Genomic DNA, 121,476 nt, shown 5'->3' with positions numbered 1-121,476 from the left:
GTTAGACTGCCATTAAGGGAGTCTCAGGTCCAAAGGCAATCATCCACCTCATTAAAGCCAATGGGTCTGTCCAGCATTCTTTCACACTCTACAGAAGGAGCAATTAAGCCCCTTTATGTATTGAAAATAGCTGGGGACTGTGGGGCTACTGCTCAAAGCACACCAGCACATGGCAGGTCAGAACTAAGCCATGTGGACTGAGGCGGGTTCCCTGGTTGCAATCAGAGGGACTAGGATATCAATTGTAGGTTGTATGTGTGTTGGAGGCAGAAAGCCCAGAGGAGGAATTGTGAGTTGACTCTGAGAGGAAGCAGAGGGAAAGGGCTTATTGGGCACAGAACTCACTGTACAGGCAGACTGGGGATCTCTGAGCCAGGAAGCTGCCTGCTATTGTTTGTTTGTGCTCTGTTCAGGGAAAGAGGACTTTGTGTACATTTTCTGTAGATAAATAAGATTACCTCAAGAATATACTTGACTCATATTACTGATTTCTCATCCTAATGGCAACAACTCAGCAAGGCCATAGAGCTTTGGCTAATCACTCAGGCTAAAGGGACAACAACATTGAAGTAAGAATCCAGTCAGGACACAGGTAAATATCTCTACCCTGATGAATAATGCTATGGGTCTTTAATAAAAACAGTTAGTTGTTACTGGGATATCTACCAAAATCCATCAGCCAATCTCACCTTTTAATTTGATGAGAGAGTTTCAGGCTTGACAAAAAAATGAAATAACACTAAAATGAATGAATTTGCACCATGAAAGAGTCCTTGTTTAAAAGTTACATCTAGCTGCCTTTCATTCTTAGGTTCATTCTGCATAAAGTTAGCTGCAACAGCTTGCAAATAGCAAGTCTCATTTAACTCTGCATCGAGGATGTTCTGGGTCTTAAAGGCACAATAATTGCTCAAAGTCACCTCAGTTGTTAGATCTCCATACACCACATTGAGGCCCTTTGTTTCACTTCCCTCTTGAAAGGTGATACATTTACCATCTGGAGCAACTGCCATATCAATGACTTAACAAGAAATAAACAGGAAATAATAGGTTAGCTAGCTGTGTCTGACACTCAGGGTTTCTGAGCCAGTTTTTGACCCGTACTGTTTGTGTATTTCTTGATATAAGAGCTTTTGTTTACATCATCTTGTGTGGAGAGATAAGCTTCACAGCATCCACAGACGATGAGGCAAAATTCATGAGGAATAGCAACATTTTTTTCAGACATGTACTGGGAAAAGATCTGCAGGATATAAGGAAAGAGGGGCCCACCATTAAGAGGCAAGAAACAGTCCCCTGGAGGACATGGCCTTATCCACCCCTACCCCCCAGAACACTAGTTGGGGGAAGGGGTAGGGTGGATAATGATTAATGGTTTTGCCTTTTATTACTTTCCAGTTGTTAATGGATTTTCCAATTTGTCCATCAACTTCTTTTTTTCAAGGGTCATCATTGTATCTGACCTTGGTGTGGGAAGAGGAGGGGCCTTGAGGCTGTTTTTCTGCACACCACGAGGTTGTATAAGTAGAGCCGAATTAGAGCCAGAGCAGTTTTAATGAAATTGAAATGTTTATTTAGTGTGAAATCATGTGTTGTTAAGGTTTTGTTAGGTATGAGTGCCGAATAGTGTAGTGGATGAATAGATATTGTGTTCTGTCAGTGCAGGTGGTATTGAAGTGTATGAACGTTCATTTAAGTGTTGTGTTGTATAAGGGGCAGATCCAAAGCTTATTGAAGTCATTAGACTCTCTAAATATGCTCTCCCACTGATGTCAATGGAAGGTGTGATTGTCCTGCACAATGACTAAGCTGGCATTTCTGAAAGGTAAAAACTACTGAGACATAATGAGACAGTCTTTGTCTCCTCTTTTTAGATGTCACTACTGATGAGAATCATCCACAACAACTCCCCCTTCTATTCTCCTTCAACCTCCCACCATTCTTCCACCCCTTCATACAGACTACAACAGTGATGGAGAAGATGCAGGAAACTATTTTGTATGTGGTATCTGCCACTGTGATATCTGAATGCTTCTGACTCTACTAGAGTCTTGCATCTGAAGAAGTGAGGTTCTTACCCATGAAAGCTTATGCTCCCAATACTTCTGTTAGTCTTAAAGGTGCCACAGGACCCTCTGTGACTCTACTAGAGTGTGCCTGACTACTCCAACTCCCCTTTAGTTAAAAGATATTGAAAAAGCTATTTCAAATAGGTAAGGGGGCAACCTGAAGAAGAAAAATCCTGTTATTTATAAGAGCTTTCTGAAAAAGCTAAACTCACACAGACAACTTACCAAATTTTATTTTACAGCACACACTAGGAAATGAGATTAGATTTTTGTGCTATAATTATTTAAACATTATTGGCTGAATTGAGGCGTGACGCTACATATGGTAGAAAAGATTTGAAGGGACACCACCCTAGCAGAGACTGTGGAAGCATGCATCTGACTCCTTGCTAGGCTATGACCCCTTTACTCTGACAAAAGGGGCCATAAAATTGATGGAGCCAGGCCTGGTGAATTCACTTGCCCTAAGGGAAGATCCATGCCTGGAACAGAGGTGTGGTAGAGGCTATATGCCACCCTCTTCATTGCCCTAGAGTAGGGCATTTTTCCTGGGGAAAGGGCATATGGCCAGAGCACTACTGTGTTTTTGCTATTTTGGGTGTCAGAATGGCCTTTGGTGTGATACACATTAGGGCAGCTCTGCGGGTGCTAATGTATGCTTGGATAAAACTAGGAAGTCTCACAGATTGCAGCATAAAGGTACCTTTACACCTTCACCTTTTGGGTCCTGTGTCTGACATCTAAGAATCAGAGCAGTTACTTTCAAACAGAGACCAAGCATGGAAAGTTTTGGACCAACAGGAGAACCATTCAGAAAGCTATGAGTGACTGATAACAAGAATCAAAGGGGTAGCCGTGTTAGTCGGGATCTGTAAAAGCAGCAAAGAGTCCTGTGGCACCTTATAGACTAACAGAAGAGGTTAGAGGTTGATAACAAGAAGAGGGCTTATAAGGAAAACTCTTTTGCATCCTTAACTATATTGGTTGCTAGCAGCCTCAAAAATAGTTTGTGAAGCATCCTGGGATCCTGTGGGATGAAAAGTACTATATAAATGTAAATACTATTAATTCTAAAAGTCTTAGTGGCTTCTTTTAAGTGGCAAGTTTAGAGAGATAATGTCTTTTATTGGACCAACTTCTGTTGGTGGAAGAGACAAGCTTTCCAGCTACACCGAACTCTTTTTCAGGTCTTTTGTGTCAGGGTCGAGCTCTGTGTAGCTGGAAAACTTATCACTTTCACCAGCAGAAGTTGGTCTAATAAAGATATTACCTCACCCACCTTGTCTCTCTAATGTCTTGCGACCAACGCAGCTACAACAACACTGCAAACAACTTTAGGGGAAGTCAGTTAAATCCAAACACTTCAGGGTTTCATCTAAAAGTGGACCTTTTGGTTTATTTGTTGGGAATATATTTTAATTTGCTCTTTCTGCAATTAAACTGCTTCTCAATCTGAATTAACAGAGGCCAGTTAGCAAAACTACAGCTTCTGGCAGGTTCTTAGTCATGCAGGTTTGGATAGCCAAATGTTTGTTCCAGCATTTCATCTGCATATATCCTCTTCCTTTTTAAGTATTCCTTATGAATACTCTTTTGTTGTGTTTTATAAAGACTAATGTTTGGCCGCACAGGAAGAGCGTTTCACCATTAATCTGCATGCAAAATAAGATGCAGTCCCCAGTTTCACAAATAGCTATGAACATGACCTGGGAAATTCACCTCCTATAGAAGAAAGATGTGATTTGGTCCCAGTCATAGTTCCATCCATGGTCTGTCTTTTAAAAAGAGAAGCTGGAATTATGTGATGGATTTATTATATGTTTCACCGTCTGGGAACGTTTTTTTTCAAACGAATGACTGGTTTATTTAATGGCACATAAGCACCACCTTCAGGTAAGAACTAGTACTCCTCTAATAACGTAAAAATATTGGTGATGCTATTAGTTTGTTGCTTACAGGTATCTAATTGGTATATAATTAACTATCTCTATTGCTCTAATTTGCAGTGGGTCTTTTAGCCCTGTCCCCTTTAAATTTTTCCTTTGATTCAAGAGGGCAACATCTTTGTTTATGGAAACTTGGTATTAATAGGATTATAAGAATTTTGTATTTGAAAACTGAAGCTATGCGCAAAGCTCTCCTGGGTAAAACAACATTTATTTTTCACATAATTCCTCTTTATGTAAAATTCATTTAATATGTCAGTGAATTTAATTGTGGTTAATTAAAGGAAAATACTGACATGAAATGTTTACTTTGTTACCTGTGCCATACTTGGATCTTTGTTCTATCGAAGGGTTCTTCTGGAGTAGATATATATATTTGGAGGTCACATGGTGTTAGGGTATTAGAGAAGAATGTTAGAAGAAGGTGCCCCTTGCTGACTTTTTCCATATTAGGAAGGCAGAGCTCAGAAAATCATGATTCATCTGCTCTTCTAATATGGAAAATTCCAGCCAGGGGCTGGGAAGAGTAGGACAGTCCCTTTATAAAAAAGTGTTCGCGCTAACCAATCTAAAATGGCATCCAAGTTTGAAAAAAGGGATAGGTTGTTCAGATAAGATTAGAGCTGCTATGTCCACAACTTTGTATTAGTCCAGGCCAATCATATAAAGTTTCATTTGGGGGAATATTTTTGGAGATTTGAATGTTGACTAAACAGGTAAGTCCTCTGTGGGGACCATCACCTTGTTGTAGTGAAGGGGCTTGCATGTTCCAATGATCCTCGGAGCTAAGTTATCAGGAGCTTCATGTTCCTGGTAGGATCTCCCAAGGTGAACAGGTCTGAAGGGAGGTCCCAGACAAAGCTCGGTCCAATCCCCCAAGTCCTCAACGGTGGATCAGGTGGAAGAAGGTTCTCGGATCTCAGTGGCTGTGAAAGTGGATGAAGGCTGCAGCAAGTGGAGATCTCCAGTCATCTTGAACTTTCCTTGCCACTGGGCCTCAGACCTCCAACTTTTCATGACTGTGTGGTCACCGTAGGCGCACCAGCTTCCCCACGTTAAAAGAAATCACGTGCAGGCATCTACCACCAGAAATAACATCTTTCCAACCTTCTAAGCCCTGTGGCGATGGACTAGTGGTGATGGGGACAGGATTAGTGAATCTGGCAGTCCCTAGCCATGAATCTGCATGTAGGCGGCAGTAGTTAGATGGTTGTCTGGCACCTGGACTGAGACAGAGGTGCAATTTGGCAGCTACTATTGCAACTGAGCAGTCCTCTTTAGGGTACCCTCTGCTCACCCCGCATGGGGAGAGGTGCCTGAAACCCAGGCTGTCTCATAAACATTCCCAAGGAGGACAAGATCATTCTCCTCAGAGATTTTAACGCTAGAGTTGGGCAGGAGTCAGATCTCTGGAATGGCACTATTGGAAAAGGAGTAGGAAAGGCTAACTCCAGTGGCATCCTCCTCCTGAGCAAATGCATAGAACATGGCCTGGTCATCGCAAACACCCTCTTTAGACAAAGTGAGAAGTAAAAGACCACCTGAAGACACCCTCACTCCAGGCATTGACTTCTTGACTGTTATTGTTAGAGCTTGAGCTCGGAAGGATGCCCACATCACAAGGGCTATGCATGGAACCGCTGACTGTTGGCCGGACCATCGCCTTGTTAGATCAATCATGAATTTCCAGATCACCTCAAGGCATTGTGAGCAGGCAAAATCAGTACAAAAGAAATTCAATGTCAAGTCCCTTGAAGATATAGTGACTTGGGAGAAACTTCAGCGTGTCTCCAAGAAAAGTTTGCCTCTATGCCTACAGCTGATGATGCTGATAATTTCTGAAAGAGATTAAAAAGTGCCATTCTCTCAGCATGTGCTGAGTCCATTGTCTGTCACCCGCCATCACCAAGATTGGTTTGATGAGAACGATGCTGAGATTCAGGGCCTGCTTGACCAGAAAAGATAAGCTCATCGCATGTGGCAAAATGACATATCACACCAGCAGAAGAAAGAATCATACAAACAACTCAAGGCTGAAGCCCAAAGGAAAATCCGTGACATCAAAAATAAGTGGTGGCAAGAAAAGGCCAAGGAGATTGAGCTTTATGCTGATAAACATGACATGAGGAGTTTCTTTCAGGCAATAAGGGCCATTTACGGTCCGTGCTCCCATGGACACACACCACTCTGAGCCCAAGACAGGTCAACGTATTTTAAGGACAGCAAAGCCATCAAAGCCAGATGGAAGGCGCATTTGGAGTTACTCCTGAGCCATGAATCAACTTACTCTGATGCCACTATCGAGTCTATACCTCAACGACATTGAAAAGAATCTCTTGCTGACTCCACGCCACCCTCAAAGAAGTAACACGAGCCATTATGCAAACTAAGAACAATAAGGCAGCAGGGCCAGATGGAATACCAGCTGAAGTCTACAAGTTTGGAGGTGAAGAACTGGTAGGGAAGCTCCACAAACTTTTTCTTCATATCTGGTTATAATGAGAAGATTCCAGAAGACTTGAGAAACGCTAACATTGTAACAATCTTTAAGGAAGGAGATAAGTGAGAGTGTGGAAACAGCAAGGCAATGCCTCAATCTACATCTGGGAAAATTCTTGCCCGTATCCTCTTAAACCGATTACTTCCCCTTGCTGAGGAAATATTGCCACTTTTTCCCACTGAGAGTTGAAGGGAACATTTGACAAAATGGCAGCTCCTAAGAAAGCAAAGCTAGATGTCCGATCATTTCAGCCTGCTTGGACAGACGCATTTGGATTTATTGAAAAGAAGGACCATGCTATTTGTGCTTTCTGTTATGGAAGTGTTGTTTGTCGCACATCAAGTGTTCGACATTTTGAAACAAAGCACGAGAAAACCTTTCTTGATGAAGCAGACAAGACTGAATCAATCAAAAAGGCAGTAGCAGTCTATGAGAAACAAAGCAGTGTTTTTAAAAGCTTAAGTGTAAGTAAAAATCAAGCTACAGAAGGAAGTTACAAGATTGCACAGTGCATTGCAAAAAACGGAAAGCCGTTTACAGATGGAGAATATATAAAAAGTTTTTCTCAGCAGTTCGGAGATTTTGTTCAATGATTTGCCAAATAAAGATACAATCGTATCTAGAATAAAAGAACTGCCCATCTCTGCCAGAACAGTTGAGAGACACATAAGTGAAATGGCAGAAAACATTAAGGAAAAGCAGACAACTGCATTGAAAGACACAGCAGTGTTTAGTATTGCAGTTGATGAGAGCGTGGATATAAACGATGTTCCACGTTTGGCAGTTGTTGCAAGATATTGTGCTTCCGATGAAATCCAAGAGGAACTTTGTTGCCTAAAACCCCTGCATGGCACAACAAAGGGGGGAAGATATACTGGAAAGTTTTGTAAACCATTTTGAAGAACGAGGAGTTGACATCAGAAATATATTTTGTGTGACAACAGATGGTGCTCCTGCCATGATCGGAAAACAGAAGGGATTTGTAAAGTTACTTGAAGATCAAATTGGCCGTCCGACAGTCAAATTTCACTGTATCATCCATCAAGAAAACCTGTGTGCTAAAATTTCTAATTCAGAGCTGCTTAATGTGATGAATACAGTGGTGCGAATTGTGAATTTCCTTGTTGCTGATCTGCTTTGACTCACAGACAATTTCAAGCACTGCTAGAAGAGATGGACAGTGCGTATAACGACGTCCCACTTCACAGCAACATTCGGTGGCTAAGTTGTGGCAAGGTTTTGGTGCACTTTGTAAACTGTTTTGATGCAATCAAGGCCCCTTTTTGTCAGAAAAAGAACAAAACTACTCCAAACTGGATGATGACAAATGGCTGTGTAAGCTCATGTTTCTAACTGATATCACCGCTCACCTAAACTAACTCAACCTCTGTCTCCAGGGTGCAGGGCAAACAGTGCTGGATCTTTATGAAGCCTGGTAAGTATTTGTTGTGAAACTAGCAGTTTTTTCCAGGGATATTCAAACTTCTACTTTCCGCTACTTCCAACTCATAAAAGAGCTATTGACACGTTGCACTGTTAATGTCGATGAGATTGGGAAGTACATTCAAGAACTGGAATCAGAATTTTCTGACAGATTTCAAGATTTCCAGCGATTTGGCCCAATGCTTTCTTTTCTAAATAAACCTCAAAAGTTCAACAAAAGCGACTTGGATTTGTCTGTATTTCAGTGGATGGCATATGAATGTGAGCCACTTTTGAACTGAAATAACAGAAGAGGACAAATTCTGGAGAATCCCTTGACAATTCTTGCAGATGCAGACAGATTTCATATTTGAACATATCTGACCTAACATCCAGTGACGACCCACTGAAACATTTTAAAAGGAGCTAAAATTCCAAACTGAAGACCTCTGCATGCAATTCAAAATATTTTTACAAAGTTAGATCTGAATCTATAAATTTGGTGATAATTAATTGTTGAATATAGTTTTCTAAGAATGTTAAAGAAACATAAATATGAAAAAATAGTGCTAGATCAATGTAGCATTTATTTAAGGAAAATCTGTAGATCAAAGTGAATGCTACAGATTGGCTGGGTCCATTCTGATCCCTCCAATGAGAGCAAGATTGAGTCTTACATGGAAATACCTAGTTCATATGCAGAAAGTGTACAGTTTAATGCATTGCTGTTAATCTTTTAAATTGGGCCCTGTTTAAAAACTGCAATTTGTTTAATAATTACTGAACTTTTCATTTCTTAAAGTTTGATTTCTTTACTGTGGTTCAAGGGAAATAATTCTTTACGCATTAACTGCACTGTAATAAAATAGTATTTATTAACTGTTGTAACTATTACTTAGGCATCTCTCCATCACATAGTCCATCCTTTTAGCTACATCAGGCCACTAGCCAATGATTTGAAGAAAATTAAAGCTCCCCAGAACTGTTAGCTACACAAGTATCTACATTCATGATCATGTGCAAAAGCTTACAGTCTCAGGGTTCAGGGACATTGCTGAGTGGGAAAGCTAGCTGATGTGCAAGGTGAGGGAATGGTTTTGTCTCCTGGATAGTCTTTGTACTTTGTTTGCTTTATTGCTGCTTCCCGTTCTTTTTGCCTTTAAGTAAACATCACCCCATAGTACTTTGCATACATGTTGTATATATTGTGACTGGTTCATATGACTCCTCTGATACATACTGAATGTATTCTCCTACGTTAGGTCATGTCCATGAGAGTGGGAAGGACTGTACTAAAAACACCACTAATTGATGATATCAGAACCTGTTACCACTGAACAAATGTTACCACTACGTCAATACCTTACCATCTAAAATACCCATGTTCCTCATACAAGCACCACTGAGTGGGATAAAGGTTACAGCTATGACAGAGGTCTCTTGGGTATGTAAGTAGTTGCACTCACTTTTGTAGCACCCTGTGGCATTAGAGGATGGCTTTGCAGGAGACCATCTCTAATGTCCCCTATTGATCACTTCTTTGGCCCTGTCATGGCCTATCTCCGTCTGGGTCTTTTGTGGCCCAGCCCTCTAGCCAGGTCCCCTAAATTCAGTCCCCTTCTGTGGTACCAAAAGTCCAAATGTAAATCCAAATAAATAGTCAAACCAATAATTCTTCTGGCCCTCTTGGGCTATGCTGAAGTTCTCTGTTCTTTCTCCTTACTTCTGGACCCTGCAGTTTTCCTATGCTGCTTATTCTCAGCAAGTTTCTCTTCTACCTCTCCTCTCCTCCCCTCCCCCAGACAAAAGCAGCTTCCCTTAGGGCCTGTGAGAAAGTAGGGAGATCCCAATCTCAGGGCCCCCCACAGGAGCCTGATCTGCGCCCTGTGGTTCTTTCCAGCCTGTCTTTATCAGGCCCCCTTGCCAGAGGGCAGGAAGTCCCTTTGCTTCTCTCTCCCAGGTCTCCTCCTGCTCCTGAGTGAGTTCTTGCTCCTCTCTATGTAGCTTATCCTGACCCCGCCACAGCTGGGATCACTAATTGTAATTGAGTCCATATCAGGATCTACTGGGTTATAACTGCTAGGTCACAGGCAAAGCTGAGTCTGACTCCCCTTAAAGGACCAGCCAGCCTGTGACAGGTACGAACATGTTTATAAATAATATGTCAGCACCCAAAAGACATTTTGTTTATTTTTATATCTACAAAATCAGAAGTAAACAAAGCAGTGCCAAAAACTGACTGAGGTGCTGCACAGTTCAGCTTGGGGCTGATAATTATTTGATGGCATAAAACAAGACTGATCTGAGGATTTTGGAAGAAAAAAGAAGTGATCCCACCAATATTCAGAGTCAGTAACCTTCACATTTCCTTGCAGTTAGATATATTCAGCCGGGGAAGTGATAGGCATGCCATGTTATTTACAAAGATTGTAAATTGGACAGAGCGAGAGCGTATATTTGTATACTATATATTCTGTGAAATGTCAAGCATCTTTAGGGGCACTACAAAATAAACTATAATTATTTTTATAATGAAAATGCTGTGCTCTGCATGGCACGGGCTTTGAAGTATGGACAAGTACAGTGCAGTTGGCAGGACAAAACAGACTTTAAAAATTACATCAAATAGCTACACAACAGGGAGTAGTTTTAAAAGGCATCAGCCATGGAAGAATTGGGCAGCTGAGCAGCCTGCTTCAAGATTACACTGCTAGAGAACATTGTTTTAGAAAGCTTTCGGTTTGTTTTTCAGATTTGCTTGCAAAGAGCAGATGTTTTAAATTACTGGATGCTGTTTATTCAGTTAATGTTTTGCAGGTGGTAGTAGTTCAGCAGATTTTGAAGGAAGTGGGTCTGCAAAGAGTAAAAGAACTTTCTTTTCTCTGGTATACTATTCTCTTCAGTATATATTGTCCTCTCAGAAATATTATTAAAAGACTCTAGATCAATGTAGAAATTAATTGTATCAGACACTTCTATATTATATAGGGCTTGTCTATACTTACGCGCTGGTTCGGCGGCAGGCAATCGAACTTCTGGGTTCGATTTATCGCGTCTTGTCTGGACGCGATAAATCGAACCCAGAAGTGCTCGCCGTCGACTCCGGTAATCCTGCTCGGCGCGAGGAGTATGCGGAGTCGACGGGGGAGCCTGCCTGCCGCGTCTGGACTGCGGTAAGTTCAAACTAAGGTATGTCGACTTCAGCTACGTTATTCACATAGCTGAAGTTGCGTGCCTTAGTTCGAATTGGGGGGTTAGTGTAGACCAGGCCATAGAGTTATATATTAATAAAGTGTCATGCAATGTAAGAAAGTAAGGTGACTTCCCAAAGGGACTTACACTCTAATTTAGACAGACAAATCAATGGCTAATAACAGATCAGGGTGGGAATTGAGTAATGATGTGGGAGAGGCTGCAATGACCGGGCTGTGGACAGTCAGGTCTACTGGTTAGATCCAAGGATCAAAACCAAAAATAGTGCAGTGCCAAGCCAGAGCCAGAGAGATGGGTAAGGCAGAGGAGCAGGAATCTGGAGCAGAGTAGGACAGCAGGAAGTAGGAGTAGATTGGAGTCTGGAATAGGAGGACAGGAACCAGGAGCAGGCAGGAATGCCAGGCTTAGGAGTCAGGTAAGCAGAGGGGGACCATAGTAGCAGCCAGCCAGGGATTCCTCTTGCTCAGGCAACTTCCTGTTTCTTCCTGGTTTATATAGAGTCCCTCAGCCGATTCGGGGGCTGGATGTTTCCCTCAATGTGGAGCTTTGGGGGCTGGGTCCTCTGCAAGCTAACCCTTCTCCAGATCCTTCCTTGATTACTCAGGTGAGCTGCTGGGTTGTTTAAGCACTGCCTTGGGTTCAAGGCCTGTGATCCTTCACATCAGTAAATCATGCCATACCACCTCTAGTCACAAAAAGGTGACACTAAACACCATCTGTAGGGTTTTTCATATACAGGGTTAATGGGAATCAGAAACAGGAATATGATGCAATTACTACCCATCCTCCCCATAAGACTTGGAGAATCATCTTAGTGGTATGTGAGAGCCAGATTTTTTTAAAGTATGTAGTCACTTAGCAGTATTGCCAACCCCAGATGTTCAAAATCATGAGTCAGGCCCCCCAGAAATCATGAGATTGGCTTTAAAATCATGAAATTATGTAAAATTAATAGATGTGGTGTTCTTTTTATTTGCCTTCTGCTTTTTGAGCCTTTAGGGTGCCCTGGGGTCACATTTTGAAGCTTTCTCCACAGCCACGAGGACTAGAAACTGACTTTTTCTTTAAGAATGAAGGCTGAAATCATCACATATCCACTTGACTGACCCCTGGGGCTTTAAGGAAAACTATAATTATCATGAGACGCATGACAAAATCGTAAGAGTTGGCAACACTGACTTAGAGATGCAGATAGGTGCCTATCTGGATTTACAAAAGTGCCAAAACAGCTTAGGTGCTAAGTCTCATTGGGCAGCACAATAGTCCACTGCAGATTTAACATGAGAGCTAAAATGTATGTTCAAAACAATGTATATAATGGTTTTAGATTCCAGGGGCTAGTGGAAAACTTAGAAAGCTGTTGTTCCTTTTCAGTCTCCAATAATAGTAACATAGATGTTTCAGCTGTCATGTGAATTGAAATGTATTATATCAACAATATTGCTTCTAATGATCAGTTCCAATCTTTTCCCACAGTATCAACAATGTGGTATGAAAACTTACGTTGCAGCGCCTCAGTAACCAGAAGGTGTCACACTTGCATTTCTTACTATCTAGAGCTAATGAAAACAGTAAAGTAAATTGCCCACTTAGTTAGAAATGATCAGCCTGCCTATTTTGTTTAGAAAAATAGGATTCAGGAAACCGTGAATCAGAAAATACTGTTCAGAAAGAGACCATGATATCTTAAAGGGAATAGCAAAAACATAACCTATGGGAATAGCATATTATTTATGGATGCTTCTACAATTTAAATGCCTAAGCTGTTCTCTGTTTTAAAGCTTCTTTTCATACTGAAGTCGATGCTGCTGCTGTTTTAAAATATCCAGGTCTTTCCATGGGAGACTGTTTGTGCTAAGGATATTTCACAGTTTAGATTACTGCAAAGGATGTTTCTATATCTTCATCAGTGTGTAGAAGTTCCTACTGTGATTTAGTAATAGCATACAAAATTAATACAGATGTGTTATCTCATGCAAAAATGTTACCTTATCTTTGGGGATTTATTCATATGCTTTTAATTATATTTAAAATGAAATCTAAGCAGTTTGAAGAATGCAGAACTACATGGGTTGGCATTTTGCCATAGTAAATTTCTATTAAAATCTTGTGAGTCAGGGCAATGTAACTTTTATTTAAAAGAAAATGGTGGTCTTATGCAGTTTTGTAGCTGTATTTGGTCCCAGGATATTAGAAAGACAAGGTGGGTGAGGTAATATGTTTTATTAAACCAGCTTCAATTGGTGACAGCTGTCAAGAAGTTGATCCAATAAAAGATATTACCTCACCCACCTTGTTTGTATAATTGTGGTCTTGTCACTTCTCAACACAATCCTTGAGCTAGATGGTGCGATTTGCTCCAAGTCCACCATGAAGGGCAGTATGAAGCAGCACTCCCCAGGGGGAGCATTAGAATGCCGCCTCTGCTGTTTATATCTGCTGCTACACCTCTTTATGGGTGCAACTTACTCCTTACCATGTGGCCTATCAATGTGTTGGGAGAAGGACGTGTAAAGGACGAGTCCCTGCCTCCTCCTCTACCCCACTTTTAGGCTGCCAGAGCAGCATGATGGAATGAGGACGAGGATCTAGCCTCTGGTTTTAGATCCGGTGTATGTTTGAGTCAATTAGTAATGTTTCTTATGCCATGCATTTAGAAGTCCTGATTTGTTCTGCAAGGTGTCCTTTATATTTCTTACTCCTTATTTACCCTGGGCTAAAACCCATCTTCAGTTGCAACTACACAATCCTATTAATGTCAGTAGAGCTATGAGGGTGTAACCAAGAACAGAACATGGCTCATAGCCCCCGTGAGTTGTTCCATTGCATCAATTCTGTCCTTGAAAGTAAGTGTCAAGAAAACATGTCCTTTCAGTTGGTTTCGAGGGAGATGTGTATTTTGTGGCTTTTCTGGGTAAAAACATTATTTCTCTTTTTAAATCTGTAATTTTGCTAATAAAGTTCTTGGGTTGAGATTTCCCTTTAGGCATTTTCAAAGGAGGTAGCAAAGAATCAGATAATCAAGAAAGTCTATGTGTAAATAAAAATGCTATCTTAAGGAGTTTTATCCAGGATAATAAGGTAGGCACTTCCCTGAGACCTACTCTCTCTTTTCCCCATGCTAGAAAGGCCTCTTTCCCATCTTCCTCCCCACAAGATCTATTTTTGAGCTCAAGAGATGCAAAGCAGCACCTTAAACACTAGTCCTCTCTTACCCATTACAAACAGCTAAACAGATGACTTTTGAGTTTTGAAAAAACACTTACTCTTGGGCTAAGACCATATATATTAACTGAAGTTGTCATGGCCTAAGAGAGTGCAAGTATAGTATAGTATTAACTTCACTTTTTAAGCATCCTACCTAGACTATATTGCTTTTTCATCAATATATGGCCAATAGGAGCAGATTTTTAATATTCATAAATAAGCAGTCAAAGATAATACCAACCTAAAAGCATGTTCTGAGACTGAGCTCCCAGGCATAGCTGTTCTAAAGACTTTAAACTATGGACTTGATTTTTGAGGGTGCTGTTCACTTGCAGCCTCAATTAATTTTAGTGGAAAGTTGTGGGTGCTCAGCACCTCTGTAAATCAGGATCAATACCATTTTGGATCCCCCCGTATTAAACAACTTAATCAGAAGTTGTATCAAGGGGTTTGAATGGCCTCAGGATAATCTGAGGCTGGAAAGCTCAAAAAAGCAGCAAAACAAATTAAAATGCCAAACAGACCTGGCTTCATTCAATGCCTGTTCTCCTAAAAAAATACCTGAGCCAGGCAGGCTACTAACCCACTCGACCAGCACATGGGGGGAAAGTCATTCAAATGCTGTTTACTGATGTCTGCAATAGTACCAGTAACTCTATATAGCAATTCTCTCAAGAGCTACAAAATTTAAATACATATTTCTGATCTCCCTGCATGAGTTTGAACACTGACAATTGAATTGATGCAATGGAGATTAATCACCACTCTTCTTTTCTGAACAAAATGCATGATGACACATTGACTTTTTGATGGAAAACAAGCTCAGAAAACTGAATATATAGATAATTTTGATCCCTGATCATTCTGAGGAAAAGTATGTGGTTCACTTAAACACCTCTTCAGCACAGAAGACCACAGCAGATTTATTAAAATAACACAGAATGCTAATAAGCCTATCTAGTAACAGGGCCTCTCTTCCACATTCCAAAGACTTCCTTAAGAAGACTTGAAATGTGGGAGAAATGGCATTTGATGATGATGATGGGATCCATTTGTTTCATAATTTCAATCCTGAACCAAGACCAGGCACTCATTCTGGAATATGAAGAAAGTATCTGAGTACCCACAGTGATTCCTGTGAAGCAATAATGCATCTTGCTAAGCTTTGTTTCACTAGGAAAAAAAAATACATTTTTCCCTGCAGCATGTATAATATTCCTGTTTATAAAGGATAATAAAATAATGGGTAACTCCTCTCAAAAAGATACTCAGCTCCATTCCCCACTGAAGCAAACCTACCCTTCCTCTCGTACTAAAAATCTGATTAGGATAATATTAAGTACTATGGTACAATTTAGTTAACGTTTTCTACTCTTTGGTATTATAAATTGTACTTCTTTATGCTATAACGCTTCAGTGACAATAGCACCATGCTGCCTGGATATCTCTCCAGGCAGCGATTGACATAGCTGAAATGACTTCATGTTCAGTGGTGACAGCCAGCTCGATGAGACATTCTTCAAGGATAGCCACTGGCATCCCAAGGGAACTACAGAATACAATGGAAGACTTGCCATTTGAGGGAGCTACGCTTATTTCAAGAAGATTGCTGATGCCATGCACACATTAAAAGATTCCCATGTAACACTTCGCTTGCTCTCCACCACAGTGACAGAGGAAACTGTTCTAACCACAGGTGCAATACAGGCCTTTCTAACACTTGAGATTTTAGCATGTCTCTAGAACAGTGGTTCTCAAACTTGTTCTGCTGCTTGTGCAGGCAAAGCCCCGGGCAGGCCGGGACGGTTTGTTTATTCGTGTCCGCAGCTTCGGCCGATCGCGGCTCCCAGTGGCCATGTTCGCTGCTCCAGGCCAATGGGAGCTGCTGGAAGCGGCGCGGGCTGAGGGACATACTGGCCACAGAAAGTAACTGTAATTCATGATAGGCAATGTGCATCACCAGTATGCTGTATTGCCTTTTGTCCTATCCTCTGCCCTCAGTGTGGTTACTAAATGTATGCCGGGAGTAGCTCACATATGCCATTCAGGGATTTAAATATTTCCTTACCTAGACAATTGGCTGGTTCGGGGAAGATCAAAGTCCCACATCCTAAACATCCCAATCATCAGATATCTTTTTCCTCATCTGTCTAAAATTAAATATAGACAGATTGATATTACAAACATGACAAAGAATAAATGTCATGCAGCGGATATAGACTCTACAACTGCCCTGGCTTATCTTCTGACAGACAGATTCCAGTCCATAGTCTCTCTGTCCAAAACCCACCAGTCTAATCCAAGGACAACTGTGCACTTGTGTCTGCAGCTGTTAAGGCACATGCCCTTGTGCACATATGTAACTCAGAATGCCAGATTTCACCTCAGGTGTCTTCAGGCCTGGTTCCACATGGTATATTGTCCAAACAGTCATCCTATGGACGTGCTCATTTGTGTGCCTGCCCCAGTGCTTCAGTCTCTGAACTGGTGGATGGCCCCTCAAAATATATGCAAGGAGGTTCCCTTCTTGCCACCACAATCAGTTATGACCCTGGTAACAGATGCCTCTACCACAGTTGGGGAACCCACCTGGGTCAACCTCAGGCACTTTGGAAGCCCCAGGAGGTTTCATTCCATCTAAACATACTGGAGTTTTGAGCCATTCAAAGAGCTTGTAAGACATTCATTTCAACCATCAGGAACCAGATGGTTCAAACACTCACCACCACCACCACCACCACTGTTTTATCTGAACAAGCAGGAAGGTGCGAGGTTGAATCAGTTTTGGCAAATCTGTGGAATTTCTGCATAAAAGACAATGGCTTTCTAAAGAGGTTTCACCTCCAGAGGTGAAGAATTCTACTGCAGATTCTCTCAGCAGGAACTTTGTAGACCATCATAAGTGGTGTACACACACACACACACACACACTCTGCACCAGATCTTTCATCAGTGGGATTACCCTGCAATAGACCTCTTTGCAACCACCCTGACCAACAAATGCAGGAAATGCAGAGCAGGTCACAGACTGGATTCTTTGACAGATGCTTTCCTCCTCTGTTGATCAGGTCTTCTGATGTATGCCTCTCTGCCTGTCCCTCTAATTTTGAGGTACTTAAGGAAGCTAAAAAGAGACAAAGCAACTTTAATTCTCAGATCCCCAGCCTGTCTGAGGCAGTACTGGTACCCTAACCTACATCAACTGTAAGGGTGCAGTCAGCCTAAATCTCTACCAAAACATCTGCCAGCAGATGGGTTTTCTATCTTTTTTGCATCCCTTGGCACTAATTTTTGAAGGGCCTCATTCATATGTACCCTCCTGCCTCCAATCCAGTACCCTCTTGGTACCTGAATATAGTTTTGTCCTGTTTAATAGGTTCCTCCTTCAAATCTTTAGCAGTAACTTCCTTATCACTGCTACCAATTAAAACAGCATTTCTGGTAGCAGTTAATTCTGTGTGAATGATGTCCACTCTCCAGGCACTCTTAGCTGACCCATATTCCATGACATTTCAGAAAGACAATTTTTTCCTGAGCCACACCCTAAGTTTATGCCTAAGATTGTGACTGCATTTCACCTCAATCAGACCATTCATTTTCTGGAGTTTTTTTCCAAAACCTCATTCTAAAAAAGCTGAAAAGAAGCTTCACATTTTAGCAGTGGTGGATTTAGAGTTAGTGGGGCCTTGTGCGCAGCTTCATTTTCAGCCCCCACTCCCTCGGGACCCAGCCAAGAAAAAGAACATTCTTTCTTATCCTCCCCCACTTGTTTTTCATTCTTTTTTTTTCTTCATCTGCCTCCTATATTATAAGTAATGGGAAGTAAATGAAAATAAAGTGAGGTACCTTGATTGGGGCAGGGGGTTGGGGTGCAGGAGGAGATGTAGGGGGCAGGCTCTGGGAGGAATTTTGGTGCTGGGTGTGGGCTGGGGAAGGGGGTTGGGGTGTGGGAGGAGGGGTGAGGAGTGTGGGCTCTGGGAGGAAGTTTTGGTGCAAGGTGCAGGCTCTGGGCTGGGGCAGGGGGTTGGGGTGTGGGAGGTGGGAAGTGGGCAGCGCTTACCTCAGGCGACACGGCTCCCAAAGCGACAGGCACACACACACACACCCCGGCAGCAGCTCCTACGTGGGGGACGGCAGGGGTCTCCGCATGCCGCTGCCCATAGGCACCGTCCCTGCAGCTTCTATTGGCCGCAGTTCCCAGCCAATGGAAGCTGTGGAGTCAGCGCTCGGGGCAGGGGCAGCACATGGAGACACACACCCCCACCCCAGGCCACTTCTGTGAATGAAGCGGCGCAGAGGGAGGGAGGCAGAGTGGGCAGGGAGCTGCCTTAGTCCTGCTGCTGGCACATCTCTGTGCGCCCCTTGCGGGGAGGGGAGCAGCAGGACTCTGTGCGCTGCCTGGGGCAGGGGCAGCACAGGGAGCCGCCTCCCCACCCAGCCAGGGGCATGCAGAGACATGTCACCAGCCAGCCACTTCCGGGAGCGGCATGGGGCCACCTGCCACGGCATGCAGGCAGCCTGCCTGCCTGAGCCCTGCTGCGCCACAGCCCAGGACTCGGGGGCAGGTTCTCCTGCATTTTGGAACCCCCCGTCATTGAGGGCCCCGTGCCAGTGCGTGATTTGTTTCATGGTAAATCCACTCCTGCATAGGTGCCGACTTCCCCTCTTTCCCCTGGGTGGTCGACACCCCCCTCTGCCCCCGGCCCTGCCCCCACTCCACCCCTTCTATGAGGCCCCACGCCTACCCTGCCTCTTCCCAACCCTTCTCTACCCCCCCCCCATTCCAACTCCTTCCCCAAATCCCCGCTCTGGCCCCACCTCTTCCCCGCCATCTCCCCTGATCATGCCACGTTCCTGCTCCTCCCCCGCACCCTGCCCTGGAGTGTGCTAACGCTGCCAAACAGCTGTCTGGCGGCAGCCAGGCAGGAAATGCTGGGAGGTAGGTGGAGGAGCAGAGATGCGGTGCGCTTGTGGGGAGGAAGGGAGGGAGATGCTTGGCTGCCGGTGGATGCAGAGCACCCACTAATTTTTCCCCATGGGTGCTCCAGCCCTGAAGCACCCACAGAGTCAGCGCCTATCCACTCTTGCACTTTAGATATGCGGAGAGCTCAGTTCTTTTACCAGGACTGCACAAAGTCTTTCAGGTCATCTCCTAGACTTTTTGTAGCCTTCTGTGAAAGGATTAAAGAGCAACTGGTTAAAGCCCAGTGTATATCATACTGGATTTCTGACTATATCAAGCTCTGCTATTCTCTAGCAAAGGTTTCTCCTCCTCTGGGAATAATAGCCCATTCCATTACAGCTCATTCCACTTCCTCAGCCTACTTGAGTAACATACCTGAAGCAAATACTCATCAGCAACCACACAACAAAAACACTAACCCAGGAACCTATCCTTTCAACAAAGCCCGATGCCAACTCCATCCACATATCTATTCAAGTGACACCATCATAGGACCTAATCACATCAGCCACGCCATGAGGGGCTCGTTCACCTGCACATCTACCAATGTGATATATGCCATCATGTGCCAGCAATGCCCCTCTGCCATGTACATTGGCCAAACCAGACAGTCTCTATGCAAAAGAATAAATGGACACAAATCTGACATCAGGAATCATAACATTCAAAAACCAATAGGAGGCCACTTCAGCCTCTCTGGTCACTCAGTAACAGACTTAAAGATGGCAATTTTGCAACAGAAAAGCTTCAGAAACAGACTCCAACGAGAAACCGCTGAACTAGAATTAATTTGCAAACTAGATACAATTAACTTGGGCTTGAATAGAGACTGGGAGTGGCTGGGTCATTACACAAATTGAATCTATTTCCCCATGTTAAGTATCCTCACACCTTCTTGTCAACTGTCTGAAATGGGCCATCTTGATTATTACTACAAAAGTTTTTTTTCCTCCTACTGATAATAGCTCATCTTAATTAATTAGCCTCTTAGAGTTGGTATGGCAACTTCCACCTTTTCATGTTCTCTGTATGTGTATACATATCTTCTTACTATATGTTCCATTCTATGCATCTGATGAAGTGGGCTGTAGTCCATGAAAGCTTATGCTCAAATAAATTTGTTAGTCTCTAAGGTGCCACAAGTACTCCTGTTCTTTTTGCGGATACAGACTAACACGGCTGCTACTCTGATACCAATAATAAACATTTGTAAAGCAGCAACGTGGTTGTCTGTATGTACTTTTTCCTGATGCAACACTGTCACTCAAGCCCCCGGGATGATGCCAACTTCAATGTGTCAGAGCTGCAGTCTGAAGTTCTACTATCTGTAAGAAAAATGCTGGTGAATCTCCTACAGTGGAATGTGTATGTACACAATCATTCAAAGGAGAAAAAACTGTACAGGAGAAACTTGTACTGTAACTATTGTTCTTTGACATGTTATGCAATATACATTCCATGACCCTCCCACCTTTCTCACTATTTCGGGCATTAATTAGTTAGCAGTCATGCCCCATTTATGCCCTGGAGTCAGTGCATGAGGATGGCAGGGGTGCATGCACCACCTAATGATACTCCTGGCAAAAAGTCTTCAACTCCAGTGTATTGAGTGCACACACACATACCCCTTCAATGGAATGTATATATGCACATCGTAAAGGACAACACTTATTGTACAGATAAGTAATCTTTTTTTTGCTGTCCTTTTTGTTTTTAAAATCCATGTACTCCTACCTCTGAATTCTTTGCTTCAGATGTAGCATATCCAGGTGAAAATCTCAAAGCAGCATTTTAGTATTATTGTGTATCAACAGGTGGCACAAAAGAAAAATACTATCCATAAAGCACAGGTCTTGTTTTAGGCCCTCTCACCTTTTGCTACCTAGACTCTCAAACTGTGCGGGTGCAGGAGTCCATTTGCACAGAGCTTTTTGAAAGATCAGCACCTAAGAAGGAATCTAAGACTAAACTGTCTTGTAATACAGTGGGAACAGCTTCCTAAAATCCCACTTTGCTTTAAACTATTTCTTCCATCGACTGGTTATAGTAAACCAAAGCCTATAGCTGTTATATAAAATTAAATCCTGACCAAACACAGATTAAACTCTTAAATACACACATTTTCTTTCCCCTTTGAATCATTGGTATCATTCCATTATTTCTCCTGAATGAAGATCATCGTCAATAGAGATATCAAAGTGAATAAGGGTTTGCCATTCAACCTTCTCCTGGACAAAAATGATGAATTTAAAACAGTACAAAAATAAGAAAAAGCAACACTCACCTAAATAGAAATGTATTATATTTAATTTGTGTTTAGTATGAGCCTCCACACTTTATATTACATTTATTTTATTTTTTATTCACATTTCTCTTAAAAATAAACAAAACCATTATTCCACCACTACACCGATGTAGACCTGGTTACACACACAAACCCAGAGAAGAATAACCATTAAAACTCTGACCTGGAGGGGATATGGGTAGTTAAATGGGATTTTCAAAAGCACCCAACATGGGCTTACCTGCACTCTCCATGAAGTCAATGGTAAAGCTCCCACTGACTTCAACAGGAGTACACTTAGCTCAAGACTCAGGACTTCTGAAAATCCCACCCTGCATATTTAACACCACTAACACCACTTTATAAACTCTAAACTGCCTCTGACAGATATGTCTTGGCTTTACATTTTTTGGCCTTATTTTTTGGGATGATTATTATAATATTTAGTGAAAATACTATACTTGGTGCTTATACAGACATAATACTTGCCCCAAAGTATTTACAATCTAACATCTATACTGTATGGAATTCGACATGTGCAAACTGTGACACTCGGTACAAAAACAAGAGCCCAAAAATAATCCATGAATGACTGAATGACAAAGAGCTGCAGGACAGTGGAACCAGAAGTATAAGAAAAAAATCAGAGCAGGCTGAAGTGTGAACCTGCAGCCCTCATTCAAACACAACTTCCACTGACTTCAGGGTGACTATGTACTCTGTGACCCCATAAAACTCTGGAAGATCGAAAACAAAAGCTGGTCAGAAAGCTGAAAGGAAAAATAATGTGACACAGCATTCCGATGTGTTTATGAAGAGACCACACACGTGCACACCTTCAGATGGGTCTGGCTCATTCCACTGCCAATAAAGCATGCAGTGGAAATTTCCACTGCAAGTTATAGCCCATTTCCAGCCTTTAACCCTACACATACTGAAGTTTCACAATTGTTTATGGTAGCTGAAATGTATAACCTTTACTTTAGTAAAGATAAGTATTGTAATCTGTTTTTTTTATCTAATCTAATCTTTCTAGTTTAATCTAAAAAAATTACAGTTCTAATGAGAAATCTTTAGCTTTAATAATGTGAGCTAAGTGGCTCCTTTTCACTGAAATTATAAATTTATATTTTACATTACAATTACTGTAAGCAGTGCAGATAAAATTGGCAATTCCATCTGTATCAAACATGAATATTTCTGAAAGAGTTTATTAATACATGTGATTATAGTATTTATTTATTTATAAAACCATCTACATGCCACAAGCCCTGTATGTTTACATGGCACTTTACAAACATAGGCCCAGTTCCACGGTTGGAAGTATGTGGGGATGCAGCTCTGCTTGGGCACAAGGATCTGCCCATGTGGATCAGATTACGGGATTGCAGCCATTGAGTAAAACACAGTCCCTGCCCCAAAGAGCTTATGATCTAAAATAGATAGGACTAGACAAGTCATGGGAAAATGGTTCAGGTAGGGGAAGGTAAAGAGACCAAGCAGGAAGGATTCCTGGGGAAAGTGCCTTTTAAGGAGAAATTTGGAGGAGGAACAGAATAAAAGCACTGTTCTAAAATATAATAGTCAAGCCATAAACCCCTCCTTCACCACCTTCATCCAAACTCCTTTCTGCAAAGGAGTGGATCTGGGTCCACTAGTGTGGCCCCCAAGCCTGCATAACTGGCACTGGGAGGATCATGTGGTTTTGGCTGAGACTGCATTGTGGCTTCCACACTACCTACCCTCTCACTGGTGCCAGTGCAGGGGCCACACAGCTATGGGACAAGGGGATTTGGCTAAGGTGGCATTCCTATGCCCTGCTGATCCTTGGCTAGTGTGTTGTCCCCTGGGAACTACTTGCACCAGGCATAATGAAGAACAGCATTCAGTTATGTCAGCACAGAGAGGGTTTAGGATCAGGAAAGTGAAAAGCCACCGTTACATCCCCCCTTCTAATCGGCTCTGCATACTCCACTGCCATAGTCAAGATGTCTGTTGTTTTAATTTGTTCATTCACTCATTAACATGAGTAGGGGCTGTGTTTGGAAATCCCTGTTAACTGAGATGAAACTATGAGTCCAATTCCGATCGTGCCTCCAAAATTTTCTCACTTCTCCCCTTTTCTATCACTGTGGACAACACTATCAGCCTCCCTGGCACTCAGGCCTGCAATCTGAAAGGTTGTACTCCTCCCTCTCTCTTGCCCAACACGTCCAGCCCATATCTGTTCTTCCTCCTCAGCATCTCCAAGATACATTATTTTCTTTCCATTCTTACATCCAAATCTCTTGTTTAGCACCCCTTTAGATCTTGCAATGACTGCTGCAACAGCTTCCACTTTGGATTCCGAATATCATTGCCTCCCACCATCCATGCAAAATATAGCTGCTAAAATCATCTTTCTTATCCATTGATTCGATCATGACGTTCCCCCTCTTGAATCCCTCCATTGGTTCCCCATCTGTTATTGCATTACATTCAAGCTTTTTGACACCACCTTCAAATTTTTATAACTCTGCCATTCCTTCCAAAAATATTTGGAGAAGCTGATCTGTGGCCTCAGGACAGGAGGGACATACTAAGGCCTGGCCAATATTCCAGCATGCCTGTGGCACTTTTGTGCCCCGTACCTTGCAATGGCAACCATACACATCCCTCCCCTCTAGGCAGATGATTCCTGCTTATAGCAGGAGTAATCTGAATAAAGAGATCATGCATGTAGCCATGCTATAGCCGGGTGGAATATGGGCACAAATCAATGCTACTGTTGTAGTGTTTGTTTGTGACAATTTTGATTAATGGCCAAATGGCAAAATACCAGCATTTGTCCCGTAGGTCTGCTGTAATCTAACTTTTTCTATGATTTGGCTTTGTATACTCAACACTCACAGGGATGGTTTGTACTGAATGGATAGCTGAGACGGAGTGTGAAGTGGAAAGTTACAGGTATGCTTAGGAGTAAACCTTCCCAATTACAGGCAGAGGTCAGGCAAACTATGAGCAGTATCCTAACAGTTCTTTCAAACAAGAGCAAACAAAGCTTCAGTCCTTGTAAAATATTTAGAGCTATGTGAAACTCAGCAGTTTTGGTTGGCAGGGGTTCCAGCTTTGTTCTGACTTCAGTTTGTGTGGGGTTTGCACCCCACTGAGTATTAAAACAAAACCTCAAAGGGAAACTCAGCCAAATTCCTACTGAAAATCATAACTTGGCCAAGGCTCACTCACACCTTGATCCAGGCATGTTAAAAGGTTTGAAAATCTGTGCGATCCCTCTCAGTGAAGAGTAGCCCCAAATTTGGGTTTGTAATGAAATACAAAACCAAGTATCAGAGGGGTAGCGGTGTTAGTCTGTATCCACAAAAACAACGAGGAGTCCGGTGGCACCTTAGAGACTAACAGATTTATTTGGGCATAAGCTTTCGTGGGTAAAAACCCACTTCTTCAGATGCATGGAGTGAAAATTACAGATCTGTAATTTTCATTCCATGCATCTGAAGAAGTGGAGGGGTTACCCATGTAAGCTTATGCCCAAATAAATCTGTTAGTCACAAAACCAAGTGAACATTGCCTGGTTCAGATTTAATCATGAATGTTTTGAAAAAACTCTCTAAAAATATTATTGTTCCCTCATTTGAAAATAGTGGACCAATATTTGTGGACAGAGCCAGCCCGAACTGCATGCTCAGCCTGATAGCACCACTAAGGAGCTGAGTCAAATCCCAGGGATAGTCTGTCACTAATTTTCTCCCCAACCTAGGGCGCAGAATTTGGCCCATTCATGGTCTCTGTGCTGAGGGTGTGTTCCTCTGGCCTTGCTAAAGAACAAAGCTCCAAAAGTGGTCAGAAGCTTTAACTAATCATAAAATTATTACATTTATAATTCATCCCAAGGAGATTCACTCATTAAGTACACACAATACCAGTGAATCACAGACACCTTTGGAAAGGGTGGAAGCAAGCATCCAGTGCAGAACGGAGGGAAGGGCAATGGATGAAATTTTACCCTGGCTGAAGAAGCACATCTGAGTGGACACTCTGAGCCCAAAGACAAATTCCAAACAAAACCTATTGAACTGTTTTGTTAGTTTTAGAAATGTAACAGATAGTTTGATGACAGTTTAATTTTTTTTGACGGCTCTAATTAAAAGCACTTCTTCAATTTTTTCAAATAGAATTTTGCAGACACTGAGGGACAAACACATTGGAAAGAATGGGACTCTCGTTTCACACTTGCTTCTTTCCTGCATGTCCTGTAAGACCTGTCTAAAACACATTGTTAGGAATGTCAGCTCACACTGACTCAAGCTTAAGACTCTCAGGATCTTTAAAAAAGCTGTATATTTCAAAATGTCATAGTCATCATCATCATCATCATGATACTCATATGGGGGCAATACACCAAATGGGCCCCAACCTGTTCCCTTTGACATTAGCAAAACTCACATTGGATTCAGTGGGAGCAAGATAAAGCCTTGAATCATAGAAACGTAGGGCTGGAAGGGATCTTGAGAGGTCACCTAGTCCAGCCTCCTGTGCTGTGAAAGTAGCATGTCAGGGATAGTGTAGGTTGCTTGTCTAACCTGTTCTTAAAAACTCCCAATGACAGGATTCCACATCCTCTGTTGGAAGTCTAGTCCAGAGTTTAACTACTCTTGTAGTTAGAAAGTTTTTCCTAATATCTAACCTACATCTGTGCTTCAGATTAAGCCCAGGACTTCTTGTCATACCTTCAGTGGACATGGAAAACAATTGATCGCAGTCCTTCACGTATTTGAAGACTGTTATCAGGTTCCCCCTCAGTTTTTTTTAAATCAAGACTAAACATGTCCAGTTTTTTTAACCTTTCCTCATAAATCAGGTTTATAAAACCTTTTCTCATTTTTGTTGCTCTCCTCTGAACTCTCTCTAATTTATCCATATTGCTCCTAAAGTGTGGGGCCCAGAATTGGCTCCAGCTGAGCCCTCACCAATGCCAAGTACAACATAACAATTACCTCCTGTGTCTTACATACGACACTCCTGCTAATATACCCCAAGTTGATATTTGCATTTTTTGCAGTGATCCACTATCATCCCTGATCCTTTTCAGCAGTACTACCACCTAGACTGTTATCCCCCATTTTGTGGTTGTGCATTTGATTTTTCCTTCCTAAGTGTAGAATTTTGCACTTGTCTTTGTTGAATTTTATCTTGTTGATTTCAGATCAATTCTCTAATTTGTCAGAATTGTTTTGAATTCTAATCCTGTCCTCCAAAGTGCTAAGCAACAAATCCAACCTCACACTAAATGTAAAATAAAATTATACAGTTAATATCTGTTTGTCTGCCTTCTTATCTGTCCAAGTTTTTACACCATGGCATCTGATCACTTTACAAACAGATATATTAAATTCTAACTTGAAGTCTGCCACTAGACTTGAGTTTTCTCTTCTTTCCCTCTTTCCAACAGAAGGACAATTTTTTCCGGAAGTTGTTCTATCAAATGTTCATAGTTTGGGGAAATTTGCTATGAAAGCTGAAGGAACTTCTACCACTGCTGTGTTACATTGCTAAACTATTATTGAGGTTGCTTAACAGAGCTGCCGTGCTGCATTTGCTAGAGTCCAGGGGACTAGAATCTACATTGCAATACAATGGAGAAATTGTTGAATATTAAGAAATCAATACAAATCTCCTAAATGAGACTTAATCAGACTAATGTTCAATTCATATGCTACTATATCCTCTATGTCTATGGGAAATTATAGCCCATTTTCCTATACTCCTTGAATAATAGCCTATATTGAATGTACAATAACCAGAATGCTCAAATCTCTCTTAGAGAGGATATGGGCAAATAGTAAACCAACTACACATCTTTTGGTTGCGTCTAGTGTTGGAGTTGTATTAAATCCTAAATCATAGCAAATACATTTCAAGTATTGTTTAATGCCATTAGAAAGAATGCATATGTAGCTGGTGGAAACTCTGGGCACTAGATGTTTTGTGGACCAAGGGTTTGGTGGGATTCAAGCAAGAATTAGGCATTGATATGTATAGTGCAACAGTGAGAATATCCACAGTTGCATTAGATAGGATTGAAATATATTAGAAGGCATACGAACCCTTGTTCTGCATGACAGAAGACATCCTCTAGCTCAAAGATCATTGTAAAGATATCATTCCATAACTGACCACCTTGTGTTTTCTTGTACTTTTCCTGAAACATCTGGTTCTTGGCACTGTGAGTCAAGATACTGGACTAGATGAATCTATGTCTGATCCAGTATGGCAATTTTAGTGTCCCTATGTTCTAATCAAAAGCCTTTTAATTACGTTTTAGGCGACATTCCAATAGAACTCACTCGTTCTAAAGAATGATATATATTCTGAATACTAACAATAGCAAATAAAATATATATCAATTGGAGTCAGAGACAATCTTTCTTTAATTGTCTCAGTTGAAATGGAATATATGATGAAATTGTTATTGTACTCTGATGTTTTGTCTCAAGCCTTCTTAGAAGTGGTCCAGCAGCTTGTTTGGCCCCATGAATTGCAGGATAATCCTTGCCTCTTGAGCGTGATCTAAATCTCAGTAAAGCTAATGGAAAGACACAGTCGGCTTTGAACTAGGCCCTGTGAAGAGAAATTGTACAAGAAGATATTTTCCATGCAATATATTATTAATAAACAAATAAAAACAATTAAGTGCGTTTCAGTGAAGTCCAGCAATATTATGCTCTTTACAAAAACTGCATGTTTTAAAAAGAATCCCCCAAATTAGACTGTCGTTGACCAGTTGCAGAATTCAGTCAGTTCCGCACCACTCATAAATCCTCCTTGCTCACTAGTTACATTGCCACCCAACCTTAACTTTGTCCTTAACATTTGAAAAAATCCATGCAGAAGGAGATTACTGGAAATTGATCTCTTGAATAGAAAATGGAATTTGATCATCTTCTAGCAATTTGTTATTTTGACTTTTGTGTGTACTTGCAAGATTAACACTGGGTGGGCAGTGTAAATCAGATAGGTGACACTGGACAGTGAAGCCTTACAGGAGGATCGTTAGCCATTCATTTCTAGACAGTCTAAGGTTTTTTGAAAGGTGTAGGATTTTTGTAAAGAAAGTTGAGTATAGCTGGACTCCACTGAAACACATTTTCATTCTTAATTCTTTTTTTAGCAAAATATGTGATGTAGGAATTTTCGTGCTTTTTAATGAGTGCCAAAAATTTAAAAATGGGCTGGCATATAAGGTTCATGGCAGTCCTGCTCTCACACATCTTATGTGTCCTAACAAAGCAAGACGTCTCTCCTGCAGCAGGACTAAAAGACACTTCTCCTCAGCAAGGCCATGAAAGCAAAACAAATGTGGTGTTTCTAGGCCAAGCCATTTTTTAGATATGATGAGCCAAAACAAGTTAAAAATATTTTTAAAAGGTCCATTTTCAAAACATTATAATTTAAAAGCTCTTTTTCTGATTTTTACCTTGCTTCCCAGAAAAGCTCTATTCTGGAACAAAATCAAGTGTGCAAAATTTCAGGAAGTTGAGGAGTTAGTGAATTGGGTCACCTGCTTCATTTTTAACTAGTGCCATTCCTTAGTAAATTCTAATTGTCATTCAGAATTGTTCTATACTTGTTATGGAAAATATTATTCATACAAATACCAAATGCTGATTGTTTTGCATGGATTGGAATTACATTATTGCACTTTTTCTTTCTAAAGAAAAATGTCAGTAAATAAGAAGCTTTATAAAAAGCCATTCTGTGTTTATAAATGTAAATATAGAACTACACCCCTTTCCTACCATCAGAAATCCTCAACTCATCTCCATCTTCTTTTTCTTGCCTCCGGCCATATCTCCCAATTTAGGCTCATCCTTTACATCCAACCTCTCCTCTTCTGTGCTCTCCCGGCCCACATATTCTTCCTTTCTCAGGGTTCCCCCATGCAGCTTCCCACTTCCAGCTGGTGAGATACTTTTCTATTCATTCTTCAAATCCTTGGTTGGAAAGGATGTGGTAGTAGAACTAAAGAATGATCTGAGTATTTGTGGGTATGTCTCTGCAGCAAAGAAAAATCTGCAACCAGCCCATGCCAGTCGACTCAGGCTCATGGGGTAGGAGGGTCCGACAGCTAGGGCTCCAGACTGAGCCTGGAAGTCTATACAGCAATTAAACAGCCTCACAGCCTGAGCCTTGCGGGCCCGAGTCAGTTGGCACAGGCCAATCACGGGTGTCTAGTTGCTGTGTACGCATACGGGGCCCTCCACTCTGTGGATCAGTACTTGAATATCACGCTGACATTGGAGTGACTGACCTGGAGAAGTACCCCACATGCTGTCTGTCAAGAACTACTTAATCTAGGGCTCCATTGTCTGCTATGTCCAGCTGCAGGCAGATGAGGTTGATACCCAGCTGCTCCAGGATGCTGCCCGCAAGGAGGCCATGAAGCAGAAGCAGTGATATTCTTATTTCAGGATTTACTCTTGCCAACCTTTTAGCTATCCCCCACCCTGTTTCATTTCATCTGCTCCCTCTGCTGCAGCTCCTAAAGACTCAACCCTGATCCACAACCTTTTAGCTCCCACTCCGTGATCTCCTTAGACGTGTTGAAGCCACGAGGCTTTGACTTTACATTTGTCATTGTCTTCTCCTTGTCTCATTTCCCACAATTTGATAGCTGCCTCAGTATTGTTGGGTTCCTCTTCATTCCTTGCCGCTATTTCCAGCCTCCTCCTCTTCCTGCTTTCCCCCGCCTCTGAAATCCACTGTATCTGGCTCTTCTCCCATCTGGCCCCCCCCCCCAGGTGGCTCTATCTACCATCCCTAAGTCTCTTTTCTCCTGTTTCCCTGACTTTGATCACTGCCTCATTTTCCATCTCATCTTGGGTGACTTTGGTTTGTTTTCAGGTGAGAGAGAGAAACCAACAGTTAAATCAGATTTTTTTTTTCAAATTTGGCTGGGAAAGACAGAGAAATTTACTCCCAGGCTAAACTCAAATGTGCTGTATTTCAGTTTGCATGGGACTTTTACCCTCATGTAAAAATAAACAATCAAAAGTAGCACTGTTGTTCTAAATGGCAGAGACAGAGGGGATAAAAGATGCACAACTACTATTGGATCTATTGGTGCATGGGTATTCTTGGATGTCAGAGCACAAAGGACAAATTGTACAGAATGAAAATTATGAACCAATCACTTACTGTTTGACAGCCATCCTGCAGTCTTATACAGTCATAAGGTGGAGACACTATGTCTGTGACATAAATGTACTGTTTCAGTTGTATTAGGGACATTCTTGCAATGGAAAAAACTATTTAATGAATGAAAGGTCAAAGTGCTTATCTTTGAAAGGTCAAAGAAATGCTTATCTAGATGTCTTTTATTAATTCTATAGAAAGGGACAATTCATCAGCAACATGGCCTAAACAGTTAACTTTAACACAATGAAAAAGGTTTTGTGACATATACCAGTGTCTTTGTTAATTGAGTTTCTTTTGGGGTTATGAATGACACCTTATGTCTAGAAAAATCCTTGAGCAATGTAGCATCTTAATAAAATGTACTTCAACTCCCAAAGTCAAAGCAAACCTCAGGGGATGAACCACAACAAAGAAAGAGTTGTACAAAATCCCCCTAAACTGAAAATGAAGAATTTTTCACAGCCCAAATATTCATTTTAATACAATGCTTGATGGGAATAGCACATTTGAAACTATACACATGCATGAATGCAGATTATATCTTCATTAGAGGTTGAAAGTGGGTGGAACTATGATTATAGGTGGGTGGGTTTATCACGATGGCTCTATGAACAATAACTTAATTGAAAAACTTGACTCTACGTTCATCCAATCAGGGAACAGAAATAATAGCATAAGATCTATGTGTCCAATCAGAATTCACAAACACAGCTTGAATTTTGGGTTTTGAATATCCAGTACAACAAACAGCTCAGGATCAAATGGAGCACCTTGGTCCATACTGTGCCATCAACTGTTAGGCAGAACTCACCATTGATTTCAAAGAGGAGTTTTAATCTAAAAATGTATGGCACAATATGGCTTAATGAGAACAAATTGACACAAAAGAGTACATGAGTAATTTATTTTGAACCTCTTAGAGAAACAAGGTGGAGGTAAAAATACAATGAACCCATTCTGAATCCCCTAGAAAACTTCAGAAGATGTGAAAGGTAAATACAGTATTACATCATCTATAATTTTTTTCTTTAGTAATAGGTATATTTTAAAAAGTAAGAAATAGTTTTCTAAGGTGAACTAGGCAGTATATTTGTTTTCTTTTAGTTTTGCAGCTGCAAGAGAAAGTTTTGTTCATTTTCTGTCAATTCTAGGAGACAGGGATGATGGCTTCACAGAAGGGCCTATAAAGGGAGGAAGTGTAGCCAAGTGTAGAGCACTAGATTGATAGTCATGAGATGGAAATTGTATTCTTGGCTCTGCTATTGACCTGTTCTGTGATACTGGGCAAGTCATTTAGTCCATTTTTAAAAACTTGGGATCCTACAATTAGAGTCTTAAATTTATATTAACTTCAATGGGAGGTGCAGATGCACAGCACCTCTTAAAATCAGACAACTAGATATAGGTTCTACCTTTAAGTTAAAGACTCTACCTTTAGACCAACATTTTCAAATGTATGTGCTTAAACTTCTGTGCTTCCATTTATTCATATGTAAATGGAGCATAATAACTCTTGCTTACCTGTGTAAGACCTACACGTTAAAAACACCGACTGAGTGCTAATTAAAAAAAATTATAATAAAAAATTAAAAACAGAAGACTGTCAGAAAATGAACAAATAAAAATGTGATCTTTAAAAATCTAAGTAGAAAATAAATGCACAATAGATCTATGTAAATAAAATGTGCAAAAACATATATAGATATTTATTACTACCTTTAAAATTCTTTCATAGTTATTACAAATTTTGGGTTCTATCTTGCTATCAGTTGTTATGCAGAAATCCCATTAGCTTTTGTGGGAGTTCCACATGTGACATGCTGGCAAGACATGGCCCTAAGAAAATTAAGCAAATTTTCCACACCTGCAAAGTTGCCTGTGTATTATACATCATGTGCAGATCATCAGCTAGTGTAAATTGACTCCAATGGAGCAACACTGAAGCTGAAGCTCCTGCAATGCCTTTGAGAAATGTTCTTTTGAAAACATAGACAGATAAATGAACACTGCATACCATTTCAGTCTTCCCTGCACCTTGCAGTAGAAAGTAAGTGGAACATATAGGAAAACTACTTGGTTTGAAAACTTATAACTGAAATATCATGGATTTAAAGAGATGCAGTCTGGTATATCCTTCAATGATTTAACACACATTTTCTCATGACAATGATTCTTCTTCATACACTGAAGTTTTCAGTTAATGAAAACTGTTAGGTTTCTTTACTTTCTCTTACTGTCACTAATGTTATCTTTCTGTAACAGTAAACAAAAAACAGAGGCACAAGTCTCTTTTGCAGTTTTATTTCAAGCTGTATGGAGATTACAAGGCCAAGTTTAGAAGTGAATCTAAGGAAGTTTAAATAGGTGTAATTTATGAACTGGTGAGGCAAGCAGTATGTGTAAGTTACATCAATTTAGCTTTTCATGAGAGCATCAGCTCCTGAGGCCAGTGACCGGTTGTGATGTTAATAGTTCATATATATTATATATTTGATGATAATTAGGTGCTGAACTCTGAAACCACTTACTCATGCCAGTAGCCCTTCCTACAATCCTAATGCTGGAACTATTCATGTAAGGGTTTGCTGGATCAGATCCCTATATCAGGATAAAATATTAATACAGTGTGAATGAAGAATCAAATACTTCCTTATTCTTAAATGAGATTATAGTTTTTATTAGTAGCATTAACACGGATAGTTATTTATAACATATCACACTAAGTTGTGGCATCACACTGTATATGTAAAATGTTCTCATCACATTCACATTTGGTCACATGACAGCTGTTCAGATTATTCTGCACACGTCTGGAAAAAACTTTAAAACATTGATATGGAGCCAAAATATGCAGGGAGACAAGCAAATTGCCAACTGTAGCTTTTTTTGCCAGCAGCTTCCTTAGTCAAGCAAATCAAGCACCACTATATCAGCACTAGAATCAGACAGTTTGAGATTCTGCTGCCATTTTAAAACTTTCCCTAAGCAATGACACTGTAGTGGAAAATCCCCAGCTCAGAGGTGGTGATAGAGGAAAAGTAATCATTTACCTGTCACCCTGTATACTTGTAACCAGAATAAGCTTTCCAAGTACACAAGGCTTCCATTAGAAAATTCACATGTGAAAAGGCTCAGAAAAGTACAAAGTCACACAAGAGGCTTAAAAATGAGACTGTATGTTTTTTTTTATCAAGCCCTGTAGCTCCAAATGACTGCCCTCACATCACTTTGCCACATCAACAGCCCTTGTTAGCACCAACACCCATTTCCCTATGTGGAGCAGCAGAAAGGAGGGCTCACCATATGATTCACCCTCTCTCTGCCCTCTGCATGAATGGTATCAGGCCCTCCATGGCAGTCTGGACACACAGGGAAAGGGCTTTGGCCAGGCAGCATGGGGTGAGGTCAGGGCATAGCTAGCTGCTCCATAGTCCTGTGGCTACGTGGCATAAACACCATGTTAAAAGAGTTGCATGCTGTATAGAACAGCATTAAGTTCCTTGCTGCACCCTGTGACCCTTCCCCCCACTGAGGGTCACAGAGCACAGCTGTGTCCTGGAAGCTAAGAGCAGCATGGCCCTGCCTCTAGCTATGTTACCAGTGCTTGGGTTGTTTTAGAGGAGTACAGTGGGAGAATCTCTGCATGCATCCAGCCAGATACCGCAGAGCATATGTGAAGGTTTCCAGTGGATCCCTTCTCAAAGCTTTTTTCAGGCTGCAGACTGCCCCTGCCCTACTGCTTCTGGTCCTGCTGTGAAAGTGGTAGTATGCCTTCCACACAATGACTGTTTTAGAGTTGCATAATTTATTGGTTAGTTTCCTCTCTTCCATACACGTTCACATGGGAGTGGGAGATAGAGCCCTTATATCCAGGAATGAAGCCACAGATTTCGTTCCTGGGTATACAGTTCCAAACGGTACATAACATAAAAGCTCATCTGCTTAACAACATAGATCATTGTGAACTCATCACTCTGGTGGTCTGCTCTTTACACTGGCTCCCCATTCAATACAGAGTTCAGTTCAGTGTTTCTGTCGTGATATTCAAAACCTTCCATAGGGTTGGCCCTAACTACCTGAGTGGTTGCTATTCCTGCCATTAGCATGACATCCCGCAACAGCTATGTTCCACTGGAACCATGAAACTGTCAACCAATAGGGGAAGGCTCATGAGTGGAGGAGAATTTTCAAAGGATCTGGATCTAGACTATGAAAGAAGAAATAGGAATGAACATAGGACTCTAAATGCAAAAGCACCTTTCTTTGACTTCAATTCTGTGAGGAAGAACTAGTTTCACTGCAAAATTAACTTGAGTTATAACTTGAGTCTTGTCCACACACAAAAACCATTGATGCTTTAACTAAAGTTGACTGGCCCATCCAGGGTGAATGGCTAAGCTCAAGTTAGCACAACTCATCAGCTGCTCACATGACTACTCTGTATGATACACACAAGTGAGTGATAGTGTGGACACAGCAGCTTGACTCTCACTCAAGCTAGGCTAACTGGAGAGAAGTAACTTGAGTGTAGATAATCTGAGTTAACTCTGCAGTAAACACATACCCATAAATTCTACAAATACTACACCTGCTTTTGCAAGTATCAACAAACAAATAAGCCTATATATTAATCAAATAATTTCTCCTCCAGGCTGGGAAGGAGAAAAGAGAGAGAGAAATTTCTGTTGTTTGGTGGATGCTCACGTGGGGGGACATATAAGACCTAGTTAGAGAGAGAGAGAGAGAACACAATTTTGTTCTTTTAGTCAATATTAATATGGTAGACACAGTGCAACACTTTTTCAAAACATGGTCCCTAATCACATCTGCACAAATATGCATGCACAGTTGCTATATTTGTGCTTGCAAATTCTGTTATTAGGCAAAGAAATACAGCAAATAAGCATGCAAGTATCTGCATTTGAAAAATTTGCATACACATAGTTACAGCTAGGTTAAGGCCAGCTGAAAATCTGGCCCAGTAAGCATGATATTGAGCAGCTGTTTTGCAGTTAAATGTTCTCCAGTATATATTATGCCATTGCCAGTGCACCATGGAAAAGAGGAACAGGTGATCCATGTCAGTAGGTCTGACTGGTTATTAAAGTGATGATTAGTAATTTGCAAGTGATTTATGACATGACAGTTCCTTCAAAGCTTCACATTTCAATCAGTTCAATCACATTAATGGGCATGACTGTTTAATTAACATGCTAAAGATAGGCGTGAATAGTTTAGCTCATCAAAGGCTTCACACCCTTTGCTTGTCACTGTGGTATGTGCCGTGCAGCTGTGTGCCAGAGTCTGTGAGAGGCCAATGTTCAGGTCTAGCTGTTGTCCAAAGCCACTACATTTCTCCATTCCAAGCAACAATTCCACCGTCTGTTTTGGCTTTGTCAAATGTAACCAATGCTTTATCCTCATCTGATGTAGTAACGTCAGCTCACAGGCTCATATCACTCTTTAGGGACTCACGTTCTACAATTAAAAGACCAGCTGTAATCATCAATCACAATTCAAACAGCATTAGCACAGGTGACTGAACTTCTCTCCCAACTTGACAGTAGGCTGTGGATGATTGGACCTTGGATACAGTTTACATGCTCCCAGGTATTTGTTCAGGAATCCCTTTCTTGAAACAACAGTCTTCAGAAGTGCCTTGCCAAATTAACAGGTGTAACAATAAGACCTATGTTTGTATTAGTCGTGTCATAATTAGAACCTTTAATATCTTGTATATTACTGACAAATAACCACTTTGCTTGCTTGGTGTGGTTAGGGGAAACATTTCTAGACAGGTTGAAGAGCATTAGAACCACTGTGCCAGAGAGGCTCAGGCAGAGAAAAAACAGAATTATTACAAAAACAATAGGCATTATGGGCTCCATCCTGCCACGCCCTGGGCACTCCTGTGGTGTGCTGAGTGCCCTTAACTCCCATTGACTTATGTGAGAATTGAGAGTCATCAGCATCTCAAAGAAGTGTTCAACACCTTACAGGATAGGCTCTAAATCAAGAGATCATAATCACAAGGAACTGCAGGTGCTCAGCATCTCAAGCACATGAGGCTTTAGGTGCATCAGATTGCATGCCCAAAACTGAGGTACCCAAACTCACTTTTGAAAATTTGGCCTTTGATGGCAATTCTTCCAAAGTTTGTCCATCAAGTGTGATAGCTCAGTTCTTATTGCAAATCCATCTTGAAAAAGAAAATGATACGGAGGGTGTGGGCTCTGGGGTGAGGGTGGGGATGAGGGGTTTGGGATGCAAGAGGGGGCTCCGGGCTGGGGCCGAGGGGTTTGGAGTGTGGGAGGGGGCCAAGGGCTGGGACAGGGAGTTGGGGTGCAGGAGCAGGGGTGGGTGCAGGGTCTGGGAGGGAGTTTGGGTGCGAGAGGGGTATCAGGATTGGGGTAGGGGCTTGGAGTGTGGGCTCAGGGCTGGGGCAGGGAGTTATGGTGGGGGTGTGGGGTCTGGGAGGAAGTCAGGGTGCGGGAGGGGGATCCGGCTGGGCGGCACTTACCTCAGGCAGCTCCCGCTTGGCAGCACAGCAGTGCCAAAGCAGGCTCCTTGCCTGCCATGGCTCCGTGCAGCTCCTGGAAGCAGCTGGCATGTCCCTGTCGCCCCTAGGCAGAGGCATACCCAGGCGGCTCTGCGCGGTGCCCGTACCTGCAGTCACTGCCCCGGCAGTTCCCATTGGCCACAGTTACCGGCCAATGGGAGTTGCGGAGCTGCTGCTCTAGGCGGGGGCAGCGTGCGGAGCTTCCTTGGCTGCCCCTGTGCTTGGGGGCTATAGGACATGCTGGCCACTTCCGGGAGCTGCACGGAGTCAGGGTAGGCAAGGAGCCTGCCTTAGCCCCACTGCGCTGCTGACTGGACTTTTAACGAGCCGGTCAACGGTGCTGACCGGAACCGCCAGGGTCCTTTTTTGACCGGGCATTCCAGTCAAAAAACAGACGCCTGGCAACCCTATCATAGCTATCCAGCAACTATGGGCTTGATGCAGAAATTACTGGGTAAGGTTCTATGGACTGTGTTATGCAGCAGGTCACATTAGATGATCATACTGATCCCATTTGTGAAGCTATGAAACACTTTCTTACCTTTCCCAAGATGGCTGCTGCAACACTATGCCCCTGAAACAAGTCTCAGAATTAAATGCTGTCTTTTAAATTATAACTTTCTACACAAAATGTGTATATGTTGAATTATGCTTGTGCCTGTGTCACAAATACCCTCTCTTCTTGATGTCAAGTATCAGGGGGTAGCCGTGTTAGTCTGTATCTACAAAAACAACAAGGAGTCTGGTGGCACCTTAAAGCCTAACAGATTTATTTGGGCATAAGCTTTCATGATAGTCACTATCATTGAACAAAATAGCTTCAGAGACAGATTTCAAAGAGAAACAGCAGAACTAAAATTCATTTGCAAATTTAACACCATTAATCTGGGCTTGAATAGGGACTGGGAGTGGCTGGCTCATTACAGAAGCAGCTTTTCCTCTCCTGGAATTGACACCTCCTCATCTATTATTGGGAGTGGACTACATCCACCCTGATTGAATTGGCCCTGTCAACACTGGTTCTCCACTTGCAAAGTAACTCCCTGCGCTCCATGTGTCAGTATATAATGCCAGCATCTGTAACTTTCACTCTATGCATCTGAAGAAGTGGGGTTTTTACCCACGAAAGCTTATGCCCAAATAAATCTGTTAGTCTTTAAGGTGCCACCAGACTCCTTGTTGTTTCTCTTCTTGATCTCTCCTTTGTACTCCACTACACTCATCTCTATTGTGCAGGAAACAAACACTATATGTACCTGCAAATACAATTATCAGCTGACCTCTCCACTTAAATTATGGCCTTGTCGGTTTGTGAAAACACTTACCGGTACTTTGTATTCTCAGGTTTTTTGGGAGACAATCACTGTAGACAGATGGAGACTTCAGTAGATAGAACAAAGTATCATGGCAGCCTAGGGAACAAATAAACAAGAAAGCCCCACTTAGTGCTTGATCCTAGCATTGAGCACCCTGAAAGGTACTGAGCATTCTGAACTCCTATTTAAATCATATGGGAGTTGAGGGTGCTGAGCACCACAAAGAAAGCATTCAGCATCTTGCAGCATCAGACCCTGAGCATAAAAGTCACTGGGGAACTGGAAACTAAGATCTTCTCAGATGACTCTTGTTTTTTAACCTGTGTGCAGGGCACCAAGATAGTACAGTGTCAGGCACTAAAAATGCATAAAATCATTAGGTGAGGTTAAATTACATACAGTTATCCCAGTTGCTCACATTTTAATAAAAATTGGATTTATTTACAAGATACAATGCAAATACAGGTTTAGACCACACAGGTTAAAAAAACCCAAGAAAACAGTTTACCCAGGTAAACATGGGAGCAGAGGTTTTCTGAAATGGGTTCCTAAAGGGGTGATCTGGATTTTCAAGTGTGTTGAGCATTCACAACTCTCATAGACTAACTTCAGGCATCCACATTTTGAAAGTCTTGGCCAGTATACTTAAGTCATCCCCCCTCTCTACAGTCAGACTCAGTCTTTCTCGAGCCTTTCTTAAAAGAGCCCATGTATCTCACCATACACAATTTCTGTTCACTGTCTGTTTCTCTCATTTTACAGTTTCACATAGAGATCAGCCCCTCAGCTTCAGCTTGCTTACTGACATCATAAACTCAGATTTTCCAGTAATAGCTAAATTCTCTTTTGATGTTTGAGATACCGAATTGACTTCAACAATAAGCTCCCAGAGGCTAATACCTCAGTCAGACATCCTGGCCTCTACACTCAGGAACACAAGCAATCAGGTAACCAGTTTTACTAGCATATTGCTCCTTTGATCAACTCTACTGTTTGCGTAGTCAGTTACAGGAGTTCCTGCAAACCTTTATATGGACCTACACTAGGACATCTGACACCATTACTCACAGCCTATCTGCCCTGGTAGATCAGGCTAGCAGCTTTCCCAAATATGATCAGCTTGTTACTCAATTGAATACCTGGCCTCACATAACAAAAAATCTATATGTACCATAGTTATTCTGCCTTTTACATGACTGCCTTTATAATAAAAAATACATTACAATAAAAAAAGAAAGAATGATTATTAATTGTGGTCTCCTGATTGCTGTGAAAAACTCTATCATCTTTCAAGCTGCACAGATTCATCTGAATCTGGCAGGTACAAATCTTATGCTTCTGAAACATTATGGATTGTCAGATTTTCCTCCACAGATAATATTCTTTTCAGTGTAATGTATGGATCTTTTTCCTTTATATGGGCTCATATCCCTTGAGAATTTTTAGGAGACCAATGTCATTTCAAGCTTTCTGTATTTTTTCCAGATTAGTATCTTCTTATCTCATGGAAATGAAACCTACTTCATGATCAACTTCTGGATAAAAATGCCTTATACCATTCCACTGTGACATGAATAAGGAGTAGCATGTGTCTACAGCAGAGGTCATCTCTGGGCAACCTAACAAGCGCAACTGGCTTCAGTAGGCTGCTTGATTGGTTATGCCATCTAATTGGTTAGAAGAGTCAGCAGACCAGCTCTTAAACCCAAAAGCAGGTCAGTGGCTGTCTAGATCATTTGTTCATGGTTGTGACAAGGGTTTTTTGTTCTCAGTTCTGCTCCTGACTTGTTTTGTGCCAGGTAACCAGGTCCTGACCCTTACCCTTGACTATGGCTTGGCATCTTATTCTAATCCAGTGCTCTGATTCCTGACTATTGATATTGCTGTAACCATGGTGCTGATTGCCCATGTCCAGGTTACAGACAGCATTGATGTGCTACAAAGGGATTCCTGTCTAGTCATCCTGATCTGGGAAGATAGATACTCAAGGCTGGGGCATCTCGGGTAGCTGGATGAAATGGGAGATCATTTAGAGACTATTCAGTGACTCATTACATAGCAGTTTTTGTTTGTAAACTCTTTGGGGTAGAGAGCAGGTATGGCTGGTTTGGGCTTTTTATAGCGTTTAGGATAGTGGGTCTCTGGTTTTGATTGAAACCTCTGGGTGTAAGTAAGTAAATCAATAATAATAATAGTCCCTGTCCATGATGAATACATAGTAATATTCTGCTGGGCCCTGATTTTTAGTCACAAAAGAAATGAACACCCAGATTATTTCAAAAAGAACAGGAGTACTTGTGGCACCTTAGAGACTAACAAATTTATTAGAGCATAAGCTTTCGTGGGCTACAACCCACTTCTTCGGATGCAGTGGGTTGTAGCCCACGAAAGCTTATGCTCTAATAAATTTGTTAGTCTCTAAGGTGCCACAAGTACTCCTGTTCTTTTTGAGGATACAGACTAACACGGCTGCTACCCTGAAACCAGATTATTTCAGTGTCTGAAGCAGCATAAATGATCTGTTGCTTCTAGTAAGTATGTGCCTCTAATGGTGTATAAGCAGATCAACAGTAATAATGTATTACTTTTCCCTTGAAGCTTTCATATGTGATCTCAAAGCACTTTGTAAGTGGGGCTGTTAGTATGGATGAGAAAAGTGAGACACTAGTTAGTTAGCTCCCAAGGTAAAGCATGGGGTCTGGGCAGAGTCAGAAGCAGAACTCAGGGTGCCAGTCCCCATTTCTCACCACTAGATAATAAAGTAGTACAGCCTCCATGTATAAAGATGACTTTTCAGTAACATGAGCATACAGATCAGGTACCCAAAATTATGCAACCTGCTGCTTATTGTGAAACAGTGAATCATCCTGAACAAAATAAGACTTACAAGAAACAGAAAAAAGTGAGTTTGGCAGCAATTTCCATGTTGCCATTTAGTCATCTACATTTGAAGAATGAGCAGTTAGCAGGAGAACATTTATGATATATGAAAAATGGAAGACTTCTGCTTGGCTCTTTCTGATTACTATGAAATTTGAACTGAAGTCAAAGGAACTACTATGGTAAGTGAGGATTACTATGTACATAACAGTTGCAAAATTGGGTTCTATTTCAGGAGAGCATTGTGGTATCCTAAATAAGTTTATAAATGAGAAAGACCAAGCAAGAGCGCATATTAGGACTTACACTTGTATAAGCTTTGTGCATAATATCCACTCCCTGCTGCGGGGAGTGGGAAAGAGAGAAGACTATAATCTTAAATACATGCTATAATTTGGGGAAATGCTCAGATACATGGGTGCTATATGAGAACCAGGAGCGGCACCAGGGTTTTTGGCGCCCTAGGCGGGGGTCCTTCCGCACTCCCGGTCGTCGTCGGCAATTCTGCGGCGGGGGGGTCCTTCCGCGCTCCTGGTCTTCGGGGCACTTTGGTGGCGGGTCCTGGAGCGAGTGAAGGACCCGCCGCAGAATTGCCGCCGAAGACCCGGAGCGCGGAAGGACCCCCCCACCGCAGAATTGCCGCCCCCCCAAATCTTGGCGCCCTAGGCAACCACCTAGGTCGCCTAAATGGAAGTGCCCGCCCTGATGAGAACTTAAATAGATTAGTTGATACATAAACTAGATTAGATAGTTGGATCAAACAAATAGATTAAATAGAGTGAAGTTAGTCACTCTAAGTTAAAACTGCGGTGAGAGAAGTAGGCCAACTGTGTACAAAACCTAATTTCTCAACTTTTGAATGTGATAAACAAAAGAATTGCCGCTAGATAAACAGATGCACTTCTGCAGTTTTTTATAGCTGAGTTTTTTAAATGGTTTCATAAAATAAGTACCTAAATATATACCTTTCCCCCCCATAACTGCTGAGCAACTGCTGTTGAAATCAATTAAAGTCTTTTTCCTGACTTCAGTGGGAACTGAATCAGGCCCTAAATGCTCACAAGTCCCCAAATTAAGCTGGGGGGAGACAATAGTATTGAGAAACAAAGGCAAGCTATATCCAGAAAAATGTTAATAAATGTATCTATGCAGTTAGATCAGCTTTCCTATAATAAATATTTTATAGATGTTTGCTACTTGGCACCTTCAAAGCGCTTTATAAATATTTAATTTAATTTAATTAATTCCTAAACACCTCTGTAGGCTAGATAACTAAACATTATTATCCCCATTTTATAGATGGGAAGACTGATGATTCATTCAAAGGTTTCTCATTCCTAGTTCTGTGCTTAGACATCTCTCTATAAAATAAGTATTCACTGAGGGCCAAATCTGTCAATGCTTACGCAGGCTATGCTCCTGTTGAATGAAATGAGAGATTTGCCTAAGGGAGGGCTCTGTAAGGATGGTGAGATTTGGTCATGAAGGAATTGCACATTGAGGGCTACTGAGCTGGAAGGGAGATATCCATTACATGACAAAGTTGGATAGTTTTTGTGTGAGTTCTTTCTCATGACCACAGTAACCTCTTTCAATATTCCTTAAAATGAGATACAGGCAGATACATCAATTCAACATTAAGGCCCTATCAGGAAGAATAAATCTCATGAACCTGTGCTCACAATACTGAATTACCAATAAATATATACGTCTATTGACCCCACAGTACATCAAATGACTGTGAAAGCACAATGACCTAACATTAGTAGATACAGTTAGTTAAGCAAACACCAGTTAATAAATACCTAATCTTAAAACATTCATGTGAAAAACTTTTCTTGTTCAGTCGCACCAGTAAAGGCTGGGGTTTTCCAAGGTGACTACTTGAGTTAAGTGCCCTCCTCTCAGTGAATTTCAATGGCTTTTAGTGGCTACTGAGATCCTTAGGCCCCTTTGAAATTCCCAGCCTTAAAGAAGTAGGGGTTTTGGGTGGCTCTCTAACAGCAGGAGAAGGCCCAATTGACTTAAAACTCTGTGTGAACTCTTCCAGCAGAGTAAATCAACAGGCAAAATCCACAATTCTCCATAAAACCAGAGAAATCTTCCCTGACCTAACAAGGCTAAATGAGATTACAAAATACATGAAGAGCCACACAAAGAGCTGTTGCTTTACTCATCAAAAGCTCTTTAACCTTGGGCTAAAATAAATAACTTCTATAGAACTAAAGCTAAAGAAAACATTTAACCCAAGATTTAGTACAGGCTTTATATAGAACCTCCACACAGACTGAGTTCTGCTCCATAATCTTGTCTCCTGTGAAAATCTGTCACTGCAGTGCTGCCTGTTGTCCTGCCTGGTCTCTCTGTTTTCTGGGACTTTGAGGGGCATTTCCATAATAGTCAAGAGCCTCTTCCCAGCCCCACCTCTGTCCCCCTCATGCCTACTCCTAACCTACAGAAACCAGTCCTATGGATTTGGGCTACAGGTGCCTCCATGGAATCAAGAAAGCACAACCAGTGGAGCTGCTATGTGCCCATTCTTTGCCCACAACATAACTTGATAGTGTTGCCAACTATTGTGATTTTATCACAAGTCTTATGATGTTTTATTTTTTTAAAGCACCAACTCCTGAAGTCAAGTGATTACATGAACAATTCAGATTTCATTTTTTTTTAAAGTAAGTTTCTAGCCCACATGATTGTAGGGAAAAGGTTGAAAACATGACTAGAATGTATCCTAAAGTCTCAAATGAGTCAGCAAAGTACCCCAAATCTATATATTTTTTAAAATCTTGTGATTTTAAGTGAATCTTTTGATCCTGGGGGGAAGGGTATTCATAGTTTTTTGATAGTTGGGGTTGGTGATACCGGATTGGCTTCCCTCTGCACAGACAAATGGAAAGGAATGTATAGACCATACAAGTTTACTGACATTCCATGGAATTCTCAACCTTTCCAGTATTTTCTCTCATTGCTTATTCTCAAGCTCTATGTGTACAGAGAAGAGATATCATTCAGGCCTCTTGCTTCCACGGGGATAAACGATGGTGTTCCAAACACTAGATTACAACATCACTGGATGAATCAGGCAAGATGATCTTGAAAGAAAGAGCTTTTCTTTCCACAGAAATACTAGAATCATTAGCACTGATGGGAAAGGAAATATAGAACAAGATTATGAGAGTAAAACAAATGAGTGAATATGATATTCTGCACTATTTGTTAGAGGGTAGCTGTAACTCTTTCAGCATTTTTCTTAAAACTTTAGAAATGTTTAACTTTTTCTTACCTAAGATTTCATAAAAGCAAAGCAATAAGAAAGGATGGACAGTGGCTGGACAAAATGAAGGTGACACTTCTCCCCCTGCTATGAAGACCATGCTCCCTCTTAAATGTCTGGTGTAACGAATATTTAATTGGAAGGAGGCTGTTATGATACCAGCTAAAGTAAAGTGGAATACAGTTGTGCTTTCTTAATATACTGAAGAAGCTGGTATTGGTTATACCATGTACACCTCTACCTCGATATAACGCTGTCCTCAGGAGCCAAAAAATCTTACCGCGTTATAGGTAAAACCGCGTTATATCGACCTTGCTTTGATCTACCGGAGTGTGTAGCCCTGCTCCCCGGAGCACTGCTTTACCACGTTATATCCGAATTTGTGTTATATCAGGCCACGTTACATTGCGGTAGAGGTGTATGTGATTAATAAAAGCTTAAATATCTTCCAACATATGTATTGGCTGCTGATTCTGTAAGTATTGTTGCTTAAAGCACAGGGTTGGCTTAGTCTCTGCTCATGTCAGCTTTGTGCTTAGTGTCTTTTCTTATCACCTCCAAAATGTTGCCACCTTTTGGTTATTACCATGAGAGTCTAATTCAGGTACAGTGGTCCTTGTTCTTGTAATTTCATTCATTACCATTACCGGAAAACTATCTTCATAGACTCTTCCTTGTGCAAAATAGTACTGGTTAGCATGCATGATGTTAACTCTGTATGTTACTTCCGTTAAGCTGCTCTGCTGACGATTCCATAATTTGGTCTACAGACATATGGCACACACTTCTAGCAGGTGCACATTCCAAACCCAAGTAGGTATAAGATCTGAATTTGTAATGTTGTTGTGTTCATATGTTAAGACTGATGTTAATTTTTATACTCGGGCTTATGTTCTTTGAGCATCTTTTGTCATTATATTTTTGTATTTATATTGTAAATTAATGTTTGATGCTTCTGCATGAGAGACACACGTAATGCTAACTTGGGGACAGATTCTACCTGGCACTTATGTGGGTCACAGTGGGTGTAATGACTCTTCCCCCTCCTTGTGTCATCTGTGCAAAGGCCAGGTAGAACTGTAGTCCTTGCATTCTAGGGAACACAGGGACTTCTTTGTCCGTACTCCTCTGAGGAAGCCAGGTGTCTCAAATGCAATAGAGAGACTAGACAAGCAAAGCTATGGCTCCAATCTCTATGCGCTAGACAGCTGACCTGGTCAGCCACAGTAGTGGGGAATAAGGTGTACACTGAAAGAGATGTAGTAACAGATGCACAGTCTTTGTGTACTGGGGAGACCCAGGAGGCATGGTACCTTTCTGTGGCAGGGCAGCTCTGCATAAACTCCTATGTAAATGGCACAATTAAAGCCTTGGAAATCAATCCTGAATTCCTTGGGAATCCAAAAGTCTCACTGACTTCAGTAAGAATTGTGCAGGCAGAAGAAACACAGAATCTCTTGTATTATACTAGCTTCCCAAAGGATGGGAGTGAAATGTCCACCAGAATCCTTGTCTGGCTGTCTTTTGGAGACACTGTTCCATTTTACTATTTCATTTCTCCTATCATAGGCTGTTTCAGCTATTTCCATTTTTCTTAACCTTCTGCCATCCTCTTGCTTTCTCCCCTTCTTCCAATTTATTGAAAATGGATCCTTTTGGAGATGGAATATGTTTTTGCTGCTCGCTGACTGTGCACTTGATTTGACTGCTTGCTTGTTTTCCTAGATTTTTAATCCTTTGTAGTTGATCTTTATCATGGGTGCTTAAATTCCTCAGAAAAAGCACCTAGTAAATGGATTAAACAAACAGAATATATTGCAATTAAATGTTTTGGTGGGAAGCAGAACTACCTTCTTTATGAGTAAAGAGACTGTAACTAATAAATTGCAACTGTTCACAGCCAAAAAGGAAATTACATAGCTCTCAAAATCAAATAAAGTCACATGTCTGAAAGCATGGCTTGCATAGTTCAAAATGTGATAGTTTAGAGAAAGCACACTACTATTCTGAAAGCCGAGACTTTTATGAACAATGGAATTGCTATACCTGATGAAATGAATAGTCTAGTATTCTGTCTCTGACTAGAGCCAGATTCTTCAGAGGAAAGTACCTTAATCCCATAATCCGCCCAAAGGAGAAATTTTTCCTAAGCCCTATCAGTTAGTGTTTGTCTTATGCCCTGAAGCATGAGGATTTAGATCCCTTATTCATTTATCATTCTCTAATATATTATCCATATAGTTGTCTGATATTTAAGCTCTTTCAATGATATCTTGTGGCAACGAGTGCCACATGTTAACTAATGCATTGTATAATAAAGTATTTCTTAATTAGTTTTCAGTTTGTTGCTTTACAGTTTCATGACAAGGGATCAGCTGGGAATTGTTGAAGTACAGAGGGCTCTGGTCATGCCCCGATATACCTAATGGATAGGGCACTGGACTGTGACTCAAGAGACCTAAGTTCTCTTCCCATCTCTGCCACTGGCCTGCTGGAAGACCTTAGGAAAGTCACTTCCCTCCCCATGGGAATTTCCACACCTGTAAAATGGGGAGAAAATTACTGACCTACTTTATAAAGTGCTGTAAGTTGTACTGGTGAAAAACACTATATAAGAAATAGGTATTATTAGATGGAAAAACTATTATATTAATGCCTTATTCTTAGGATCTTGCTTAGTCTGAAATGCTATTAACCTTAAAGCAAAGCAGAGGAAAATGAAAGCTAAGTGTGTAGTAACATATTGAAGTAGGTGCATGGATAGTACAAATAAAGCTGAGACAACTGAAAGCAGTTAACATTTCAAAAGAGAATTACTCACTAAAGGGCAGTGTAACAGGGTCAGCAATCTCCCACACGCCCCTTCATGGCCAGGAGTAGGCCTGCAGCATGATGCCTTAGTTTATCTCTATGGGCTCCTCAAATACTCACAAGAGACATTCATGAGTCCACTAACAGCCCTTCTAGGGGGTCTGGTTATTAGCAGGAAGTTCAAAGTGAACAGTCTTCCTCCCCAGCCTTAAATTGGGCACATTCCTTCCTCCCTGAGGTACCATCTCTTACAGCTCTGGGCCGTTGGAGAAGATGTAAGGCCTGACCTGCCTTCTTTACCTTCTTCTCCAAAGGAAAACAAAACTTCCAGCAAGGGCTTTGTTCTCAGCCCCAACTCCCTTCCTCGGGGACGGCTACAGGAGACGCTCTTCCCCCATCTATCTGGTAAGGTCCACCAGCCAGTGTGGAGGACAGGAGGGGGCTATCACAGTGCTTTCCTCATACCCCTTTGGGGTGGCTAGCATCCTGGGCTACTCCACTAGCAGGCAGGAATTCCTGGGCTCAGGAGGTTGAGTGGACTGCAAGTGTGATGTGCCCTTGTAAGGTAGGGTTGCCAGCTTTCTAATTTCAGAAAACCGAACATCCTTGCCCTGCCCCTTCCCCGAGGCCCCGCCTCCGCTCACTCCATCCCCCCCCCTCCATTGCTCGCTCTCCCGCACCCTCGCTCACTTTCATCAGGCTGGGGCAGGTGGGCAGGTGAGGGCTCTGGCTGGGAGTGCGGGCTCTGGGGTCGGGCCAGAGATGAGCAGTTTGGGGTTCAGGAGGGGACTCCAGGCTGGGGCCAAGAGGTTTGGAGTGTGGAAGGAGGCTCCGGGCTGGGTCAGGGGGTTGGGGTGTGGGAGGGGGTGAGGGCCCCGGTTGGGGATGTGGACTCTAGGGTGGAGCCAGGGCTTGGGGTGCATGAGGGGACTCTGGGCTGGGGCCAAGGGTTTCAGAGTGTGGGAGGGAGGTGCGGACTCTGGGAAGGAGTTCAGGTGCAGGAGGGGGTGTGGGGTGCAGGAGGGAGTTTGGGTGTGTGAAGTGGCTCTGAGCTGGGGCAGGGGGTTGGGGCACGGGAGAGGGTTCGGGGTGAGGGTTCTGCACGGCTCTGGCTGGTGCGGTTTGCGGGGGCTCCGGCAGGCGCTGATGTCAGACGGCCCCTTAAATAGCAGCCACACCAGCGCTGCCCTGGCATTTCTCGGGCCTCAGAGCCTGCTTTATCTGCCATGAATCCTGGACACATGGCTCGGCCAGCGCACTGAGGACAAAAGTTTTTCCTGTTCTCTGGAATGTGGGGGTGAGAGAATTCCCCGAAAGTGACATACACATCCCACTGCTGCCCCTGGCTCGCTGCTCTCCCAGCATAGCCCAAATCATAGCAGCTCTAGGGACAGCGCTGCTGCAGGCTCCCTCCTCCTCTCCTCACCGGCGGGTGCCAACTGGAACCGCCAGGGTCCCTTTTCGACCGGTCGAAAACTGAATGCCTGGCAACCCTATTGTGAGGTGAGCTCTAAGCAGGGAGGAAGGCCTCTTGAGCCCTCATAACCCCAGAGCAGAGCATGGGCTCATGGAACAATTTAGCCACATACGTTGTTACTGCAGTGGCTAAAACTTTGATTTCCCATCTGTTGGCTGTTATAGTGTGCAGACAGCCAGTGTACAGCACCCAATCTAAATCAGTTCTGAAGCTTTTAAGCAGGAAAGTGAATTGAGGGTTTCAATATTGTCAAGACCTGTGTGAAATGTATCACTTTCACTTCACAGGAGTTTGAACAAACACTTTCTATGCCTTTGATCAGTGTGGGCTTGCACGCTGGGAGTTCTGCTTTAGGTTTCGGTGAAAAACCTGAAAATCAAAGGAGTCGAATATTAAAGGACAATGAGATTTAGACTCCATATGAGGAAATATAGTACATAGTATAAACCTGTGGAATTTACCACAGGAGGTCATCAAAAGAAATATGATGTCTGGATTTTTAAGAGGCCTGGATAATTACACTGCTTTTAACATGTGTAGTTAGGCAAGGTAAAAAAATATGGGTAACAAAAGCTCCTATTTCAGAGCATAACTAGTTGCCTGCAGCATGCACCTTCCCGTGCACAGCATTCCATAGCTGATTAGGGACCTGATCCAGCTCCTTTTAAGTCAGTGGGAGTCTCTCCATTGACGTTGATGGAAACTGGACCATCCTCCAAATGGCTCCCTGTGGAAGGGTAAGACTGATTTCATCTTCTTCAGAAGCATCAAGTTATTCAAAAGCCTTTAGTAAGTCTTTTGATACTGTCTCGCATGACCTTCTCATAAACAAACTAGGGAAATACAGCCTAGATGGAGCTACTATAAGGTGGGTGCATAACTGGTTGGAAAATCATTCCAAGAGAGTGGTTCACAGTCATGCTGGAAGGGCATAATGAGTGGGGTCCCACAGGGATCGGTTCTGGGTCTGGTTCTGTTCAATATCTTCATCGATGATTTAGATAATGGCGTAGAGAGTACACTTATAAAGTTCACGTACGATACCAAGCTGGGAGGGGTTGCTAGTGCTTTGGAGGATCAGATTAAAATTCAAAATGATCTGGATAAACTGGAGAAATGGTCTGAAGTAAATAAGATGAAATTCAATAAGGACAAATGCAAAATACTCCACTTAGGAAGGAACAATCAATTGCACACATACAAAATGGGAAATGACTGCCTAGGAAGGAGTACTGCAGAAAGGGATCTGGAGGGTCATAGTGGATCACAAGCTAAATATGGGTCAACAGTGTAACGCTGTTGCAAAAAAAGCAAACATCATTCTGAGATGTATTAGCAGGAGCACTGTAAGCAAGACATGAGAAGTAATTCTTCTGCTCTACTCCACGCTGATTAGGCCTCAACTGGACTATTGTGTCCAGTTCTGAGCGCCACATTTCAGGAAATATGTGGACAAATTGGAGAAAGTTCAGAGAAGAGCAACAAAACTGATTAAAGGTCTAGAAAACATGAGCTATGAGGGAAGATTGAAAAAATTGGGTTAGTTTAGTCTGGAGAAAAGAAGACTGAGAGGGGACATGATAACAGTTTTCAAGTATATAAAAGGTTGTTACAAGAAGGAGGGAGAAAAATTGTTGTTCTTAACCTCTGAGGATAGGACAAGAAGCAACTGGCTTAAATTGCAGCAAGGGAGGTTTAGGTTGGACATTAGGAAAAACTTCCTAACTGTCAGAATGGTTAAGCACTGGAATAAATTGCTTACAGAGGTTGTGGAATCCCCATCATTGGGGATTTTTAAGAGCAGGTTGGACAAACACCTGTCAGGGATGGTCTAGATAATACTTACTCCTGCCTTGAGTGCAGGGAACTGGACTAGATGATCTCTCAATATCCCTTCCAGTTCTATGATTCTGTGATTCACCACAGCCAGTTAGTAGATTTGATGGACTAATGGTCTGATATTAATTACGTGCATGTTCCTTTAAAATACCAATGACCATATGAGAAATCATCTCTGAAATATTTGTGCAATAGGCAAGTGCTATGCAAACATCCCTGGAAAAACATAATTAAACGTCTTCACATTTGGATACCTGCTTTATAACCTTATAATTTTAAGGTGTGGTCTACACAGTTGTTGTATCAAGATAACTATGTCAGCAAGGGGGGTTATTTTTTGTTTGGTTGGGTTTTTACTGATAAAGTAATACTAGTACAACCCTTAATGTGGATGCAGATATACCAGTACAAAGGGGCCTTAGATTGAAATAGCTTATTCCCCCTTCCTGTACACTTGTACAGAAACAAGCAAGACTAGTATGAGCACTTTTATCCTAGTATAACTGTGTAACACTGCTGCAGCTTTTATACTGGTTTAGTTAAAGCACTACTATGTTTGTTCATAGGCAAGCCTAAAGAATTTTCCCTAGGATAACTAGAGCTGGGAGAAAGAAATAGAAAGTAACATTCTTAGCATTCAGACCAAGAACTAAAGAATCCTTTTAACAGGATGATCATTCATGTGACTGGAGAATTGCTAATATAGTATTTATTTTTAAGAAAGGGTGGAAAAAGTGATCTGGGAAACTACAGACCTGTTAGTTTGACCTCAGTTGTATGCAAGGTCTTAGACAAATCTTGAAAGAGAAAGTAGTTAAGGACATAGAGGTGAATGAAAATTAGGATAAAATATAACATGGTTTTACAAAAGGTAGCTAGTGCTAGGATAACCTGATCTCCTTCTTTGAGAAGATAACTGATTTTTTTAGACAAAAGAAATGCAGAAGATCTAATCTACCTGGATTTTAGTAACGTGTTTGATACAGTTTCATATGGGAAATTATTAGTCAAATTGGAGACGATGGAGATTAATATGAAAATTGAAAGATGGATGAGGAACTGGTTAAAGGGTAGGCTACCTTGGGTCATACTGAAAGGTGAACTGTCAGGCTGGAAGGAAGTTACCAGTGGAGTTCCTCAGGGATCGGTCTTGGGACCAATCTTATTCATTATTTTTATTAATGACCTTGGCACAAAAAGCGGGAGTGTGCTAATAAAATCTGCGGATGACACAAATTTGGGCGGTATTGCTAATATGAACGGAATATCATACAAGAAGATCTGGATGAACATGAAAACTGGAATAATAGAAATGGGATGAAATTGAATAGTGCAAAGTGCAAGGTCAGGCACTTAAGAACTAAGAACAAGAATTTTTGCTATAAGCTGGAGATGTATCATTTGGAAGTGACAGGAGGAGAAGGACCTTGCTGTGTTGGTTGATCGCAGGATGACTATGAGCTGCTAATACGATGCGGCCGCGAAAAAGACTAATGCAGTCCTAGGCTGTATCAGGCTAGTTATTTCCAGTAGAGACAGAGAAGTGTTAATACCATTATATAAGGCACTGGTGAGACCTCATCCAGAATACAGTGTGCAATTCTGGTCTCCTATGTTTAAGAAAGATGAACTCAAACTGGAACAGGTGCAGAGAAGGGTTACTAGGATGATCCAAGGAATGGAAAACCTACCTTATGAGAGGAGATTCAAAGAGCTTGGCTTGTTTAGCCTAACAAAACAAAGGCTGTGAGGAAATATGATTGCTCTCTATAAATACATCAGAGGGATAAATACCAGGGAGGGAGAGGAGTTTTTAAGTGCCAAAGTGGACACAAGAACAAATGTATATAAACTGGCCATTAACAAGTTTAGGCTTGAAATTACATGATGGTTTCTAACCATCCAAAGATTGAAGTTCTGGAACAGCCTTCCAAGGAGAGCAGTAGAGGCAAAAAACCTAACTGGCTTCTAGGCTGAACTTGTTACATTTATTGAGGGGATGGTATGATGATAATGCTTACAATGGCATGTAGCCAATCTGCAACTGCTAGTAGCAAATGTCCACAACAGCCAGTGATGGGACACTAGATGGGCAGGACTCTGAGTTACTACAGAGAATTATTTCCCAGGGATCTGGCTGGTGGGTCTTGCCCACATGCTCAGGGTCCAACTGATCACCATATTTGGGGTTGGGAAGAGATTTTCCCTGGGTCAGATTGGCAGAGACCTTGGGTTTTTTTCACCTTCCTCTGCAGCATGGTCACTTGCAGCTTTAAACTACTATAAACTTCTATAACTTGAAGTCTTTAAATCATGATTTGAAGACATCAGTAACTCAGCCAAAGGTTATGGGTCCATTACAGGAGTGGGTGGGTGAGGTTCTGTGGCCTGCAATGTGCAGGAAGTCAGACTAGATGATCATGATGGTCCCTTCTGGCCTTAGTCTATGAGTCTATATTCATAGATTACAAGGCTAGAAGAGACTATTATGATCCTCTTATCTGACCTCCTGCATAACAGAGGTCATAGTTTATTCTTATACTGATCTCAATGAGTAGTCAATGAGTTTTGCAAGGAAACAAAACCCACAACAGGACCGATTCATATAATTGCTTTATTTTAGAACTTCAGCAAAAAAGGAAGGGAAAGAAATTGTTATTAAAATCAAATTTTGGTTCAAAGTCTTAAGCAAACATCAGGATGTCCCTCTTGTACTGGACAATACTCTATCAAAGGCAGTCTGTAGCAGCTTTGTGGTTAGGAAATGTTTTGAGGATCACAAGACCTCAACTCTTTCCTCTTCCAGAAGAAACTAGGGGCCTAATCATCCCTGGAAATGCAGGTGTATTTCTCCCTGTGAGTTACTTTGCTATAATGATGAATGGTGGTAAAATAGAAAAGAATATTTTTCTTATCTGTTAATTTATTTTCTCTGAAATAATTTATTCACCAATCCCCACCCACTCTGGTAGGCAACTCATATGATAGGGCATTTCTTCTGTGTATAGGTGTTTTAAAAAACCCTTAACTTTCAAGTGATAAAAACACATTGGGTCGGTTCCTTGCTGGTGAAAATCAGCAGAACTCCAGTTGATGTCAATGGATGACACCAGTTTACACCACTCAGGATCTGGAACATTATCTTTAAAGCTCAAGGGGGCATATTTTCAAAGGCACAGATAGAAGTTAGGCACCTAAGTGCCCTTCATGAGATTTTTTTTTCCAGGGCATGAATATTTTTATTCATCTTCTGTCAGATGTATTCATTTTGGAACTAGGTCATCTGAACAGCTCTGACTGCTTCCCAGAGCTCTCTAGGGAAGGACACTACCCAGTTGAGATGGATTAGTGGGCATCCTACTTCCAAAAAAGAATGAGCAGTTTAGAAAAATAACCTTTTGGTGAGCTACACGTACAGCACTCCTCCTAGGGTTTCTGGAGGCACACAGCTGGCCTAGTCTGAGACTGCTGTAATGTTGCTACTCAGCCACCTGCTAGGAAGCACACAGGAATAGAGGCTTTGCAGTACTCTGAGCCGCATCTTGCTCAAAGTAGGCATCACAGTGCATCCAGAAAGTGGGAGAGATCATTTCCAATTAGTTTTCAAATGAAGTAATTATAGGGTATGGATTAACTGTGGAACTTTCCATTTGCAGAGAAAGATGTGACTCAATACTTCTCTGCAAATGGAAAGTTCCACAGTTAAACAAACTCCTAGGCTCTTTGGCTGAGTCTTTGATTTTTGGCTTATAGGGATTCTACGGAAGGTTAATAAACTGAAGTTTAAATCCTTTGCATTGGAACTCAGTTTTATTTTGGTGTTTTCAGCTTTGAAAAGGTAGGTGTAAGGAAGGGGTGTGTTTGTGTATGTGACAGAAATATCTGAATATAGATAAAGCTGTGAAAGAAAGAAAGAAAGAAAGAAAGAAAGAAAGAAAGAAAGAAAGAAAGAAAGAAAGAAAGAAAGAAAGAAAGAAAGAAAGATGTGCTTTGTTTTGCCTTTCCATTCAAAGCCTCAATATTTTTTATATATTTATCTCATTTATCATCCGAAGAAGTGGGCTGTAGCCCATGAAAGCTTATGCTCTAATAAATTTGTTAGTCTCTAAGGTGCCACAAGTACTCCTGTTCTTTTTGCGGATACAGACTAACACGGCTGCTACTCTGAAACCTGTCATTTATCATTGTCATTCATCAGCTAGTATAACTGCCTTTATGTTCAAGTCTCTTGGCTTTTTAAGTGTCTCCTCGAATCTTAATAAGGTCTGGGAACTGAGAAGCAATGCTGAATAGTTTAGGGGTGCTCCAGGGACATGCTTGGATATGCTAAGTAGTGGAGAAACATGGAGACACTTCTGTTTTTCAGTTGTTAAATGCAAAATTTACATGGGCTCAATATTAAGGTTGCAGAGTTAAAATCACGAAGTCAGGAAATGAAAAAATGTGTCAAACAGCAGCATTCATTCAGATGCATTGTACTTTATATTCCTGTTTTCTTTTTGTTAAATGTGTATCTTAATATTACAGTATAATTCTTTGTCCAACATACACCATAAAACATGAATACGGTTGAGTTCCAATTGCTGTTGGAAACTAGCTTTTCCATTTCCTAACTTTTGTGACTCTAATTGTATGACAGATGTTAATGGAACATTAATTTTTTTGCATTTAATTTCCATGTCCTCTTTAAAATTAAATGGGGGTTGGGGAGAAATGACCTATGGCTAATGATGTTAGCATTTCAATTGTCCAAATTAGGATTTGAAGTTCACAATTTGTTAAGGTGAGTGAGTTTACAGGGCACTGGCATTTCTGTTTACATGGTGGTAGCTGTATTTTCACAACAACAACAACAAAAGATAAAAATGGGGAGTTTTGCCATTTGTCAGGATCTCACCCCTGGCCCTTACAATTTCCCACATGGGAAATCATTCTAGCAGCAACGGAAGCCTCTTGGCCTATCATGCTGGGCAAAGAGACTGGCATAATGGATATGTCACAGAGAGTGCAGGTTTTCATTTGTGGAGCTGGATGAAATATTCATAGTGAACATTTTTTGTCAAAATTGCCTGTTCTTAGGTTTGTGAAATTCACGTGAAACAAAAGCAATTTTACTCAAAATTTTTCAAAGATTTCAAATATTGGATAAACTGGAACTTGGAATTAACTGCATGAGGCTCTTCTTGCTCATTGTACAATTGTGTTGGATTAGAAGTCAGATGGTAATGAGAATGCTTACCATCTCTGTTTCTATTATGTTTTTAAATGGAGATATGCCTATCTCATAGAGCTGGAGGGGACCCTGAAAGGTCATTGAGTCCAGCCCCCTGCCTTCACTAGCAGGACCAAGTACTGATTTTGCCCCAGATCCCTAAGTGGTCCCCTCAAGGATTGAATTCACAACCCTGGGTTTAGTAGGTCAATGCTCAAACCACTGAGCGCTCTCTCTCTCTCTCTCTCTTTTCATTCCTGAAAAGGGAGGAGAAATTGACTGACTGAAAAAGATGAATTATGCAGACCCTGAAATGCAAACTCCGAGCATGGAACCTGTCAGCAACAGGGCAGGGACCAACATGCATGATCCCTAGGATGTAAACGTGTTCTTGTTTGTATAGTTAATAACTGGGAAATGAGACTCAGCCAAGTTTATCAGTTCAACTTTTGTTTTCATTTATTTCCTCTTGATTTTTTTCAGTAAACATTGCTTTCCCCTTCATCTATTCCCTTAGTTCTGCCTTGGATTCCTTGTCACTGCAACAAACCTTCTGGAGCCTGCTAGCACTGCTGAGAGAGCCAGCTAGAAGAGCTCACTCGAGCAGTGCAAGGCTCTCCTGTCCTGTAGGCCTGACGAACGAGTGACCCAAACTTTGACCCGGTCTCTAGAGTAGCAGTCTTGCCTCTTTTTTCATTCCTTTTCTCATAGTGTTTTTGTTGTGTGGTTTGTGGTTTCTGGTGAGTATTTGCTTCAGGTTGGGTAGTACCCAGAATCACCTACTACAGGACAGGCCCAACAAAGAAACTTTGAAAACCGGACAGTCTCTATGCAAAAGAATAAATGGACACAAATCTGACATCAGGAATCATAACATTCAAAAACCAGTAGGAGAACACTTCAACCCCTCTGGTCACTCAGCAATAGACTTAAAGGTGGCAATTTTGCAACAGAAAAGCTTCAGAAACAGCTGAGCTTGAATTAATATGCAAACTAGATACCATTAACTTGGCTTTGAATAGAGATTGGGAGTGGCTGGGTCATTACACATATTGAATCTATTTCCCCATGTTAAGAATCCTCACACCTTCTTGTCAACTGTCTAAAATGGGCCACCTTGATTACCACTACAAAAGTTTTTTTTTCTCCTGCCGATAATATCTCATCTTAATTAATTAGCCTCTTACAGTTGGTATGGCAACTTCCACGTTCTCTGTATGTATATATATCTTCTTACTATATGTTCCATTCTATGCATCTGATGAAGTGGGCTGTGGCCCACGAAAGCTTATGCTCAAATAAATTTGTTAGTCTCTAAGGTGCCACAAGTACTCCTGTTCTTTTTAATAATGGATTGTATTTCTATAGTATCTTTCATATGAAACCTCAGAGTGCTTAGCAGGTGATACCTTAACTGATATAAAATTCATCCTGAATTGGGCAGTGTCTCTCCATCTCAAATGTCAGTGCTGGAATAGAAAACAATTGTATACATCCTGCAGGAGCAAGATGCCTGGGAAGTGTAGTCAGTGACAGTCCTAAGGGATCAGTCAGTTCAGCTTCTAGATCTGTTTACCACTTGTATTGGCAAAATGCCAATAGGTCTCCAAATCTGTAGCAACCACTAGTTCTTGTTTTGCATAATGTGTATGTGTTTGTCCTGGAATCCCAGAGGGCAGATTAAAGCGGCAGCTCCTGTGACTCTCCAGTTGGTAGTGCCAAATACTGCCCTCTCTGCTTTCAACAGGCTTCCTTAAGCCTCTTGCCTCCCTACAGGCTCTGGCATGCTGCTGTGCTAAGTGACCCAGGGCCAGCAGGGCTCCGAGCCTATCTTTCTTCCTTCTACGTGACTTTGCCCATGTTCGGAGCTGTATCCTGTTTCAAGCCCTGGGGCTGCTGCCAGTATCCAGTAAATCAGCTTTCCTTGTATGCTCAGGCAGTAACTGGAGATGGCAGTAATGTGCATTCTCCTTCCACAAACTCCTCCTCCTCCCCTTTTCCCCCATTCAGTGCCTGACTGTGTTGTAATCCCTAGCTCTAGTCTTCTTGGCCCCTGGGGGCAGGTGGAATGAGAACATGTTGTAAGTGTTAGTGATTTATCAGGCACATATTGTTACCCATCTGAGCTTTCCCTCCATTCCAGCTGCCCTGCCACATAGTTAAACAGACAAGCATGTCACAGAGTGGGCACATGGACATAGCCTATACTCCTCCTCTTAAATCAAGGATTGGGATTGGAAAAAAGTGTAGAAGGAGGGGGGAGAACTGGTCAAATCCATCACTGTGCGGGGTCTGCAATGAGAGGAGAGTGCATAGAGGATTATAGGAAGTTATTGACAGTAGACAGTAACTGCAGGAGCAAACTACACTGCAACCAACCTGATATGAATGCCTGTGGGGATGGTTGGGACACATGTTCCTTAAAACCATGAGAGGGGTTTAAACCAAAACTCCAGATACAAACTTTGGTGGTTTGGATCTAGAAAGCTGAACAATTTTATCTTGGCTGTAGGGTGGCGTTATTGTTGATCTTATTTCATTATGTAGGAATGACAGAATATTATGTTGCTATATGATACGAAAATTTTGAGGACATAAAGTGTTGGTGTTATAAGAGCCCCCAGAGCATGGGAAGAATGCCTGTTGGCTGACTGATTAATGTCTCTGCAAATAACATTTTAAAAAGGGCTAGATTCACATTAAGTAGTAAATTACTCTGCACATAAGGATGGGAGAATGTGGCCCTGAATAATCAAATAAAAAGCGAGAGCATCATGCTGACATACACCAAATCTGCCCTGTTCCTTGAAACCCCTTTGTGTTGTCCTGCACCAATGAGGAAGAGGCCAACAGGGGTAGTGCTAATGACAACAAGCCTCACATTGCCATGTACATTGGCCAAACTGGACAGTCTCTACACAAATGAATAAATGGACACAAATCAGACATCAAGAATTGTAACATTCAAAAACCAGTAGGAGAGCATTTCAATCTCCCTGGATACTCGATAACAGACTTAAAAGTGGCCATTCTTCAACAAAAAACCTTCAAAAACAGACTCCAGCGAAAAACTGCAGAACTGAAATTAATTTGCAACTTAACACCATCAAATTAGGCCTGAATAAAGACTAGGAGTGGCTGGTCACTACAAAAAATAATTTTCCCTTTGTTGATACTCACACCTTCTTGTCAACTGTTGGAAATGGGCCACATCCACCCTAATTGAATTGGCCTCATTAGCACTGACCACCCACTTGGTAAAGCAACTCCCATCTTTTCATGTGCTGTGTATTTATACCTGCCTAGTATTTTCCACTCCATGCATCTCATGAAGTGGGTTATAGCTTATGAAAGCTTATGCCCAAATAAATTTGTTAGTCTCTAAGATGTCACAAGGACTCCTCGTTGTTATTGCCCCTTCTGCAATCCTTTGTTTGAACACTTTTATCATATGCTTAGTTTTGTTATAACTGAATGTTACTAAACTGTTATAGCTACACGTAAGTTATAAGCTCTTTGGGTCAAGAATCATGATTATTTTCTTTGGAAAGCACTTGGCATTATTTGGGTGCTGTAGAAATAATTAATTTGATTTGATATATAGTTAAAGGCTATAGTGCAATTAACTTCTTTGTTCCTCAGTTTTATTTTATATCTCTTCCATGTTGTTTTTTTACATTATTTGGTTCTGTTAAGTGGAGCAGTAAAGAGATTCCTTCTTTCTTTTTAAATTCAGGAAAAGTGCTGGCCCTCTGCCTTTGCAGAGGAAAAAAGTGTGAGGGCTCAGGGCCTGATCACTTTGGGTTAAAAATCCACCCCTGTGCAGAGGGCAAGCACAAAGCCCTCTTATGAGGATTTGTGTGGGCCTCTGATGCATAGTTTTTGTGCTGACCTTCTACACAGGGTGGATTTCCCCTTTGTCCTATGTTCATAGACTCCAAGGCCAGGAGGGACCATTGTGGTAATCTAATCTGACCTCTTCTATAACAGAGGCCTTAGAACGTCCCCAAAATCATTCCTTTTGAACTAGGGTAAAATAAATCCAATCTTGATTTTAAAAACTGCCAGGGACAGAGAATCCACCATGACCCTTGGGACATTGTTCCAATGGTTAATTGTTCTCACTGTTAAAGATTTACACCTTGTTTCCAGTCTGAATTTGTCTAGCTTCAGCTTCCAGCCATTGGGTTGTGTTATACCTTTGTCTGCTAGATTGAAGAGTCTGTTATCAAATGTGTTCTCCAAATAGGTACTTATAGACTGTGATCAAGTCACCCTTTAACTTTCTCTTTAAGGTAAATACTTTGAGTTTCTTGAGTCTATCAGTATACAGCATGTTTTCTACTCCTTTAATCATTTCCAGGCCTCTTTTCTGAATCCTCTCCAATTTATCAACATCCTTCTTGAATTGTGGGCATCAGAACTGGACATGGTATTCCAGGAGTGGTCACACCAGTGCCAAATACAGAGGTAAAATAACCTCTCTACTTCTTGAAAATCCCCATCCAAGGATTGCATTACACCTTTTTGGCCACAGCATTGCACTGGGAGCTCATGCTCGGCTGACTAGCCACCATGACACCCATCCCCAAAACTTTTTCAGAGATACAGCATTGGGGACTCTATTCAGGGAAGCAGCAAGTACGGCTATATTCTTTGTTCCTAAATGTGTACATTTATATTTAGCCATATTAAAATGCATGTTGTTTGCATGTGCCCAGTTTTCCAAATGATCCAGAGCGCTCTGTATCAGTGACCTGTAGTCTTCAGTAGTTACCACCCTTCCAATCTTTGTGTTGTCTGCAAACTCTATCAGTGATGATTTTATGTGGATACAAATGTTATACAGTGCAGGTCTGATCCACTGATACCTGTGGGCCCTAGTAGAAGCACACCCACTCAGTGATGATCCCCGTTCACATAACATTTTGAGACCCATGAGTTAACCAGTTTTTAATCAATGTAGTGTGTGCCATGTTAATTTTGTCATTCTAGCTTTATAATCAAAATGTGCTGTGTTACCAAGTCAAAAACCTTTCCAATATTTAAGTATATCAACACTAGTACCTTTATCAATCTTGTAATCTCATAAAAATCAAATTAGTTTGACAGGATCTATTTTCCATAAATCTAACTTGATTGGCATTTCTAATTCTTTATTAGTAAAGTCCTGTATCAGGTGCTCCATGCTATAGCCTGGAATCAATGTCCAAGTGACAAACCTGTCACTATCTGTTATAATGTGAACGCTATAATACTATTTTAAAACATCCTTCTCTGCTGAGTTATTTCTAACTGGTGTTGAATGTTTTAAAAATTAAACTGAAATTAAAGTGATCTGCACTTCTAAAAAATCCAAAATAAATATGAGCCTCCCCCAGCCAGAGCTCCCAAATGTACAGGATTTTGCATGATTGTCCATCTTTCAGGTGAATCAGGGAGGCTTTTCTGGCACACTGCCATAGCAGGCATCATTCTATGGACAAGAGAGCTCCTCTTCATCTACATACATTGTAGCCTAGTTAAAAGTGCACTGAGCTAGAGCCCATCAGTTCTAGTTTCATCTCTATTGACTCCTGTTTATATGTCTGTACCTTTAGAGTCATTATGATTAGGTGCCTAACTCCCATTGACTTCAGCACTTAAATACATTTGAGGATCTGGGCCCTACACCCTTTTGAAAATCCCACTAGGTGCTTATTTACATCTTTAGGTGCCTAAACACCTTTAAAAATGTGTCCCTCCATCTCTTGCAGGACTGGGCTGTAACTGAAGTAAGGAAGTGTTAATAAGTAAGAGAAGTAAAAATACTATAATAGGTGGATAGTGTGTATATTCAGAATAAATGCTAAAGTAAAAGAAAAATAGGTACTTTATTTGATAGGCTTATTAGCTAATACACATGGCAAAGAAAAGAAACATAAAGTGTGTACATTGATTGTGAAGAAAATAATCTGTATGGATAGTTAGGGCCAAATCCGGCCCTGCACAGTGCTGCCAAGGGGAGCAGGGATTCTAGCAGATGCATCCCCTGCCTGCCAGCTAGACCAGGCTCCCCAGGCTGGGCCTCCGCAGCTGCACCGTAGAGCATTCTTTGTGTGAAACATTGACTCTATCGGATGGGAGTCAGTGGGAGTTTTGTCACTGATTTAAATTATCCCAGTATTTCACTTTTTGTTTTTAATAAAGTGCAGCGTGTACCCTCAGCTAATGTAGGTTGATGACTGCAGCAGTATATGCACTAGGAAGGTGGAGAATGGAAACATTACCTAGATGGCAGATCACGCCATAGAGCCATGCTGCACAGGCTGTTGCTGTAGCCGGTCTCTCTCTTTACTGCTACTTGTTTGGTTACAGGGAGTTCCTGCTCTGTTTCTTACACTGTTTCCGGCCTGTAACCCTAGCACTCACTATACCAGAGGTCAGGATCTGGCCCTTAGGTTTTATTTTAATTAATACATGGTTTGGTTGATAAAAATTAGAACTATACACATACATAACATTCTCTTATTACAAAAGAACCTGATTGATATGCATTTCAGATACTGTAACACACACACATATATATAATTATTGCATTTTAAAATAAATATATAAAATGCATTTATGTAGTAATGTTAAGGAGTACAGATATCAAGGTCCAGATCCTCAAAGGTGTTTAAGCTCCTAACATTTATTGATTTCAGTGGGAGTTAGGTGCCTAAATACCTTTGAGGATCTGGGTCCAAGTGAAACTACCAACTGAGGAGAAATAAATTTACACTCAAAAGACTTGCAAAGCACAACTCCAGCTAAAAAACAAATGGAAAGCAGAAATATAAATAAAGTGGTACATGAGGCTGGTTTTCTTAGAGATGTTGGGCATTTTTCTTTGTATTTCCTTCAGGGCCGGCTCTGGCTTTTTTGCCGCCCCAGGCAAAAAAGCCGCCGGCCGCCCCACCCCCCACGGGGGGGGTGGAGGGGGAGGGCGGCCGGAGCTCCGGGGGGAGGGTGGCGAGCCCCGGCAGGGGCTCCGCTTTCCCCCCAGCGGCCGGGGGGAGGGCGGCCGGAGCCCTGGGAGGAGGGCGGCGAGCCCCGTCTGGGGCTCGGCTCTCCCCCCGGCAGCCAGAGCGCAGGGGGCAGGGCGGCGAGAGGGCGGCGAGCCCCAGCCAGGGCTCGCCGCTCTCCCCCGGCGGCCGGGGGGGAGGGCACCGGGGGGGGGAGGGTGGCCAGAGCGCCAGGGGGAGGGCGCGAGCCCGGCCGTGGCCCCGCTCTCCCCGGGGGCCGGAGCGCCGCGCCGCCCCCCTCCAGGTGCCACCCCAAGCACAAGCTTGGTGGGCTGGTGCCTGGAGCTGGCCCTGATTTCCTTGCCTGGTTGTTAATTTTGTGGCATATGTATGCATTATTTTGTGGAGCAAGAGTGGTAACTTTAATGCTAGGTTTTGTATTTTAATTATTGTATACGATGTGTGTATTTTACAGTTTGTAAATTCTTTAGCATTTCAGAGTAAGTGACTGGTGATAAATAAAAAAATACATTTGTAATGAAACATGATACTGTAGAGAATCCTGCCTGTGTTGGATTTTTATTACACTTGAAACTCAATACAGGTTCCTTGAAAGCTTTCCTAAATTTGTGATCCCTCTGAGCAAACTTGGGTCCAATTTTAAATGAATCTGGGACCATTTATAGTTTTACATCAAAATTAGGTGCAATTCTTGGCTTTCACCTGAGTTTGGCTTTGAAACATTTAGGGTTTTTTTTTTTTAACCCAAATCTCAATTATCAAAATGTAATTATGGACGAATGAATCATTGTCACCTCAGGACGGGAGCAGAGATAAAGTTTCTTGACCCCTTAAATGACTGCTTCTTGGAGGAGCTGGTCCTGGAACCCACCAGAGGAGAGGCAATTCTTGATTTAGTCCTAAGTGGAGCACAGGGTCTGGTCCAAGAGGTGAATATAGCTGAACCGCTTGGTAATAGTGACCAAAATATAATTACATTTAATATCCCTGTGGCAGGAAAAACACCACAGCAGCCCAACACCGTAGCATTTAATTTCAGAAAGGGGAACTACACAAAAATGAAGAAGTTAGTTAAACAGAAATTAAAGGTTACAATGCCAAAAGTGAAATCTCTGCAAGGTGCATGGAAACTTTTTAAAGACACCATAATAGAGGCTCAACTTAAATGTATATCCCAAATTAAAAAATATAGTAAGAGAACCAAAAAAGAGTCACTGTGGCTAAACAACAAAGTAAAAAAAGCAGTGAGAGGCAAAAAGGCATCCTTTAAAAAGTGGAAGTTAAATCCAAGTGAGGAAAATAGAAAGGAGCATAAACACTGGCAAATGAAGTGTAAAAATACAATTAGGATGGCCAAAAAAGAATTTGAAGAACAGTTAGCCAAAGACTCAAAAAGTCATAGCAAATTTGTTTTTAAGTACATCAGAAGCAGGAAGCCTGCTAACCAACCAGTGGGGCCAGTGGAGCTTTGAGATGCTCAAGGAACACTCAACAAAGATAAGGCCATTGAGGAGAAACCAAATGAATTCTTTGCATCAATCTTCACGGCTGAGGATATGAGGGAGATTCCCAAACCTGAGCCAGTCTTTTCTAGGTGACAGATCTGAGGAACTGTCCCATATTGAGGTATCATTAGAGGAGGTTTTGGAACAAATTGATAAATTTTACAGCAATAAGTCACCAGGACCAGATGGTATTCATCCAAGTGTTCTGAAGGAACTCAAAAGTGAAATTGTAGAACTACTAACAGTAGTCTGTAACCTATCATTTAAATCAGCTTCAGTACCAGATGACTGGAGGATAGCTAATGTTATGCCAATATTTAAAAAGGGCTCCAGAGGTGATCCCGGCAATTAGAGGCCTGTAAGCCTCACTTCAGTACCTGGCAAACTGGTTGAAACTATAATAAAGAACAATATTGTCAGACATATAGATGAATATAATTTGTAGAGGAAGACTCAACATGGTTTTAGTAAAGGGAAATCGTGCCTTACCAATCTACTAGAATTCTTTGAGGGGGTCAACAAGCGTGTGTACCAAGGGAAACCAGTGGATATAGTGTACTTAGATTTTCAGAAAGCTTTTGACAAGATCCCTCACCAAAGGCTCTTATGCAAAGTAAGCTGTCACAGGATAAGAGGGAAGGTGCTCTCATGGATTGGTAACTGGTTAAAAGATAGGAAACGAAGGGTAGGTATAAATGGTCAGTTTTCAGAATGGAGAGAAGTAAATAGTGGTGTTCCTCAAGGGTCTGTTCTGGGACCAGTCCTATTCAACATATTCATAAATGATCCGGAAAAAGGATTAAACAGTGAGGTGGCAAAATTTGCAGATGATACAAAATTACTAAAGATAGTTAAGACCCAGGCAGACTGTGAAGAGCTACAAAAGGATCTCTCAAAACTGGGTGACTGGGCAACAAAATAAATGCAAAGTAATGCACATTGGAAAGCATAATCCTAAGTATACATATAACATGATGGGATCTAAATTAGCTGTTACCACTCAAAAAGAGATCTTGGAGTCACTGTGGATAGTTTTTTGAAAACATTCACTCAATGTGCAGCAGCAGTCAAAAAAGCAAACAGAATGCTGGGAATAATTAAGAAAGGGATAGATAATAGGACAGAAAATATCATGTTGCGTCTATATAAATCCATGGTACGCCCACATCTTGAATACCGTATGCAATTCTGGTCGCCCCATCTCAAAAAAGATATATTAGAATTGGAAAAGGTTCAGAAAAGGGCAACAAAAATGATTAGGGGTATGGAAAGGCTTCCATATGAGGAGAGATTAATAAGACTGGGACTTTTCAGCTTGGAAAAGAGACAGCTAAGGGGAGAAATGATTGAGGTCTATAAAATCATGACTGGTGTAGAGAAAGTAGAGAAGGAAGTGTTGTTTACTACTTCTCATAACACGAAAGGGTCACCAAATGAAATTAATAGGAAGCAGGTTTAAAACAAATAAAAGGAAGTATTTCTTCACACAACGCACAGTCAACCTGTGGAACTCCTTGCCAGATAATGTTGTGAAGGTCAAGACCATAACAGGGTTAAAAAAAGAACTAGATAAATTCATGGAGGATAGGTCCGGCAATGGCTATTAGCCAGGATCGGCAGGAATGGTGTCCCTAGCCTCTGTTTGCCAGAAGCTGGGAATGAGCGACAGGGAATGGATCATTTGATGATTACCTTTTCTGTTCATTCCCATCTGGGGCACCTGGCACTGGCCACTGTCGGAAGACAGGATACTGTGCTAGATGGACCTTTCGTCTGACCCAGTAGGGCCATTTTTATGTTCTTATGTTCTTATGATGTGATTTGGAACTGAAGAAAGTGTTTTCCCAAACTAATAATGGGCCCAATCCACAAAGTTCATAGCTGGATTTGTATCTGGAGCCCCAAACTTTTCCGATGCTTTGGGATGCGTGGATTCAAGATTTCAGTTCAAGCCCATCTCTAGTACTAACACTTGTAAAGAAAATCCCTCACACTGCACCCAACCCTAAGAATGGACACTTTTATTTTACTTGGCCAAGCTTAGTATTTGTATATTAGTACATTATTTCTATAATGTTTTGAACTGGGGTTTACAATAATTGCATACATTGGGGAAGACTGTTTATACAGCAACTGAAATGTGCAGAGCAAGAGCTGAACTGACACTGATGGAGGAACAGAATGTTCAGAATCATAAGGGATGACCTCATAAAAGTTGAGAAGCTCTGCATGACCTCAGCTGCCCTGCACAACCTTAATTGATTTCAGAATCCAGAATGATATTAGCTTTTGCTCTTAGGGACTATAGTAGTTTTCTATGCCCATTGTTTTAAAAAGAAGATACTAATTTTGGGTGTCCAATTTGAAACACCATCTTTAGGCCTAATTTTCAGAAGTACTGAGCACTGACATCTCCATCTGAAGTCAGTAGGAGCTGCAGGTACTCAGCATCTCTGAAATCAGGGCCAGAATGTCTCATATTGAACACCCTGACAACTGAGGCACACACAACTAATTAGTTCAATCAATCTTATAATTTGAACTGCTAAAATTGAGCTAAAGGTAAATAATAATCCCTCATTCTCACATAGTGTTTTCCATCAGTAGATCTACAAGCATTTTACAAAGGTCAGTATCATTATTCTCATTTTACAGATGGGGAAAATGAGGCACAGAGAGGTGAAGTGACTTGTCCAAGGTCACACAGCAGACCAGTGGCAGAGCTAGGAATAGAATGCAAGTCCCATTCAGGGCTCTGTCCACTAGGCCACACTGCCTTCACTGTTGAACTATGACTGCATTGCTATTAAGTGAGGTTTTCAATTGAGCTAAATTAGAAAAACTCTCCTATGAAGAGAGATTGAAAAGATCGGAAATGTTTACAATAGAGAGGACATGGCAAAAGTATACAAAATAATGAATGGTATAATAGGTAAGGTAGATTAGGAGCTTCTGTTTTCCCCGTCTCATAACAGAAACAAGGGGACATTCGAGGAAACAGAGAAAAGGCAGATCCAAACTGCTAAAAAGGAACACTTTATTATATAACACATAATTAGATTGTGAACCTTGTTGCCACAGGATGTCAGTGAGGCCAAGAATTTAGCAAGGGTCAAAGAAGGATTGAACATTTACATGTATAACAAGAATATCCAGTAATAATGGTTAATGTTAACAAAAAAAGTACTGGAAATCTCATGTTTCAGATTTTAAACCAATCTCTAGCTATTAGGGATTTATATAAAACGTGTGTGTGTGTGTGTGTGTGTGTGTGTGTGATGGAGTGGGGGAGGGAGGAGCAGATTACCCCACATTTACCTGCTGTTGGTTTTCTTGCATCTTCCTTTGAAGCATCTGGTGCTGGCCACTGTCAGAGACAGACAGGACCGGCGCTTCCATTTAGGCGACCTAGGCAGTTGCCTAGGACACCAGGATTTGGGGGGGCGGCAATTCAGCGGCGGTGGGTCCTTCCGCACTCCTTCACTCGCTCCAGGACCCCGCCGCCGAAGTACCCCGAAGACCGGGAGCGCGGAAGGACATCCCCCCCCCCCCCCGCCGCAGAATAGCCGACGACGACCAGGAGCAAGGAAGGACCCCTGCCTAGGGCGCCAAAAACCCTGGCGCCACTCCTGGAGACAGGGCACTGGACTAACTGGACCATGGATCTGAGCCAGTCTGTCAATTTCCATGTTTCTGTGCTCTCTTACAAATGGGCAGGGTTAAAAAAAAGAAATGGGAAGTAAGTTAGTGTGCAGTGAGGTTACTCCATGCCACACGGGAAGTACACACATTGGGTAATGACCCAATACAAGTCATCAGCAGGACCTTCCATACTAAAGCACAGACCTCTACCACTAAAAGAGTAACTCTTTTAGTTAGCAGTTGTTATTCTTTATGTGATCTAGTCACTAGCTGGGGACACAACCCAGACTTTACAAACATGTTACATAGTGCATTTTGAAGGAGCAGGCCATTGGTGCATTCTTATGCTCAAATTGTAGTCATAGACTATCAGGGTTGGAAGGGACCTCAAGAGGTCATCTAGTCCAACCCCCTGCTCAAAGCAAGACCCAGACAGATTTTTGCCCCAGATTCCTAAATGGCCCCCTCAAGGATTGAATTCACAACCCCAGGTTTAGCAGGCCAATGCTCAAACCTCAAACCACTGAGCTATCCCTTCTGATTATTTGAATGCCCTGCACACATTATTCAAGCATGGGAATAATCACAACTCTTGGTTGTTTCATACATTTCCTTTACTTTCCCTTTATATGTATATATTGAAAAAACAAATAAGGAATTTGATGCCTAGAGCTATGTTGATCCAAAGAGATGGTTGCAAACCAAAATGCACAAGTTCTGCAGGCACATAAAAGGGAAAATATGGCCTCCTAGTGATTAAAATATCAGTTAAGAAGTGCATACGTATGGATTTAAAGGAGTTCAGCATTAAATCGTAAATACTATTTTTATGATTTATAATATTTTTCAGAGCCCATTACACATCAAATTCTGTTCTGCCTCAGGTCCCAGGTACCACAGTGACTTCTTGAGCTTGATTCCATGTGAGGCATAGAAGATTCCAAACTGATGCATATTCCAGGGAGGAAGAACTTTCCTAAACTAATTTCTTAGCCCTGGTCTACACTGGGGGGATCGATCTAAGTTACGCAACTTCAGCTACGTGAATAACATAGCTGAAGTCGACGTACTTAGATCGACTTACCATGGTGTCTTCACCTCATGAGTCGACTACTGCCGTTCCTCCGTCGACTCTGCGTGCGCCTCTCACAGCGTTGGAGTACAGGAGTCGATAGGAGAGCGCTCGGGAGTCGATTTATCGTGTCTAGACTAGACGCAATAAATCGATCCCTGCTGGATCGATTGCTGCCCACTGATCCTGCAGGTAGTGTAGACATACCATTAGACTGCTCTCTGCTTGACACTGCCCCTTTAAAATGTCCTCTTCTGCACTCCACATCAGTTGCAAGTGAGCTTACCACATATCCTGCTTGGTGGTGGTGCTTATTCTTCAGAGACAGATTGCTGAGACTATTCAGCTCTGTGCAGCAAGGGGGCGCCTATAAAATTAAAGGCTGTATAGGCAGTTGTGTTTTTTAATGTTTGCTACTTTTACTGTGCAGTTTTCACAGCTTGTTTACTGCGGTTTATTCCTGCTTCAGGAGTCCAATGTTAGTCTGCACTGTCCCTGCGGAACTCAAACTCAGTATTGTAGAAACACCTAATTGCTAAGACACTTCTACGTGTGCTTATACATAAGTGAGGGTTCCGAGATGACATCAGAAAGAATTAACTGAGATTCCATATTTATCCAAATGTTTAACTGTCTCTCTCTCTGATGACAGTGTAAATTGGTTCTTCTGACAGCCATAAATTCCTGCTTTGACCATAATATTATATACTATCACAGACCACTCAGATATATGCCATAAAAAGCAATTCTCTTTGTCTTTAGCTGCCAGTTCTTTGTTCTAGTGAATAGGATAGATAGCGCCTTTGTGCCATAAAAGCTAACCTTCTGTCTTACTTTAATCTTAGTGAGGAGGTGAAATACCTCTAGGATTCATTCTTTTATCATTATAAAATAGGTCATGATCCTCTCTAATGTGGCTGCACTATGAGGAAAGGGAATAATACACAACTTGTGTAAGAGCCACCCAGAAAAGCAGTCCCTGGGCTTGTGGGAGCACACAAGCAAATATTTTGTAAGCAATAGGGTCAAATCTTGCAGCCTTTGCTGACCACAGTAGTCATTAGTCACACAAGTAGTTTCTTTGGGGTATTCAGTGGTGATATGTAGCATGGTGCAAGTCAGACTCTCTTATACTTGGTTAGATTCCCTGAGACATACTTACAACCACTTATCAATATGTAAGGGAGTCCAAGTTAGTGTAACTTAACATCTTTTGCAGGCCGCTTGGAGTGTAGGTTCAAGCAGTATGTGGCTATTTTAACTTTCACATTCTTACACCCTCCTGTTAGTTACTTGCCTGCTGCATTCCTTTCTTCTGGCCCCTTAGCAGGCATATTACATCAGTTTAGATTCCCTTACATTCAGAGGATCAAAGTTAGACTCAGTGGGACAAGTTCTGAGGTGATGTGAGGGAGGTGTAAATTACACCTTTGTAAGTGGGTGTGAAACTAAATAAGTGTAAGCACGAGGCGGGCTTGGTGAAACATACATGTTGTAGGGGCTGGAAGGAGGTATGAATTACACAAGTGAGGCTCTTAATAGACTTCTTTAGACTCTCCTTTGTAACTGGCCATTGATTTTAATAGGACTACCTGCATGAGTAAAAATACTTGCATGAGTAAGTGTTGCAGGATTATGCCCATAGTGATTCTGAATATCTTCAAGTTTTTATAACATGCATGCTATTGGTTAAAATGTTCTAAAAATGACTGAAAAGAAAAAATATAATTGGAGATGTACTGTATTTCTGGTTTAGATTGGGACTATACACTTTTCTTACTCAGCTGAGCAAAGTTGAGAAGAATGTTGATATATTGCCCTAATCGAATGAAGAACACATTTTTTGTTTCCTTTTATTAAAGAACACCCACTAGAAAGCTTTGCAATCATACAACACCAAATCATGCAGTTTTCTCTATGTTCTGCTTGGAACTGCATTTCTTTTGATGAATGGCAGATATATAAACTTTCATCAAATCTTTCTCACACACACACACTTACCCTCATACACCTAGTGTTAATTGTTAATTTGCTCTACTGTGGTCAGTAAAATGAGGTAATTGGGGTTTATGTATGAAGCTGTTCTGCCTGTGAGGATCCAATGACTAGAAAAACACAGAATCTTCTGAAACCATTCCCTATCCCTTTTTTGGTAAGTGCTATGCAAAGTGACTCTGGCGTCATTCACTGCCCACCCCATTATGTTAATCTTTCTGGCTTTACATATCTCCTCCCAAAGACCAGCCTCTGCTAAGAACTCTACACTTAGCTGTCAGAGATACAAGAGCGTACTCAGTAAATGCTTGCTTTACTTCATCTACAACATTTTGTGCCATGGAGCAATGTTCTTTGAATCTAGTGTAACTGCTTTAACAAGGTGTTACTTTGAGTTTCTGCATTAGAAGCTCATCTCAACAGAAGAATGCAAAGCAGGAATTGTTAGCGTTTGGGCAGCTATTTGGAAAACATAGTTTCTATGCAGGATTTTAAACTACTGAAATTAGGCTTGGGTTTGGGGTTTTTTTATCTTCAAAAGAAGAGCTAGTAAGACTAAACCACAAGTCCTGGGCCAGATAAACTGAAGCTGAAACTGTATTTTTTTTAACTGTAAGAACCATAAGTATGAGACACCAAGAAGTTCCTGCTAGTGAAGCAAATGTATTATATACAAGGATAGGACCTTCATGTACAGGTAACAATATTACAGTCAGCTCTGTGCATCACATGAAGGACAAACCTTGCCTCACCAAAAGAAGAGGATGTCCCAGTGATACTTGGACCGAGAACCAAGCTACCAGTACTCATATGCAAAAACAAACCATCAGCAATCAGTTCCACAGCTTGGGTAACAGCGAATTAAACCGCAGCGATGAATGCTACACAGGTACGTTTTGTATGACCTAATGTTTTGTATACTTGTGCTCCCACAGTAAATATATTTTTGGTGAATGGGATAGTTGTAGGCATAAAGACCAAACGCTGTTCCCTGTTATACGCATGCTGTCCCAGTAATATTAATGGGGTTGCAAAGGTGTAAATGAAGACCAAATTTGGTCTGAAATGCTTTTCATCCTAAACTCTTAAAATTATGATTCTACCAATGTAACCCTGCAAGGATCTGTGGTTTGTGCTTCCCGCTGAGTTAAAAAAGACTGCATGTTCAAGTGTTGCATTTTGAAATCCCAGAGGGGTCCCAGGTCTAGATTTTGCTATAAATTTAAATTCCAGTCCCTCTTTGTTCCTAAGGATGTTGAGTTCTGTGTCATTGAAACCTTTGCAGCTTTCAGAAAGGCCTGGCCTAGCACAGCTCGTGGAAGTGGCACTCGCTGCCATGGCTGTACTAAATGCTATGTCCTATGCTGAGCACTTTGGCAACGAGAGCGGGGCTGACTCATTTAGGCTCACCAAAGAGCCCCATAATTACACACGTGGACCGAAAAGAAAAAAAAAATCACGGCTTTTTGGAGGAGCAGGAAGAGGAACTATTTGAATGTGATTTATCTGAAATTATTAACAGCAGCTCAAAAGGAGGAAGGACACTATCAAGAAAAAGTTTCTGAGTTATTGACCGATTTAAAAAAAAACGTGTGTGATAGTACAAACTATTGCTAAACCAAGAGCTGGTCTAGTGCACTGAGAACAGTGCTAGGAGTAAGGCACTTCTGAAGTCTAATCCTGGTTCTGCCACTGATTTAGTTTATAGTTCTGGGCAAATTACTTAGGCCCCAATCCAGCAAAACATTTAAGAAGATGCTTAATGTTAACTACAAGTAGTCCCATTTATTCACATGCTTAAAATTAAGTATGTACTTACTTGCTTTCCTGGATCAAAACATTAACTTCTCTATGTCTGTTTCTCCACAAGTAAAATGAGGAAACTAATACTTAACTAGGATGCTGTAATGTTGAATATTTGTATTAGGCTTTACGAATATTAAATGTATGCTAATTATTATGACCCTTCCTAAGATGACTACTGAATGGGCTGGAGTGTTAGGTTATATATAATAACAGTGAGCATGGAGATGTCAGAGAGTCTTGAGTGTTTATTAAGCAATTCTTTGTTCTTGGCACAGTCTCACTGGTTTAGTGGCACAGTTACTGCTGGCATAGCAGCTCTGCTTAAATTACATTATTGTGATGTGACTTCCAAAAATACTTACAACACGCACTTGTTTGAAAGGAGGCCTAACGTTTTTTCACAAACTGTAGTCTTTGAGGTTTTAAAAAGTCTTTGTTAAGCCCTATCCAATGCCCCCATTGTGCTTGGAACTGTACTGGCCACTGCTATGTACATAATGTATCTATATGCTGTGTTTGTAAACATCACAGGGAGCAGGCTTATAGCCAAGTTATTATGACCAGTGTGAACAAGGATATTTTTAGAAAAAATCCTTCATAGCTCCATGCTATAAAAGCACGCTATTGGCGTGGGATAATAAATAGCACCGTTTGGGTAACTCCCACTCCCCACAGAACAAACAGAGGGTGTTTGAGCCCTATAGCAACAGAAGTTGTGGCTAGTACAGTATTAATGCAAGGGGGTGAACATGACCTAATAAGTAATGGCCCAATCCTGCAAAGTCTTGGTCACATGATTGGCAGTAGTGGGATTATTCATGTGAATATGAGCTATTTGTGTGATGAAGGATTTGCAGGCTCGGGCCCTAAAAACATAGGAAAGATATTATAAAAGAGCGATTCTAAAAAGCATTATTTGGTCCTAGTTAGCTGGACGTGCTCTGTCCTTTTCTTTTTCCTAAATACAACAGAAATGGAATCTAAGTTTCCCGAGCAGGCTTGAATCATTGTTGATCTGAGTGGGGCTGTGTAACTCCCTATCTCATTCCCATCACAACTTTCCCCACAAGTTGTATCTATATCATGCTATTTGAAACGGAGGTTGACAATGTATATTTATTTGCCTTTTATATAGTGTCTTTCATCAGCACATTGTATGGTATACAGGAATCTCTTCCGTGAAATGTAGGGTACGTCTACACTGCAATAAAACACCCACGGTTGGCCTCTGTCCACTGATTCTGGCTTGTGGGCTTGGGCTGCGGAGCTATAAATTGCAGTATAGACGTTCAGGCTCAGACTGAAGCCTGGGCTCTGGGACTCTCCCCCCTCACAGAGTCCCAGAGGTCAGGCACCAGTCTGAGCCTGAACGTCTGCACCGGAATTTTACAGGAATTGTACAGCCCTGTAGCCCGAGCGAGCCTGAGTCAGCTGACACGGGCCAGCTGTGGGTGTTTAATTGCAGTGTGGACTAGTTTAGATTGGACTAGAGCTGGTTGAAGCCTGAAATTTGTGTTCTGCTGAAAATTCCAACACTTCAAAATTTTCTATCATCCCAGTCTGAAACAAAAAGACAAAATTTTTCACAAAACAGAAATTCTGAAAAAAAGTTTCAATAAGGTTGAAGTGCTTCGTTTTGACTATCATTTTTACTTAAAAGTCAAATGATACAATTGAAACAAAGCACTTTGACCTTATGAAAACAAAGTGCTTTGACTTTGTTGAAACAAAACGTTTGTTTGCACGGAAAATACATTCCTGCCAAATATTTAGATTTTGTCAAATCAGCATTTTTAATGGAAAACTGTTCTGTTGGAAAATTTTTGACCAGATCTACTGGACATCTCATTAAGACATCATTTGAAAATTGTGCACCACCAACAAAACTACCAAAAACACTTCCTGTTGCGCCTTTCAATGTCCTTGGATATCTGCTTTCCAAGCACTTGTCAGACCCACTTCTGCTTAGCTTGTGAAGTCTGACAGGACCACAGTTTGATGATGTGGTATGGATGGAAGATGGTCACTTCTAGGACTGCAGAGTCGAATTTACCTCCATGCTACTCCTCTAACCTGTTTTATATTTCAGGGTTTTGCTTTTTTGTGGCTGATAAAAGGAATACAGTAGATGTCGAGTATTTGAATTTTAATAAAGCATTTCTTTGTGTCACAAAATCTTAATAGAAAAATATATTTAAATTAGCTGGGAGAGAGCTGCTATCATATGGATTTAAATCTGGCTGTGTATAAAGTTGTAGGGGGACTATTTTAATTTTCCTGGGATGTGATCCTGTAGGGTTCACTTCTGAGGACTCTCAACTCCTTTTAAATTGAAGTCAATAGAGTCAAGGATATTAAGGCTAAGATTTTTAAACCTCGGAGTCTAAATTTAGGGTCCCAGGTCCATACTTAGGTCTCTAAATAACTGGTCTGATTTTCATAAGTTCTGAGCAACCAACAGTGACTTCATTGGGAGTTCCTGGATGCTCAGAACTTAAAAATTAGGCTTGTTATTCAGGAACATACATAGAAATTTAGGAGCCTAACTGTAGGCTACTATTTTTTGAAAGTCTTTGTCTAAAAGTCTTGCAGGAGGTTCTCTGCATTTTACAGATTTAAACTACTGTTTTTCCTGTATCTCTAATTTCGTCCAGTGTAATGTTCCTCACTTGAGTTTTGGCAATGAAAACTAGGATTATGCGCTTCAAAGAGATCAGGAAGGGACCTGAGAGCTTGGCTGAAATCCTTGCTGCACACCCACTTGCCTGAGAGCTAACTATGATTTTATATTGTGATGTTTAATCAGATCTATAAAATGTAAACCACACTTCACCGGCATGTTTTGGCAAGTCCTGTTTTTAGCCATAAGGCTTCACTGATTTTTGGCTGCCATCTATCTATAGGAATGTAGACAGTTGTTTCTTTGTATCCAAAAGTAATGTGCTAAGAAGCAGTTTTAGAAATGAAACAAAATAAATTTATATAGAAAAGCATCACATTGGTTTTGCACTAACGTGTGGTTTTTGGTCTGCTTCTGCAATTTATGCTTCTGAAGGGAGTTACGTTTTTTCTGATCATAGACAATAGTGAACTATGTTTTTATGTGGAATTTACAGAAGGATGGAAATATCAGTACACAACTTAACTCTGATGTGTGCTCTTCTGAGACAAATTTAGAGCCAAATCCTCAGCTAGTGTACAGTTAATGTAGTTCCTCTGACTTCACTGAAACTATTCTGATTTATAATAGATCAGAATCTGTCCTATATTTTAGACCATATTTGTTTTATTCTGTTCTCAGCGTTAATAGTTTTGAATATCCTGCATGACAATAATATTGTAATGCTTTTTAAATGTGATCAATTACTCTAAACCTTACAAATTTTAATGAATGGTAGAGCAAACCTATCTGTCTGTCTAGTTATGTCTCCTGTGAGTGTCCATCATTGTAATATCCAAGTACCCTTGAAGAGGTAATACCCAAAATCACAATAAGTGAGGAATCTAATTTTCCTCTCTACTTCTCCCAAGACATTCACAAGATAGCTAAATAGTATATCACTTGAAATAATATGTCTGCAGAATATTAGCATTAAAACTTTGCAAAACATGCCACATATACTCTAATTTTATTTCTTGAATGTTGTTTCCTAGGAGCTAGAAAACTTAAAATCCCAAAACTGATTTACAGTAGCTGTACTTTTCATTCCGGTTTACGGTATTTCATCTAAGTGTTTGTGTTTTGGCTGCTTGTTTATGAGAGTTAGCAATCAAATTATTATCAATAAGTTTTGAAGTTTAGTAATCCATTAAGGTGAATATAGTCACGTCTCCTGAATATTGACACTGTCTCTGTCTGCAAACTCAGCAAAACAGAAATATATTGACATCGAGAATAAAGTTATCTTCACAATCCTAAGGTAGAGCTGAATGGTGAGGGCAATTGTGGGGATTCTATTTATTTTTAGAAAAAAGTATGTGGACAAGGCCATATTATACTGTACGTAACAGTATACTATGCAGATTGTACTGCAGCGCTGATAGGCCTAACGTGGTTCAGACAATTTTCTGGTTATAGTGTCTGTGGTTTGATGCTAAAAGTGGCAAACAAAAATGTCCCACTGCTATTAGCTTTTTGCGCTAGAGAACATTTAAACTAGTTCTGATTTTTTCCTCTAAGGATCCATCATACAGTTAAATAGTTTTTACATTAGCTCATGTAAGTGTTGCTGTATTAATTTCTGCAAATAATAATCAAATGTTAGTGAAAACATGATACAATATAAGTGGAGTGCAGAAGCCTGCTAATACTATACAACACTGTACCAAGAAATATAAGGGTAGAAATTATATTCAAAGACATTGATCTTCTCATTTAATAGTTTTTGTGTTTTAAAAAATGGTGCTTTCTACATTTCACTGAGCTCTTATAAAGACCAAAATTCTGAATGAGAAAGAATAAAAAAATCCAAAGAAGATGTCAGGCAGCAGGATTCCACTTACTTGTAAAGAGCCACATCACAAAATAGATACAACATAGGGGAAAGACTTCTAACAGTAGCAAGAGCTGTGGCAAATCTTGATGGATCCTTTGGCCATTTTAAGACCTCTCGATTTGTGAACTGGATGAAAGACAGCAGTGAAAATTTGAGATACTTACCTTACAACAGGTCAGTATCACAACATCAGCAAAACAGCCTGAAAAAGACTGGCCAGCTGTGTGGGGAAACTTTTAAAATACAGCTTTTTCCAGTTTTAGCCTAATTTTGAATATTGAATTCACTCTGTAAGGTATAGCCACAATCTAGCATTAATATTTACTTTCCTGGAAGATTAATAATTACTACTAACATTTTACTTTCTTCAAATTTCATTGGCTGGCTCCTGAATAATATTTGTCATGCAAACTATATTACAAAAGCTAGGTGTTGGTACATCCCTAGTAAAGTAGAGAGAGCCTAATTATTCTAAGTAATTTTTCCACTCTACTCCGTGCTGATTAGGCCTCAACAGGAATATTGTGTCCAGTTCTGAAGCCATATTTCAGGAAAGATGTGGACAAATTGGAGAAAGTCCAGAGAAGAGCAACAAAGATTATTAAAGGTGTACAAAAATATGACCTATGAGGGAAGATTGAAGAAATTGGGTTTGTTTAGTCTGGAGAAGAGGGGACATGAAAACGTTCTCAATTACATAAAAGGTTGCTACAAGGAGGCGAAAGAAAAAATTTTCTTTTAACCTGTGAGGATAGGACAAGAAGCAATGTGTTTAAATTGCAGCAAGGGATGTTTAGGTTGGACATTAGGAAAAACTGCCTAACTGTCAGGGTAGTTAAGCACTGGAATAAATTGCCTAGTGAGTTGTGGGATCTCTGACATTGGATATTTTTAAGAGCAGGCTAGACAAACACTTATCAGGGCTGGTCTAGATAATACTTAGTCCTGCCTTGAGTGCAGGGGACTGGATTAGAAGACCTCTTGAGGACCTTTTCAATAGGGATGCCAATTTTGGTTGGATGTATTCCTGGAGGTTTCTTCACGTGACATAATCTTTAATTAAAGATTAATATTTAATTCCTGGAGTCTCCAGGCCAATCCTGGAGGGTTGCCATTGGCAACCCAATCTTCCAGACCTAAGATTCTATGTCAGAATTCACTGGTTTCTTGGTTTTCTAATTCACCCAGAATGGAACATTAGTAAGTGGGATGGACTGGAATGGAACGCAGAACTCTGTATGAGAAAATCAATTATTTATTTCCTTAATATAAGAGAAACAAGATAGGTGAGGTAATATCTTTTACTGGACCAACTTCTGTTGGTGAAAGAGACAAACTTTTAAGCTTCACAGAGTTCTTCTTCAGTTTGAAAGTTTTGTCTTTTTGACCAACAGAAGTCAGTCCAGTAAAAGATATTACCTCACTCACCTTGTCTGTCTAAAATCCTGGTTCCAACATGGCTATGACAGCACTCCTTAACATAAGGCAGCCAGCACTGATTTATAATTACAGTCAAAGTTGGCAAAGAAAATATAGATTTTGAACTACAAAAAACAGAGTTGACATTTTAAAATGCAGATGCCTACATTTAGGAATCTTAATTCATGTTAAAATTGGCCTCATTTTCAGAGTTGCTGTGCACTCACAGATGCTACTGAAGTCAGTGGAGGCTATTAGAGTACAACATGCAGGAGATACTGGCACTTCTGTTTAGGTGTATAAATATATATTTAGATACCTAACTTTAGACATCCACGTTTGAAACTGTTGTTTTAAAAAATGTTTTCAAACACCTGCAAAAATGTGAACCACAGAACACTGAAGGTAAAACATTTTTTTATATATTTTTAGATGCAAAAGAAAACGAATTAATTTTGCAGACTGCAAAGAGAAAACAATTTGTAACTGTTATCTTTTCTTCATGAACCCATCTCTCATCCTTTGTTTTTTAGGATTTTCTCATGCTTTGGGGTGTCTGAAGCCAGGGCACTGACAGCAACCTTGGTCTTTGCTTCTGACCAAGAACCTGAGCTGGACTTAAGTTCAGGGCTCCCTCCAATCTGTCCTCCAAGGCCACGGATCATTTACCTGTCCTCAGGATAACATGCAACAGTAATCCCAAACCAGCCAAAAACTTCCTTAAATTAAAAACAAGGCAAAAAAAAAAAGTCAACTTTGGGAACACAGAAAATCAATAAAAATAAAAGTAAACCTTACAGTTTTGCACTGCAGGCTGAAATTACCACACACCTAGCTGGGTAAACAGACTTTTTCACATTACAGGTAGACTTAATATAGGCAATTTTACATCCTGGATTCAGCTATATCCTTGCTTGTCTTTCTGCTTAATGCTTCCTGTGCTCACTCAGCATCCAGCAATCACGTTTTTCCAAGTTTGATCTCCTTTTCTCCCCCGAGACAAATTTTAAAAACATGATCTTCATTTGCGCAAGTGCAGTTGATAGAACCTATTACCTGCATGCAGAGGTGACAGTGCTTAAAAACACGTACAACAAGTGCAAGACCAGATTGAAGTCTGAAAATATAGTCTGTAATTAATTATAGTCTGTAATAGTCTGTATATACTGTAATTACAATATTATTATCCAACATTTCCCAGCATCTTCTTTTCATCATCCTATTTTGGATGTTTTGTTTAAGGAAGTAAAAGCCACGGAGATTTTTTTGTAATGTGTCCTACATTTCCTTTTTAACATTTCAGGGCTTTCTAGATGTGGTGAATTAAATGACTGATTTAAAAAAGAATCATGAATAAGAATTTATATTGCACAATCCTTCATCAAAAGTGAGATTCTTTAAAAACTGCCATAGGGAAAAATACTCCTTGGAGACCCACACAGCCAGTCTCAGCTCTAATATTCCACCCTCATGTATGTGCACGGAACTCCAAATGGCAGCTCAAATATTCTGCTTTCCCCTATATGTGCATAACTCAGAGCTCACATAGGGAAGAACAGAGGGATAGTGCTGGGAGCCATGATCTGAGCAGATGGAAGAGAACAGAATATTGTGGCTAGGATCCATGCTCCACAAACATAGGGAAGAGCAAGTTTTAGACCAGAAATCTGAATCCCTCACATGTAAGGGAGAGCAGAATATCAGATCCAGGTTTCAATTCCTCACATGTTAAGCAGGATATTGGAACCAAGATTGGTCATGCAGATGATTCACATGGGATCATTCTACAATTCTCAAGGCATGAGACATTAGGCCAGGTCCTTTCTAATTCAGCAGCTTCAAGGGATTTGTAGAAAGGGAAAAGGAGTCCAATCTGTGGGGATTATTTATGGGCAGGCACTCCTTCTCTTGGCTGAGAGTGGTGGATTATTCCTGTCCTTGCATTCAGAGGCAACTCCTTTGGCAAGCTTCTGCGGTCACTTTTTTCCAGCAGCTTCCTTCACCCAAAAGTAGTTGAACTGCTCAGGACTGGAGCAACCTGGTTTTATCCAGTCTCTCACCAGACTGTGTCTGTCTGTGTGTCCTCCTCCCTGTAATGAGGAGGCGGGGCTGCCCAATCCTACCCCTCCCCTTTCTTGGCCCTGACTCATTGTCTGTGTGTATGTCCGTGGCTGCTGCTCCTGCTAATGACAAAGGGCCACCTCACCTCTTCCTTGGGACACTGTGCCAGTCACTGTGCCTGTTTGTATGCCCCCTGCTGATGCTAAAGAAACAAAGAAGCTGTCCCTCTCCTCCCTCTCCCTTTCCCAGCATGCAGCAGCACTGACAGTGTCAACCCTCTTCAGCAATGCAAAAATCACAAATTAAGCCAAGACAGTTAGAATTAACATAGTCATTTTTGTGTGCAAATTCCCCAGTGTTACTGGCCTTACAGCACTGATTAGTTAGGTCTGCATCACTCATTCCTAGTAGACGTCTGTACAAGATTTTTATTTAAACATGCTAGACATTTAAAAAGTTTATTATAATTTGATACATAGGATTTTTTTTTTTACAAAGATTACTAATGGGTTCATTCCAGGAAAATGCTGAGTGGCCTGAACACCCACAATACCCACACTACTGGGGATACACAGGGTTTTCCCCTGATTTTGGTAGCAGCAGCATAGATCCCTGAAAATGACATGACTTGATCCAGGTGGTATCAGTAACCTCTGATTAAATGTTCTGAGAAGAGCTCTTTCCTCAGGCACAAGTGGAGTTAATGGTGATTCTAGTTTCTAAAACAGAATACACCTATGAATGTCTAACGAGCACCATTATATCCTAGCTCCACAATTTTCTGCCATAAACCAACCAATTGTAAATCTTTCCTCAGTAATTCCCAGTTTAGAACTGTATCAGAGGGGTAGCCGTGTTAGTCTGGGTCTGTAAAAAGCAACAGAGAGTCCTGTGGCACCTTTAAGACTAACAAATGTATTGGAGCATAAGCTTTCGTGAGTGAATGCCCACTTCATCGGATGCATGTACATGCTTATGCTCCAATACATTTGTTAGTCTTAAAGGTGCCACAAGACCAGGGCCGTCTCCAGCATTTCTGCCGCCCCAAGCAAAAAAAAAAAAAACGAAACCCGCAATCGCGATCGGCGGTGGCAATTGGCGGGAAAAAAACCCCCGCAATCAGCGGCAGCAGTTCAGCGGCAGGTCCTTCGCTCCTAGAGGGAGTGCAGGACCTGCCGCCCCAAATTGCCGCAGGTGCCACTCCTCTCCCTTGGCCGCCCCAAGCACCTGCTTGTTCAGCTGGTGCCTGGAGCCAGCCCTGCACAGGACTCTCTGTTGCTTTTTACAGTTTAGAACTGTTATTGAAAAAAAAAATTAATAGTGTTCTGGCAAAGGGTTTCCTAACTCCTGCAGTCTTCTAGCTCCAGCCAGGCTGACTCAGTGATAGCTGATGTGGAATCAACGGGTTCTTTTCTCACGCCAGTTCTTTCTTTGCTAATGCAATATGCTCCAGGCTTTAAAATGGTAAATGTATCTTAAAAATATTGTGCTGGATTTTACATTTTAAGGGGTAACTTGAAGGTGTCCTTTAGTATTTAAGTTTGACCCTTAATAAATGGGGGAGGGGAGAGAGAAAAATATTTGTATTTAATAAATGAGTATCGCAATGAACTGTTATTGTTTATATCAGTGGTTATCACTGTGACACTTTTGTATTTTTGTCTGATTTTGTAAGTAAGTGGTTTTTAAGTGAGGTGAAACTTGCAAAACAAATCAGATGCCTGAAAGGGATACAGTGGTCTGGAAAGGTTGAGAGCCACTGGTTTATATGTACTATTCCCCCCTCTGCTGGATAGAATTGGAATTGCTCATCTAAGTGCTGCAGCACATGTCCTTTGCTGCTATCAGCTAACAGAGATTTTCCTTTAGTTGAAGTTGTGGGGGATTGTGCTTGTGGAGCCAAAGTCCTGTGAAAGTCTGTGGTGGACAATATAGTGACAACCATGAAGTCCTTGGTGATCACAGATGTGTTACATTTCATTGCCAGAAATACTGATGTGGCTAAATTCAGCCCTTGTGTAAGCAGGAGTAAAAAGAGTAAGGACTGCAAGATGGACCACAATATTTGTAAATTACTTTGAAATTTTAAAAAATAACCATAGTAACACTCCATATTAATTATTATAATTATTACCTTGTTTCTAAACTACTACCAGTTCACTCCAGTGATAAATAATCAGTTTCATGTTTTTGCACCTGGTTTCTGTGAGCAATACTTATTTACATGGGTAATTTAACAGTTGTTCAGATATATTATTACTAAGTGTTAAGCTCTAATGCAGGGGTGGCCAAACTTACTGACCCTCCAGGCCACATAGGACAATCTTCAGAAGCTCAAGAGTCAGGGAGCGGCTGGCTGGGGCTCGGGGCTTCAGTCCCACAGGAGGCACCTGCCGGGACTCAAGGCTTTAGCCCTGCAGGGAGGGGGATTTCAGGTCTTTAGCCCTATGGGAGGTGCCTGCTTGGGGCATCAGCCCCACTCCTGCTGAAGTCCTGAGCCCCAGCAGGCATGCCCTGAGGGGCTGAAGCCCTGAGTCCCTTTTCCACTGGGCAGAAGTGATGCTTGCGGGGAGGCATGTGGGGTCACGTTCCCTCCTGATTTTTGCCAGGGTTTTCTAGCCTTGCTTGGTCACACAGTGCAGTTTGGTCCCCCACTGCACTGCAGCTGCTGGAGCCAGCATGCTGGGAGCTGCAGCTATGGGGAGAGGCAGCAGCTATCCCTGCAGCCTCTCCCCAAGAAGCTAAGGGGGGGGGGGCACAATTTAAAGGTTCAACTCCAACAGCTTAAGTCATGCCCTCCCAGGCACACACACCCTCTTACTCTCAGTAACCCCTCCCTGCAGCACCCAGGTGTTCGTTCTGCGTGGAGAGGCCGGGGCAAACAGATAGGAGCTGCAGGGAGGGGCCGCTGCTCTCAGCAGGCACCAGTTGTCTCTGGCAGAAGCCCACACTGTAGGGGGCAGAAGCCCTGAGCTTCCTGCCCCTCCAGTCTGGTAGGTAGAGAATGGGGTGGAGCGTGGGGAGCTTGAACTGTAAAAGAGCTGCATGCAGCTCACGAGCTGTGGTTTGGCCACCCCGCTCTAATGGAAGGCTTATTATACCATTAGCAACTGATTGTGCAATTAGAACAGTTTGACCACCAGTGGGTATGCAAACCAAGATAAAGATGTCACTCTTATGTTTGCAGACCTGGGGGGGGAGGGGGAAGAGGTAGATATTTTAATGTGTTGATCCTGTGAGAAATCCCTGTTATAAAAATCACATCTTTGTGAGGTATATTCAGCCATCTCAGTGTTTTTAAAATGGTGAGTGGCAAGTAGGGTGATCAGATGTCCCGATTTTATAGGGATAGTCCTGATATGCGGGCCTTTGTCTTATATAGGTGCCTATTACACCCACCACCACCACTCTTTGTCCCGATTTTCCACATTTGCTATCTGGTCACCCCTGTGGCAAGACACCAAATGACCAGAGTGGGCCAAATTTTGCTTCTTCCTTTGCAATTACATTGGTCCATTCATTACTGAAAGGGGTTTTTTTTCAGTCTGCTTGCTGCACAGGAGTTGTATAAAGGCCTGAGCCTTACTCGAGTAATTGATCCCAGGCAAGTCACGTGTGAAAGGGGTTGCAGAACTGGGGTCTTTAGTCCACTGGTTGAAATAGCTAGAAAATGGGGGGATGAAAATGGGCATCTATTAAGAGCAACTCAAATCAGCTTGTCCCCACTGCACATACCCTTCTTACTGGAAAGGGAAGAGGAAAGGTCCTGAACCAGGAAATGACCAGGTTCTATTTGAAAACAGTGGCTGCATGGCTAGCCTGGCGCTGCAGAGAAGCAGCCCCAGGAACTGTGTACAGAGCCACATGCAGAACAGACTGTGACTGCCAGATATCACACTGGATACAGCTGTGTGTGGGACTTATGGGGGGGAACAGCAGCAATTGGGCAGGGAGCCAGTGCAGAGGGGCCCCAATCAGAGACACACTGCTAACTGATCCTCGCCTGGAAACCTGTAAGACCCTATTTGCTTGAATAGAGACTGGACTGGAGAGGGCATCCCAGGCACTAGGCCTGAAGAGCCCCAACTCTCCATTGGGCTGCCCCACTTTGAACTGTAACTTTTTAAGCCTCTGTACCTAGGGTGTTTGCACCCTTTCCCTTTCCTGCCAGCCCTGGAACATTACCTTTCACTGGGGCTAATGCCTACGAAGACTAGCTGCTGAAGCACATACAGTATTTGCCTCCAAGTCACTGACATGTTACTGGCACCTTAGGGGCTTGATGTACTCCAGCACTGATCAGCCCCCATAATTACAGAATGCATAAGAATGTACAATAAAAATGTGGTAGTGATGCCACGTAGGGTTGCCAACTTTCTATTTCACAAAGCCAAACACCCTTGCCCTGCCCCTTCTCTGAGGCCCTCCCCCAACCTCACTCACTTTCGCCAGGCTGGGGCAGGGGTTTGGGTTTGGGGTGGGGGTGGGGGTGCGGGCTCCATCCGGGTGGTGCTTACCTCAGGCAGCTCCCGGTTGGTGGCGCAGCGAGGCTAATGCAGGCTCCCTGCCTGCCCTGGCTCCACGCTGCTCCCGGAATCGGCCACCATGTCCAGCCCCTAGGTGGAGGCTTGGCCAAGCGGCTTTGCATGGTGAGCGCAGCCCACCCTCACAGGTGCCACTCCCACTGGCCATGGTTCACGCCTCTGCGCCTAGGGGCTGGACATGCTGGCCGCTTCGGGGAGCTACACAGAGCCAGGGCAAGCAGGGCCTACCTTAGCCCTGCTTTGCCGCTGACCAGCGCCGCCAGGGTCCCTTTTCAACCGGGCATTCCTGTTGAAAACTGGATGCATGGCAACTCTAGTGCCATGTGTGACATGCCCCCACCTCCTCTGTGCCCTCTTGGGGATGATTTGCACGCTGAGGGGGGAAAAGAGGAAGCAGTGCCTGTGCACCCCTTAGTACAAGGACTGCAATTGTCCCAAACACTTGTGGGAAGTTTCAAGGGTGGAGTAAACCCTCCCCACTACAACTCCTAGGTTATAGCCAGGAACAGTTTGGCTCTAAACTAGACAAACACTGAACACGAAGATAACAAACAAAAGAAACGGTTAGGAAAAGGGGGGACAAAGGTTAAAGCAAATAAAAATAATGTGATTTATATTAGGTAGAGTGTCTCATTCAAATCATTCTTAAAAACTGACTTCTGAAGATAACAAAAATTGAGTATTTCCACTTAAAAACAAACAACAACCCCCCTGTGCTTTTGAACCATCAAGAATGATATATATCTTAACTCAGTGACTATGCATGCTCATTTCTGTAACTCATGTACTTTTTCCTCCTTCTCCTTCCTAGTGATTTTAAATCCTCATATGTCTGTCATGGTCATCATTTTAGTTCCAATAAGGCAAACACTTACACACATGCTTAACTTTACTCACATGAGTAGTCACATTGAAGTCAGGGCCTTCGATTGTAAGCTCTTCAGGGTAGCGATGTGTTTTCTGTGTATTTTCTATGAAGCACATAGCTGTCACTGCAAATACTAATCAATAATAATGTAGAAAATCTTATAAACTTGAATCTTTTAAATTAGAGACAGATAGCACAGGAAGTGGGGTTTATGGGGGGACTTGAATGAGAGCAGGGATGTTTGGCAGAGAGGAATAGAGATGACTTTCCAACTATACAGAAGAGTACCAAAAAAAGGTGAGAGTGGGAGGAAGGAAAGGATGGTGAGAGGAGTAGGCAGGATGAAAGGACAAAGGGCTAGATTCAAAGCCACCGAAGTCAGTGGAAGTATTTCATTGACTTCAGTGGGCTTTGGATCTGGTCCATAATGATGAATCATAGGAAATATGAGAGATGTTGTAGGCTGGGGCAAACCAGCACGTAGTCTTGAAAGTTATGACAAGGAGTTTGAATTTTATGTGGGACGAGATCCTGAGCCAGTGGAGAGACTCAAGGAGGGAGAGGTGTGACCTGGCCAAAGTGGTTGCAGGAGAGCATTTTTTAGCTACTGAATGCTGGATGAAATTAAGAGATGTTTTAAACGGGCTCAGCTACTACAGGGATGGCGCTAGTTGGTCTGATCCTGCACCCACTAAAGTCAAAGCAACACCCCCATTAACTTCAGTGGTGTAATATCAAGCCTTATATGAGAAGGTGGGGTGTAATGAGGTATTGTTTTCCAAGGACTAAGCAAAAACTGAGTAAGGACATTAGAATTTGGCCCAAAATAATATCTGTTTAATCTATCTAGCATTCTTATTGAAATTGAGGGAATTTTGGGTGTGCTTGGAAATAGACTCAAGCCCATAGTCTGTAAAGTATTTTGGGATCCTGCTGGATGAAAAGCATTATTTTTGGTCTAAAAGAAGTTTAAAAATATGGGCGAATCCTGCAGCCATAACTAGGCACAAGGGCTATGTAGGCTTAATGGGAGTTTTGTTTGAGTAAGGACTGCAGGACCAAGCCCTGTATTTTTAGAAGATGATAAATACTTTGATTTAAAATTTTCAGTGGATCCCAGTTTAATTTTAAATGCAGCATTACGATAAATAGTTTAATTCACATGTTCTAAAAGTGACCTCTTTCCTTTTCCAGAGACGTCAGTTATTGCTCAGCCCATATTTGTTTTTGAAAAGAAAGAACGACCTTTCAAGGTAACACTTAAGCTTCTTCCTTTTGCTTTGGTCATAAAGCAGCCAGAAAATCAGGAAATAAAGGGCCTGATCGTGGAGCCTGGACTTCACGAGGGGGAAGCGTTTCACAGCCCGGGTGCCAGCTTGAGCCCAAACATCTACACTGCAATTTTATAGCCCCGCAGCCTGAGTCCCACGAGCCTGGGTCGGGTGACACTGCAGTGTAGACATACCCATTGACACATTTTGTTTTGTTTTTCCCCAGAGGCCTGCAGAAGACCTGGTTTGCAAGGCTGAAAATGGTAATAATTGCATAATTAAAACCCTTTATAATAAACTTGCTATAAAGGGTGTATTACTAAATGGAGTATTTGTAAGTGCTGAGTCCATTGCATGCATTAGTAGTGATTCGAATTTCACTTTGTATGTAACAAGTCAATTTGTCGTGGGTGGATTAAGACTATATATAGGGTACAGAGTCACCACTTTTGTCCTCCTTTGTCACACACACACACACACACACACACACACACACACACACACACACACACACACACACACACACACACACACACACCGATCCAAATTTCAGCTCCCCTGCAGCACTCACACAAGTGTTAGATTTTGAATGATCTCTTCACTTCCTTCAGGTCTTGTTATAACGTGACCCCATACATGGAAGTGTACGGTGAATCCAGAGTCCTGTTACAGCCGTCTCTTTAAAATCAGCTGAGTGCCATACAGCCTGCTGCATAGTGAAAAAAGGCCTGATCCAAAGCCCAGTGAAGTCAGTGGGAGTGGAATTGATCTCAATGGGCTTTGGATCAGGCCTTTAATGAGGCATCAAGAGCCCGTTCCATGAGTAGATTCTGCTAGAGCCCTGCAACCTGACCCAAACCCAATGGGGTCCAACTACAAGTATCGGATTTGGGTCAAGTTGCATCTAAAAACAGCCCAAAACCTCTCAGGTCATGTTGGGTCTAGTCATCTCTGAGCACCTCCTCCTGTCCATGAGGTCAGCACAGTGGCTGCTGCCTCTCACTCTGCAGCACACACAGCACAGCAAGGCAGCAGTGGCCAGCAGGATGAGGCATGCAGCCCCCACTGCACTGACCCCATGGGCAGGCGGCAGCTGGAGACGATTTGCAGGCAAGGGATGTGGGGAGTGGGAAGCCCCCAGCAGGCCAAGCCCCAAGGACGAGGCAGTCACACTGACTCAGATTCGGGGGAAGTGTTGGGTTGAGTTGCATCTAAAAATGACTTAATACTCTTGGGTTAGTTTGGGTTGTCTGTACTCAGGTCAGGTCCAGGCCAGGCTTTAATTTTAGACCTTTAATATTAGAATTCTGTACTGCAATAATTTACTGAAATCTGTTGGAAAATTTGATTTTACAGTACATGATATGTTATGTGTCTCTTAGATTTCATTGGTTGTTCCAGGAAACGGGCAAGATCTTCATCTTTTACTTTCCAAACGTCCGACTCGCAGTTCTACATGGGTATGTCATTTAGCTCAATTTGGTTATAATTGTAATTATATTTTATAAATTGATAAGCTAGAAAAAATATTTTCCTCATTATTCAGATACACATTTTGGTTAGAATAATTCCAAGTCAGCAAAACTTTTAAACTTCAAAGTTAGTCTGCAAGTAATTCTCAGTGAGGAACTTGCTCCTTCCTAAGTCTGAAAAAATATTGGTTTTAAATTAACAGAGGGACCCCGATTCATACGTGAGTTATTTCCACATAAGGCAGTGGAAGGTCCATGTGTTTCAATTATGAGTTTCCCTGGAATCTTTTGACTAGGTCAAGGGAAGGCAGGATTTCCTACCCTGTGGAAGATGTTCACTGTTCAACCCCATAAGCCCAGGGGGACCCATGGAATTGAGAAGCCATGCTGACAAGGGCTTTCCCCTCCAACTAGTTATCATCTGACTTGGAAACCCCTTCAAGGCGGTGGGGTTATTTCCACAATATTGAGGGAACACACACACAAGTCACTGCAGACCACTATGTACTGAGCATGTGTAGTAGAAATTCTATTTTAAAGTGTGTCGTTATTGTAATGATGGGGCCATATGCTTTCCTCAAAATTTGGGCCTTAATGTAGGTAAATAATATTTTGTTTCACCCAGCCGTTGATAAACTTAACCCATTTAGTTAAAAGGGTAAAATTAACCTAACTTTATCTACCCTTAAAATCACACCTAGATCATTCCTACATCTACTTAGACCTGAACCGCACCATACAAAAAAAAAAAAAGACTGGTAGTCACAGACTTTTGCTATAATAACCCCCTTAGGCTGTACCTGTACTATATTTTCCTACCTTTGGGTTCAGTATCATTGGTGGTAGCAACAATAGGAGTACCAGTGTAGACTAACCTCTTGGCACTTGAACCACCATGACATCTAGCCCTAATCTGAGAATGTTTAGATCGGGGTCAGCAACCTTTCAGAAGTGGTGTGCCGAGTCTTCATTTATTCGCTCTAATTTAAGGTTTCGCGTGCCAGTAATACATTTTAACATTTTTAGAAGATCTCTTTCTATAAGACTATAATATATAACTAAACTATTGTTGTATGTAAAGTAAATAAGGTTTTTAAAAATGTTTAAGAAACTTCATTTAAAATTAAATTAAAGTGCAGAGCCCCTGGAGCGGTGGGCCAGGACCCAGGCAGTGTGAGTGCCACTGAAAATCAGCTTGCGTGCCGCCTTCGGCACGCGTGCCATAGGTTGCCTACCCCTGGGCTAGATGATGGCATGGTCAAAAATGCTGGCAGCTGGCAGCACTTTCTCTATGCTGAAACTGCACTAGTGCTAGCAAGGGTTGGAAATTCAAAGTCTACGCTACAAAGCCTTAATAGTTGCCCGATACAGGTAGATTCTGCTCATCCATGACAAATACATTTTGCTAACATGAAAAATCCATATTGAACATATTGTGCTTTGAACAAAGGATAATTTCAGTCTCTTATGTTTTCAGATACTGCACTCTCTCAGAAAAGAGTGAGATCATCTTCCTGTACCATCCTTCCGACCTTTCCTCCATCACAGCCGGGTAATTAAAAATATTATTCAGTAAATATTCACTTAAACCAAAAATCAGTAAAATAACAAAATAAAACTGCTATTTCTGTGGGACTGAGCTAACTGGGCTGGGCCAAGTCAGTATGTGAATGAGAGAAAGGAACTTCACGATGTTCAACAAGCCGTGTTGGTGATTCAGTAGATGGCACTAATGTCGCACTAATATCTCCTGGTGCTAGGGAATACTCTGCGCATGAGAGAGCTTGCTGGATGAGACGCAAGCAGCCTATGCCATATGCTGCACTGGGTTGTGCAGTCTATTCACTGTTGCAACTCAGATGTTTTTGAGATTTACAAAGGCTTGTAGCAAGTAGGTGGAAGGTTATATTAACCTATAAAATATTATGTCAAATATTATGGACAGTAAACACAGAATGGAGTTGAAGAAATGGTGTGAGCTAGATATGTTTGGACTAAAACAGTGATTCGCATATTCAGTGACACCATTTTCCATACTGGGAACACTCTCCGTGTTCTAGCCAAGATTTAGCAGGGATCACTCTCCCATTTATCCATAAGGGAAGTGCAGCGTGGTCACAAACCATGACACCTGTTTATGACTCCCACATTGAAAACCTTTGGATTAAAAAAATTGTTGATTAGGGGTTTCCAAATAATCTGGTAAGGGTACAAAATTGATATAGCAACAAACCAGAATCATCTTGGAATGGAATGGAGGAGTTCATATGTGGATTCTGAGACATGTAATTTTATAACACGTTATTGATGGGACAAGGCTGGCAGCCCTTCTGAACATCTCTGGGTAGCATTTGGAAACCATATAAAAGCAGCAGCAGCAGCAGCAGCAGTGCCACACACTGACCATCATTAGTTATCATGAGGGTCATCACTACCAGCACATGCTAGATCTCCAGAATTTCCATCGTACTCCTGGGTCTCTTTTGCTGATCTGAAAGGATATTCTGACTGGATGACATTATCATGCCCGTGAGCTGTAAAGCTAAAGAAGGACAGTTGTGTGGTTAAAGTAGTGGCTGACACCCAGGATATCTGGATTCAATTCCTGGCTCTGTCTTCGAGTTCCTGGGGAAGTCATTCTCACTGTGCCTAGGTTTCCCCTTCCATAAAATGGGGATAATATTTTCCTTCCTCAAAGAGGTGGTGTGAAATAAACGCATTAATGTTTGTGAGATGCTCAGATGCTGCAGTGATGGGGGCTACAGAAATGCAGATAAACAATTAAGCACTGTGGATAAACACTTCTTTTGCAGTAAAGAATAACATATTCATGACCTCAGCTCTTCTCCAAAGAAACCATGACATCACAAGAACAGAAAAAGGTAACTATTGTTAATATTGTAATATTTATTAGTCATTGATCCACAGTGTGCTCAACACTGTACAGAGCAGGTAAAACGTAGACAGTCGCTGGCCCAGCCAGCTTACTCTCTACAGCTGATATTCACCTCCTGTGCAGAAGGCCTGTATTATAAGCCTGTAAACCACTTAATTCCACTTAAAGCCCTATTTTGAAAACTTAAGTGGTTCATGGGCCATGTTCAGACCACTGCTCAGGAATGAATATCATCCCAAGCATACATTTCCGATACATAATGTTAACAAGGACTGAACTCTGCTCCCAGTGAAGTCAAGGCAAAACTCCTGTCGACTTCCATGGGTGCAGAATCAAGCTTCATATAATCAGAAGATGGATTTATCACAATCAGTGCAGATTTGTTTTATTAAATATTACATCACTCCTTTATTTGGCAGGGTTTTTAGAAGGGACTTCGAACAGGAAAGGGTGGCAGATATTAACAATAACACTTACATACAATTAATTTAAAATTCCACAGCATATCTACATTATGAGTCAGAAAAAGCAAGACACAAATGTGGTGTTTAAATGTGAAGGAAAGGTTGCATATATTAATCTTTTATTTTGTATTTTGTAAGGACCCTTGTCACAAATTCAGCAGTGGACTGTCATAAGACCTGCCATTTTACAGCCACCACAGTCTCAGATATGTGAGGAAAGAAGGCAGATGTGCACTGAAAATACACTGGCATCTTCCAAAACTAAAGAGAAAGCAAATATTCAGGTAAAAATGTAACTTCAATGTCAAATATACATGTCTGGGGGTTTTTCCATCGGCCTGAGCTCTAATAATATTTCACTGAAATTAAGTATTTTACAGAGAACTCTTCAATATTAGTTTAATTCTGTTCCCATTGAAGTCAACAGGAGTTTTGCTTTTGACTTCAGTGGAGCAATTGTACCAATACTGAGCGCTTTGGAAAATCCAGCCCTTGCTAAACTGCCCATATGGTTGCTTGATGAGTGTGCAGCTGCTGTAAACTTGTAAATCAATCTGAATTTGGGGTAGAGGGTTGGGAAAACATTACTTTCTAAGAATTTTTTTAAAAATCTGGTTAGGAATTGCACTGGCTTGCTTCACACAATAAACATGGGCCTGTCTCTGCAAACCACCACATGAATGATCTTAACTCATGAAAGTGGACCCATCATGCATAGGCTTACTCTTGTCAGAAATACTTTCTCAAGCGCATTTGGCTTTGCAGGGCCTAATTTCCGGTAAAACTATTTATAGTGCAAGATGAGCCAAAATTAATTTTTTCCAACATTTCCATTGATCATATTAATCGTTTCCAGTTATCTGAAGAGAGCTCTTATTGCCCAGCAGAAAACTCAGCAAGTTCCGAGACAACAGTGAGGCCATCTATCTCCATGCATCTTTCTAGCCCTAAAACAATAGGGTAAGTTAGTCAAAGCGTTGTGGGTTTTTTTCTGTGTGTCTAAAGAATAGCATGTGTTCGGTTTTGTCCTCTGGCTTGTTTCTCTACATGTGTCTGTGTAGCTGTTAGCTGAAAAAAATGCACACATCAGCCAAAAAAGGAAAAGAAGGCTTATAGGCAGATTATAACTTGAACTATATGCCTATGCAGGGGAGTAAGAACTTCCCCTTACACCTCTGCATGAGTTACCTGGACTTTAAGGGTATGTCTACCCTGTAGTGTAAGCCCAGGCTTAGTGGGATTCAAGTCAGCTGACCTGTGTTGGAGAACCCAGGGCTTGAGTGTCTACACTGATTTTTAACCCTACCTTAAGAATTTTCTAACCTGGGCTTGAACTTGGGGCTCTGGCATCCACAATGCATCATATAGACCCAACTCAAACCATCCATATCCCAGACTCCCTAGTGCCCTCCTGAAATGTGGCCACTCTAGCCCGTTGTCCATGGTGCACTGTGGGAAAACTTTACTGCCCACCCTGCATGTTATAGGAAGGTTGAACAGCCCACCGACACAGCCAGATGAACAACATGGAGGAGACCCGTTTTCAAGAAGTTGTCTGGCTTGCACTTTCACTCTTGAGACGGGAAACGGGCAGAGCTTCCATGAGGCACTGGTGGACATTTCGGCAATTTTTTCTGAGCCACCAAAAGCACGAGATGGACCAGGAGGAAGAGGTGACCCATTTCCCCCTGAATGGACCTATGACAGCAAGGGGTTGCTGAACACTCAGCCAGAAAGTGCACCTACCACAGCTGGAGCTAGATGCACACAGGCAACAGCAGTCAGGAATGCTCTGTGCTCCTATGTTATGGACTTCCATAGCCCCATGGAAGAGGGGGAATAGTACCTTTATGAATCTGCTTGTGGGAGTTAAGGGGCTAATTGATTTGGGGGTTCAGTGCTTGGGAAAGGGTGGGGACTTGATTGTCATGCAATGTACTTATGAATGACATGCTGAATTATGAATTGGGGATAGAGTGGGGGATGATTCACAGTATGGATTCACATCAGGAAGTTAGTGATGTGTGACTTGTTGTACCTAACTGTATAGAGGAATAGCCTGTGTGTAGTAATTCCTAGTTGTTCCTGATCATGTGTTTAGCTTTGTTATTTCAAATCATGATTGTATGATGAGATGCAGTATAGCAATAAACTTTCCTGATGACATAAAAGGCTTTATTTATAAATGTGTTAAAACACTGCAACGGTCACCCATTGCCATTAAAACACCGAAACAGTTACAAAAGAACATTTCCAAAACAAACAAACGAAGTGTATGAACCAGTGCAAACACAACAGAATCACTCTACCACTGCATGTCCCCTGGCCTCCATTCTCCTTTCTCTTCTTCCCTTGTTTTCTGTACACTTGGTGCTGAGGTGGAGATACCAAGAGGAGAGGGGGCAAGATGGAGAGCTGCCAGGTGTTTAGTTGCCCTGCCCAGCTCCACAGACTGTTGAGTGATTATAGAGCAGCAAACTTAAAGGCATGGCAATGTAATGTTATTTTTAAGAAACAGGAATGGCCCTAGCAAAAATCTGTGCCTTTCTGGTAAAAATACACTTTAAAGGTGTTCTTTACTATTTGTATTTCCCAGTCGCCATGTTGAATTCCACATGGTGGCGGGGAGTGGGGATGCCAAGGCACTGGGATACAATCCACCAATATTGGATACATGCTGCTAGCTGGGGAATCTCATAACTTTTGCATTAGTTCTTAGAGTGGAAATCCCTCTGATTCTGTAGCAATACATTTTAATTTGGAGGCAGAAACTTTCCAGGCTCAGGGGCGGCTTCTGTCCCTTCCATGTCTGCTGCAGGCTTGGCAGTGAGCTGTTCCATGGGGGGACATAAAACAGGTCCTCTGAGTATGGACCCAGAATTTGCTGCTGATCCTGTTCTAAAGCATGATCTGGGACTGGTTTCTGCAAGAGAATTACTTCATGGTCCTCACTTGATGCCTGCTGCTGGCTCCCATCAGTCCCCATGCTGGATTCTGAGGCCAGCAGGCACCATTCTGGCTGACCAGGTCATCATGCACAACGGTTGGTTCTGTATTGGGTGCAGTGCCCAGCACCCAGTCAAACTCCTCATAAAATGGGCACAATGTTGGCGAGTTGTCTGAGGTGCAGTTCTGGTCCCTGGTCCTCTGGTCCTCACTTTTGAGCAACCTAATCTGCTCCCCACATTGGTCAGTGATCCAGTAAATTTGCAAAGCTTCCAGCTTGTTCACTATCTTCTGGTATGCATGATCATTACTGGTATTTTTACTGAAGGTCACAGTTTTACTCGCCTCACAACAGATGTTCACCAAAGTCTGGCTTCACTCCCAGGACCATGAAGATGCCTGTTTTGCAAAAGGCTTGTTCTGTTCAGTCTCCATTGCAAACACAGAAGTCTCTCGAATGGTGTGTTTGCAGTTTAGAATCCTAGAACCATAGGGTTAGAAAGGACCAGAAGGGTCATCTAGTCTAACCCCCTACCAAGATGCAGGATTTGTTGTGCCTAAACCATCCAAGGCAGATGGCTATACAGCCTCCTTTTGAAAACCTCCAGGGAAGGCGCTTCCACAACCTCCCTAGGCAGTCTGGTCCATTGTCCAACTATTCTTACAGTTAGGAAGTTTTTCCTGAGATGTAATCTAAATCTGCTATGCTGTAGTTTGAACCCATTGCCTCTTGCCTGCCCTCTGTGGCAAAAGAGAACAACTTTTCTCCATCTTTTTTTATGGCAGCCTTTCAAGTATTTGAAGACTGCTATCATATCCCCCCTTAATATTCTCCTTTCCAAACTAAACATACCCAGTTCCTTCAGCCTTGTTCATATGGCTTGCATTCCATCCCTTTGATCATCTTTGTCACTCGCCTTTGGATTCTTTCCAGTTTCTCTACATCCTTTCTTGAAATTGGTGATCAAAATTGGACACAGTATGCCATCTGAGGCCTAACCAGTGCTGAGTAGAGTGATACTATCACCTCCCGTGACTCCTCTGTTAATGCAACTAAAAATTGCATTTGCTTTTTTGTAACAGCATCACATTGCTGACTCACGTTGAGGTTGTGATCCACCACAACTCCTAGATCCTTCTTAGCAGTGCTGCTGTCAAGCCAGTTATCGCCTATTCTGTATTTGTGCATTTGGTTTTCCTTCCCTCAGTGTAGCAAACTTACATTTGTCTTTGTTGAATTTCATTTTGTTGTCTACAGCCCAGTTCTCCAATTTATCAATATCCCTCTAAATTTTAGCTCTATCCTCAAAAGTGTTGGCAAATCCTCTTAGCTTTGTGTCATCTGCTAATTTGATCAGTATGCTCTCTACACCTACATCCAGGTCATTAATAAAGATGTTAAACAACACTCGACCCAGAACAGATCCCTGTGGAACCCCACTTGAGCCCTCCTTCCAATGTGACATCATTCCATTAATAGTTATTCTTTGTTTGTGGTTGTATAACCAATTATGTATCCACTTAATGGTAGTTCCGCCAAGCCCACATTTCTGCACCTTATTTATCAGAATGTCATGTAGGACTGCGTCAAAAGCCTTGCTGAAGTCCGGGTATATTATGTCCACCGCATTTTCCCTATCCACCAAACCAATTACCCTGTCAAAGAAGGCAATCAAACTAGTTTGACATGATTTGTTTCTTAGTAAATCCATGCTATCTGATAGTGATTAGCCCTTCAACCTGCAGATATTCACTAATTGAATGTTTTATACGTTGCTCTAGTAGCTTCCCGGGTACTGAAGTCAGCCTGACTGGTCTACAGTTCCCCGGCTCCTCCTTTCCCCCCCTTTTAAAGATGGGCACTACATTGGACCATCTCCAGTCTTCCGGGACCTCTCCTGTCATCCATGAGTTTGCAAATATTATTGCCAGTGGCTCCGAGATTTCTACAGCTAATTCGTTCAGTACCCTGGGGTGAACAGCATCAGGCCCACTGACTTGAATTCATTCAAATTGGTCAAAAGATCTCTGTCGTGTTCTTTACTTATCCTGATCTGCATCCCTTCCTTTTGGTGGTCAGAAGAAAATGGAAGGGTTAAAGCTGACTCACTGAACTGCTGCTGTTTGCCAAGTGGGGAGCTTCCATTTTCAACTCTTGGAGATTTTTGCAATAGAGAGGACAAAAGAAGGTGGCCTTTGGGATTATGGGATACTTTTGGCAGACTCCCAGGACCCAAGTCAAGCAGGGCTGCATCTATACTTCAAAGCAATAGGGCTTGAACCCTGGGTCATGGTTTGACACTGGCTTCGACTCTCAATCTCTGCAGGGTCCTAGGACCCTAGGTCTAAGCCTGAGTCTGAGAGATTTGTATGTAGACGGAAGGAGGATTTGGGCTCAACCCTGGTCTGAACCCATGCTTACATTGCAGCATTGACATAATCTATATGTAGGTACACTGAAGTAAGCTGTGCACCTGCCCCTCTATGTTCCCCAAACAGATGGACAAGGAGAAGATGAAGAAGATAGGGGAGTGGGTGGATCTGATGGCTGGCACAGCTAAGCTGACATAGGGACGGTAGCAGTTTGGTGGAATAAGAGGAAGTAGGGAGAGAAGTGTGCCTCTCTGATGCATGATTCTTTCCCTATACTGCTCCTGGGGTGCTGCAACAGTGGCTTGTGGCTTTGGCACTATCTAGTCTTTAAGGAACAGTCTCATTATTCTACATGAAATACAATGTATCTCCCTAAATTCCTTTAATGGAGTATTCTCTATGGTTCCCAGTAGGCCAATATTTTTGTTTTAATGTAAGGTTTGGAAAGGTAAATGTATGCAGTTATAGATGTTATATTTGCATCTTTTACAAAGTCTCATTGATATTTTTCACATATTTTGTTCCTCTAGAAATCAGCCAGTAGAAGATGTAACTTTTTTAAACAACAGAAATTCTACTTTTGTGTTTGGAGAAAACATGGTAGAGAGAGTTTTGGTAAGATTTGTAAATATTGAAATTTTTCTTCTTTCTTCTGTTTCTGAAAAAGTTGGCATTTGGATGCTGAGGGTCACATTTTCAAAGATGGTCACCTAAATTGTGACCACAACATTTGTCATATGTACATACAAAGCCCCCAGTCCTGTAAATGCATGAGTCATCACTTCGAAGTCAAGTCACGTGAGTAAAGTTAAACATGTATAGCTGTTCACAGGATTGGTCCAAAATGGGTAATTATATATGTCAGTGCTCATCTGCACAGGCAGTTACTTGTTGCGTATGCTCAGCTGGCTTGTGCGCACATTTCATGGGCACAACTTAGGTGGCCCAAATTTTAGACTTGGTCCTTCAGTAGGAAAATCAATTCTAGCAATTTTCTGTTATAGCTCAAACCACTTCAGACTTTTTAACATTCAGAGCTGTAGGCTTTCTCCCCTCTGACTCCCAAGAAAATATTTGATTAGCAGTATACAGATATACAGGAGATGTGAACAATGAGAAAACTGTCACTCTGCAGAATCAGCTAAATGTAATAGTTTAAAATATCTGAGAGTGATTATTTCTAAATTCTGCAATGCTTTTTTAAAATTTTGGGTATATATGGTGATCTGTAAAATGAGGAATTAATTTGGAAAGATACCTATTAAACTTCTCCACTTTTATTATCAGATCACCTTAAACTTAAATTGAAAGAAGCTTATTCTCCTAGCTCAGAGTCTCTCTTAAGAAGAGACTGCAGTTCCTGCTTAATGACCTTTTGGGGGCTTTTATAATAATGGACAAAGTTCCACTATTGACTGAAATACCAAACATTTGTTTACTTATATCCTATGTCAGTATTTGTATGTAGGAGTAAAGTTTGCATGTTAACCTATTATTTCAACTAATCTTCACCCCTGCTGTGTATTTTATGATTCAATACATTCCTGATCTTTCAGCTTGCTGCTAATGTCAAACATATAAATGTTACAATTTCTTAAACTGTTTTTCCTTGTTTCTTCAATTTTTTAGAGTCCTCAGAAATCTCCCAAGCTGAATAATGAAACTGATCTATGCAAGAAAGAAATAACATCCACAGACGCCAAAACTTTTCATATTAGTTATTCACATAGTAGTAAGTATTACTACTTAGCAAACAAACACAGTGAGGCTCTACCAATAGGTCAATTTCAGTGCACCATAGAGGACATCAAATTAGTGGTGTTCAGTAATGATCATGTATTTACTTTAAAGTTATCCAGTCATTAGTATACTATTGGGATGTGCATCATAAATGTAAGTGTCCAGAAAGCAATTGTCATTTGGTTTGTGACTCAAAACTAGAGCTAGATTATCATCATAGCGAATAATTTATTATTTGATTAATTTAGACTTTTTTATTTGTAAGTTTTCCTTGAATAGACTTTGAGTTTTACAAATTTATTTGTTATCCAAACTGTGTGATGAATACTTTGTGAACACATTTCAACCTATAGCTTGTTTATGAACAAGTCACTTCAACTACAATTTTAGCTAGTTGTTCATGTTCTTTCCTGATGAATATTCACACCCCTCTTATTACCATTATGATTTATGGGACTTATGTTTTTCATGATTATGACTTTGAGCAGCAATATCACAAAAGAATTTGATTTGGAAACACAACTATTAACTCGTTAGGGTTTGATCCTGCTAGTTGTTCCTTGTGGACAGACCAGTGTGCCTATACAGAAATCTTGGATCGTGGTCTTATTCTTTAAAAATATACTGGAATACCTGAAGTTTATTAAAACATTAACTGATATCTAGCACTAAGGGGAACGTACAAAGACCTAGACCATACAAATAGACATATTGTTGACATACTAAAACATTCCTGCTGTAGAAATTTTAGACTTTTCTATTGTTTTTATTTCTCCTTTAGAAACATTTTTTGTCAAGAAGTCAACACTAATTGAATCAGCTGCGGCTTACATTTCCAAACCAGCACAGACATATTTGTTAGAGAAAGTTGAAGTTATAACAGGGGAAGAAGCAGAACATAATGTGTTGCAGGTATATTTTCCTAAAGATTGCATGATGAGTCTTTCTACTTATGTTTAGAAAGCACATTATGGTCTACTGTATGGCCTACTGTAATACCATGAATATGTATGTACTACTTCTTTGTTGGACAACTGTATAAGTTTTTCTTTTTTTAAAAATATGCTTCTGTTAACTAATTTTTTTTCAAGCTGATATGTAGCTTTTCATCGTAAATTCTCTATACTGAATATAGAGAGCTCTTTCAACCTCCAAAATCATGCTTCAAAGCCTCATTCTGCTATTGTCTGTTATAACAGTCTTCACAATAAGCCAGTATTCCCTAACACCAATAAATAAACCCCCAAATTATAAGTACTCTTAAAGTTACTTTATAAACACAAAGGTTTGATTTTTTTTAAACTATTGAGTTATCAAAGTAAGTGGTTTTATAATAAAACTAAGGTACATCATTGTAATTTTAGGCCAGCAGGATAAATCTTGCTACTCGAGATTCTTAAAACTCTTTATTTTCTTGGCAAATTAACACTTGCATATATTACAAAAATCTAAAAATGGAAAGATATAAAATTGTAAGATTGTTTGAATCCATTCTCCCATCCATATGTGGGAAATGTGTATGTGGATGGGTCATTAGCTTCAATTTATGACAGTACTGGTACAGTGGGTTGCATGAAACTTCTGATATCAGTGATGCCATAAGATGATGCATTCTGGGACATCTTCAGGAAATATGGAGATGTCGGTGGATTTCACAGAGAAGGGTTAAAAATTGAAAAGATAAAAGTGAAATGTATTTCTATGCTAAATGTTCCCCATAGCCTGGTTAGTAGTGGTACTCAGCATAAATCTGGGGTTAGTGCAATTTTCATTTCATTTTTAAAATTTGTCTTAATTTTATGCAAACTGTAAAGTAAAAAGTTATAGCACAGAGACGTCAAACCTATAAACTGCATTCTCTGGCACAACAGATTTCAGATCAGTTGACACTTTCCATAACATTTTTCCCTTTAGATCAGTTGCAAGCTTTTTGTATTTAATAAACTCTCACTATCCTGGACTGAAAGAGGAAGAGGATCCCTGAGGCTTAATGACACTTCAAGCAATAAACATGGAACATTACAGTCAAGGCTTGGTAAAAATTGTTCCACTTCTTAATCATGCTCTCATCTGCCATAGTCAATTGGATATAACATCATTTGTAATCCTGCAGCCGGGTTTGTTTATATCCAGTTGCTCAAAGCCCTTTTCATTATTACTCTATAAAGTTAACTACCTACTAAACATCCCTTGCTACTGCAGTTTTTGTGAGCTGCAGGTATTCACAGATGTCACTAAGCACTATGTCTTTCTGCTTTCAGATTTTTTTAGCACTAGTTCTCTCTTTTCTGATTTGGCTTTTCCAGAGGTGCTGCTTCTTCCAAGCAGGGCTGGCTGTAGGCACCAGCACTCCAAGCATGTGCTTGGGGCGGCCCTTTCCAAGGGGCGGCACTCCGGCTCCTTTTTTTATTTTTTGTTGCTTGGGGCGCAAAAAGCCGGGGGCTGGCCCTGAGCGGAGGTGAGCTGTGGTGATGGGAGGTGGGGGGAGGACCGCAGGAAGTAACCCTGGAGGGGGGTCAGAGGAACCGCTCCCCCCCAGCTCACCTCCGCTCCACTGCCCTGCTTCTCCCCCCTCCCTCCCAGGCTTGCCACGCGAATCAGCTGTTTAGCAGCAAGCCTGGGAGGGAGGGAGCGAGGGGGGAGAAGCGGAGCGGTGGCGCGCTCGGGGGAGCAGGCGGAGCGGAGGTGAGCTGCGGCAGTGGGGGGCGCGGGGAGGGTCGAGGAAGTAACCCTGGAGGGGGGACAGAGGAACCGCTCCCCCCCCAGCTCACCTCCGCTCCACTGCCGCCTGCTCCCCCAAGCACGCCGCCACTCCGCTTCTCCCCGCTCCCTCCCAGGCAAGCTCCGGGCGCGCCGCATTTCCCCTCCTACCCCTCCTCGGAGGGAGGGGTAGGAGGGGAAATGCGGCATGCCCGGGGGAGTAGGCGGGGCCGAGGATTTGGGGAAGGGGTTGGAATGGGGCAGGGAAGGGGCGGAGCCGGGGGGGCGCAGGAAAAATTTTTTGCTTGGGGCGGCAAAAAACTTGGAGCCGGCCCTGCTTCCAAGTGACTTATGGGGTGTGCTGCTTATTGAGCAGTAGGTTCTTATACTTTATTGTGTAGTTTTGAAAGGTTGTTTCATTATATCATATGGCAAAAAGTATAAAATATCAAGAGAAACTTTAAAAATATCGAAGAATAGTAAAGAAATTTAACCCCCCACCTCTTTCAAAATGTTAGGTTATAATCCCCTGAAATGCAAAGTTAATGGAAATATGATTTTTATAGCAGTACTGAATAAATCTACTGAAACAACAGGGAGGTTTCAATTTCCATGTAATGTCTAATATATAAGCATTCCTGTTTTAGTTATGCGAAATCAAGGCAGTTTGAGACTGATTCTCAACACCAAACTCTGGACTCAGATGGTGATAGAAAGAGCAAATCGCAAGAGTCTGTGCATCACTGCGACAGACCTAGAAGACCATTCTGTTAAAGTATTTCTAATACAGGTAAGAAAAAATTGAAAAAGAACAAGTATCTAGAACTTGCAATTTAGCTCAGACTCCTTGTTCTGGCAAGCCTCCTTACGGTAAAAAGGGTAAGGCTATAACATGTACACAATTACCATTGAGGTCAATTGTGCAAAAAGTTGAAGGTCTGATATGGCCCAAGGAGATAACCAGATCACTGTATTAGACAGCCAGCAGGGGTCACTAAAGCAATGGTATACAAATTGTTCCCAAACTGTGGTCTGTGGACCATCAGTGATCTGTGGAACTGGCTACTCCATGATGTTAAATAACATTAAAAGATGCCTAAAATATATCAACACACTTTCCTGATTTTTCCTTCTGCATAGAAACAATTGCTATAGTTGCCACAGGTATATTATTCAAAGTGGTGGGTGTGGTTGATGGTGGGGGGAATAGTCCATGCAATCGTAACTAGAAGGGCAGGTAGTCCACAAAAGTCGCCAATAAGATATATAAGACCATAAGAATGTCCATACTGGGTCAGACCATTGGTCCATCTAGCCCAGTATCCTGTCTTCTGACAGTGGTCAATGCCAGAAGCTTTAGAGGGAATGTTCAGAACAGGGCAATTATCAAGTGATCCACCCTCAGTTGTTCAGTCCCAGCTTCTGTCAGTCAGAGGCTTAGTGACACCCAGAGCATGGGATTGCATCCCTCGCCAACTTGACTAAGAGCCATTGATGGACCTATCCTCCATGAACTTACCTCATTCTTTTTTGAACCCAGTTATTGTTTTGGCCTTCACAATATCCCCTGGCAATGGTTGACTATGCATTGTGTGAAGAAGTTCTTCCTTATGTTTGTTTAATAGGCAACAGGTTTAATTTCATTGGGTAACCCCGATCCTTGTCTTATGTGAATGGGTAAATAACACTTCCTTATTCACTTTCTCCACATCATTTGTGATTTTATAGGCCTCTATCATATCCCCCCTTTAGTCATCTCTTTTCTAAGATGAACAATCCCAGTTTTTTAATCTTCCATATACCAAAGCTTTTACATACCCCTAGTCATTTTTGTTGTCCTTTTCTAATACTAATATATCTTTTTTGAGATGTGGTGACCAGAACTGCATGCAGTATTCAAGGTGTGGGCATACAATAGATTTATATAGTGGTGCTATGATATTTTCTCTTACTATCTATCAGTTTCCTAATAGTTCCTAACATTCTGTTAGCTTTCTTGTCTGCCGCTGTACATTTAGCAGCTTTTTTCAGAGAACTATCCAAGATTTCTTTCTTCAGTGGTAACAGCTAATTTAGATCCCATCATTTTGTATGTATAGATATGATAATTTTTCCCAATGTGCATTACTTTTGCACTTATCAACATTGAATTTCATCTGCCATTTTGTTGCCCAGTCACCCAGTTTTGTGAGGTCTCTTTGTAACTCTTCAGTCATCTTTAGACTTAACTGTCTTCTTGAGTAATTTTGTATCTTCTCCAAACTTTGCCACATCACTGTTTACCTCCTTTTCCAGATCATTTATGAATATGTTGAACAGCGCAGGTCCCAGTACAGATCCTGCTATTTCTCTTTACATTGTGAAAACTGACCATTGTTTCCTAGATTTTAACCAGTTACTGATCCATGGGAGGACCTTCTCTGATCCCATGACTTCTTACTTTACTTAAGAGCCTTTGGTGTGGACCTTGTCAAAAGCTTTCTGAAAGTCCAAGTACACTATATCAACTGGATCATCCATGTCCACATGCTTGTTGACACCCTCAAAGAATTCTAATAGATTGACGAGGCACGACTTCCCTTTACAAAAGCCATGTTGACTCTTCTCCAACAAATCATGTTCATCTGTGTGTCTGATAATCCTGTTCTTTACTATAGTTTCAACCAATTGCCTGCTATTAAAGTTAGTCTGTAATTGCCAGGATCAGCTCTGGAACCTTTTTTAAAAATTGCCATTACATTAGCTATCCTCCAGTCATCTGGTATAGAGGCTGATTTAAGTGATAGGCTACGTATCCCAGTAAGTAGTTCTACACTTTCATATTTGAGTTCCTTCAGAACTCTTGGATGAATACCATCTGGTTCGTCCTGCTGACTTACCAATGTTTAATTTATCAATTTGTTCCCAAACCTCCTCTCTTGACACCTCAATCTAGGACAGTTCCTCAGATATGCCTAAAAAGAATGGCTCACCCATGGCTCAGGTTCAAAGATATATGAACAAGTTTGAGAACCAATGAAAAAGGCAGCTACTTGAGTCTAATCTATAACATTTGCAACCCTAGGCTGACTTTGTCCCTGAAAAGCTGCATATTCCTGTGATGACAAATTACTCAGTTGACAACTGAGCTAATTTCTGCTGAAACACCAACTCTGAATTGCTCTCAACTGCTTTCTTCTGTGCATGGCTATGGTGAAAGGAAAGTTTCTGTCTGCTGCAAATGTGAGCAGCATGGAAGAAGAGCTAGATACTCTACTGCTTTGCAACTCTTGCAGTCACTTACACCTGTGCAAAGTGAATATAAATTGGGTATAAAACTACCAGATCAGACTAGTATCTTTCTACTCTGAATTGGTACAGGTGTAAATGAATTCACATGGTGCAAAGCAGTGGAGTATCAGGCCCCAGAAGACCATGTGCTTTCAGCTACCCTATGGTAAATGATTTCCTTCCAACTTCACCAGCAGAGTTCATGGCATCTTTTCATTTGTTAATCAGAGAACTAATTTTTGGTTGTTAATTCTGTCTTTACTTACTTCTAACCAGAAATATGACTAGGAATTTTCACAATCCATATATGTTTTATTATTGTCAGAAGTACATTTTGTTACTGAGGAATTGCACAGAGTCGAGAATATTAAGTATTCAATAAAAATTGAGTCATTCACTGAGAGGAATCATAATTTTTGTTTTAAGGTTGCATCCATTATCTCAAAGAAAACAACCAACAATTTTTAACAAATTCTAAAACACAGACCATTAAGACAGACTTAATATTATTTGTATTTAAGTCGATTTTCTCACAAAGTTACTAAGTTGGGATCTTACATAAATTCTTTTGACTCCAAAGGACAATAAGTGTCTGATTAAGAAGAACAGGAGGACTTGTGGCACCTTAGAGACTAACAAATTTATTAGAGCATAAGCTTTCGTGGACTACAGCCCACTTCTGAAGTGGGCTGTAGTCCACGAAAGCTTATGCTCTAATAAATTTGTTAGTCTCTAAGGTGCCACAAGTCCTCCTGTTCTTCTTTTTGCGGATACAGACTAACACGGCTGGTACTCTGAAACCTGTCTGATTAAGGGATTTTAGCTCTTTTGAGTCCTTTTAAAATCTCTCCCCTTTGCATCTGCACTTCAGTGGTTGGTTGGGATGCAGTCAGAGTTATTTTGCAGTTATTTTCAATGGTTGTATGCACTTTATTTTCTACAGGCAAGTTCAAAAGATACTGGGTACCTGTATGCAGCAATACATCACCGTCTTGTTGCACTGCGAAGCTTTGCTGAGCAAGAAGTGGATGCAAATCAGGTTGACACAGAGCCAGAAACAGCCTTTCATTCATTAAACTGTGATAGTGATGATGATGATGAAGATGAAACAATAACTCAAGCGAGCAGCAATGGATCAGGTAAGCAGAGTTTTTCCTGAGACTTTTGTGCTCCTTTGAACTTCACTTGGTGCCCTGATAATCCCATTTCTACCCCCTTTTATTAACCTCTACTTTCCATCCAAGTGCCTATGTTACGGTGACCCTCTCTCCAGCACTGAAGTAGGGTTTTAATATTTTGACAGGCTTGTGTCAACAGTGCCAAATTCTTTTAAAATAAATAATCAGAGTATCTTTTGACAGAGGAATGAGTGTCAGGATATCTGGGTTAAAAATTTTCAAGCTTAAAGTTAAGGCTCCTAAACCCAGACTTGGATATCTCAGTTGAAGTAGTCTGTAGTGCTGCGCTTAATTTCCACTTACTTCATTGGAAGTTGAGTCCACTTATACCAGTGCTGCATATAGTTTGTGGTAGTTAGTCTACCTGAACCATAAAAATGGTCATTTGAACCAAACTTATGTAATGTCTGATTTCTTTTCAACATCAACCTATGCTGACAGATTGTAACAGTCATTTATGGATGGTAAAACGGGTTGACAATGCAAGCACCAGGAGATTTTATACTGTTACAGGATGTTAAGAAGTGATAGATTCTGTCTACCAGGAGATTTGTGGGGCCAGACACCCTGCCCAGGATTAATCTGCTTTCACCAGTGGAACAAAGACTACAACCCCCACGGGTGAAGAGTCCACCTAAAGCAGGCTGTATTGGAGCAAGATGCTCACAAATCTCACTCCAGTGGCAGTTAGCACAGCCCATAAAGTGGCTGGGGTCAACCATGGAGAAGTCAAGGGACTCTAGAGATACAGTGGCCAGAGCTGAAAGTTGCCTTTCCTTAGTGGAAGGCAGGTACTACGCTGCCCAAGTGGGGAGATTCACCCCAGGAGAGCTGCTGTTGTGCATGTAGGAATTGTAAATTGCATCTACGTCTTCTCTCAGGAGGAATATGGCAGTGATGTTTGAATTATCATTAGCCACGTGACACTTCTCCTTCCAGTGGAGCTGCAGGCTGTTCCCTTTTTAGTTTTTAAAATAACTCTTCAGCAAGGATCAAATCACATACAAATAACAGTTTTGAGTGACTGTTTAATTTAGGAAACAAACACGTCTTTTTTCCTGTTAGCAAGAATATGACAGTTTACAATACTTGTTCCCATAATCATTTGTTGTATCTCTATAATATTCAGTTCACAGAACAAAACATGCCATTATTATAAAACAAAACTTTTTTTTCAAGTACCCATTTGCAAATATTATTCCATTAAACAAATGGGGAAAATGTTAGTCTTTTTGTTTTTCTTTACATTAATACACTTGGTATACAGAATTAATTTAAATGAGTGCCAGGACTTTAGAATTGGTAAAATAATTGAAAATATTAACATTAAGCACTTTTCCAAATTACTTAACGTGAAAACTCCCTTGTTATCTCCAAATAGTCAAACCTGCTCTGTGTCCTTCCAAAAATAGTCTCTATTGGTTTTAAGAAGAGTTTCTGTTAATTTGAAAACTTCATATGAAGTTGGATTCCTTTCCAGAATTATTGACAATAAGGACTTCTAGTTCTTGCACAAAGGCTGAGGTGAAAGGTAATGTCAAAAAGGTATAAGAGACTGGATTTACAGTCAAAGACTTCTGATGCAGAAGTTGAGATAGCAGGTGACAAACAGAATCTGAGATCTGTGTTTTAGGAGCACAAAAATAAGAGAATACCCTTCTGCCAGTTACTCCTGGATCCTTAATCCAAACCTCTGTTTTTCATGTCCAAGTGATCATTGACAGAAGTACTCACAGTCCCTTTCAACAAATCTTTGGGTGGCCTCTAGCATTTACTGCTTTACCTTCATCTCACCTGTTATCCTTATACCCATTAGATCTTCATCTTGCGTAGGTTTTGCCTTCCAGTATTCTGTCCCCACTTTACACTCATACAGTCGCATCTAGTCATGCAACCCAATCTTGCAGCACACTCACTCCTGGAACTCCATTTCTAAAATGATTCATGATGCCCTGCTCTCTCACAGGCAGTTAGCATTTGGCTTACTTGTGGCTCTTCTGGTTGAAATACACAGTAAGCAGTTTCTTTTAATAGGGTGTCGAAAAGTGAGAATCGCATGGAGTACTACTTTCAAAAACTGGCAGGCTAGAATGCTCAAAGTGCAGGGAGTTCTCAAAATTTCCCTTTATCTTTCTCTTAAAGGTTTTTCTGATCTGCAGAATACAATGTTCTCCATCACTGGCTACACCCAGATACGTCCTGGCTTTGTTTACATACTTGGGGTCTCATTCTGTACTCACAGATTCATAGATTTTAAAGCCATTGTAGTCATCTAGTCTGAGTTCCTGGATAACTCAGGCCAAAGAACCTCACCTAGTAATCTCTGCATCAAGCCCATGACTGCTGTTTGAGCTATATCTTTTAAAAAGATATTCAGTCTTGATGTAAAGACTGTAAGTGATGGAGAATCCATCATGTCCCTAGATAAGCTATTACAATAGTTCTTCCCTGTTCATATCTCTTCTCATCAGGCAGAGGGAGGAATTGACTTGGGGTCTCCCACATCCTGGATGAGTAACCTAACCACTGGGCTAATGGCTATAGGTAGGCCCTACCAAATTCACGGTCCATTTGGGTCAATTTCGTGGTCATAGGATTTAAAAAATCATAAATTTCATTATTTCAGTTATTTAAATCTAAAAATTCAGTGTTGTAATTGTAGTGATCCTGACCCAAAAAGGAGTTGTGCAGTGGTCGCAAGGATATTGTAATGGGGGTTGTGGTACTGCTACCCTTACTTCTGTGCTGCTGCTGGTAGCAGCGCTGTCTTCAGAGCTGGGCAGCTGGAGAGTGGTGGCTGCTGGCTGGGAGCCCAGCTCTGAGGTCAGAGCTGCCGCCAGCAGCAGCGCAGAAGTAAGAATAGCATGGTATGGTATTGCCACCTTTACTTCTGTGCTGCTGCCTGCAGAGCTGTGCCCTCAGTCAGCAGCTGCTACTGTCTGGCCGCCCAGCTCTGAAGGCAGCAACACAGAAGTAAGGCTGGCATGGTATGGTGTTGCCACCCTTATTTCTATGCTGCTGCTGGTGGGGTGCTGCCTTCAGAGCTGGGCACCTGGCCAACAGCCGTAGCTCTCTGGCCACCGAGCTCTGAAGGCAGCACAGAAGTAAGGGTGGCAATATCACGACACCGCCTCCCCAAAATAACCTTGCAACTTCCCTGCAATGCCCTTTTGGGTCAGGACCCCCAATTTGAGAAATGTTGGTCTTCCCCATGAAATCTGTATAGTATAGGGTAAAAGCACACAAAAGACCAGATTTAACAGGGAGAGAACAGATTTCATGGTCTGTGACGCATTTTTCATGGCCATGAATTTGGTAGGGCCCTAGTTATAGGGGAGTCGTTATCCACATTCTCCTCTGCTTTGTGTGGCATTAGGCAGGCATCTAAGCCATTCTTGCAAGAAATGGCTTAAGTGTCTAAGCCACCCAGCTCTAGGAGAGGGGTTCCTGGCTGTGGATTTTAAGCAGAGATGGGTACCTACCTGCAGCCTGGACTTAGGTGCAGAATTCCCTGAGAAGGGCAGGACTTAGGACATACCCTCTCAGAGGCATCTCCTATTGGCTTGCTTAGGAGACTCCTTGCCTAGCTGGCAGGCTTTTGTGGATTGCATTCTTAGATGAATATCTCTCTAGGATCCTAGACTCCTAACTCAGGCTTTGTGGATCTCAGGGATTTTCTAGGCACCTACAAGTTAGGCATTGCAATGCTCAGCAGCATAGTGCCTAAACCTCTTTGTGAATTTGGGCCTGGGAATAGTAGCAGGCCCCCTAGAGTGTAAATGATCTCATCAGCTTGTGGAAACAACCATTATTCTGTGAGAAGCACAGGGCCAGTGATCCTGAGGATGTTAGGAAAAAATGGTTCTTGATGAAGTGTCATAGTTGGAGCTGTTAGGCCAAAATAAGTCACTGTGAGATAGACTCTCACATCTGATGCTTTCAGAAGAGAGGATGAAATCCCAGTGATTCCTTGCTGGGGGGCCTTAGAAGGGATGCTTCCCTTCACTTCCATCATTCCTTTCTTCCTTGACCCCTACAGAAGTCTATTTATGAGGATCCAGATCTACAAGGGAGAAGAGATAGGTATGGGGAATATACCCGAGGGGCTGGGGAGACAGATGCTACCATCAGATGAGGGCAGGAGACAAAAACTCACAGGTAAGTAAAAAACATGGAGACCTGGGAGAAGGGTCGGAATCTGTTGGGGAGCATGGGCTGTTCTAGCAGGGATAAGAAAGGGACAAGGACAACATAGCGGGGAAATCAAATCAGTATCTTAGATGTATCTTATACTAATGCGAGAAGTATGGGAAATAAGCAGGAAGAACCAGAAATGCTAGTTAATAAACCCAACAGTGCCATAGTTGGCATCACAGAGACTTGGAGGGTTAATACACATGACTGGAATTTTGGTATAGAAGGGTACAGCTTACTCAGGAAGTGTTGCCTTATATATAAAAAATGTATACACCTGGACTGAGGTTGCGATGAAAATAAGAGACAGACTTGTTGAAAGTCTCTGAGTAAGGATAAAAGGGATAAAAACAAGGGTGATGTCATGGTAAGAGATAACTACAGACCACTTAACCAGGAAGAAGAGATGGATGAGGCTTTTTTTTAAACTACTGACAAAATCATCCAAAGTACTTGGTGGTGATGGGGGACTTCAGCTACCCAGACATCTGTTGGGAAAATAATAGAGCATGGCACAGATTATACATCAAGTTCTTGGAAGGCATTGGAGGCAATTTTTTATTTCAGAAGCTCAAGAAAGCAACTAGGGGAGAAGCTGTTCTTGATTTCATTTTGACAAATAGGGAGGAACTGGTTGAGGATTTGAAATTGGAAGGCAGCTTGGGTGAAAGTGATCATGAAATGACAGACTTCATGATTCTAAGAAATGGTGGGAGGGAAAACAGCAGAATAAAGACAATGGTTGTCAAGAAGGATGACGTTAGCAAATTCCAGGGAGTTTGGTAGGTAAGATCCCATGGGAAGCAAGTCTAAGGGGAAGAACAGTTCAAGAGAATATTGGCAGTTTTTCAACGAGACATTAAGGGCACAAGAGCAAACTGTCCCACTGCTAGGAAAGATAGAAAGTATGGCAAGAGACCACCCTGGCTTAACCAGCAGAATTCAATAAGCTGAAATTAAAAAATTAGTCCTACAAAAAGTGGAAACTAGGTCAATTTACAAAGGATGAATATAAACAAATAACGCAAATATGTAGGGACAAAATTAGAAAGGCCAAAACGCAAAACAAGATTAAACTAGCTTGAGACATAAATGGTAACAAGAAAACATTCTACAAATACATTAATAGCAAGAGGCAGACCAAGGACAGGGTAGGTCAATTACTCAATGAGGGGGTGAAACAATAACAATAACAAAAGATGTGGAAATGGCAGAAGTGCTAAATGACTTTTTTGTTTCAGTTTCAGTTTTCACCAAAAAGTTTAGTAGCAACTGGACATCTAACATAGTGAATACCAGTGAAAATTAGGTAGGCTCAGAGGTTAAAACAGGGAAAGAACAAGTTAAAAATTACAAGTTAGATGCCTTCAAGTCACCGGGGCCTTAGGAAATACATCCTAGAATACTCAAGAAGCTGACTGAAGAGCTATGAGGCATTAGTGATTATCTTCAAAAAGTCATGGAAGACAGGAGAGATCCCAGAGGACTGGAAGAGGGCAAATATAGTGGTAATCTATAAAAAGAGAAATAAGGACAAACCAGGGAATTACAGACCAGTCAGTTTAACTTCAGAATCCAGAAAGATAATGGAATGAATAATTAAAAAATCAATTTGCAAACACCCAGAAGATAATAAGGTGATAAGTAACAGTCAGCATGGATTTGTGAAGAACAAATAGTGTCAAACCAACCTAATAGCTTTCTCGGACAGGGTAACAAGCCTTGTGGATGGGGGGAAGCAGTAGATGTGGTATATCTTGACTTTAATAAGGCTTTTGATACTGTCTCGCATGACCTTCTCATAAACAAACTAGGGAAATACAACCTAGATGGAGCTAATTTAAGGTGGGTGCCTAACTGGTTGGAAAACCGTTCCCAGAGCATAGTTATCAGTGGTTCACAGTCAAGCCAGAAGGGCATATCAAGTGGGCTCCTGCAGAGATCAGTTCTAAGTCTGGTTCTGTTCAATATCTCCACCAGTGATTTAGATAATGGCATAGAGAATACAGTTATAAAGATTGCCAATGATACCACGCTGTGAGGGGTTGCAAATGCTTTGGAGAATAGGATTAAAATTCAAAATGATCTGGACATGCTGGAGAAATCGTCTGAAGGAAATAGGATGAAATTCAATAAGGACAAATGCAAAGTGTACTCCACTTAGGAGGGAACAATCAGTTGCACACATATGAAATGGGAAATGACTGCCTAGGAAGGTGTCTGCAGAAAGGGATCTGGGGGTCATAGTGGATCACAAGCTAAATATGAGTCAACAGTGTAACACTGTTGCATCTGAAGAAGTAGGTTTTTTACCCATGAAAGCTTATGCCCAAATAAATCTGTTAGTCTTTAAGGTGCCACCAGACTTGTTGTTTTTGAGGATACAGACTAACACGGCTACCCCCCGATACTGTTGCAAAAAAAGCAAACATCATTCTGGGATGTATTAGCAGGAGTTTTTAAGCAAGACACAATAAGTATTTTTTCTGCTCTACTCTGTGCTGATTAGGCCTCAACTGGAGTATCATGTCCAGTTCTGGGTGCCACATTTTAGGAAAGATGTGGAAAAACTGGAGAAAGTCCAGAGAAGAGCAACAAAAATGATTAAAGGTCTTTAAAACATGACCTATGAAGAAAGATGGCAAAAATTGGGTTTGTTTAGTCTGGAGAAGAGAAGACTGATGGGGGACATGAAAAACATTCTCAATTACATAAAAGGTTGCTACAAGGAGGAGAGAGAAAAATTGTTCTCCTTAACCTCTGAGGACAGGACAAGAACCAATGGGTTTAAATTGCGGCAAGGGAGGTTTAGGTTGGACAGTACGAAAAACTTTCTAACTGTTAGGGTAGTTAAGCACTGGAATAAATTGCCTCACGAGGTTGTGGAATCTCCATCATTGGAGGTTTTTAATAGCAGGTTAGACAAATACTTGTCAGGGATGGCCTAGATAATATTTACTCCTGCCTTGAGTGCAGGGGACTGGATTAGAAGACCACTGGAGGTCCTTTCCAGTCCTACAATTCTATGAGTCTATCAGCCAGGTGGTGATACTCCTCCTAGTGCTGTCTGAAGCAGCAATGATATAGGTGTTCCTTCGTCCATGCTGTGGAACCTCCTTAAGGAGAGTTCCAGGACACTGGCTGGTAGGGAACTCCCAGGCAGCATGCCACGTTGCTTTGGATTCAGAAGAAAACTGTAAGGTGCAAAAAGTTAATGCAGAGGCACAAGACTTCTGAGCTGCAGCTTCTGTTGGTCCACCAAGATTTGCCAGGATCTTAGGGATTGCTCTGGTTTTGGGTGCCAAACAATATGCTCATTAATAGAAGTGCCAGCTGTGCTCCATTAAAGAGAACAGTACCAAGGCATGAGGTAACCTTGCAACTTTTCCAGTACATGACAGAAGTTACTTGTGTACTGGCCTTGTTGCAATGTGACAGGGTCCCTGGAGTGCAACCTGGACTGTGGGACCACTGAGCCTTCCAAACCCAGCAGCCTGAGTTGTCTCTCACACTGTGATGTTAATGTTAAACTATAAGCCTCTGACAGGCAATGCACTGTGTAAGGGACACATCCAATCCACAGGCAGGGACACATCCAACTGAGTTACATGAATGATCTCCCGGCCCCTCATAATCCAGCAATAGAGAGGCCCCAGCTCCCCAGCCTTGCAACCCAGAACTCTACTGTCTTGCAATGAAGAAGCCTGGCTAGTATCAGCTCATTACCTCATTCACCACTCTCTCAGTGTGGAATGGATTTACACTAGCCTTTGTACCTTTTCATAGGATTTACCATCTTTACCAAATTATTTGTCATAAGGTTTACTATTTACCAAACTTTTTATCATGAGATTTAACAGTAACACCAAATCCTTCATCACAAGGAGGTATTTCCAAGTATTTTTTCTCATACTACGCTTTCTGTTTAGACAGTCTGGTTTGTTCAATACCCATTGTGTCTTTCAACTCCTTCCTTAACCTTAGCATATGTTCAGTTACTGTTTTTATTTTCCCTTCTGTGTCCCCTTCAGTATGAATCCTCAGTCCAATCATCTTTGGGGCTCTGATACTCCAGGGTCTGGTGAGATAAGGATGTAGGGAGATTCTGCATATTGGCTGGCCCTCTGTGGAGCTGTCCCCCAATCCCAGGGTTATACACATGCCAAAAATCCATCTCCTTTCTTGGGATTACCATGTGATCCCCACTCCCAGTACTTGGACCTTCCCTGCCCCCTTTTCCTAGAGCAGTGCTGGGCAACCTGCGGCTCATCAGGGTAATCTGATTGCAGGCTGCGGGACATTTTGCTGACTTTGACCGTCTGCAGGCACGGCCACCACAGCTCCCAGTGGCCATGGTTCGCCTTTCCCGGCCAATGGGAACTGCGGGAACGGTGGGCCACAGGTTGCCCACCACTGCCCTAGAGGGTTGGAATCTGTGCTTTCTGGGCTAAGAATTACTTCGAGGGAATTCTGCGCCACTGTGCAGAATTCATGTCCCCTCCAAATTACTTTCCTCCCCTCCTCCCCCAAAAATGATGGGGAAGCAAAAAGAAGCTGCGCAGGGGAAGGGGGGGCTGGGATGCCCATGAGCATAGTTTGCGGGGAATTTCCCCCCCCCAAACAAAGGCAAGATGTGGGGGGCAGGGCACACAGGATCATGTGCCAATGCCCCGCCCCATTTCTGCGAGTGCAGAGCTACTGGGCTGAAGGAGGCTGCTGCTCTGCTTGCTGACTCTGAAGCTGGATGCTGCCTCCTGGGTCCTAGTGCCAGTTGTGTGTGTGCTGGTAGCCATCCTGTTTCTGTACAACAGTGAGTGCCCATGGTGGGGTGGGGGGGCAGGGGAAATGGGGTTGGGCTGGGAGGAAGAGGCAGTGGGGAAGGAAGCATGTGGGATAGGGCAGGGGACAGTGGGGAGAGGAAAGGGGGAGGGATGGGGAAGAGAAGGAGATAGGTGAATCAGGGGAGGGGAGCAGGAGCCCAGCATCCCCTTGGCAGCAGTGGGGGCTTCCCTGTTAAGCAGGCCCATCAACCCCCACATCTCCTGCACCGGGACCACCCTAATGAGACCCCCACATGTGGACCCACATCCCACTGAGCCCCAACCAGCTGCACCAGGACCCATACCTCCCTCAGCACCTGGACCCCACACTGAGCCCCAACCACCTTCATCTAGACCCCATTGTAGAGTCCCATTGCCCCTGCACCCAGAATCCCCCAATGATCCCCTGTGCATCCATTTCCCCCCAATGAGCTCCCTGCACCCAGATTGCCCCACACAGAACCCTCTTACCCCATATCTGGAGCCCCCTACACTCAGCCCCTCCACATTTGGATCTGCTGGGATGAGCCTGCCTGCCCACACCTGGTGCAGACAGGCGGGCCCCAGGGTGTTCTGAGGCAGGCCCAGCCCTTGCAGTGTGTCTCGGTCAGGGCAGCCTCACCGTCGAGTCCCTGATCTCCCACCTCCGTGCAGGGGCAGTGATGCAGGGTGATCTCCCACCTCCATGCAGCCAGTGGCCTGTGCTCCCCACTGCCACGCTGGAGTCTCCATATTTTACTGCTGGAGGCATTCTGTGCCAAAAAAAATAAAATTCAGCGCCAAAAAGTAAAAATTTTGCAAAATTCTGCACATTGTATTTGTCAAAATAACACTACATAATCACACCAATTTCAATTATTTTGGTAATTTATTTCAAAATACCTGTCAGGAAGTATGTGTGTAACAATACAGACACACAAAATTCCCCCCCGCCCAGGAGTAAAGCGTTAAAGAACTCCCTATGACAACCCTATTCCTGTTCCCTGCCCCCTTTCCCACTCCAGAGTCCAGCCAGGAGGCCAGACACCTACAACCCCTCCCCCTCCCCGAGTCCAGCCATGCCCCCCAGTCTAGATACCTGCACTCCCTCCCCTCCAGAGCCCAGCCATGGGTCCCCCCGGCCCAGATACCTTCATCCCCTTCCTCCCAGAGCCATGGGCCCCTCCTGGTTCAGACATCCACCCCTCTTCCCCCAGAGCCCAGGGTTCCAGAGGGAGAAACAGCCTGATGCTAGGTCCCACAGGCTTGCATGGAGTTTTCTGTGTGCCACTCTCTCCTTCCCTCAGGGCATGCTGGGAACTGCAGCTGCCAGGAATCCTCTAGCTCCCTCCCTCCCCCCCAGCAGTGTCTTCTGTGTGTGAGATGGGCTCAGCCGAGTCCAGCAGACCCTATTGCGGCTAGCAGCACTGTAGACCATTTCTGTGGGGAAAAGGAAGTTCTGCACACACATTAATTTCTGCAAAATTCTGCATTGTGCAGTGGCGCAAAATTCCCCCAGGAGTAATGACATTTATTTATTGACAAATAAAATTTGCAGAATTTTATAATATTGTGTGCAGAATTTTTATTTTTTTGGTGTAGAATTCTCTCAAGAGTAGAGTGTCTACTCTTTGGTCAGATGCACCTTTTCCCAGCAGCCCTCCCTCAGCTGCTTTCTATGTCTTACCAGCCTGGAGAAAGCCCTCCTCTCCTCTGCCAGCTGAGTCATTTGCATTCTCACAGACAACTGCTGCCTGGAAGTTTCCTGGATACAACTCCTTGGCTAACACAGGCATGGTAGCTGCATCTTGATTTAAAGAGATTAAATTACCACAATTATTTACCACAAGCATATCAGGACCAACGTCCTGGAAAACTGGGACCTGGGTTGGGGTACCCTCTGTCACCCTTTTCTCTATCCCCAAGAGGTCAGCTGTGTGACTGCTTCCCTCCAAAAGGTCAGTTACTCAGTTCCCTTTCTGAACCTGAGTCTCAGGTTGCATGCCTGTGTCCACTCTGTCCTGGGCATCCTCTCCCAAGTGACCAGTGAGGAGACATTCTCCCACTATTCTTTCCCCAGTTTCCTTCTTTGGGCCCCCTTCTAGGACACACTCTCTGTGCTCTCTAGAGTGGGATCTATCCCTTGTTCAGCTGCAATGTGTTGGCAGCTAACACCCTGGACAGTTTTCTCAATGACAGGCACTCCACCTTTCTCCCTTCCTGAGGAGGTGTTGCCTTCAGCAGCAGTGCAGAGCTGGTCTCAATCTCCTCCACATTTGGAAGCATGCTGCTTCCACCTGCTGCAGAGTAATCAAAGAGATTTTCTCCCTTTCCTTCAGCAGTTCCTGGGACTTTACTCTTTCCCTCTGGGGTCCCAGCATAATGTTTCTTCTTGCTGCGGGCAAACACCTTAACAGCCTGAGCTATATGGAAAAAATCATTCCCACTAAGTATGTCAACCGAGAGACCTTCCATTACTCTCACAGTCAAAACACTTTCCAAATCTTCCCACGCCAATTAATTCTAGCTAGTGGCACAGGGAATCTGGTTCCAGCCACATCTACAATTTCTGCCATTTAACCAGGTAATATGTTGGCATTTGGTGCTACACTCTGATTAACCGGAGAAATCCGTGCCCCTGTATGCTTCCACCCTAAGTATTCCCTGTCATTAATTCTGACAACGTTAATGTGCTCCATGTCTGATTGTGCAGAGGCTAGTCTCACAAAACCAATATGATAAGTCTCAGGTGCCTGAGAGATTCCTGAGGTGAGGACAGCAGCATTAACTATTTGTTGTCTGCTTCCTCCCAGCACAGGGCATTTATTTCTCAGGTGAGCAGTGGAATTACAGTGACAGCACCTTTTGGGCTCTTCTGGTTTCACAGGAGAGTTGAGATAGGGATTAGAGGAATGATCCTGGGGAGGTGAGTGCCCAACCTCCCAGCCACCCTCCTTTTTTCCAGGGGTAAAACAGGAACACTGCTTCCCACCAAGTTTTATCCCCTCTTTCTGTGGTTTACGCTCAATAGATACCTGGGTCTTCTCAAAGACATCAGCTAGAGATGCCATCTTATCCACAGTTTTCACATTTTTGTCCCATAGACACTGTTTCACTTCATCTTTACATATGCTTAGGAAGTGCTCCTGAGCAACAAGGTCAAATATTTCTTCAAAGCTTTCAACCCCTTTTCCCCTCACCCATTTTCCCATCAGATCTTTCATGCTGTTTACATATTCCCCATTACTCATACCAGCATTTATCTTAAGATTCCTAAATTTTACCCTCTATGTTCCAGGGGTAATCTGAAATAATTTCAAAACTGTTTCTTTGAATTTACAATAATCTAAAGCATCCTGAACTTGCACTTCATTGAATATATTCAGAGCTTTACCAGTTAACTTTGCAAGCAAAGAAGGGATTTTCTTGTTCTCGGGAATCTCATTAATCACACACAGCCTCTGAAAGGGAGTAAAATATTCTGTAAGATTGTCTGTCTCTTTGTATCCAGGACACAATTGTTCCCATTTATGGATTTTTGGAGAGGTGGAAATCAGTGGTGAGGGAGCGCTCTGGTTCTCTAGCAAGGCCAATTGTCTCCGCTCTTTTACCTTTTCCTCAGCTGCTGTGGCTTGCAGTTCTAAGGCCCGCTGATGTGCTAACTCCTCTGCTTGATTCTGAGCCCCTATTTCCAGTTCCTTTAGCTCCAAGATTCGCTGATGTACTTTCTCTCTCTTGCTACCTGCAGCCTGAACAGCTCTAACTGTGCAACCTGGATTGTGGGACTGCTGAGCCCAACAAACCCACCAGCCTGGGTTGTCTCTCACAGTGTGATGTTAATATTAAACTACAAGCCTCTGTCAGGCAATGCACTTACACAGCCATCCACAGGCCGGGACACATCTAGTTGAGTTACATGAATGATCTCCCAGCCAGTCATGAACCAGCAATAGAGAGGCCCCAGCCAATTCCCCACAGCTCCCCAGCCTTGCATCCAAACTGTACTATCTTGCACTGGTCAGAAGCCAGGCCAGCATAAGCTCATTACCTTGTTCACCACTCTCTCAGTGGGAATGGATTTACACTAGCCTTTGTAGTCTGAGCTGAGATTTCCCAAGCACTTCATCCAAAACTACACTGTTTTAGGTAAAATATAAAATCAATTTATTAAATACAGAAGGATAGATTTTAAGTGATTATAAGTAGCAGGCATAGAGATCAGAGTGAGTAGTCCAACAGATTGACCTGCAAAAGTGTGTATGGCTGTTCCAGGGTTAGCTAGTTAAATTATATGTACACCTCTACCCTGATATAACGCGACCCGATATAACATGAATTCAGATATAACGCGGTAAAGCAGTGCTCCGGGGGGAGAGGGGGGGGGCTGCACACTCTGGCGGATCAAAGCAAGTTTGACATAACGCGGTTTCACCTATAACACAGTAAGATTTTTTGGCTCCCGAGGACAGCGTTATATTGGGGGTAGAGGTGTATATAACCATGAATATATCATATCCAGACATTAACCTATTACTCTATTATGAAATACTGATTTGATTTAAAGTGTGAATATATTGAAATAACCAGGTATATTTAATTCTATTTCAGATCATTCTAGATGGATCCGCAGACAGCCTGTTGTTTGCTCATGACAACTACCTATGATTACAGCAATACAGTTGGTAGTTTCATCTTGCTGAAAATTGTAAACCATCTCAGCAATCCTTGGAGTAAGGAAATCCTACGCATTCACGTTCTATGATTTTCAAGCAAAGATTAACTTTCAGGACAACATAAGCTTAATACAGCAGAAATTGACTTCAGAAGCACTTTAAGGATTCCAATCTTCATTCCTTGCGCTGGAATGGGAATGATGGGGTGGCCTCCAGTATTCAAGAAACTTTACAAAGCTTTCAGATTTGGAATTAATCATATATAGAGACATTAATAACCTGATGGATTTTATATCTAATCAAGGTTCATTCATCATATTGATGGAGAGAATTGTTTAACCATCAAATAGTGATATTTCTAAAAGAAGATATATTTATTGTTTGTTTCAGTTATGTAATGTCTGTCCATAAAAAGATGTATATTATGAAAACTTTAAACATCATTTTATTGGAAAGAGCCATTGTAATTGTTTGGTAACATTCAAGGTCCTATGCCGCAGTCCGTATTCATGCAGAACTCCTTGTGAATGGGAGTTTCATATGAATGAAGTCTACGGAAACTAACCTTTAATTAAATAAGATCTTTGTTTTGAAAATCTCATATTGTTGATTGGAGTTAGGATATCTTTTTTTAAATGGTAAGAGACAGGGGTCTGATTCTGCTCCCACTACAGTAAGTGAGAGTTTTGTCACCAACTACAGTTGGATCAGGATCAGGCCTCAAGTTTTAGGAAGCATCTGAAAATTCAACTATAATATTTTGGGGCACATCTGTTTGCGCACATGAAAACTCCCTTTGCCTATACAAAATAAGTAATTGCACAGATAATTGCCTATTTGTCATGTGCAAATTGATGCACATACAATATTTCTGGAGACCTGCTACAACTTTTGCCTTAAATCGGTGAGTTA

The 121,476-nt window shown here is 41.8% G+C and overlaps 1 protein-coding gene and 1 long non-coding RNA gene across 5 annotated transcripts; one reads left to right on the top strand and one right to left on the bottom strand.

The window, feature by feature from the left end:
* Nucleotides 1-31,688: 31,688 nt before the first annotated feature.
* On the bottom strand, nucleotides 31,689-73,351 carry LOC101935029 (uncharacterized). Its single transcript, XR_256779.5, has 3 exons — nucleotides 73,214-73,351; nucleotides 38,684-38,770; nucleotides 31,689-36,277 (listed from the first exon to the last, which is right to left on the bottom strand). It is a non-coding gene; the product is annotated as an uncharacterized LOC101935029 (long non-coding RNA).
* On the top strand, nucleotides 71,649-121,165 carry RANBP3L (RAN binding protein 3 like). 4 transcript variants are annotated; one of them, XR_256778.5, is made up of 16 exons: nucleotides 71,678-72,283; nucleotides 87,783-87,841; nucleotides 88,086-88,122; nucleotides 89,242-89,319; nucleotides 90,809-90,883; nucleotides 92,145-92,213; nucleotides 92,830-92,975; nucleotides 93,548-93,651; nucleotides 98,541-98,625; nucleotides 99,640-99,742; nucleotides 100,532-100,662; nucleotides 101,665-101,785; nucleotides 103,098-103,240; nucleotides 106,664-106,859; nucleotides 110,938-111,056; nucleotides 120,500-121,165. XR_256778.5 is itself a non-coding variant. In XM_005306905.5 (15 exons), the coding sequence occupies exons 1-15, from the start codon at nucleotides 72,022-72,024 to the stop codon at nucleotides 120,541-120,543; spliced, it is 1,653 nt and encodes a 550-aa protein (XP_005306962.1). In that variant the 5' UTR covers nucleotides 71,678-72,021; the 3' UTR covers nucleotides 120,544-121,165. The 4 variants fall into 4 exon arrangements, 3 of the variants coding, with proteins under 3 accessions (XP_005306965.1, XP_005306962.1, XP_042716133.1); XM_005306905.5 differs by lacking the exon at nucleotides 110,938-111,056; XM_005306908.5 differs by lacking the exons at nucleotides 87,783-87,841; nucleotides 110,938-111,056 and having other exon boundaries at nucleotides 71,649-72,283.
* Nucleotides 121,166-121,476: the final 311 nt, after the last annotated feature.

Source organism: Chrysemys picta, chromosome 6 (genome assembly GCF_011386835.1).
Source record: "Chrysemys picta bellii isolate R12L10 chromosome 6, ASM1138683v2, whole genome shotgun sequence".
Taxonomy (NCBI): domain Eukaryota; kingdom Metazoa; phylum Chordata; order Testudines; family Emydidae; genus Chrysemys; species Chrysemys picta.
This window is presented reverse-complemented; position numbering and strand designations above follow the sequence as displayed.

Coding starts and splice junctions, on each gene's coding strand:
- RANBP3L (XM_005306905.5), top strand. CDS start 72,022: ATGAGACACCAAGAAGTTCCTGCTAGTGAAGCAAATGTATTATATACA. Junction 90,884..92,144: donor CTTTCCTCCATCACAGCCGG/GTAATTAAAAAT, acceptor CTTCTTTTGCAG/TAAAGAATAACATATTCATG. Junction 92,214..92,829: donor CATCACAAGAACAGAAAAAG/GTAACTATTGTT, acceptor GTATTTTGTAAG/GACCCTTGTCACAAATTCAG.